The sequence below is a fragment of the Panthera pardus genome, unplaced genomic scaffold (assembly GCF_024362965.1).
Source record: "Panthera pardus isolate Hobbes unplaced genomic scaffold, ASM2436296v1 HiC_scaffold_17, whole genome shotgun sequence".
Classification (NCBI taxonomy): domain Eukaryota; kingdom Metazoa; phylum Chordata; class Mammalia; order Carnivora; family Felidae; genus Panthera; species Panthera pardus.
The window spans coordinates 148,575,873-148,720,051 of record NW_026526732.1 but is presented as its reverse complement, the minus strand read 5'-3'; the positions used below and the strand labels follow the sequence as shown (position 1 = coordinate 148,720,051).

At 38.7% G+C, this 144,179-nt stretch overlaps 4 protein-coding genes and 3 pseudogenes across 13 annotated transcripts; 3 read left to right on the top strand and 4 right to left on the bottom strand.

Moving 5' to 3' along the window:
* Positions 1-25,351: 25,351 nt before the first annotated feature.
* Positions 25,352-27,527, top strand: LOC128777795 (high mobility group protein B1-like; annotated as a pseudogene).
* Positions 27,528-47,423: 19,896 nt separating this feature from the next.
* Positions 47,424-56,617, bottom strand: LOC109260710 (butyrophilin-like protein 1). Of its 8 annotated transcripts, none has more exons than XM_019439109.2 (10): positions 56,300-56,617; positions 55,650-55,731; positions 54,337-54,687; positions 53,454-53,735; positions 53,114-53,314; positions 52,494-52,514; positions 52,377-52,403; positions 52,167-52,193; positions 50,354-50,380; positions 47,424-49,659 (listed from the first exon to the last, which is right to left on the bottom strand). In XM_019439109.2, the coding sequence occupies exons 1-10, from the start codon at positions 56,432-56,434 to the stop codon at positions 49,145-49,147; spliced, it is 1,668 nt and encodes a 555-aa protein (XP_019294654.2). In that variant the 5' UTR covers positions 56,435-56,617; the 3' UTR covers positions 47,424-49,144. The 8 variants fall into 8 exon arrangements, with proteins under 8 accessions (XP_019294654.2, XP_019294655.2, XP_019294656.2 ...); XM_019439110.2 differs by having other exon boundaries at positions 55,650-55,728; XM_019439111.2 differs by having other exon boundaries at positions 55,650-55,798; positions 56,412-56,617.
* Positions 56,618-61,924: 5,307 nt separating this feature from the next.
* LOC109260712 (butyrophilin subfamily 1 member A1-like) lies at positions 61,925-75,002 on the top strand. 3 transcript variants are annotated; one of them, XM_019439120.2, is made up of 10 exons: positions 61,926-62,210; positions 63,048-63,066; positions 63,621-63,968; positions 67,503-67,784; positions 67,903-68,070; positions 70,948-70,968; positions 71,063-71,089; positions 71,911-71,937; positions 72,383-72,409; positions 73,631-75,002. In XM_019439120.2, exons 2-10 carry the CDS (start codon positions 63,054-63,056, stop codon positions 74,269-74,271), a joined length of 1,554 nt encoding a protein of 517 aa, XP_019294665.2. In that variant the 5' UTR covers positions 61,926-62,210; positions 63,048-63,053; the 3' UTR covers positions 74,272-75,002. The 3 variants fall into 3 exon arrangements, with proteins under 3 accessions (XP_019294663.2, XP_019294665.2, XP_019294662.2); XM_019439117.2 differs by having other exon boundaries at positions 62,938-63,066; XM_019439118.2 differs by lacking the exon at positions 70,948-70,968 and having other exon boundaries at positions 61,925-62,210; positions 62,938-63,066.
* A 3,389-nt stretch (positions 75,003-78,391) lies between these two features.
* Positions 78,392-78,914, bottom strand: LOC109260709 (peptidyl-prolyl cis-trans isomerase FKBP1A-like; annotated as a pseudogene).
* Positions 78,915-81,788: 2,874 nt separating this feature from the next.
* BTNL2 (butyrophilin like 2) lies at positions 81,789-99,008 on the bottom strand. Its single transcript, XM_019439107.2, has 9 exons — positions 98,683-99,008; positions 95,011-95,094; positions 92,735-93,082; positions 90,798-91,079; positions 89,355-89,375; positions 85,663-86,010; positions 84,369-84,650; positions 83,578-83,673; positions 81,789-82,386 (listed from the first exon to the last, which is right to left on the bottom strand). The coding sequence occupies exons 2-9, from the start codon at positions 95,087-95,089 to the stop codon at positions 82,379-82,381; spliced, it is 1,464 nt and encodes a 487-aa protein (XP_019294652.1). The 5' UTR covers positions 95,090-95,094; positions 98,683-99,008; the 3' UTR covers positions 81,789-82,378.
* A 15,769-nt stretch (positions 99,009-114,777) lies between these two features.
* Positions 114,778-119,662, top strand: LOC109260700 (HLA class II histocompatibility antigen, DR alpha chain). The gene is made up of 5 exons (XM_019439098.2): positions 114,778-114,938; positions 116,580-116,825; positions 117,287-117,568; positions 117,874-118,039; positions 119,254-119,662. The coding sequence occupies exons 1-4, from the start codon at positions 114,857-114,859 to the stop codon at positions 118,026-118,028; spliced, it is 765 nt and encodes a 254-aa protein (XP_019294643.2). The 5' UTR covers positions 114,778-114,856; the 3' UTR covers positions 118,029-118,039; positions 119,254-119,662.
* On the bottom strand, positions 116,204-124,429 carry LOC109260701 (protein CDV3 homolog; annotated as a pseudogene).
* Between the last annotated feature and the right edge of the window lie 19,750 nt (positions 124,430-144,179).

Sequence of the window (144,179 nt, the reverse complement as noted above, 5' to 3'; positions counted from 1 at the left end):
CCCCTGCAATTACCACATTCTTATCAATAAGGTTGCTTATGTTTGTGAGTAATTGTTTTATATATTTGGGGGCTCCTGTATTTGGCGCATAGACATTTATAATTGTTAGCTCTTCCTGATGGATAGACCCTGTGATTATTATATAATGCCCTTCTTCATCTCTTGTTACAGCCTTTAATTTAAAGTCTAGTTTGTCTGATAGAAGTATGGCTACTCCAGCTTTCTTTTGACTTCCAGTGGCATGAAAAATAGTTCTCCATCCCCTCACTCTCAATCTGAAGATGTCCTAAGGTCTAAAATGAGTCTCTTGTAGACAGCAAATAGATGGGTCTTGTTTTTTTTTATCCATTCTGATACCCTATGTCTTTTGGTTGGCGCATTTAATCCATTTACATTCAGTGTTATTATAGAAAGATATGGGTTTAGAGTCATTGTGATGTCTGTAGGTTTCATGCTTGAAGCGATGTCTCTGGTACTTTGTCTCACAGGATCCCCCTTAGGATCTGTTGTAGGGCTGGTTTAGTGGTGACAAATTCCTTCAGTTTTTGTTTGTTTGGGAAGACCTTTATCTCTCCTTCTATTCTAAATGACAGACTTGCTGGATAAAGGATTCTCGGCTGCATATTTTTTCTGTTCATCACATTGAAGATCTCCTGCCATTCCTTTCTGGCCTGCCAAGTTTCAGTAGAGAGATTGGTCACGGGTCTTATAGGTCTCCCTTTATATGTTAGAGCGTGTTCATCCCTAGCTGCTTTCTGAATTTTCTCTTTATCCTTGTATTTTGCCAGTTTCACTATGATATGTCATGCAGAAGATCGATTCAAGTTACGTTTGAAGGGAGTTCTCTGTGCCTCTTGGGTTTCAATGCCTTTTTCCTTCCCCAGATCAGGGAAGTTCTCAGCTATGATTTCTTCAAGTACACCTTCAGCACCTTTCCCTCTCTCTTCCTCCTCTGGAATAGAATACCAATTGTGCATAGATTATTTCTCTTTAGTGCATCACTTACTTCTCTAATTTTGCCCTCATACTCCTGGATGTTTTTATCTTTTTCTCAGCGTCTTCTGTTTCCATAATTTTATCTTCTAGTTCACCTATTCTCTCCTATGCCTCTTCAATCCAAGCTGTGGTTGTCTCCATTTTATTTTGCAGCTCATTGATAGCATTTTTTAGCTCCTCCTGGCTGTTCCTTAGTCCCTTGATCTCTGTAGCAATAGATTCTCTGCTGTCCTTTATACTGTTTTCAAGCCCAGCGGTTAATTTTATGACTATTATTCTAAATTCACTTTCTGTTATATTGTTTAAATCTTTTTTGATCAGTTCGTTAGCTGTCGTTATTTCCGGGACGTTTTTTTGAGGGGAATTCTTCTGTTTCCTCATTTTGGATAGTCCCTGGAGTGGTGGGGAACTGCAGGGCACTTCCCCTGTGCTGTCTTGAATAACTTGCATTGGTGGGCGAGGTCGCAGTCAGACCTGATGTCTGCCCCAGCCCACCTCTGGGGCCACAGTCAGACTGGTGTGTGCCTTCTCTTCCCCTCTCCTAGGGGCGGGATTCACTGTGGGGTGGCGTGGCCCATCTGGGCTACTTGCACACTGCCAGGCTTGTGGTGCTGTGGATCTGGCTTATTAGCTGGGTGGATCGGCAAGGTGCACAGGGGTGGGAGGGGCAGGCTCAGCTCGCTTTTCCTTTAGAGATCCGCTTCACTTTGGGAGGGGCCCTGTGGCACCGGGAGGGAATCAGACCCACTGGAGGAATGGATCCACAGAAACACAGCATTGGGTGTTTGCGCGGTGCAAGCAAGTTCCCTGGCAGGAACTGGTTCCCTTTGGGATTTTGGCTGGGGGATGGGCGAGGGAGATGGTGCTGGCAACTGCCTTTGTTCCCCGCCAAGATGTGCTCTGTTGTCCGGGGCTCAACAACTCTCCCTCCCATTGTCCTCCAGCTCTCCTGTTCTCCGAGCAGAGCTGTTAACTTATAACCTTCCAGATGTCAAATCCCGCTTGCTGTCAGAACACACTCTGTCCCGCCCCTCCCCTTTTGCAAGCCAGACTCAGGGGCTCTGCTTTGCTGGCGGGCTGCCCCTCCACCCCGGCTCCCTTCCGCCAGTCCGTGTAGTGCCCACCACCTCTCTGCCCTTCCTACCCTCTTCCGTGGACCTCTCGTCTACGCTTGCCTCCAGAGAATCCGTTCTGCTAGTCTTCTGGTGATTTTCTGGGTTATTTAGGCAGGTGTGGGTGGAATTTAAGTGATCCGCAGGACACAGTGAGCTCAGCGTCCTCCTAAGCCGCCATCATCCGAGAAACCTTTTCCTGTGTATTGACAACTTTCTGTTTCTTACCCTGCTTCATGATTTTCATTGAAAACTAGACATTTGGAACATTATGATGTTTCAATTCTAGAAGTCAGATTCCTTCCGTGCCTATGGGCTGTTTTTGTTGCTGCTTGTTGTAGTTGTGTATTTATTTAAATCCTTTTGTGACCTCATTCCTTAAATTTGCATGTTTTGTTTACTATAGCCTTGACGTCTCTGTTCAGTTTGCTTATTCATTATCTAGTGATTGCACAGAGAAAATTTTTGGCACCAACAACAAATTCCAGTCTTTGACAAGAGGCTGTGTATGTATGTTGAGACACACCTTAAGTGCTGAGCCAGGCAGTTTACAACACTACCTTGTTCCTACTTTCTGTTTGCACAGAACCTTCCGGGACAGCAATAGGTGAAAGATTAGATTTTCTTTTTCAGGTCTTTTCTGTGCATACACACAGCTATGTGTAGTTCCTAACTGAGCCTGCACATAGTTGTCCAGATTCCCAGGACTACATGGGAGCTTTTGAAAGCCTTTATGCACATTTCATTCCTCCGACTTTATCCATTTCCTTCTGTAGGCCTGGAATTAGCTATTTCTCCAAGAAAGTTTGATTGTGTTAATAGCAAGTTACTACTGACCAAAATTGTACACCTTCCATTTTAATCCCACATGTAAATACATTATAAATTACTCCTATCATTACAAGAAAAGCCGAACAAACTAAAACAAACTACTTTTCTTCTAACCATCAAGTAATTGCGGTTGCAGGACAGTCCACACTCTCCTTGTCCCCCCCACCCCATATTTGGAGAGACAAGCCATTTGAGAGGTGTACAGCTGAGATATGCTTATTTGGAGCAGAAGCCACTCTAGCCACAAACTGGTAGGGACACTTAAATGGTAATTTTGATGTATTGCTCAAGGCTGAATGTGGACTAGCATGAGAGGAAGAAAGTTCTGGAAAGTAAAGTCTTTGGATGGTGCACATTTTCATGAATTTATCTCCAGGAATGCTACCTGATTCTCACAGTGAAGGTAGGAGAAAGATTCTTTCATGACTATAATTAGTGGAGGTGAAGGATGGGTATATGAAATATACTTTTCCATAGGAAAGTATTTACCTTTCCATAGGGAAGGGGGACAGTTCAGTGAAAAGACATTGCCAGAATATCACCTAGTGTTGTTGTAGGCATTGTCAATGTGTTTTGGTTTTGCTATACTAGTTGCTGTGTGTGTTGGGGTGGAGGTGGGGTTTGAGGAATTCGTGAAGATTAAAAAACTATGCTACATTCACCACTATATTCCCTCAACCTGGAGCATCTTTATTAGTGGCTGCATTATTTCCCCAGGAGTGTTTTAAAGTACCACAAGACGAGTGACTTAAAACAATGCAAATTTATTGTTTCATAATTCTGGAGGCTTGAAGTCTAAGAGCAGGGTTTCTCATTGCCAGTGGTTTGCTGGCAATCTTTGGCACTCCTTGGCTTGTAGATGCATTTATTCTTATCGCTGCCTTCATCCCCACACTGTGTTCCCCCTGTGTATATGTTTGTCTCTATGTCCAAATTTCCCACTTTTTATAAGGACACAGTCTTATTTGATTCAGGTACATCCTAATGATCTTCTCTTAACTCTATCATCAGCAAGACCTTATTTCTAGATAAGGTGACATTCACAGGTACTGAAAATTAGGGCTTCAATGTACTGGGTGGGGTGGAGGGACACACTTCAATCCTCAACAGTGGCTAATGATTACATTCTATGAATTGGTCTAAATAGGCATTTAAAGTTCTTCTTCCTGTGAGATTTATGAGCTAAGCAGTGGAGATGTTAAGGAATTCATTTAACAAAGAGAGATGTATATAAACTAACTCTTGGAATGCTTTTTTTGTTTAACTCAATGAAAAATTCTACTACATCATGTAAATGTTGTATCATTTACTTACACCAAACTTTCATTGTTACACTCTCTCTTTTATCTACCATTGCAGTTCCAGTGGAGATGTCTTTCTTTTTCAGTACGTTCAGGCTCCCTGGATCTTATCATTCTCCTAGATTCTCAAATTCTCAGCTTTCAGAATCATCTAGTATCTTCACTTTTCAATGGCTTTTTACCTCACAGTATTATAATACATTTTAGCGCTATAGACACAATAAAATTTTAAATTGTTAGCCTGATTATGCTGTTTTCCTACTTAAAGACAAATATAAAGAAATACCTCCTCATATTTGTAGGTTCCTATGATTCAAAATTCAATCAATATGCATAGCATAGTATTCAAAACCTTGTTTAACTATCTCTAGATTGGGTCTCCAGCCATAGAAATATATATGCAGCACAAACATGCCATGCACAGCCATACTTTTCCTTTTTAAGAAAAGTTTTTATCTTTATTATTAATTTTGTGTTAATTTTGCATTGTTACACTTACCCAAAACATATTTAAATTTTAAAAAGTTTGTAAATATGGCAAAGATAAAATAATTTTGCAGTAAACATCCATATACTCACAACCTAATTCCTATCATTAACATTTTACTGTATTTATTTATTACCTCTGTATCCATTCATTTACCAATCCATTAAGTTTAAAGGTAAATTGTAGTCACCAATACACTTGTCAATAAAACTTCAGTATGCATATAATTAACTACAGTTTAATATTTGTAGGTTTTTTTTCCCCTTTTGATGTTAAATTTACCTATGGTGAAGTGTACAGATCTTGTGTATTCTCTGAGTTTCTCAAACGTGTAAATACCAAGTCCTTAATAAGTGGTGAGCTGATGGAGCACTTTGGTGGCTCAGTAGGTTATGTGTCCAACTCTTGGTTTCAACTCAAGTCATGATATCTTGGTTCATGGCGCCACACTGACAACACGGGGCCTTCTTGGGATTCTCTCTTTCCCTCTCTTTCTGCCTCTCCCCACTCTTGCTCTCAAGGCCTTAAGCACAGGGATATTCACTTAGGCTTCCACACTAACGTTTATAATCACCTTTATCTAAAGGAAAGATGTTACTGGAAAGACTTTTTATACACAGCACAATTTCAATAAGATCTAGTTCTTTGATAACTTAGATATACATACTGCAGTGTTGCTGAATGTAATCAGAATACTATTAGAGTTCCAGGAAGTATTCATATTGTTGTTGCAAGTTTGTAACCTTTGGCCAGTATCTTCCCAATTTACTCACTCCTAGCCTCTGGTAACTACCATTCTGCTCTGTTTCTGAGTTTACCTTTTTTTATATCTCACATTTAAGTTATATCACACAGTATTTATCTTTCTGTGCCTGACTTATTTAACTTAGAAGGCCCTCAATGTCCATCCATGTTGTTGTAAAAGGCAGGATTTCGTTCTTTCTCATGGCTGAATGATATTCATAAACAACTTAGATTGTTTCCATATCTTGGCTATTGTGAATAATGCTTCCATAAACCATGGAGTATATATATATCTTCAATATCCTGTTTTTATTTCCTTTATATACTCAGAAGTGGGATTACTTGATCATATGTTAGTTTTATTTTTAATTTTTTGAGAAAACGTCATACTCTTTCCATAGTGGCTGTTTCAGTTTACATTCCTGTCAACAGTACACAAGGGTCCCCTGTTCTCCACCATCCTTGACACTTGTTATAACTTATCATTTTGATGACAGCCGTATTAACAGGTGTGAGGTGATATCTAATTGTAGTTTTGATTTGCATTTTCCTGATGATTAGTAACATTAAACATCTTTTAATGCACCTGTTGATCATTTGGAGGCCATATTTGAAAAATGTCTATTCAGTTCCTCTGTGCATTTTTTGATTGGATTGCTTGTTTTTTTGTTTTTTGTTTTTAAATTTAAAAAATTTTGAGTTGTGTGAGTTCTTTATTTATTTTGGATATGAACTCCTTATCCAAGACAAAGTTTACAAATATTTTCTCCTATTCTGTAGGTTAACTTTCTATTTTGTTGTTTCTTTTGTTGTGCAGAAGTTGGATGTAGTCCCATTTGTTGATTTTTATTTTTGCTCTTGATGCTAGTGCTTTGTGTATCATATCTAAAAATTGTTGCCAAGGTCAATGCCAAGGATATTTTCACCTATATTTTCTTCTAGAAGTTATACAGTTTCAGCTTTTATGTTTAAGTTTTTGATCCATGTCAAGTTAATTTTTATGAATGGTATAAGAGAGGGGTTTGATTTCATTTTTCTGCATGTGGTTATCCAGTTTCCCCTACACCATTTATTGAAAAGATTATCTTTTCCTGTTGAGTATTCTTGACTCCTTTGTCAAATATTAGTTGACTGTAAATGCAGGGGTTTATTTCTGAGCTCCTTATTCTGTTCCATTATTTCTATTTTTATGCCAGCATCATGTTGCTTAGATTACTATAGCTTTGTAGTACAATTTGAAATCAGGAAGTATGATGCCTCCAGCATTGTTCTTATTTCTCATAGTTGCTTTGCAGATTGCTTTGATAAATGTGGGATCTTGCGTGGTTCCATACAAAATTGAGAGTTATTTTTCTATTTCTGTGAAAAATGCCTTTAGAATTTTGATAGGGATTATATTGAATATAGACAGCTTTGGATAATATGAAAATTTTAACAACATCAATACTTCCAATCCAGAACAAGTGATATCTTTCTTTTCTTTTTATTTTAATTCCAATACAGTTAACACACAATGTTATATTAGTTTTAGGTGTACAAAATAGTGATTCAACAATTCCATACTCATCATGACAAATGCACTTTTTAATTCTGTTCATCTATTTTACCTACCTACCCCCTACAACCTCTCTGGTAGCCATCTGTTCTCTTATAGTTAAGAGTCTGTTTCTTGCTCTCTTCTCTCTTTCTCCCTCTGTCTCTTTGCCCTTTGCTTATTTGTTTTTGTTTCTTGAATTCTACATAGAGGTGAAATAAAATGGTATTTGTCTTTCTCTGATTTATTTTGCTTAACATTATACTCTCTAGCTCCATCCATGTCATTGCAAATGACAAGATTTCATTCTTTCTGTGGCTGAACAGTACTCCGTGTGTGTGTGTGTGTGTGTGTGTGTGTGTGTGTGTGTCTGTGTGTTTGTGGATAGTAAGATATAGATATAGATATAGATATAGATATAGATATAGATATAGATATATAGATACCACATTTTCTTTATCCATTCATCAGTCAATGGATACTTGGGCTACTTCAGTACTTTGGTTACTGTAAATAATGCTGCTATAAACATAGGGGTTCATGTGTCCCTTTGAACTAGTGTTTTTGTAATTTTGGGGAGGGAGAGTAAATACCAGTACTGTGATTACTGGATCATAAGGTAGTTTTATTTTTAACCTTTTTAGTAACTTCCATACATTTTTCTACAGTGGCTACGCCAGTTTGTGTTCCCAAGAACAGCGTAAGAGTGTTCTTATTTCTCCACATCTTAGCCACCATTTGATGTTTGTTGTTGTTGTTGTTTATTTTAGTCATTCTGACACATTGGAACTGATATCTCATTGTAGTTTTGATTTGCATTTCCCCAATGATAAGTGATGGGAAGCATCTTTTCATGTGTCTGTTGGCCATCTGGATGTCTTCTTTAGAGAAATGTCTGTTCGTGTCTTCTGCCCATTTTCTTAATTGGATAATTTGGGTTTTTTTGGGGTAGGGGAGTTGACTTGTACAAGTTCTTTGTAGATTTTGGACACTAACCCTTTATCATTTATGTCATTGGCAAATATCTTCTGCCATTCTGTAAGTGGCCTTTTAGTCTTGTTAATTGTTTCCTTCATTGTGCAGAAGTTTTATTTTGAAGTAGCCACAACAGTTTATTTTTGTTTTTGTTTCCCTTGCTTCAGGAGATCTAGCTAGAAAAAAGTTGCTATGGCTGATGTCAGAGAAATTACTGCCTATGCTCTCTTCTAGGATTTTTATGCTTTAAAGTATTACATCCAGGTCTATAATTCCTTTTGAATTTATTTTTGTGTATAGCGTAAGAAAATTATCCACTTTCATTCTTTTGCATGTTGCTGTCCAGTTTTGCCAACACCATTTGTTGAAAAGACTTTTTCCCATTGGGTACTCTTTTCTGCTTTGTTGAAAATTGATTGACCATGTAATTAGGTTTTCTATTCTGTTCTACTGAGCTATTTGTATATTTTGTGACACTATCATATTGTTTTGATTGCTACAGCTTTGTAATATAAATTGAAGTCTGGAAGTGTGATGCTTCAGCTTTGCTTTTCTTTTTCAAGATTGCTTTGGCTATTTGGGGTCTTTTTTAGTTCCATACAAATTTAAATACAAATTTCTATTGAGAAATCTCCAGCTTGCTTTATGGGTCTTCTCTTGTAAGTTAAGGACTTCTTTTGTCTTGTTGCTTTTAAGATTTTTCTTTGTCAGTATATTTTGCAAGTTGAATCATAATATGTCTTCTTGTTGGCCTGCTTTTGTTGATTTTGATGGGAGTTCTTTGTGCCACCAAATCTGGATGTTTTTTTCCTTCCCCAGATTAGGGAAGTTTTCAGCTATTATTTCCTCAAATAAACTTTCTGCCCCCTTTCTTCTCTCTTCCTCCTCCTCCTCCTCCTCCTCCTCTTTCTTCTTCTTCTTCTTCTTCTTCTTCTTCTTCTTCTTCTTCTTCCTCTTCTTCCTTCTCCATCTGGGACTCATTATACAAAGTTATTGTATTTGATGGAATCACTGAGTTCCTAAGTCTATTTTCATGTTCCAAATTCTTTCTCTCTTTTGTTCAGCATCATTATTTTCCATTATTTTGTCTTCTATATCACTAATTCATTCCTCTGTTTCTTCTGACATCCTGTGCCTTGCATCAAGCCTGTTTCCAATCTCAGTAATTGCATTCTTCCTTTCTGACTCAAACTTTGTTAGCTCTTTTATCCCTGTGGTAAGGGTCTTCCTGAAGTCTTCCATTCTTTTCTCAAGCCAAGTGAGTATCCTTATGATTATTGCTTTAAATTATCCATCAGGCATGTTATTAAATCTGTTTAGCTTAGGACTCTGGCCATGGCCTTATCTTATTCCTTCATTTGGGTTGAATTCCTCTGTCTTGGGATTTTGTCTAGGTCACTGACTTTGTCTCTGTGTTAGAAAAAAAGTTATGTTTCCTATTCCTGAAAGTAATGGCTTTATGAAGAAAAGGTCATGTAGCTTCCAGGGCCTGGCACTTCAGGTTGTCTCTGGTGTGTGTGTGTGTGTGTGTGCTCTCCTGTTGTGTTTGGCTGCTCTTTCCTTCAGACCAGCTTTCTGCAGAGGCTCTCCTTTCCTGCAGTGGGCAATGTTCTTTCCCTGGCCAGAGTGTGCCAAGTGTGAAATGAGACCTAATGCTGCTTCCAGTAAAACTGGAGTCCTGCAGAACTCTCTGGTTGGTAGAGGTGAAGTGGGCAAGGGTTTCTGCTGGTATTATGGGTAAAGAGCCTGCTACACTGGGACTGAGCAAGCCTGACTGAAAAAGGGCAGTACTGGCAGAGCAGTGAAATACAAGACATTAGTGGAAAATTCTTAAAATTTCTGCCCTTCTATCACAAATTCATGTCTCTTTTTTATTTTATTTCCTTTCACAGTGAAAATGATGTTCTACTTCCTATAAATTTTCTTTCCCTTTCTTGATTAAAAATTTTATTTCCTTAGATTATTTTCTCTTTAAAATTTGCTTTATCACTTAACATCTTTCTCATTTTTTTCCATATCCCTTTTACTATTCATTCCTCACATAAAAGTCCTCAGTTCACAACATTATTAATAATAAACTACATTTATTGTGTAAAAGTCAAAATCAACGGAAAAAGGGAAAACTAAGTTTTCCATTATATGTGGTGTCTCCATACACTTAGAGAAAAAAAAAAAGCACTGAATAATTACATTAGAGAAAATGGGGTACATGTCAATATATCTAATCTAAATCTCATGTTTTTTTATCCAATCCTTACATTTTTTAAAATTTATTTTATTTTAGAGGCATCTGGGTGGTTCAGTCAGTTAAGCATCCAACTCTGTTTTGGCTCAGGTCATGATCTCACTGTTCATAAGTTCAAGCCCTATGTCAGGTTCTGTACTGACAGTGTGGAACCTGCTTGGGATTCTCTCCCTCCTTCTCTATGCCCCTCCCCTGCAAAAGGGACAGAGAGAGAGCAAAAGGGGCAGAAGGACAGAGAAAGGGAAAATCTTAAGCAGACTCCACACTCAGCACAGAACCTGATGCAGGGCTTAATCCCATAACCATGAGATCATGACTTGAACTGATATGAGCTGGACACTCAACTGACTGAACCATCTAATCCTTACATTTTTATTCAAACTCCTTGAAGTAGTTGTCTATAGTGGTTCTCAATGGAAATGATTTTGCTCACCCAGGGGACATTGGTCAATTTCTATTGATAGTTTTGTTTGTTATATCTTGGACATTGCTATAGGCATCTGGTGGGTAGGGACCATGGGAGTTGACCAGTATGTCAATAGTCATGATGATAAGAAACCCTGATCTATAATAAGTTTATATTTTTCCAGACTAATCTATTACTAAGATTTCAGTGAAGGCTTTGGACATGTTTCTATACATAACTACTGTGACTTACAGTATTTGATATGAGAATCCATATAATCTCTGAAATCTAAACCATCCTAGTTATCAATGATACTGCATATTTTTGTCAGTTTTATTTATTTAACCATCCTTTCTCCATCAAAATTTTAAGAGAAAATTAAGCTCTAGTAACTTAAAACATTATATGTAATGGATTAACTTCCTCCTTGTATCTATGTTCCTTTGAGATCGACAGAATAGTCACTCAAATAATTTTCTGTAGGACCTAATTCTTTTGTGGAAGATCAGGTGAGAAAGGGTGTACTAGAACATTACAAAGGACATAATGAATAAAAATTCAGTAGGCAAATAGAAAGCAAATATGAAATGCTTAAACAAAGAAATGATAACAAAAACTAAGTGTAATTTAATTGAAATCTCCAGATAAAATACAAACATATCTATATTAGATTTTAAAAATGAGCTCCTGGAATATACACTGCATAATATTATTAATTACCATCATAAGACTGAAGAGGCAAAAGTTACAAAATAAAAGAATACACATGGTTATATCATTTAAAGAAAAGGGTTATATGAAGAGTTATAGTTATACCATATACCAAAGTAAAGCAGTTGTAAATTTATTAAGTAAATGGAACAAATTAATCTTTGAGGCAAAAGCATTTTGAAAAATAAAAAAAAACCAAGACATATTAAGAATTCAATTCATTAGAGGGGCCCTGGACGGCTCAGTTGGTTAAGCACACAACTCTTGACTTGGCTCAGGTCATGATCTCATGGTTTGTGAGATGAAGTCCCATGGCAGGTTCTATGCTGTCAGTGCAGAGAGATTTGGATTCTCTTTCTCCCTCTTTCTGCCCCCCTCCCTCACTCATGCACCCATGCTTTCTCTGTCTCTGTCTCTGTCTCTCTCTTCAAAATAAATAAACTTTTAAAAAAAGAATTCAATTCACTAGAAATGAACACACTTTTAAGCTCGTATGCATCAAATAATAGAATTTCAGCATATACAATTACAGTTGAAAGAGTGTAAAATGTATAAAACCAGTACCATTGTGATGGGTTTTATTAAAATTTACTCTGTACTTATGAACTGAACAGACATTATTTAGTTAAAGATGTAGGAAGATTTCATTAAAACATATAACAAGTTAATATTGTAATTGTATTGATTTAGTTTACGTCTAAAATAACATTCAAGATTTTTGAGTTTTGACAAATATATACACCTCTGTTTCTACCAACCCAAAAAAGTGATGGGATTTTGATCATCCCAGAAAGCTTTCTTACTCCCATTTCCATCCACTCCTCTACCCTGAAGCAAATATTGTTCTGATTTCTTTCATCATAACTGTTGATGTTGTTGAATCTACCAGAAATTTGTTTCCTTTATTGGTATTATTTCATCATGTGAATATATGAAAATTGCTTATCCACTTACCTATTGATAGACATTTATGTTATTTCTAGTATTTGGCATTTATGAATAATTCTGCTTAACCTTGTACAACTTTTTTTGTGTATATTTGTTTACATTTTGCTTGGGTAAATATCATGAGTGAAATTGTTACTTCATAGCAGAGAAATAAGTTGAAATTTGTAAGACTCTGACAAACTGAATTCCAACTGGTTGTACCATTTTACATTCCCAACATCATTGTTTGAATTCATTGTAGTACAATGTAAAAACCAAAGAATTACAATGAATACAACCCATTTTATTCATATATGACCAGTGTTACATGCACTTATATTTGTGTGTGTGTCTAGTTCCATGCAATTTTATCACATGTATGAATTCATATAACCACCAGCTCGATCATGACACGGAGCTGTTGCATCACCATAAGGATTTCACTCATGCTATCCCTTTATAGCCATGCTAAATAGCCAGTGCCAATCTCTTCCTTCTGTTCCTAACCCCTGGCAATAGCTAAACTGTTCTCCATATGTATAATTTTATAATTTTGAGAGTTTTTCTGAGCGTGTATATGGAGAAAGATGAAGAATTTGAACCATTATTGAAGTTAGCATACCACTCAGGAATGAAGCACATTAGAAAGTGCTAACTGCTAAGGGAAAAGAAAATATTAGCAATAAATGGGGACTACTGGGAGCTGCAAGAGAAGGTGGGGTTCAATTTGAATCGATCAGCCTGGACAGGCTGAGTGAGAAGATAATACTTGAGTAAAAACTGGAGGACGTAAAGGACTTATCTAAGTGGATTTCTGGATGAAGAATTTTCCAGTCAGAGGAAGCAACCACAACAAAGTTCATAAGACAGGAACATGTCTGGTGTTTTTAAGGAATGGAAAGAGTCATGTGACTGGTGTGAAGGAGACAGGAGTACAGTAATTGGAGAAGAGGTCAGAAAAGTAACAGATCATATAACATCTAGTAATCTAATAACAACTTTGATTTTTAACTTGAGTGAAATAGGGAATGTTTTGGGTCATTGAATAGAAAAATGACAGGTTCCAACTTATGTCTTTAGTAAGACATTGAACAGTTATTATTGCTGTTGTATTAAGATTAGTCAGTACTGGGAGGAAAAGAACAAGGAGACTATTGTTAAAGTGATCTAGGCAATAATATATGGTATCTCTGTCTAGTTTATGGTTGCTAAAGTGGTGAATTGTGGTTGAATCTGGAGCAATTTTTCCCTTAGATTTTCCCCTTAATGACTAGACATTAAGGAGAACATAAATATGGGGATGAAATATCATGCCAACCAGAATTAAAAGGACTAAGATGCATCTGAGACAATGTCTGAAAACCGGAGAGAGGAAGAAAGGTGAATAGAAAGAAAATGTGAGACGTTGCCAGAAAAGAAACCTCTGTCTAATTGCATAGTTGTTTATTGACTAATCAGAAGGCTTCTAAAAGGCAATTATTTATATAAGAATTTATTAGATGAGAGTGTAACTTGGCCTTGTGTGGTAGATCATAATATTAACGCCTTTGCTTTAATATTTGCTTTCCCTATTGATTTGATTTCCCATACCTTTTCCCTCCCTTCAGCTTCCAGAATATTGGTCTCAAACCCACATGGCTTAGCCATGATCTAATAAGAAAAGTCAGTCACATGACAGGTATCTGGGTCTAACCAATTAGCAAGACTTAGTTCTGATTCTGTCTCCCAACTTTTGGAAAACAGGAATGTAGCATATCTTAGTATTTCAATCATAAATTCTGATAAAAGGGTATACTATAGGGTTTGGGAGTTTTAATCATTGTTGGAACAGAGGGAATAAAACTCATGTGTAATTGAAATAATTATAGGGGGTTCCGGAAGATGGCGGCGTAGGAGGACGCGGGGCTCACAGCGCGTCCTGCCGATCACTTAGATTCCACCTACACCTGCCTAAAGAACCCAGAAAACCGCCAGAGGATTAGCAGAAGGGAGTCTCCGGAGTCAAGCGCAGACCAGAGGCCCACGGAAGAGGGTAGGAAGGGCGGCGAGGCGGTGCGCGCTCCACGGACTGGCGGGAGGGAGCCGGGGCGGAGGGGCGGCTCGCCGGCCAAGCAGAGCCCCCGAGTCTGGCTGGCAAAAGCGGAGGGGCCTGACGGACTGTGTTCCGACAGCAAGCGCGACTTAGCGTCTGGGAGGTCAGAAGTTAACAGCTCTGCCAGGAAAGCGGGAAGGCTGGAGGACAAAGGGAGGGAGAGCTGCTGAGCCCCCGGACGGCAGAGCTCAGCTTGGCGGGGAACAAAGGCGCTCACCAGCGCCATCTCCCCCGCCCATCCCCCAGCCAAAATCCCAAAGGGAACCAGTTCCTGCCAGGGAACTTGCTCGCTCCGCGCAAACACCCAACTCTGTGCTTCTGCGGAGCCAAACCTCCGGCAGCGGATCTGACTCCCTCCCGCTGCCACAGGGCCCCTCCTGAAGTGGATCACCTAAGGAGAAGCGAGCTAAGCCTGCCCCTCCACCCCCCGTGCACCTTGCCTACCCACCCCAGCTAATACGCCAGATCCCCAGCAACACAAGCCTGGCAGTGTGTAAGTAGCCCAGACGGGACACGCCACCCCACAGTGAATCCCGCCCCTAGGAGAGGGGAAGAGAAGGCACACACCAGTCTGACTGTGGCCCCAGCAGTGGGCTGGGGGCAGACATCGGGTCGGACTGCGGCCCTGCCCACTAACTCCAGTTATACACCACAGCACAGGGGAAGTGCACTGCAGGTCCTCACCACGCCAGGGACTCTCCAAAATGACCAAATGGAAGAATTCCCCTCAGAAGAATCTCCAGGAAATAACAACAGCTAATGAACTGATCAAAAAGGATTTAAATAATATAACAGAAAGTGAATTTAGAATAATAGTCATAAAATTAATCGATGGGCTTGAAAACAGTATACAGGACAGCAGAGAATCTCTTGCCACAAAGATCGAGGGACTAAGGAACAGTCACGAGGAGTTGAAAAACGCTTTAAACGAATTGCAAAACAAAATGGAATCCGCGATGGCTCGGCTTGAAGAGGCAGAGGAGAGAATAGGTGAACTAGAAGATAAAGTTATGGAGAAAGAGGAAGCTGAAAGAAAGAGAGATAAAAAAATCCAGGAGTATGAGGGGAAAATTAGAGAACTAAGTGATACACTAAAAAAAAATAATATACGCATAATTGGTATCCCAGAGGAGGAAGAGAGAGGGAAGGGTGCTGAAGGGGTACTTGAACAAATTATAGCTGAGAACTTCCCTGAACTGGGGAAGGAAAAAGGCATTGAAATCCAAGAGGCACAGAGAACTCCCTTCAGACGTAACTTGAATCGATCTTCTGCACGACATATCATAGTGAAACTGGCAAAATACAAGGATAAAGAGAAAATTCTGAAAGCAGCAAGGGATAAACGTGCCCTCACATATAAAGGGAGACCTATAAGACTCGTGACTGATCTCTCCTTTGAAACTTGGCAGGCCAGAAAGGCTTGGCACGATATCTACAGTGTGCTAAACAGAAAAAATATGCAGCCGAGAATCCTTTATCCAGCAAGTCTGTCATTTAGAATGGAAGGAGAGATAAAGGTCTTCCCAAACAAACAAAAACTGAAGGAATTTGTCACCACGAAACCAGCCCTACAAGAGATCCTAAGGGGGATCCTGTGAGACAAAGTACCAGAGACATCACTACAAGCATAAAACATACAGACATCACAATGACTCTAAACCCATATCTTTCTATAATAACACTGAATGTAAATGGATTAAATGCGCCAACTAAAAGACATAGGGTATCAGAATGGATAAAAAAAACAAGACCCATCTATTTGCTGTCTACAAGAGACTCATTTTAGATCTGAGGACACCTTTAGATTGAGAGTGAGGGGATGGAGAACTATTTATCATGCTCCTGGAAGCCAAAAGAAAGCTGGAGTAGCCATACTTATATCAGACAAACTAGACTTTAAATTAAAGGCTGTAACAAGAGATGAAGAAGGGCATTATATAATAATCACAGGGTCTATCCACCAGGAAGAGCTAACTATTATAAATGTCTATGCGCCAAATACCCGAGCCCCCAGATATATAAAACAATTACTCATAAACATAAGCAACCTTATTGATAAGAATGTGGTCATTGCAGGGGACTTTAACACCCCACTTACAGAAATGGATAGATCATCTAGACACACAGTCAATAAAGAAACAAGGGCCCTGAACGATACATTGGATCAGATGGACTTGACAGATATATTTAGAACTCTGCATCCCAAAGCAACAGAATATACTTTCTTCTCGAGTGCACATGGAACATTCTCCAAGATAGATCATATACTGGGTCACAAAACAGCCCTTCATAAGTTTACAAGAATTGAAATTATACCATGCATACTTTCAGACCACAATGCTATGAAGCTTGAAATCAACCACAGGAAAAAGTCTGGAAAACCTCCAAAAGCATGGAGGTTAAAGAACACCCTACTAACGAATGAGTGGGTCAACCAGGCAATTAGAGAAGAAATTAAAACATATATGGAAACAAACGAAAATGAAAATACAACAATCCAAACGCTTTGGGATGCAGCGAAGGCAGTCCTGAGAGGAAAATACATTGCAATCCAGGCCTATCTCAAGAAACAAGAAAAATCCCAAATACAAAATCTAACAGCACACCTAAAGGAAATAGAAGCAGAACAGCAAAGGCAGCCTAAACCCAGCAGAAGAAGAGAAATAATAAAGATCAGAGCAGAAATAAACAATATAGAATCTAAAAAAACTGTAGAGCAGATCAACGAAACCAAGATTTGGTTTTTTGAAAAAATAAATAAAACTGATAAACCTTTAGCCAGGCTTCTCAAAAAGAAAAGGGAGATGACCCAAATAGATAAAATCATGAATGAAAATGGAATGATGACAACCAATCCCTCAGAGATACAAGCAATTATCAGGGAATACTATGAAAAATTATATGCCAGCAAACTGGACAACCTGGAAGCAATGGACAAATTCCTAAACACCCACACTCTTCCAAAACTCAATCAGGAGGAAATAGAAAGCTTGAACAGACCCATAACCAGCGAAGAAATGGAATCAGTCATCAAAAATCTCCCAACAAATAAGAGTCCAGGACCAGATGGCTTCCCAGGGGAGTTCTACCAGACGTTTAAAGCAGAGATAATACCTACCCTTCTCAAGCTATTCCAAAAATTAGAAAGGGAAGGAAAACTTCCAGACTCATTCTATGAAGCCAGTATTACTTTGATTCCTAAACCAGACAGAGACCCAGTAAAAAAAGAGAACTACAGGCCAATATCCCTGATGAATATGGATGCAAAAATTCTTAATAAGATACTAGCAAATCGAATTCAACAGCATATAAAAAGAATTATTCACCATGATCAAGTGGGATTCATTCCTGGGATGCAGGGCTGGTTCAACATTCGCAAATCGATCAACGTGATACATCACATTAACAAAAAAAAAGAGAAGAACCATATGATCCTGTCAATCGATGCAGAAAAGGCCTTTGACAAAATCCAGCACCCTTTCTTAATAAAAACCCTTGAGAAAGTCGGGATAGAAGGAACATACTTAAAGATCATAAAGGCCATTTATGAAAAGCCCACAGCTAACATCATCCTCAACGGGGAAAAACTGAGAGCTTTTTCCCTGAGATCAGGAACACGACAGGGATGCCCACTGTCACCGCTGCTGTTTAATATAGTGCTGGAAGTTCTAGCATCAGCAATCAGACAACAAAAGGAAATCAAAGGCATCAAAATTGGCAAAGATGAAGTCAAGCTTTCGCTTTTTGCAGATGACATGATATTATACATGGAAAATCCGATAGACTCCACCAAAAGTCTGCTAGAACTGATACATGAATTCAGCAAAGTTGCAGGATACAAAATCAATGTGCAGAAATCAGTTGCATTCTTATACACTAACAATGAAGCAACAGAAAGACAAATGAAGAAACTGATCCCATTCACAATTGCACCAAGAAGCATAAAATACCTAGGAATAAATCTAACCAAAGATGTAAAAGATCTGTATGCTGAAAACTATAGAAAGCTTATGCAGGTAATTGAAGAAGATATAAAGAAATGGAAAGACATTCCCTGCTCATGGATTGGAAGAATAAATATTGTCAAAATGTCAATACTACCCAAAGCTATCTACACATTCAATGCAATCCCAATCAAAATTGCACCAGCATTCTTCTCGAAACTAGAACAAGCAATCCTAAAATTCATATGGAACCACAAAAGGCCCCGAATAGCCAAAGTAATTTTGAAGAAGAAGACCAAAGCAGGAGGCATCACAATCCCAGACTTTAACCTCTACTACAAAGCTGTCATCATCAAGACAGCATGGTATTGGCATAAAAACAGACACATAGACCAATGGAATAGAATAGAAACCCCAGAAGTAGACCCACAAACGTATCGCCAACTCATCTTTGACAAAGCAGGAAAGAACATCCAATGGAAAAAAGACAGTCTCTTTAACAAATGGTGCTGGGAGAACTGGACAGCAACATGCAGAAGGTTGAAACTAGACCACTTTCTCACACCATTCACAAAAATAAACTCAAAATGGATAAAGGACCTGAATGTGAGACAGGAAACCATCAAAACCTTAGAGGAGAAAGCAGGAAAAGACCTCTCTGACCTCAGCCGTAGCAATCTCTTACTCGACACATCCCCAAAGGCAAGGGAATTAAAAGCAAAAGTGAATTACTGGGACCTTATGAAGATAAAAAGCTTCTGCACAGCAAAGGAAACAACCAACAAAACTAAAAGGCAACCAACGGAATGGGAAAAGATATTTGCAAATGACACATCGGACAAAGGGCTAGTATCCAAAATCTATAAAGAGCTCATCAAACTCCACACCCGAAAAACAAATAACCCAGTGAAGAAATGGGCAGAAAACATGAATAGACACTTCTCTAAAGAAGACATCCGGATGGCCAACAGGCACATGAAAAGATGTTCAACGTCACTCCTTATCAGGGAAATACAAATCAAAACCACACTCAGATACCACCTCACGCCAGTCAGAGTGGCCAAAATGAAGAAATCAGGAGACTATAGATGCTGGAGAGGATGTGGAGAAACAGGAACCCTCTTGCACTGTTGGTGGGAATGCAAATTGGTGCAGCCGCTCTGGAAAGCAGTGTGGAGGTTCCTCAGAAAATTAAAAATAGACCTACCCTATGACCCAGCAATAGCACTGCTAGGAATTTACCCAAGGGATACAGGAGTACTGATGCATAGGGGCACCTGTACCCCAATGTTTATAGCGGCACTCTCAACAATAGCCAAATTATGGAAAGAGCCTAAATGTCCATCAACTGATGAATGGATAAAGAAATTGTGGTTTATATACACAATGGAATACTACGTGGCAATGAGAAAAAATGAAATATGGCCTTTTGTAGCAACATGGATGGAACTGGAGAGTGTGATGCTAAGTGAAATAAGCCATACAGAGAAAGACAGATACCATATGGTTTCACTCTTATGTGGATCCTGAGAAACATAACAGAAACCCATGGGGAGGGGAAGGAAAAAAAAAAAAAAAAAAAAAGAGGTTAGAGTGGGAGAGAGCCAAAGCATAAGAGACTGTTAAAAACTGAGAACAAACTGAGGGTTGATGGGGGGTGGGAGGGAGGGCAGGGTGGGTGATGGGTATTGAGGAGGGCACCTTTTGGGATGAGCACTGGGTGTTGTATGGAAACCAATTTGACAGTAAATTTCATATATTAAAAAATTAAAAATAAAATAAAATAAAATGCATCATTTCCAGGAAAAAAAAAAATGAAATAATTATATATTTATTAACTGCAAAAAAATTCCATAGTTAAATTATTGGAATTCATGAGTTTACCAAAGTTATTAGATATGAGAATAATATTTAAGAACCAAGGCACTTCTATAGAACCAAAATATACAGAACATACAATTTGAAAAAGGGATACAATTCACATTTTCATCAAAATTACAAAATACTTGGAAATAATATTTATATTCTTATATCTAATATCTATTCTTATATCTATGTAACCTTGTATCTTATTGTTATATTCTTGTATCTAATAACCTTGATAAACTCATTAATGCTAATAATTTAACTGTGGAATTTTTTGCAGTTGCTAAATATACAATTATTTCACTTGCACTTGAATAAATACTAAGAAAAAGGCTCAAAACTTCAATATTCTAAGTTTATGTTTAAAATATTTGATCACAGGAGGGACAAAGATGGTGGAACAGCATAGAAGTTCTTGTCTCTCATCCCTGAAATGCATCCAGATCAACACTAAACCACCTTGCACACCTAGAAAACTGATTTGAGGATTAACACAACGATCTGCACAACCTGAACAATGGAACTCAGCAGGTACACAGCGTGGAGAGGTGAACTGGGGGAGAGAGAAGCTGTGGAGGGCAGGGAGCTGATTTTTCATGCAGAGAGAGGATGGAGATGGGGGTAGAGTATGGAAAAAGCACCCTCTCCCCCAAAAACAGCTGGAGAGAAAGTGGAAGAGTAGAAAGAGCTGCAAGAGACTGAATAAAAAAGGGAAAAAGGCAAAAGGAGAGGGTTTAAATTCAATTAAGACTTTATAAACAGGGGGAGTGCAGAGTCTGAAACTCCGCAGCTCGATAACTGGTGGTGATCTGGTGGGAAGAGTGAATCCCCAGGAGCAGAGTGAGGTCTGGGAGGTTCTCGGGCCACACGAGGAAAAGAGGTTCCACTGCTGGAAGGACATTTGGTAGAGACTGTTGAAGCTATCTATATGCTGTTTACAAAAGACCCATTTTAGACCTAAAAACACCTTCAAATTGAAAGTAAGGGGATGGAGAATTATAAGTCATGTTAATGGTCACCAAAAGACAGCAGAGGAGCCACACTTATATGGGACAATCTAAATTTTAAAATAAAGATGGTAACAAGAGATGAAGAAGGGCATTATTTCATAATTAAGGGGTCTATCCACCAAGAAGACCTAACAATTGTAAATATTTATGCTCCAAGTGTAGAAGCACCCGAATATGTAAATCAATCACAAACATACAGAAACTCATAGATAATAATATCATAATAGTAGGGGACTTCAACACTCCACTTACAACAATGGAAAGATCATCTCAGCAGAAAAATCAACAAGGAAACAATAGCTTTGAATGATGCACTGGACCAGATAAATTTACCAGATATATTCAGAACATTTTATCTTAAAGCAGCAGAATACACATTCTTCTCCAGTGCACATGGAACATTCTCCAGAATAGATCATATACTGGGACACAAATCAGCCCTTAACAAGTACAAAAAGATCGAGATCATACCGCGCATATTTTCAGACCACAACGCTATGAAACTCGAAATCAACCACAAGAAAAATTTTGGAAAGATAAGAAATACTTGGAGACTAAAGAACATCTTACTAAAGAATTAATGGGCTAACCAAGAAGTTAAAGAGGAAATTAAAAAGTACATGGAAGCCAATGAAAATGATAGCACCACAACCCAAAACCTCTGGGATGCAGCAAAGGTGGTCATAAGAGGGAAGTATATAGCCATCCAGGCCTTCCTAAAGAAGGAAGAAAGCTCTCCAATACACAACCTAACCCTACACCTTAATGAGCTGGAGAAAGAGCAGCAAATAAGACCCAAAACCAGCAGAAGACAGGAAATAATAAAGATTAGAGCATCAATGCTACCAAAACAAACAAACAAACAAACAAACAAAACAAAACAGTAGAACAGATCAATGAAACCAGGAGCTGGTTCTTTGAAAGAATTAACAAAATTAATAAACCACTCTCCAATTTGATCAAAAAGAAAAAGGACCCAAATAAATAAAATCAAGAATGAAAGAGGAGAGATCACAACCAACACTGCAGAAGTACAAAAAAGTAAAAAGAGAATATTATGAGCAATTATAAGCCAATAAAATGGCAACCTGGAAGAAAGGGACAAATTCCTAGATACATATAAACTACCAAAACTGAAACAGGAAGAAATAGAAAATTTGAACATATACATAACCAGCAAAGAAATTGAATTAGTAATTAAAAATCTCCCAAAAAACAAGAGTCCAAAGCCAGATGGCTTTCCAGGGGAATTCTACCAAACATTTAAAGAAGAGCTAACATCTATTCTTTTGAAGCTGTTCCAAAAAATAGAAATGGAAAGAAAACTGGAAACAAACTCTTTCTATGAAGCCAGCATTACCTTCATTCCAAAACCAGACAGAGACCCCACTAAAAAGGAGAATTACAGACCAATTTCCCTGATGAACATGGATGCAAAAATCCTCAACAAGATACTAGCCAACCAGATCCAACAATACATTAAAAGAATTATTCACCACGACCACCTAGGATTTATACCTGGGATGCAGAGCTGGTTCATTATTCACAAAACAATCAATGTGATACATCAATCAATAAAAGAAAGGACAAAAACCACATGATCCTCTTAAAAGATTCAGAGAAAGCATTTGACAAAATCTAGCATCCTTTCTTGAGAAAAACCCTCAGGAAAGTAGGGATAGAAGGATCATACCTCAAGATCATAAAAGCCATAAATGAAAGACCCACCACTAATCATTCTCAATGGGGAAGAACGGAGAGCTTTCCCCCAAAGGTCAGGATACCCACATGACAGGGATATGCACTCTTGCCACTGTCATTCAACACAGTATTGGAAGTCTTAACGTCATCAATCAGGTAACACAAAGGAATAAAAGGCATCAAAATCAGCTAGGAGGAAGTAAAACTTTCACTCTTCACAGATGACATGATACTCTGTATGGAAAACCCAAAAGATTCCACCCAAAAACTATTAGAACTGATCCATGAATTCAATAAAGTCACAGGATATAAAATCAATGCACAAAAATCGGTTGCATTCTTATACACTGGTAATGAAGCAACAGAAAGAGAATTCAAGGAATCGATCCTATTTACAATGGAATAAAACCAAAAACCATAAAATACCTACGAATAAACCTAACCAAAGAGGTGAAAAATCAATACACTGAAAACTCTACAAAGCTTATGAAAGAAATTGAAGAAGACACACACAAAAAAGGAAAAATACTCCATCCTCCTAGATTAGAAGAACAAACATTGTTAAAATGTCAATACTACCCAAAGCAATCTACATGTGCAATGCAGTTCATATCAAAACAACACCAGCATTCTTCACAGAGCTAGAACAAACAATCCTAAAATTTGTATGGAACCAGAAAAGACCACAAATAGCCAAAACAATCTTGAAAAAAAATCCAAAGCTGAAGGCATCACAATCCTAGACTTCAAGATGTATTATAAAGCTGCAATCAAGACAGTATGGTACTGGCACAAAAACAGACACTAAGATCAATGGAACAGAATAGAAAACCCAGAAATGGACCCACAAATGTACGGCCAACTAATCTTTGACAAAAGCAGGAAAGAATATCCAGTAGAATAAAGACAGTCTCTTCTGCAAACAGTGCTGGGAAATCTGGTCACCAACATGCAGAAGAACGAAACTGGACCAGTTTCTTACACCATACAGAATAATAAACTCAAAATGGATGAAAGACCTAAATGTAATACAAAAAGCCATCAAAATCCTAGAGGAGAAAACAGGCAACAACCTCTTTGACCTCGGCCACAGCAACCTCTTACTCAACACATCTCCAGAGGCAAGAGAAACAAAAGCAAAAATGAACTATTGAGACCTCATCAAAGTAAAAAACTTCTGCACAGCGAAGGAAACAATCAGCAAAACTAAAAGGCAACCGATATTTGGGAGAAGATATTTGCAAATGACATATCAGACAAAGGGTTAGTATCCATAATCCATAAAGAACTTATCAAACTCAACACTCAAAAAACAAATAATCCAGTGAAGAAATGGTCACAACACATGAATAGATACTTTTCCAAATAAAACATCCAGATAGCTAACAGACATGTGAAAAAATGCTCAACATCACTCATCATTAGGGAAATACAAATCAAAACCACAATGAAATACCACCTCACACCTGTCAGAATGGCTAACATTAACAACTCAGTTAACAATAGATGTTGGTGAGGACGTAGATAAAGAGGAACTCTTTTGCACTGGTGGTGGGAATGCAAACTGGTGCAGCCACTCTGGGACACATTATGGAGATTCCTCAAAAATTAAAAAGAGAACTACCCTGCAACCCAGTAATTGCACTACTAGGTATTTATCCAAGGGATACAGGTGTGCTGTTTTGTAGCAGCACTATCAACAATAGCCAAAGTATGAAGAACCCAAATGTCCCTCAATGGAAGAATGGATAAAGAAGATGTGGTATATATGTATACCTTATATGTATATATATGTATATATACACACATACAATGGAGTATTACTTGGCAATCAAAAAGAATGAAATCTTGCCATTTGCAACTATGTGGATGGAACTGGAAAATATCATGTTAAGTGAAATTAGTCGGTCAGAGGAAAACAAATATCGTATGACTTCACTCATATGAGGAATTTAAGATACAAAACAGATGAACATAAGGGAAGAGAAGCAAAAATAATATAAAAATGGAGACAGGGACAAAATGTAAGAGACTCTTAAGTATACAGAATAAAGAGCAGGTTTCTGGAGTGGTTTTGGGAGGGAGGAAGGGATAAATGGATAAGGGGCATTGACAAATCTACTCCTGAAATCATTGTTGCACTATATGCTAACTAACTTGGATGTAAATTTAAAAATAATAAATTAATTTAAAAAAATAAAATAAAATATTTACTATTAAAAGAGATTTAAATTTTTACAAAATTGGTATATGGATTCAATGAAATCTCAATCAAAATCTAAGCATAAGACTTCTGCTTTCGATCAAGATGGGGTAACAAAGGCTTGAAATAACAACAGTGACAATGACAACAACAACAACAACAACAAAAACCCTAAATAAAATACATGAAACATTGTCTTGAGACATTCATCGTCAGACATTGAAGGACAATGATATCTGAGAGGTAGAAAACAAATGAAAGAAGTCCTCCAATTATTCCAGCTGACTGCCTAGAGAAAGTTTCCAGGAACCCTGGAAGAACCTAACTTTCTCTCTCTGATTTGATGAATCAATCTAGGAATCCAGGGAAACCAAAAGTTGCTAGAGTTTGCAAAGTGCCAGAGAAGAAATAACTGCACACACACAGGGAGAAAATATCCCAGAAATCTGCAGAAGATTTCCCTTCAGTCTTCAACTGAACATTGAACAGTGAATATATATGAGGAAACTACCCAAGGTTGGAGAAGAACCACCTGAGAAGATTAGAGGAAACAATCAATGGAGTCCACACAGGGTCCAGAATAGTTCTTCTTTCTATTAGTTGAAGTGGAAAACCTCACAACTCATGAGACATCAGGTAGAGTACTCAGAACAGTTTTACCTTAGTAGTCGGGAGAATTTAGCTCTACACTAAACACAGTTTTTGATTCTGCCTAATAATCCTAAAAATAATGCCCCAAAGGATCACATCATGCCAAGAAATTGTATTTTAGAACAAATGTCAAAACTATGGAATGCAAAAATATCTATCATCTAATAAGGAAAATTAACAATGTTTGACATCCAGTTGAAAGTTATCAACCATTCAAAGAAGCAAGAAAATATGACCCACAAATAGGAGAAAAATCAACCAATTGGCAAGTAACCAGAAGTGACATAGATAATAGAATTAGTAAAGGCATTAAAAGTTAGTATAACTATATTTTATATGTTCAAGAAGATTAGAAAAGATTGACCATGTTAAGTCAAAATCTAGAAGATACTTTAAAAAGGCCCAAATCAAAATTCTAGGTAGGAAAGCTAAAATGTTAGACATGGAAACTACATTAGCTGTGATTAGCTGCAGGTTAGACATTGCAGAAGAAAAAATTAGTGAGTTCGAAGACAGAGTCAATACAAAATGAGATACTGAGAAAATAAGAACTTGGGGGAAAAATAAACATTGTATCAGTGAGCTGTGAGACAATTCAAATGTGCCAAAATATCTGTTTTGAAAAATAGTGACCCAAATTTATCTCAAATTCGATGCAGACTAAGTCCATAGATCATCTGTACAAATACTTAAAACAAAGAAAACTAAACCAAAGCATGTTATAATCAAATTTCTCAAAACCAGGGATTAAAAAAAATCTCAAAAGCATCCAGAGAAAAAAGCAACATTGTATAAAGTGGAAAAAATATAAGGATGACAGCATATTTCTCACTTAAAATAGTGTAAGACAAATGAGAGAGGAATAATATTTTTAAAGCATGAAAAGAAATAAATATCATTGCCATCCTAAGGTTTATGTGAATTTCAAGAAATGCCAAGTAACTAAAACAATATTGAAAAACAACAAAGATGCTGTGTCTGGCTCTCACTCTCATAGCCATTGCAGTACAATGAGCTCAATAGAGATAGTTTGAGGGCAACTGAGAGTCAGCGAGGCACTGGGCAATTCTGTGCCTCACTGAGGAAAATAATTAAACATTTGCAGAGGAAATCCTAAGAAGCAGAGAGGAAATGTCATCATATGCATTCTCTGTGCAAACTTGTCAAGAGAGACACAAAAAAGAAGCACATAGATGTTTCAGTCAACTTCTCAGAGTTTTCTAAGAAGTGCTGAGAGAACTGGAAGATCATGTCTACTAAAGAGAAAGGAAAAGTTGAAGACATGGAAAAGGCAGACAAGGCCCATTATGAAAGAGAAATGAAAATTTATATCCCCCCTAAAGGGAAAACAAAAAAGAAGTTCAAGAATCCCAATGTACCCAACAGGCCTCCTTTGGCCTTCCTCTTGTTTTGTTCTCAGTATCAACCAAAAACCAAAGGAGAAGATGCTGGCCTATCCATTGGTGACATTGCAAAGACTGGGAGAGATGTGAAAAAACTGTTGCAGATGACAAGCAGTCTTATGATAATAAGGCTGCTAAGCTGAAGGAAAAATATAAAAAGGATATTACTGCCTAGTGAACTAAAGGAAAGCCTGATGCAGCAAAGAAGGGAGTCTTCGAGGCTGAAAAAAGCAAGAAAAAGAAGGAAGAGGAGGAGGATGAGGAAGACGAAGAAGATGAAGATGAAGAATATGATGGTGCTGAAGAAGTTGGTTCTAGACATTTTTTTTTATCTATAAAGCATTTAACCCCCTGTACAACACTCAGTCCTTTTAAAGAAAAAAATTGAAATGTAAGACTGTATAAGATATATTTTTAAACTGCACAGTGTCTTTTTTGGTATAAATTAACACACTACTGAATGTGTCTTTAGAAAGCCCTGTCCTGGTGGTATTTTCAGCAGCCACTAACCTTGCCTGGTACAGTATAGGGGTTTTAAATTGACAAGGACATTTAAAGCAGATTCTTGTTAGTGCATAGCACAAATTAGTTACACTGGGGATGGTAGTTTTCTTATCTTCCAAAGCTACTTATATGAAATAATTGTTCTGTTAGCTGAATAACAGCTCTGTAATTGAAAAAAAAAAAAAGTTATAGCTGCTTTGTTGACATTCTGAATGCTTCTAAGTAAATACAGTTTATATATATATATATGTGTGTATATATATATATATACATATATATACACACATATATATATATGTGTATATATATATATACATATATATATGTATATATATATATGCGTATATATATATATGTATATATATATGTATATATGTATATATATATGCCCTCAAAGATGGTGGACTCACACTTTATGATTTAAAATCTTACCACAAAACCATGGTAATCAAAGCAGAATATCTGCAATTTCGTCAGTCTCATATTTTTAAAAATTCTGCTTCACAAATATGGAACAAAGCCCTGAAATTCTCCCCTAGGAATATCATCTTTTCAAAAGAAAGAAATCCTATTTTACTACTATAGTCCTGTAGCAGTAAGATGTGATTTTCTTGTAAAATATGGCAATCCCTCTATTTTATGTGAGAAACAGAATATACAGACAGGGAGAATAAGGTTTATTTTTAAAAATGCAAAGCGACTGTCACCACTGGGGCAGCAACTAATGAAAATGTTTTGCTTTTTGGGTATGGTAACCAGCCCCCACAATGGTCCCAATGTCCCTCAACTCCCAGTAACGACACTCTTGCAAAGTCTTCTCCCACATTTTACCAAAACTGGTCTGGACATCTGTATGATTAACTGAAAGAACAGAAGTGATGGTATATCACTTCCAAGAACAAGCTATAAAAGACATTACACCTCTGATCTCTTTTTTTCTCTCATCACTTGCTCAACTGCATGTCTTGAAGATTCTAGGTAACTCAGTGGAAAGGCAGGCATGTTGAGGAACTGAGGTCTTCAGTCAATAGCCACGTGAATGAACTTTCCTACAAGCAGATCCTCCATCTGCAGTCAAGCCTTCAGATGACTGCAGGTCTAGCCAAAAGCTTGATGGCAACCTTATGAAAGACTACAAGCCAAACTTCCCAGCTAACCTGTCCTTGAGATTACTCAGGTCAGAAACTAGTAGAAATAATATGCATTTGTTGTTTCTAAGCCACTAGATTTTGGAGTATTTTATTACACAGTAGTAGGTAACTAATTGGTATCCCATCATAATTTCTGTGGATTACAGTTACTCACTTATCATCATGGTCCCAGAAATGCTACCTATGTCCAGAATTCATCCAGTATTTTTTCTTTAAATGTAGCAGCTTTGCACTTGATATATAACTTTCTTTCAGCTTAATTACATTACATATTTGAAGACACAGAATACCCTGCCTTGACCTGCAAAAAATAATCCCCATCTCCTCTGATACAAGAATCTCACTGTTATTTCCAAAATACTGCTTATCATGGCATTATCCTAGCATCAAGCTAGGTTTAGTTGGTAAATCATAGACATTCACTCCACTATAGATAACTAGTAATTTCTATGTGAGATTTTGCCTCCACAAATGCCAATTTCCCTTGTTCTACATGCCTATCCAAGAGCCTAAGTCAATAATGGAAAAAAAATGAGAGAAAGAAAGGACACTGAGTTCTTATAGGACTATTAAGTATTTTTGCCTTGTACCTCATTCTATCCTAGTTATAGATGCCTTGGGCCTAGGCACAGGATAATTTGGGACAGCACAGTTAAGTGGTTTATCCCATTAATTTGAAATGTAAGTTGTCAATCAAAAGTATGGAAAATGTTTTAGGTCTCTTGACAGTACCTGAAAGAGAAAGGTTATTTTTCCTCTTTTCCCTTAAAGTCTCTATTTAACCTATTGATGGTAAGGAAATGCTTGCCTGGAAGGAATGTACTCACCAGTGTTATTTTCCAAGAATGTTCACCCAAAACCTAAAGCAGAATTCATCTATGCTACTTGCCTCAATCTTTCTTAGGCAGTGACAATTGGAGATTTACCTTCTTCGAACATTTTCACCTGTCTGGCTTTATGTACAGAAGCTTTATTTTCTTCTTTCTTTCCTAACCTTTTAGAAAGACCAGGAATAATCTTAATAGAGGAAGTATCCTCTAATGTATCCTATTATTCTTGAATTAGGATACTTCATAACATCTCTTATCTGCCTTGGGTGGAATGAGAAAGCAGGCAGAGGAAATGGAGTTAGGAAAAGAACTGCAGACTTCTTCTATATCACAACCTTCAAAAATTATAAATTAATCCCAAATTCTGCATAGTAAGAATACAAAACTTTTTAAATGTTTGGTCAGCCAACAAGCCATGTACCAATTTTCATTGTCTAGCTTAGAAATATATATTCTAAGTGGTACAGCACAATAAAGCCTGGCATCAAAGTCCATTTGGCTACTCAGCTGGTTTGAAATATTAATCCTATTTCTTGATCTGCAGTACTCAACTCTAACTTCCTGCTAGGTTTATCTGAAGAGCTTTACAAAAAGTACCATTGCCAAGGTCCCACCTCAGACTAATCAAATAGAAATCTCTTGGGACTGTGGGAGAAAAACAGAAATTAGGGCTATGAATCGGTAATTTATAAAATATTCTCAAGTGATTTTACTGTGCACCCACAGACCTAGGCTGACATGTCCATGCCTCCTATTCTTTATCTAGTGGCTCAGGCTGAGCCTTCAAGGCAGAGTGAGGTGGAAGGGAATGCATAGTTCAAGGACCCTCTTATCAGTATTGGAACTCTGTTCTTCTCATTAAGAGCTTCACCCACAATTAACTGAGTGTTCTTTATCAATATCACTATCTTCATGAGTGTAAAGATACTGTGGTGCCTCAGGGTAATTAAAGTATAACTGGCCTTGGAGTAAAGTTATGGTAGAGTCCTTTGGTTCCATCTTGAATGTGTCATTTCCTTTTCTTTATCTTCTAAATACTTTGACTTCAAAGAATACATTAGTCAAGAGTGACCTTTGAAATAAGATTGCACAAATAAGAGCTTGCTTATGAAGAAACTGAAGGTCATTACTCTGTAATTACACCAAATAAAATTTATAGCCATCTTATAAATGTAGAGAAGCCAGTCCAGACTTCCATATGAGAACAAAGGCAAAAGAAATCTAGAAAAAAAAATTAAACTTCCTTATAACTTAGAGCCCATTGACAAGTACTTGCGATGAGGCAGGGTGACCCTCTTCCAGGAACACAACTGGGTCAATGTTAATACTTTGCTAGAGGCAAAAGGCAACCTCAGCTTGACATTAGACTGATCTCCAAGATCCTGTAAAAATCCCTGTGGAAACTTCCTTCATCTCTACCACCCAAGATATATGATAGCAATCATCCTCTAAACATATGGCCCACTGACATACATTTGAAGTGTCTCATGACTAAGGTTTTACATACACAATAGATGACCCCTCAAGGTCCTGAAAACTTTGCTTCCAAATTCCATAGAGACTTACACTATCCCTAACCGTCTCCCAACTTGAAAGTATATAAACAGTCACTCCTCACAACCCCAGTGCAGCTTTCTGCCCACACATCTTGTACCCATGCTTTAATAAAGCCACCCTTTTTGCACTAAAGACTTCTGAAGAATTCTTTCTTGACAATTTGCTACTGAACCCAACATTTCACATGACTTATATCTGTTATATTAATTAGCCTACTTAATTTTTTTTTTCCTGAGGGGCACCTGGGTAGCTCAGTCATTTGAACATCCGACTTCAGCTCAGTTCATGATCTCAGGGTTCATGAGTTCGAACCCCACATTTGGCTTGCTGCTGTCAGCACAGAGTTCACTTTGGATCCCCTGTTCCTCCTCTCCCTCTGCACCTCCCCTGCTCATGCTCTCACCCTCAAAAATAAAGAGAGAGGGAGGCAAACCATAAGGGACTCTTTAATATAGAGAACAAACTGAGGGTTACTGGAGGGGTTTTGGTGGGGGGATGGGCTAAATGGGTGATGGGCGTTAAGAAGGGCACTTGTTGGGATGAACACTGGGTGTTATATGTAAATGATGAATCACTTAATTCTACTCCTGAAATCTTATTGCACTATATGTTAACTAACTTGGATTAAAATAAAATTAAAAAATAAAATAAGCAAATGAATAAATAAAACATAATATTTTTTTCTGAGTTATTTATAGGTAAATTAGAAGATTGGGAGCTCTATCTGTCATTCTAGCATGTAAGTCTATAAATTGTGGATAATCTTCTGATGAGAACCTTCATTGTTTCTAATTTGAAATATTCTGTAAAAGAAAAAAAAAAGGAAGAAAGGAAATATTCTGTAAAGTGTAGTATATTGGAGTGTCTACAGTTTTTCATCTCAACTTGTAACCTTTAGAAAAATCTTCTCGTGATCTCAGATCTACTGATAACCATTGAAATTCCATCTCTACACCAAAATTGGGGGATTTAAAAAGTTGTGGTCTGAAATATAGACTGCTGAACATTTCAGACATCCTTTTTTTGTCTGTCTGTAAGCTTAGAGAGGAATTTCTATTAAAAGAGGAAGAAATTCTAACTCCAGCCAGGCTACTAATGTCTTAGATACCATTTTTAAATTTCCAGAACAAATGGCTTGATTTTTTTCCTTCGTGGATTTTCCAAAATTATAAATGTAGCTTCAATCATTACTTAATAATGGGTCACTTCTGGTGTTTTTTGTTTTGTTTTTAATAGTCCACAATGGATGCTTGAGTATAGGACGGGGCAGTAGTAAGTAAGGGGTTTGCATGGCAATGGTCAAGAAATATTGGTCTGCACTGCATCCTGACATTTGGAATTACTGGTCTCAGGACAGCTGCATTCTCTGTGTTTTAAACATCCTCTCTGTAGTGGATAGTGAATGCTGGAACTGAACTAGTTAGAGTTTGATTTACCATTTTCCAGTTTATACATTTTAAGTCTTGCTTTCTTCACCTATAAAATGGAAATAATACCAAATTCACGAAGTATTGTAAAGATCCAATGAAATGCTATACATGAAATTACATAGTATTGGGCGCCTGGGTAGCTCAGTCATTAAGCATCTGACTTCAGCTTAGGTCTTGATCTCATGGTTCCTGAGTTCAAGTCCCACATCGGGTGAGCACGAGACCCACTTCAGGTGAGCTCGAGCTCTGCTTCAGGTGAGCATCAGCCTCGCTTTGGGTGACCTCGAGCCTCTCTTCAGGTGAACACGAGCCCCACTTCAGGTGAACACAAGCCCCACTTCAGGTAAAAAAACAATAGGCACCACGCTTCGGGTGACCCTTGCTTCTCTCTCTCTCTCTCTTTCTCTCTCTTTTTCTCTCTCTCTCTCTCCCTCTGTCTCTCTCTCCCCTCCCCCGCTCTGTCCCTCATGGGATTCTCTCTCTGGCCCTCACTCACTTATGCCCTCTCTCTCTCTCAAAAAAAAAAAAAAAAAAAAGATAGAAAAATGTTAATTGGGCACTGTGAAAACACTGAATATTAGTTTTGGCTTTGGTTATTAATTGTCAAAAGGATACTGGTATTAACAAGAAATCCACAGGCCCAAAATGGAGTCATTTGCCCCCAGGACAGCAAACCGCGACTTAATTGCAATTTCAACTTGCCAAGAGTAGGATTTTAAGCCAATCTATCTGGAATTTTCCAGTCAGCATCAATGAGGTGATTTGTCACAAGGGCCCTCGGTCTCCCAAAGGAAAATGAGGTAATCCATGTAGTAAGACCCCTTGCCCTGACCTTTCAGGGAACACGACCATGTTTGAAATTTTTTTTTTTCTTTTGCTAATAGCCTCTTCAGCATATTTCTTCCATTGATGTTTAGTTATCGCAAACTACCTATACGTTTTTGCAAGCAGTGATCTGAGAATGTATATAAATGCCATTTTTATTACTTTATATGTAATCAGAACCATAGCCAACCTAAAAAGGCCTGGCATTAATTTATGGGTAAATTATATTGTTCTTGCCTTTGATTCCTTCCTGACTTCATTATTAATACAAAAGTTTTCAATTTTATAACTGTGCATCCTTGGTTCACCTGCATAGCTCTCTTAGAGTAAATGAATAAATGGTTAACTTCATAAATCAGTCAAGACATTTTCACCAAAAAAATTTATTGCACGGTTAACCATTTTTTTTCTCTTAAACTGGCAGAACTCCTCTTCAAATAGTATATAGTACATGATTTTAGATATCCAACAACACAAACTATATTTCAGGAAAAAGTGTGATTTTTCACAAATAAAATCTTGATGCAGAGATTGTAGCTTTGGTTTACAAAATCAAGAGTATAGTGGAATATTGTACACCTAAGACTATATAACACTGTATGTTAACTATATTGGAATTAAAATTTTAAATAAATAAATACATAAGTAAATAAATGGGACTGTGGAATGCCCTCATGTGGGGGATATGGAACACAGAACTGACTTCAGCGAGTCTAGATTTATATGATATCACTGGCAGCATTTGCCATTAAGCAGTGGCATAGACTGCTTGAAAAAAGCAGAAGGAAAAGAAAATCCTTGTAGTTACCAAAATAATTCCCCATGTATTAATTATTCAGCAGCAATAATAAATAATATTGATATATCTGCTAGAGATTTATATTTTTTAAAATAATGAAACATCTAATTTATGCAAAAAATGAATTTGGTGTCTTCTGTGACAGAAAAGAAATGCCTTCCAGATGTGGCATGATGGCAGGACCATGCCTCCATCTCTTGGTTCTGCTGTCCTTCAAGTGGACTTCAGATCAAGTTAGGGTCCATCTTTAGGGTAGTCCACAGTATTGCTAGTCTCACGTCTTAACAGATTTAAGTCCAATAAAAGATACAGAGCTTTCCATCTTAAAGCTCTCATAAGTCCAGAATTCCCTCTGAAGAGATCAACTTGGATAGAATGCTTCTTCCCAAAATAGTTACTGTGGCTGAGGAGATTTGATACATGAACTGGTTCAGCCTTAATCACTTATTTTTTATTGAAAAAAATTTTTTATGTTTATTTATTTTTGACGGGGGCAAGGGGCAGAGAAAGAGAGTGAGACAGAATCCGAAGCAGGCTCCAAGCTCTGAGCTATCAGCACAGAGCCTGATCAGGGTCACAAATGGTGAGGTCATGACCTGAGCTGAAGTTGGATGCTGAATCGACTGAGCCACCCAGGCGCTCTGTGCCTTAATCACTTATTTAACCCAAAGTCTGTGGTTTTGAGCCTCACTCAAAATTCATGTGTCAAAAATATGAAAACAAGATTTCTCAAAAGAATTTTGGCGTTCTCAGGAGAAAAATTGGGAGAGGATGCTTGGTGTGAAAATATAACACATATTTATTTTAAGACACAGAGTAGAAAATACCAACTATGGAATGTTAGAAAACTCACGCTCTACTTCTTTCACATTGGCCATGGTGTATATATAAACTTTATTTTTTTTAGTCAAAAACCCTGCTGTTTAGTCTTTGAACCCTGCTGTTTCCTCTTCTTTCTTATGGGCTCTCACTGGGGGCTTTGCTTATCCTTCTGGGATAGGGAAACTGAAGGGGCTCCATGAAAAATAAACTGTTTTTATCTGCACCTCCACCTTAGGCCTTATGGTTCAGATAATATATGTCTTCCTTATAAAGGTCAAGGAGTTAATGATTTCTTTGGAGTCTTCCAGGGCAATAGATAACATCTAAGGAGTGACTGGGTGGGGTCATTATTTACATTTTCCAGACCACTGACACCATGACCCGTGGCTCCCAGGCATAAATGGCTTATTGAGGACACCTAAACACTCCTCTTTGTTTTAAGCAGCTCCTGGATACCTGAGAAGATAGGTATACCAGACCACAATCCTCAGTAAAAGCTCCAGGCCCCAAGAAAAGATGAAACTCTCTCTCCTTTCCTTTCTGAGTCTCCCAGACACTCTGTCTGTATCTGCTCTCTATGTCTTCAATAAGCTCTGCTCTCACTTTCTCTCAGCTCATGTTTGATTCCACCCTGTGCAAAGCCAAGGACCCTTTGGGCTGGTTCTGAGGGAACCCCATCTGGGTCCTTGGACCCAAGCCAGCCTGCATCACTTCTGTCATAGATGGTTCTACTACCTATCTCTTTTCTCTTTTCCTTTTTCCTAAGCAGATATTAAAGCATCCTCTAGTACTCTGCCTTCAAATGCCTAATTTAAAAGGTGCTATTGGGGCACCTAGGTGGCTCAGTCAGTTAAGTGTCCGACTCTTGATTTTGACTTAGGTCATGATCTCACAGTTCATGGATTTGAGCCCTGCATCGGGCTCTGCTCAGACAGTACAGAATCCTGCTTGGGATTCTCTCTCTCCCTCTCTCTCTGCCCCTCCCCTATGCTCTCTCTCTCTCTCTCTCTCAAAAATAAATAAATAAATTAAATAAATAAATAAATAAACAAACTTTAAAAATTTTTAAAAATAAAATAAAAATTGCTATTAACAGTACCAAAATTTCCAGCATTAGTTTTCTCCCATTATTCCAGGGATATATACTAATTATTATTGTGTATGTCTTACACATAAACAGAATTTACTACTCATAGAAGACTTACTTTATACTGTTAAATAACAAGATTCAACCAAGTAAATTTGAAGATCTAATTAGCTTTAATAAACAATTCATGAATCAGAGAGTACCCCATCTAGCAAGTAAAGAGGTGCTCTAAAGGAGCAGAGTTGTACATTTTATCAAACTCTTCACTCCTTATGACTTTCCTCCACATTTTCTCCCTACCACCCACTCAAACGTATTTGTCCAGTCTTTTTTTTGTAAGTTTATTTATTTATATTTTAAGTCATCTCTATACCCAACTTGGGGCTCAAAATCATGAGTCTCCAAGATCAAGAGTCTCATGCTCTGTGGACTGAACCAGTCAGATGTTGCCCCATTTTACACCAGTTAGTTACACTTTTGCTTCTATATTGTTAAGGATATTAATATTGATATTCTTTTTTGTATACACACGTCTTCCCTTTTGCTAACTGGTTACCTCCAATCTGAGTACTGACAGAAAACATTCACTTTATGATTATATAAAAGTTGCTTTTTTTTTTTTTTCCAGGTTCAGTGCCATAACTCCATAACTAGACTAATGGAGTCTAGTATCATACCAGATCATGTATCTGTTCTTATACTTCAGCAATCGCTTAAGATCGTGCCTTATACTTCTTTAAAATACTTCGATTTTTGTCAAACTATCTTTTCTACCAAGCTCCCCATTCCTACATATGTGTGTGTGTATATATATATATATATATTTTTTTTTTTTTCCAGGATAATTTGTTCTCTGAATGTTATTCACTTACATCTTGGACAGTTGTCATTTGTGGTCTTCCACTGTCTTTGAACACTCTCCCTAGTTATTGTAATTTTCCCACATTACAGGCTTTCCCATCTGGGTGGAATACAGACAGTGGTGATACAGGGTGTTTCCACTAAACATCTCCTATGAGGGCGAGGCGTTTTATTACTGCCCGTGTTCATCAGAGTCTAGCTTTCTAATTACCAAGTAGTTTGTGTGCCATGTAATATCCTTTAATACAAACCTTTGTAGCTAAAACTTGGCAGAAGTAGATCCTTTCCTTTTCAGTTTATAATATTGATGGAATCACAGTTTCCCCAAACTTAAAATATTTTCCTCTGAATCTCTGGCTCTTTGTTACTTTGGAATTCTTTTCAGTTTTCAACTGGGTTGGATCCATTTTCTTGGTTTAGGCCTCATTTCTCTGGAGTATTATCTTCAGGATCTTCCTAGAGGCACATGTAGTAGGTAAAATTTCTGTAACCATACATAACTGAAATATTATTTTCCCTAAAATACTATTTAATTTATACTCCAGCTAATTATTAACTTCTTGAACACTTCAGAAATTAGAAGACATTGTTCCATTGGTTACTATTACATAATGTTGCTGATGGGAAACGAGATGCCAGTTTGATTCATGTCCTTTTATAGGTAGTTTTTTCATAGAGATTTACTTGGCGAAGTTTTCCCTCTGTCCCAGTATTCTGGCCATCTGTTGAGTGTTTTCAGTCTGAAGACTCTGATCTTCCCTCATTTCTGGAAGATTCTCTTCTATTAGGTGCTGAATATTTCTTTATATATATATATCATACATATATAAATTATGAATAAATTATACATATAATAATATATTATGTATAAATATTTTTATTTCTTCTTACTGTTCTCATTTTTAATAAATTCTTTCTTAATTTATAAATAAGTTAATGAATTTTAAGAATGGTGGACTCCACTATGTGCCTATTTACATGCATTTATAATAAATTTTTATTGAAGTATAGTTGGTGTACAATATTATATTAATTTAGGTGTACAACATAGTGATTTGACAATTCTATACATTACACAATGCTCATCACAATAAGTGTAGTTGCTATATGTCACCATATATTATTATAATATTATTAACTATATTCCCTATGCTGTCCTTCCCATCCCCATGATAACTCTATTTTATGACTGGAAGTTTGTACCTCTTAATCCCCTTCACCCATTTTGCTCATTCCTCCACCCAATTTTAGAATGTTTTTGGATTTATAGACGAGTTCAGAGTGAGTGCAGGTATTGCCATCTACTCCATCCTCCTTTCCCCTCATTAGCATTTTTTACATTTGTGTGGTGCTATAGTCCCACTAATGAACCAATGTTGATGCATTATTATTAACTGAAGTTCATATTTTATTCAGATTTCTTTAGTTTTTACGTAATTCTCTTTTTCTGTTCTAGGATTCTATCCAGAATACCATATGACATTAATTTGTCATGTAAACCTAGGTTACTCTTGGCTGTGATAGTTTCTCAGACTTTATTTTTAATGACCTTGACAGTTTGAAGAGTTCTGACAAAGCATTTTATACAATGTCCTTCAATTTGGGTTTGTCTTCATTTTTCTTAAATGATTAGACAAGAGTTAGATATTGGTGGATGAAGCCCACACTCTGTTGAATGAGGACAGTTCTCATCACATCATTTTGAAGATATATAAAGTCAACATGACTTATCACTTTTAATGTTAATCTTCATTGCTTGATCTTAATCTGGATCATCCTAATCCTCAGAATCTGAAAAATATGTTATATTACAGAGCAAATAGGGATTAAGATAGCAGAAAAGATTAACGTTGCCAATCAGCTGACCAAGAAGATTATCCAGGGTTATCTGAGTGGGCCTAATGTTATGACAAAGATCTTTAAAAGTGGAAGAGGGATGGGGCACCTGGGTGGCTCAGTTGGTTTAACTTCCTACTCTTGATTTCAGGTCAGGTCATGATCCCACAATCGTGGGACTGAGCCCCATGTCAGGCTCTGTGCTGATAGTGTGGAGTCTGCTTGGGATTCTCTCTCTCTCTCTCTCTCTCTCTCTGCCCTCCCATTGCATGCTCTCTCTTACTCTGTCCTCAAAATAAATACTAAAAAAAAAAAAAAAAAAAAAAGGAGATGGAGATAGAACAAAAGATCAGAGTGATGCCATATGAGATGAACTTAACCTGCCGTTTCTGGTTTGAAGATGAAGGATGGAGACCATGAGCCAAAGAATATGAGCAGCCTTTAGAAGCTGGAAAGCCAAGGTGACAGATTCTACACTACAGCTTCCAGAAGGGAAGAATGGAAACCTGCCAACACCTTGATTTTAGCCCAGTGAGACCTGTCAGACTTCAGAAATTTAATATGATAATTTGTGAGATAATTTGCAAGCTACTAAATTTGTGGCAGTTTGTTAGAACAGCAATATAAGACTATTATAAGGGTGTTTAAAACTCAAACTGTTATAGTTTGTCTATTTCTCTATTTAGTTCTGTAAGTTTTTGCCCCATGTACTCTGATATTCTGATGTAGGTGCATATGTGTTTAGGATTATTCTTGTTTCCTCAAGTTTTTATGTAAATTCCAGTTAGGTAACACATAGTGTAATGTTAGTTTCAGGTGTAGAATTTAGCGATTCAACACTTACATCTAAGGATTGTTATATCTTCTTGGGGAATTAACTCATTTATCCTATGTATTGCCCTTAATAAAATTAATATAAATTAATCTAAATACTTCGGCTTGTTTTCAACTAATGCTAATATGATTTATCTTTCCTTATCCCTTTGCTTCTAAGTATCTGAGTCTTTATCATTTAAAGTGAGTTTCTTAGTGACAATGTATAGCTGGGTGTTGTCTTTTTTATCTATGCTGACAATCGCTGTCATTTGATTGGTGTATTTAGCCCATTCATATTTAGGATACTTTTTTATATAGTCAGATTAGTATCTACTATCTTTGTAACTGTTTCCTATTCATTGCATTTTTCTTTTATTTTATCTCCCTTTCCCTTTTTCTGCCTTTTCTGGTTTTAACAGAACTTTTTAAATGATTGCGTTTTACTGTCTCCTTTAGCATATCATTTATACCTCCTTTAAACCTTTTAGGGATTTACCTGAAGCTTAACATATATATTTTTAAATAATCTAAGCTCACCTCAAATAACACTATATCACTTCATGTACAATGTGAATATTTTGTAATAGAGTACTCCCAAATCCTCTTTCCTATACCTTGTGATATTGCTGTCACTCATTTTATTTATCCATATACTATAATCACCCAAAACACTGTTATTATTGCTTTGAGCAGTTATATTTTATATCTGTTAATAATAAGAAAAAAAGAAGGTTTAATTTTATTTTCATTAAAAAAATTTTTTTAATGCTTGCTTATTTTTGAGAGAGAGAGAGAGACAGCGTGAGCATGGGAGGGGCAGAGAGAGGGGGTGACACAGAATCCAACACAGGCTCTAGACTCTGGGATGTCAATACAGAGCCCAATGCAGAGCTCAAACTCAGAAACCTCGAGGTCATGACCTGAGCAGAAGTCAGACATTCAACCCCAATACTCAGGTGCCTGAGCTACCTGGGTGCCCCTGACCTTTCTTTTTTTATGCAGATGTAATTTTCTGATCTATGTCATTTTTTTTTCCTGCCTGAAAAACTCCTTTTCACATTTTTTTGCAGGCCAAGTATACTAACAGTGAATTCCTTTGTTGTTTGTCTGTAAATCTTTTTTTTTTTTTTTCAGTTTTGCTACATTTTAATAGTAGGTACTTTATGGGATTAGTTTTTCAGTCTTGTGAGCAACATCAAGCAGAGTACCTGAGTACCCCACAGGGTACAGAATGCTGCCAAGCACCTCAGAACATTTACACAGCTTGGAGAAGATATGGTTCTTGCCCCTTGAGTAACTGACAGTCTGGGGTCTGACAACTCCCAAAGTGTTGAGTAAACAACAAAGTAATTTATAAAGGCAAATTATTCATCCCTCTGAGCTATTGTGGACTGAATCATTGTGGAATTAATCTAATCAAGATGAGAGACAAGACTAAATTTGGTTGAGAATTCTTTCAGACTCAAAGTTTTTAACATCCCTCTTAAATAGAACTAACAGACCATTGGGGCGCCTGGGTGGCTCAGTCACTTAAACATCTGACTTTGGCTCAGGTCATGATCTCACAGTTTGTGAGTTCAAGCCCTGAGTTGGGCTCTGTGCTGACAGCTCAGAGCCTGAACCCCGCTCTGTATTCTGTGTCTCCCTCTCTCTGCCCCTCCCCTGCTCACTCTCTTTCTCTGTCTTTCTCTCTCAAAAATGAATAAACTTGGGGCGCCTGGGTGGCGCAGTCGGTTAAGCGTCCGACTTCAGCCAGGTCACGATCTCGCGGTGCGTGAGTTCGAGCCCCGCGTCAGGCTCTGGGCTGATGGCTCGGAGCCTGGAGCCTGTTTCCGATTCTGTGTCTCCCTCTCTCTCTGCCCCTCCCCCGTTCATGCTCTGTCTCTCTCTGTCCCCAAAATAAATAAAAAAACATTGAAAAAAAAAATTAAAAAAAAAAAATGAATAAACTTAAAAAAAAGAAAGAACTAACAGATAACTGAAAGTAAAGACCAGCTTTTTTGAAATGCAAGGGTTAGAACACTTAATTGTAACTACTTATTTTAAAGAGCAAACATTGAACAGTATAACTAGGGTTATTACACTATTTTAAAAATAGTCCAAGTATTGGTCATTTAAAACAGTGAATATTAAATATGTGAGTTCTACATATAACCCACAGAAAGCCCACCCCAAATCTTAATCTATGTATCCAATATCCACCTCATGTGTGCTCTGGAAGTTTTATTTACACTCCATTAAGTTGAAAGTAACGTAAATAGGGGCACCTGGGTGGCTCAGTCAGTTAAGCATCTGTCTCTTGATTTCGGCTCACGTTATGACCTCAGGGTAGTGGGATCGAGCCCCATGTCAGGCTCCGTGCTGGGCCTGGAGCCTGCTTAAGATTCTCTCTCTCTCTCTCTCTCTCTCTCTCTCTCTCCTTCTGCCCCCTCCCCTGCTCACACACTCTTTCTCTCTCTCAGATAAATAAATACATACATACATACATACATAAATAGTATAAATAGTATAGTATAAATAGTATAAATAGTCAAATTATAATAAGCTAATGACCTGTGTATTTAAATATGGATGAAAGTCAATACAACTAAATGGGAAATAATTGACAGCCCTATCTACCTATATAAAGAAACAGCAGAGGAACTCCAGATTTTGCACACTCACCGCTTTAAGAAGAGGTATGCAGGCTTTAAGATTTCAGTCAGTTGTCAGAAAAATAGCAGTTACTACTGCAGTATCTCATTAACATTAACATCTGACTCAAATTAGATTACACGATTTAGAAGACATTATAAAACCACTAAAAATGTGTAATTGTTCTGAGATGGTTCCATCATTAACCCTAGAATCACTATCAGAAGGAATAACAATATGATGTAGAACAGCAGCTAGTCAACATGAGTACAAATATGCTCTTTCAGAAAAACAATCTGATCACCTGGGAAAATCCCAGTCTCCTGAAGGGGACTTCCTACTCATGAAGCAGTCAGTCTTCATTACTTCCTCTCTTCATCCCTTGAAACCAGTACTCTGCTTCTTGTCTGAGCCATTCCATATATTTCATATAAATTGCATTGTACCATTTGTGACCTCTTGTGTCTGGCTTTTTTTACTTAGCACACTGTTTTTGCTGGATATATAATTCATTCCACTCCACTGAAAGATTCCAATTCACTCACTCTCTCTTTTTTTTTTTTTTAATTTTTTAAATGTTTTTATTTTTGAGACAGAGACAGAGCATGAGCAGGGGAGGGGCAGAGAGAGAGAGGGAGACATAGAATCTGAAGCAGGCTCCAGGCTCTGAACTGTCAGCACAGAGCCCAACGCGGGGCTCGAACTCACGGACTGTGAGAACATGACCTAAGCTGAAGTTGGATGCTTAACTGACTGAGCCACCCAAGCGCCCCGTAATTCACTCTCTTCTTGCTTACATGGTTTCCGACAAGAAGTTAGCTGTAATTCTTACCCTTGTTCCCCTATGGACAATATGTTTTTCTCCTGTAGCTTCCTTTGAAATTTTCTATTTGTCTTTGGTTTTATACAGTTTGACTATAATGTGCTTAAATGTGATATTTTTAGTGTTTATCCTTTTTTTGGGTGTTTTTTGAGCTGTCTGTATCCGTGTCTCTGTGTCTGTCAAAATGTTTGGTGAGCTGTCAGCCATTATTACTTCTCCTGCTTTCTCTTTTCTCCTTCTGGTATTCCAACTGCACAGATGTCACATATTGTGCCACAATTATTGGATATTCTGTTCTCTTTTAGTCGTTCTTTTTTCTTTTTTCTTGGATTTTATTTGGGAAATTTCTATTCACCTCGCTTCAGGTTCACTGACTTTTTCCTTGGCCATTTTGAGTTTACTGACAAAAAAAAATGCCATCAAATGCATTCCTCATATCTGTTACTGTACCCTTTACTTCTAGCATTTCCATTGGGTTTATTTTTACAATTTCTGTACCCCTGCTTATATTACATGTTTCTTTTTTTTCCCACTGGAACCCTTACCATTTTATTTATAATTATTCTAAGTTTCCTGTCTGATAATTACAACTTCTATGTCATATTTGAGTCTCATTCTGATGCTGAATTTGCCTCTTCAGACTTTTGTTTGTTTGTTTGCTTTTTGTTGTGTATTTGTGTGTGTTATTTTGTTTTGTTTTTGCCTTTTGGCATGCCTTGCAATTTTTTGCTGAAAGTCATAAGTGTTGGATGAGGTAATAGGAACTAAAGCAATTAGGCCTTTAGTGAGAAGATTTATGTTAATCTGATAGAAACTGAGCTGTATTTAATGTTTTCTGTAGCATAGGCACTAATGGCTTTAACTTCTTCTGCTGTCCTCTGTTGTCCTAGGCCTTGGGGTTTCACCATGTACTGTTTTCTAGATTCCAATTCTAATTTCCTTTCCTTCCTTTTCTTTCTTATTTCTTATTTGTCCCAAAGTTTATAGAAGTATATTATTTAGTTTCAAAATATGTGGGGATTTTTGCAGGTATCTTCCCAGGTTGCTTTCTAATTTAATTTTACTGTGAACAGTGAAGATAGTTCCTACAATGTGAATCTTTTTAAATATATTGAGATACAATTTATGGCTCAGAAAATGATCTCTCTTTGTAAATATTCTGCATGAATATGAATAGAATGTGCTTTCTCTTGCTGTGTGGTATGTTGTATAAATGTCAATTAGGTCATGTTAGTTGGTGGTTTCATTCAAGTCTTCTATGTCCTTATAATCTACTTATTCCATCAATTATTGAGAGAAAGGTATTAAAATCTTTGACTATATTTATGGATTTGTCTGTTTCTCCTAATTTTATCAGATTTTTATTTATAAAATTTAAATGACTGTTAGATAATATTCATCATGTATTGTTTATGTTTACTGCAAATGATTATTATTATCTAAACATTTAGTATTGTAATGTTCTCTTGATGAATTGACCCCTTTAATGTTATAGAATGGCCTTCTTTATCCTGGATAATATTCTTTCTTTGTTCTGTAATCCACTTTAATGTTAATAGAGCCATTCCAGCTATCTTTTCATTAATATTTGTATAATATGTCTTTTCCCATACTTTTAATTTTAACCTATTTGTGTTTTTATATTTATTTTTCTTGTGGTCAGCGTATATTTGGGTATTTATTTTCTTTTTTTTTTAAATTTTTTTAGTGTTTATTCATTTTTGAGAGACAGAGAGAGACAGAGCATTAGCGGGGGAGGGGCAGAGAGAGAGGGAGACACAGAATCTGAAGCAGGCTCTAGGCTCTGAGCTGTCATCACAGAGCCTGACACAGGGCTCGAATTCACGAACTGTAAGATCATGACCCAAGCCGTAGTCGGACGCCCAACCAACTGATGCACTGAGGTGCCCCAGGGATTTACTTTCTTAACCAACCCAACAATCTGCCTTTGTATTTAATGTCATTATTGATATGGTTCAAGTCTATCATTTGTTTATTTTCTATTTGTTCTATCTATACTACATTAACTTTTTCCTCTTTCTGTTTGAGTTAGCTGATTATTTAAAAAAATTAATATAATTTATTGCCAAATTGGCTAACATACAGTGTGTATAGTGTGCTCTTGGTTTTGGGGGTAGATTCCCATGATTCATCGCTTACATACAACACTCAGTGCTCATCCCAACAAGTGCCCTTCTCAATGCCCATCACCCATTTTCCCCTCTCCCCTACCCCTCATCAATCCTCAGTTTGTTTTCTGTATTTAACAGTCTCTTATGGTTTGCTTCCTTCCCTCTGTTTGTAACTATTTTCCCCCCTTCCTTCCCCCATGGTCTTTTGTTAAGTTTCTCAAGTTCTGCATATGAATGGAAACATATGATATTTGTATTTCTCTGACTGACTTGTTTCACTTAGCATAATACCCTCCAGTTCCATCCACGTTGCTGCAAATGGCAGGATTTCATTCTTTCTTTTTGCCAAGTAGTATCCCATTATATATATAAACCACATCTTTAATTTTATTTTGAGAGAGAGAGAGCGTGAGCGCGTGAGCAGGGGACGGGCAGAGAGAGATGGAGAGAGACAGAATCCCAAGCAGGTCCCTTGCTGTCAGCATGGAGCGTGATATGGGGCCCAAACTCACAGACCGTGAGATCATGACTTGAGCCAAAACTAAGAGTCCTATGTTTAACCAACTGAGCCACCCAGGTGCCCCAAGCTGATTATTTTTTAATGATTCATTTTATTTCCATTTCTGGCTTAATAACTGTACTTTTGTTGTTATTTTAGTGAATGTTCACAGTTTATAGCATTCACTTTTAACTTACAACGTTCTAACCTCAAATGCCGTTAATACTACTTCATGTCTAGTAGGAGACTTACAGCAGTATTTTTTCATGTCCTCCCTCCTGGTTTTTGTGCTCTTGTTGTTATACATTAAATTTTTTCTTCTGTTATAAATCCCATTCTTCATTGTTATTATTTTTGTTTAAAGTGTCTCTTATCTTTTAAAAATTTTAAACAAGAAAAAGAAATCATTTTATAATTCCTTATACAGATACCATTTCCGGTGCTCTTAATTCCTTTGTATAGATACAAATTTCCATTGGTTACCATTTTCCTTCTGTTTAAAGAGACTGCTTTTACCATTCTTGTAGTGTGGGTCTGCTGGTGATGATTGCTTTTTTTTGCTTGTCTATGAATGAAAACATCTTTATTTCACATTTGCTTTTGAAAATTTTTCACTGGGTATTAAATGCTATTCTGATGATATATATTTTTTCCATGTTTCTCACTTACACGGTTTACAATGAGAAATATGTTGTCATCTTTATCTTTGTTTTTCTGAACGTAATTTAATTTTTTTACTTTGGGATCTTTAAATCTCTGATTTTAAGCAATTTGATTTGCATATGCTATGTATTCTCTGTATTTTTGTTCTTTGAGTTCATTGAACTTTGCTATGGAATGAATGTTTATGTTCTCCCAAAATACATAGGTTGAAGCCTAATCCCCAAAGTAATGATGGTGTTTAGTATTTCCACCTTTAGAAAGCAATTAAAACATGAGAGTGGAGCCCTTATGAATGGCATTAGTGTCCTTAAAAAGGAGACCCCACAAAGCTCCATAATCCCTTCAACCATGTGAAGACACAGTGAGAAGGCAACCGTCTACAAACCAGGCAACTAGCTCTCACTAGACACCAAATCTAAAGGCACCTTGATCTTGGAATTCTCAGCCTCAAGAATCATGAAAAATGAATTTCTGTAGTTTGTATGTCACTGAGTCTGTGGTATTTTTGTTATAGCAGCCCAAACAGACTAGGGCAGCTTTTTGGATCTGGAGTTTATAATGATCAAATTTAGAATATGTATTTGGCTCTTATTTTCTCAAATCCTTTTTCTGTCCTCCCTTCTCTTCTTTTCAAAAACTTCAATTGCCTTTGTATTGGGTCCTTTAAAGTTTTCCCACAACTCACTGATACTATTTAAAAAATACTTTAAAAAAATGTGCGGTTTATTTTGGATCGTTTCCATTTTTATTTGTTCAAGTTTACTAATCATTTATTTCTGTAACTGTTAATCTGCTGCCAGTCATAGCCAATGTAATTTTCATCTCATTCATGGTCTTTTCCAACTAAAGAATTTGAATTTGGGTCTTTCTTTTAAAGGCATATTTCTAGTGAACTTTTTGAATATCTAGAATACAGTGAACTTTTTAAATATCTGGAATATAGTTACAACATCTGTTTTAATCTCCTTGTCTATTTTTTTTTAATTTTTTTTTAACGTTTATTTATTTTTAAGACAGAGAGAGATAGAGTATGAACGGGGTGGGTCAGAGAGAGAGGGAGACACAGAATCTGAAACAGGCTCCTGTCTCTGAGCTGTCAGCACAGAGCCGGACGCGGGGCTCCAACCCACAAACTGCAAGATCGTGACCTGAGCTGAAGTCGGCCACTTAGCCGACTGAGCCACCCAGGCACCCCTCTCCTTGTCTGTTAAATCTCTAACACTTTCATCAGTTCCATGTCAATTTTAATTTATTGATTTTCTGTTCATTATGAGTTGGATTTCCTGCTTCTTTCCAAGCCTCGTAATTTTTGATTGGCTGTGAATTTTAACTTGAACTCTGCTCTGGAATACAGTTAGATACTTGTAAATAATTTGATCCTCTTGAGCTTTGCTTTTAAGGTTTGTTCATCAGTATTGGATCAGTTTAGGTCTAATTATTCCCTGCCACTGGGGCAAGATTCTTCTGGGTACTCTACTCCATATCCATGGAATTTACCAGGTTTTTCAGTATAGTTCACAGGAGCACATTCTCTTCTTACCCCTATTTAAACACTAATTATTGTTTCCTCTAGTCATTTCATTTTAATATGACAGTTTTGATTGGAAGGAGAAGAAGGCCTTTTCCTTACCTCTGTTGGTGTCTATACTTAGAATTCCCCAAAATATATAGTTATTTCCCTTATTAATATCTTGGGCAAAGCAGTAATAAAATGTCTCTCTCTTTCTTTAATAAGATAAATACTTCAATATGCTCTCACTGCATTAGTTTTCCCAGACTGCTATCATGTTGACATCATCACATTTGTTAGAATTGGATTGTGATTGATATTTATTTTTTCTTTCCTCAAATTATCCTTGCATTTAAGATATAGCTTAGCTTGCATCAAATTATAATTTGACTTTTCTCCTGCAGCATTTGAAAATAGCACTATTTTGTCACTTTTATTCAGTGTTGCAATGGGAAATGTGAAGAGGTTTATCTAACTTTTACTCCTTTGAATACTGCTTTAGAAGTGCTACTTAAATTATGGTTCACACACCAGTGAACTATATTAACTGTTTCTTACCACTTCTTTACAAGATAAATATAGAAATAGAGTATTTCTAACATTTAGAGTAAATTGACAGAGAAATTTTAAGAATGTTGAATCTAACAATAATTACAACTTGTAATTGTATGCATTTGTTTTTTATTGACTTCATTTTACAATAATTTGTTTTAGAAAATTATCAGTCTGTGATATATTAAATATAAAGCAATAAACAGCACTTATAACAATAACAACTACAACAAAAAGATTCTTCTCTTGCAATTCAGAAACACTGCTGGATATAGTCAGAAACGCTGGTCACAGGGACTCATGGACCTTCAGGCCAAGAGGCCTGATAATCAGTGAGCCTGAGGTCACCCATCAGAACTGTAATCTGGGTGGCTCAGTCGATTAAGCATCTAACTTTGGCTCAGGTCATGGTCTTCTGGCACTCACATGCTTCGTGAGGTCAAGCCCTGCATCAGGCTCTGCATTGACAGTGTGGAGCCTGTTTGAAATTCTCTCTCTCTCTCTCTCTCTCTCTCTCTCTCTCTCCCTCCCTCTATCCCCCTCCCCCACTCTCTCTCTCTCTCAAAATAAATAAACAAACTTAAAAAAAAACACCCTAGCAATCTAGAGTTTACAGAGAATGGGCTATTATCCTCACAGTATGGGTTCTTCCTCTAAGTCACTTAATGTTACACCTATAAGGAGAGCTTCATGGGTTTAAGGTTGAAGTAAGGATAGAGTGACCCAGAGAAACTTGCCTGGGTGAAGGAGAAGATGTGGGTACCCTCAGTCATGTCATAGAAAGAAATGTCATTATCCTCATAATCCAAAAAAATCACAATCTTTTGTGGACACTTTTTTATCAAGAGACACTCTTGCAGAGAAATGTTCTGGAGGTAATAGGTGAGAGCCCTGTATTCACATCCTTTCTTCTCTAAGACTCTGAATTTCTTGTTTTTTAGATCTTTGGATAACTCCCTGCTGTCTGTGGGATTCTCATAAATGCCTAGAGTCCACTCATCAGCGTCCTTAACATCCACTTCCCAGTAATGTTTTCCTGAGGTGAAGTCTTGCTGATTCAGTGTGATAAGGTTGCAGTCTCCTTGCTTATCCCTGAGAGATAGATCGTGTGTTTCCTCTTTGAAGTTCTCTTTTCTCTCTGGGTCAGAATTATTCTGATGAAAGATTTCCTGATTTACAGTCACAGTGGCTGAGGGTAAAGAAAAGGGAAGGGAAGGGCCAACATTATATATTTCAGAAAGTTGTGCAAGCAAAACCTTGGAAAACCAGGATCAAGTAGTGAAAGAACACCTATCCCCTGAATGTGTGTGTACTGGGGGAGGTAGAGCTGTGGAGTGCTCTCACCTTGGGTGCCATTTACTTATCTCTTCTTATATTACCCATGTTATTATCAATGTCTTGGCAGAGTGCCAGAATGAGCTGAGACTTGTAGTGTTTACTTGAGAATAGTGTTTTTCCATGTTCTTTACAAATTAGAACCATGTTCTTCAATTAGTAACAGACTCCATGTCAGCTGACCTCTTTAAAAAGAAGAGTTGAGTTGCTCTCACCATTTTGAGCACTTGTTACTCAGTTGGGGATCTCCTCAACATGGGCTACAATTTCTGTTCAGAACCAAGTGGAACCCCCACCACACACACATACACACACAGAGATGAGAAAGCGTGGCCATTATATGGAAGCAGAAATGCAACCAGAGTAGCTAATCCCAGCAGCAACTTTCAGTTCAGGCCAACAGTTAATGATCTTCATGTTCTTGCTTCTCTTTACCAGAATAATCGTACTTCTGTCTTTTCAACTAGGAGGTAATGTTAGGAGGGAAAAATAAGGTATCCTCAGGTAGGTTGGAAAGGAGTGAGAAAAGTAAACAAAGAGCCACTCACCAGGCTGGAACTGTTCCTTCCTCCAGTCTGTAAAAGAGCAATACAAATTGAGACTGTGATGGAAGCATACCCACAGAATGAAGATGAGGTACACACTTCCTCTCCTGGATCATTGCCGTCTCTTCTCAGCTCTCTTTCCGTCCTCCGCTGAGCCCCTTGAACAACGGCAGTGTCCAGAAACTACAAGACAAAGGATGTACTTCCTGCCTGCTGTCTCAGATTAGAAACAATCCCCTCAATTGAGCTGATGCTGCAGAAATAAGTCTGGAGAACACTTGGAGCAGGGTCTAGTGTCCTAGGCACCTAAGACTTTTGTGGCACTCCTCACTGAGGATGAAAGTTATAAAATGTTATTGTATATTTTGTTTTGTTTTGTTTTGTTTTGTTTTGTTGTTTTAGGGTTTTCCCAGCCTATGACCACTTCAGAGTAGAGTTAAATTTATGACCAAGGTTTTTAAACTAAGCTCTTTTATTTGGACACTTGTAATCAGATTTTTAATATTTTTCTCCAGAGACAGATTTCTCATGGGGGATAGAACTACATCTGCTTCTGCCTGGGGCCACTTCTCTTATGATAAGATTTATGATTTTATTTAAAGATTGGATATTCTCTTAGTGTCTTAGGGCAATAGGCAGATAAGAACTTATCCATAATTCTTGATGGCCTCTCACTGACCTGCCCTCTTCTAAGAAGGGTAGTACTCTATATACAGAATCAATGAATATGTGAGTCAAGAAGGACATCTGTGATCATGTTTTCCAATCTCGTCATCTTAGAAATAAGGAGGCTGAGGTAAAGAAAGCAAAAATGACTGAATTCCTCAGCTGTAATTAACTGATATATTTGGAACTAAAACCCACATATCCTCATCCTTACTATACTATACTTTGCTCTCTCTTGTAGAATCATGGAACATGTTAAAGCAGCTCCGGAAAGAAAGCTCTTAACAGAAACTGCTTACCTGACTTTAGCCTTTGGTAGGGGCTTCTTGATCCTCTCTTACCAAAGCATTTACCAGACTGTGTGCATTTGCCTGGTTGTTAGCTTACTCACCCCTCCCACCCCAAGTTTAAGACCATTCAAGTTCTAAATGGTCAGAGATCATGGCTATGCACCAACATCTAACACAATATCTGGCATATAAAAATTGCACAACTGTATGTTTAAGGAATGACCTAGTATGCTTTTGAGGTCTAACTCTGTATTACATATGCACATACACTGTCTTAAACACATACAGTACATGGGCACAGGTATTAGAAGATATAAAATAGCCAGTTCCCTCTACTACCAGATAAACATATTTTTACAAATAATATTAAAATATTTTGAGAGATTGTTTTCAAACTTAAACTTTGTTCTTGTGTACTGAACTTTACTTTCTTTATTTATAGTAAAATAAATAAAATCATAATATCTTTTTCTCCAAATGTGAAATGTAACATTATCTTCTCTTTTGAGCTTTATTCACAGTATAGGAGTGCTGATATAATATAGGATATTCTTTATTCTTCTTAAATCTCATCAAAATCGCTCTGAATTCTTTCTCTTCCTTCTCCATTGTGGATAGGTTAACAATTTATGTCAAGTCCTACTCTAGTCATGTGGAATTTACCAGTCAACAGTTATTTCTCTTTAGCTCTGAAAAATAATTGAACATTTGAGCTCCCAAACACAAAATACTATAGATTGGTACCAAATAAATCTTCACAACTTGCAAGTGGATGTGTGCTTGTGTGTGTTTATGTCTCCGCTTATTATACTCAGAATATCAGAGGCTCATGGAAAGATCTAAGTCAGAGAGTTACTTACCAGGATACAGCAGGGCCTTCTTCCAAACTAAAACAGAACAAATCCAGTTAAGGCAAGCCAAGACATCCGGAGCCTCACATTCTTCTCCTTCCCCCTTATTTTTTTCCACCAATCACTATTAAATCTTTCAGTCTTTCCCTGTGAGGAGAGGGAGCTGAGAAAGTGTTGGACATCAAAACATTGAGTGGTGTGGGAAACCCAGTTGCTTACCTAAACGGTATAGTGCCTTTCGCTGTTCTGAAAGAAGTGACATTCAGTGAGAGACCCAGAACAGATGTCGACAGGGGAGCAAATTCTATACAGGGCATGAGAAGAAGCAAGACTCACCAAGTTCTTCCTTGAGGTTCTCTGAAAGAAGAGATAAAAAAAATCCATCAAACTGGGTTTTAGCTGCTCTTGAGTTCATGGAGTAGCTGAATCAATTCCATGTGGCCTTTCCTTAAGGGTCCATAGTTAAGTAGGTGAGAAGGATTAGCAATCTAATCTTGACAAGTGCTAGGAAATGACAATCTAAAAATGACAAGTGCTAAGAAAAGTTACATGGGAAATGTCATGGGGTCACTGAGGAAGGAGGGCCTATGCTTCATGAGAAGGTAGGAATTTTTAGGTTCTTCAGAAGCTTATTCTTGAAGGAAGAATAGGAGGATAAGATGGGGGAAGACATTTCCAGAAGGACAAACAGCAGCATAGGTTGGGTACAGATGCATGAAGGGCATGGTGTGGTTTGAGGAGCCCTACCTTAGAGGCCTGATGATCACTGCCCACAAATCTCCAAGCTTCCCACATGGTTTTCTCCTTTCCATAGGATTCCCAGCTTTATGGAATTCTTGGTACCCTGTATTTTCCCTGGGGTCCCTTGGCAACCTTTTATTTTCCCATGTACATTATACAACCTATACCCCCAGCTGTTCCATGAACATCTGATTTGTCCTGCTGTTCCAATTTACCTTTCGCCTTAAGTGCCAATTCCTTTTCATTCTCCATCTGATCTCTTTCCTGAGATTCTTTCTTCCTTTTCTTTACTTCTCTTTCTTTGGCTTCGTGTTCTCTCCAGCCAATGTAGCTGATCCCAGTGAGGAGGAGTACCAGAACAGGGACTGTCCCAACCAGGGCTGCCTTCCATGGAGACATCCTGGGGAAGAAGGGCTCTGACACAGGCATGTGAAGACACAGTGAGACTAGCCTAGAGGCTATCCTGCCCTTTCTCCAAGGCTCCCTCAACTCTGTTTCCCCCCTCCCTCTCCTCCCCACACCTCAACTCTGCCTTGGGGTTTGTGCCTCACTCACCTGGGAGGAAGATGGCTGACACTTTCTCCTGACCAGAGAGGGGATTCTGGATGGAACAGGTCACATTGCCCAGAGAGCTGTCTGTGACCACAAGAGATGCTTCCACATGGAAGAGCCCATCTTCATCTTGGGTGTGAGACTCAGTGAGAGACTGTAGCTTCACACCCATCATGTCACTCCACTGTACCCTGGGTTTTGGGAACCAGCCTTCTGCAGAGCACAGTACTCGTATCCCACCATCCTCGGGCCCCATCATGTGAACACGAGGCACAGAGCCCAACCCTGAGGAGAGAAGGCATGTTCCTAAGGCCTGTGGTCCTTGGGGTTTAGAAGCCCCTAAGGCTGAAGGCCAAAGTGCCCTCACTAGACTGATGAGCAAACTGAAGCTCAGAGGTCAAGAAACCTCTCGTAGTGAGTGTTAGGCCAAACTGTGATTCAGTTTTGAAATCAACTTGATGCCTTTGCACTATGTTTGGACAAGAAAGCTTTGGGGTCATTTCACGGATAGGAAAAAACAGGTATAATTAAAGCTATAGAAGGAGTTTAATTCTATAAATTGTCTTTTCCTACTGAATGTATAAAATTCTACTAATGTCTGAGCGTGTCAGTACCGATCTGAATTAATATTAGTTTATTTTCTGGAGTCTTTTAGGATACCAAAACAACCCTAAAAATACTGCCCTTTTTGGTGTTTAAAAGTGAATAGAGTATGTAGTCATATCCTCTCTGTATAGTTTAGGAAACTGATATCCTGCAAGGTAAATTAGCATATCAATATCAATATATGGAAGATCATAAGAAATGCCACGTTAGGAACCCAAAAGTCCTCATTTTTCTCTTTGCTTTACACCATGATGCACACTTCTGTGCCAAGTTGACGTACCTATAACATGCAGCTCCACAACGGCTTCTTGGGAACTGTGACCATCTTTAAAATGACACCAGTACTGGCCATGATCAGAAGCACGGACATGTTGGATCAGCAGGGCCACACCCCCTTTGCTGATGGAGTCCCTCACCAACTCTGTCCTGCCACGGTATTCCAGCATTTGCTCCCCACTTTGTTCCTGTCCATTCTGGTACACAAGCACAGCAGGGGAGAGTTGGGCTCGGTGCCACCGGATGTGCATGTGGGTTGCACTCTGCTCAGGCGACAGCTGGCAAGGCAGAGTGGCATCTGCCCCTAGCAGAACCACGATTGGCTCAACCGGTCCCTTTACAGAAAACCCGGACACTGCATGAAAATCAGACAGATTGGGGGAATGAGTGAGGGGGAGACAAAAGCCCCAACTGCATTTTTCTTTTTTTTAAGATTTTTTTTTTTTTGAGAGAGAGCACGTGTGCCCATGCACACATGTGCACATACAAGCAGGAGGGCAGAGAGAGAGGGAGAGAAAGAATCCCAAGCAGGCTTCACATTCAACATGGAGCCTGACTTGGGGCTCCATTTCCACACTGTGAGATCATGACCAGAGAAGAAATCAAGAGTCAGTAGCTTAACTCATTGAGCCTCCCAGGTTCTCCCATTTAATACATATATACGTATACACAAGGAAGACCTTTTCTTTATGATAAATTCTTGTAGAATTGCTGAATCAACATGTATAGAAATGAAACATTTTAATACTCCCTGCCTAACTGACATCAAATTAGAGATGTTAACAAAAAAAATATCATTATTGTAAACTCATGCCTGGTTTGTCTATAAACCTGGAGTCTGAAAACTTCCTGAGGGACCTTCGTATTTATGGAAGGACTCAAGTCCCAGAAAAAAAAATTTTTGTCAAGCGTCATAACCAGATAGAGCCCAGAGATCCTGAGTCCAAATTCTTTATGCTCAGACTTGTGTTTTCTTGGCAGTGTGAACATTATAAAGTATGTTTTTAACTGATAATTACATCAAAATTAAGCAGGCTAAAATCACCCATACTCAATAAAGATTTAGATAAACATAGCTATGAGTTTTTTAAGGTCTACCCAAAGTAATAAGGGGTGTTGATACAAAGATCACTCCCATTCTTGGCCAGAACTTTCCAGCATTCTGTTAGTGTGAACACAGTCACGGTTTTCCCCCAATATTGACTGCCTTTGAGAAGAGATACACTGGCGACTGATGAATGACCAAGTATTTTCATCATCTGAGAAGAGCCATTGAAAACAAGCCAATAAATAAAAAGCCTGAGGGAGAACACTGACCTGTTGAGTACCATGTAGACACCTGGAGAAGGAGGACAGGAAGGAGGAAGCCAGCATAATAGCCAGGAGAGCCCACCATCTTCTTCAGAACAGAAAGTAAAAGCACAAAATATTCACTCTGACAAGGAAGAAGTACTCTGTAGGAGAAGCTGGTGAGTAAGTTAGCAGGAAGAAGGCTTTTAGGGAAAAAAAATCCCCTGTTCAAAGATTTACTTTCATACATAGTTTTTTGGCTGTTATTCCTGACAGACCACTACCAATTCCAACCCCTCCCCAATGGGTTTTCCTTCCCTCTCTTCTTTCTGAAAACCAACTGTTTCTCCAGCAGAGAAACTATAAACCATTCTCTTGTGCCCTGGGGGTTCTCTTGTTTATCTATGGACTCATCCTCTCACCAAAGCTCTCTTGAAATTGAAAACCCTGAGTTCATTTTGAGAAATGAAAGCAGACACAAAATTAGTCCACTCCTATTAGCCAATCTAACTTCCTCCTTCTTGCATTTATTCACTGATTCATTCATACATTTATTTATTTGTTTGACCACAAATACACTTGTGGCTTAACTCCAGAAAGAGAAAGGAGTTTTCTCTCCACGTGACCTGGAGCTCAAGCCCTTTTGTTTTTGGGATCCATATTTCCCACAAACTCACCTCCACATCACCACACATTTCTTTCTCACATCCAGATTGAGCCAGGGGCTTCCTGGAAACTCCTGATCTCCTCAGTGCAACTACAAGGCCCAGCTCCAGAGACAATTGGTACCTGGTTGTTCTTGTGGTCAGCATCCAAAGGTGTGGCTGTAGGTGCTGGGAGCAGCAGGTTTCTAACCCATCCCTGGATTGGAAAATGTACTTAGGAAGGGGGGCAAATGGAGCTGCCAAGAGGCGCTGACAGGTGAATGCCTCTCCTAGAAGGAGTCTAATGAGGAAGTCACAGCCTGCCTGCAGCTCTTCCTGTTACTTTGAAAAGTAGAGGTAATAGAATTAATCCTAGGGGACTTTGGACTGAGCTAAGATATAAAATGATAGGAAGTCTAAGGTGTGCTTTGGTCAAAAATGCTCACGTCTTCCTACCTGCAAAGGGCTGAAATCACATTATTCAGGGAGGGAGAATCCCTTTCCTGTGTGATATTCAGGGATGTTGGTCATCCCAATGTTTAACTCACAAAGTTAACTGATTAAGAGAACAAGAACCACAGATACAGGCTTCCTCCTATCACACCCCAAATGACACTGGAAGCCACATGCTGCGCTGTGCAGGGGAAAACAAGAGGTCGGAAATGGAGGGCTCTGTACTCTGAGGAACTTAGGGCTGTATATCCAAAAACTTTAGGGCTCCCTAAATTAACATGGAAATAATAACACAATTGTACAGTCCCAGACATAGAATGTGCTCAAAAGGCGTTTCTTTCCATTTCACATTCTTTCCAAGTCCAAGTCATGTTTTTTCATATCACACAAAGTTGACAGATAATTAGGGACACAAATAGCAATTGCGTAAATATTAGTATGTAAGCCACTAGCAGTCTGGTGAAAGGGATACCAAGATTCTAAATAAATATTCTCTAGAGACAGTGAGGTACATTTGACTCTTTAAAAATAAAATTTATGGAGATATAATTTGCATGCAATGGAATGTATGGATTTGAAATGTACATGCCAATGAAGTCTTACAAATGCTTACACTCATAGAACTACCATTTCCCTCAAAATATGGAACATGTTTGTCTCCTGAAAATTTCCCTCATCTTTACTGTCAGCCAATTCATTCCAGGAAAAACAAACAGTATTTTGATATGAATCATGATAGCTTAATATTGCCTTTCCTAAAACTTCAAAAACAATAAAAAAAAAAATCATACAGCATGTCTGCTTTAGCGTTTGGCTTCTTTGGATAAACAAAATGTTTTTTTTTTGGAGATTCAACCATGTGTATCAGTACATTTAAAATTTTTTTTATTGCTGCATAATATGGCATTGTTTGATTATAGTACAATATGTTCTTTTTTAAAAATTTTTTTAAAAATGTTTATTTATTTTTGAGAGCGAGAGACAAGAGTGTGAGCAGGGGAGGGTCAGAGAGAGAGGGAGACATAGAATCTGAAGCAAGCTCCAGGCTCTGAGCTGTCAGCACAAAGCCTGATGCTGGGCTTGAACTCATGAGATCATGACCTGAGCCGAAGTCAGATGCTCAACTGACTGAGCCACCAGGTGCCCCTACAATATATTTTTCTACAGTTATTTTCAGGGTTGCTTTCCCACCTCTCTCACTCCCTACTCATCCACTCAAGCCCTCTCCCATCACGTAGGGCAGCCCTCCCCACTGAGCATGAGCTCTGACATCCACCTAATACGTTAAGTCTGAAGTATTTGGGAATGAGAAGGGAACACTGAAAGAAAAAAAGTGAGGGTTAAAGATACTACTTACCTCTTGTTTACTTTGAGATTTCTGAATATGCTTGTGTGTGTATTCTGTTCCCAAATGTAAATAGATCAATATACATTTCCAACAAAGCTAGAAAATAAATGTGAAAAATTCATATATATATATTAAGACATTTTTCCCAATAATAGAGAATTGTTTGAGGAAAGTCAATCTGTGGAGAATATTTTAAGGGAATTACATCATGTCTATAGCAGTGTTAATGTTTTTAAGGGGAAAGGTGAGGAGGGAGGGTAAGTGAGCACTACAAGATATTATTCATTTCGAAAAGCAGTTTTAAGACAGTGTGAACGGTATGGTCTTATTTGCTCAATAAATATGAAAGGATAGACATTGAAATCACAAAAAAAGGTATCCTGTGGTATTTATTTTTGAGTGATACAAATATGGGTGTTTCTTTTTTATATATATATTTAAATGTTTATTCATTTTTGAGAGACAGAGGGAGACAGAGTGTGAACAGGGGAGGGGGAGAGAGAGAGAGAGAGGGAGACATAGAATTTGAAGCAGTTTCCAAGCTCTGAGCTTGAGTCCCATGCAGGGCTTAAACCCACAAACTGTGAGATCATGACCTGAGCCGAAGTTGGCCGCTTAACTTACTGAGCCATCCAGGTGCCCCAAAAATGGGTGTTTTTTTTTTAATATGAAATTTGTTGTCAAATTGGTTTCCATACAACACCCAGTGCTCATATCAACAGGTGCCTTCCTCTATGCCCATCATTCATCCTCCCCACCCTCCCATCATGGATAAAGAAATTGTGGTTTACATACACAATGGGATACTACTTGGCAATGAGAAAGAATGAAATATGGCCTTTTGTAGCAACGTGGATGGAACTGGAGAGTGTTATGCTAAGTGAAATAAGTCATACAGAGAAAGACAGATACCATACATTTCACTCTTATGTGGATCCTGAGAAACTTAACAGAAGACCATGGGGGAGGGGAAGGAAAAAAAGAGTTAGGGAGAGAGCCAAACCATAAGAGACTCTCAAATATGGGTGTTTCTATCTGTTATTTTTGCTTATCTTGAATTTTCAAATTTCTCTCACATAAAAAAGTGAAGAATAATATGCATATAAAGATTTTTAAAAATACAAATGTGAAGTACAATAGGAAGGATTCATCTGTAGGAAACGCAGGACTGAAGAAACAGTCAACATTCCTGGGAGTGAAAAACTGGCTTAAAGTAGAAACCAAGGGAAAGGCTCAGATATGGGAGTAGACACTGCTGAAGGTCAAAATATTGGGCGAGAGCACTTGGTGTAACATGGAATGTTGCATCACTAAACGGTACACCTGAAACTTACACTGTATGTTAACTAACTGTAATTTAAATTAAAACTTAAAAAAAATGTATTGGGCTAGAAAAACGGTTACTGGATTCTTCCAGAATCTGATATTTTAAATCAAAGAGATAAAATCTAAGAAACATAAGTTAAATTAAGTGCATTAGATCCAGAACTTCAACATTCATCTAATAGGTTTTCCAAACTGGGAAGCAGATTAGGGCCCAGAATCAGAAGAAAGAGTACTTCATAAAGAGTTAGATTATTGGAGGGAAAAAAGATGTCACTTATGCATGAATTTTTAAAAAGTTTTAGAATCCCAAACAAATAAAAAAGAATCTCAAAGCTTCCAAAGTCCAAAAAAATCCCTCATGTACAAGAGAAGAATCAGATTCCATCATACATCTGCCATGTTGAATGTTAAATTATTTGCTAGAAAACAATTCAAAGTAGTCTTTACATCCCTGAGTAGAAACTAGAATTATCTAAGTGACAAAATGAACATCTAAATGTAAGGGCAAAAGACATTTCTGGACAAATAAGGAATCAGAACTTTCCCCCTCACAAAGCTTCTCTTATGTAAAGAGTGAAGAGTTGGAGGTTTTGACCACAGGGGCTTGAAGCAGGGAGGTTTGGAGATACATCTCATGCTCTGTTTACTCCACTTGGGTTGGAGTAAGGTGGAAAGATAGGAGATTTGGTAGATGTTGTCTACTGAAGTTAGCTACCTAGGAATGGAGGAGCCACATGCTGACTTTGTGTTTTTGTTTTTCTGGTAGCCTCTCCCAAAAGAGCAGTTGCCTCCAAGAGAAACTGTGTGGCTTTTCTGTGGTAGTGACTTATTTCATAAACTTAAATTCAAGTATCATTCACATTCATGTCGAATCCCTGACTGTTTAGAAAATGTAAATCCAAATCCCTATTGAGATTACATACTTAAGAAAGTTTCAAAAAGAATGCTTGAAATAAGCAGATATTTTGGTATTTGTTTATATAAGAACAGCTGGAAAAGATCTGGAACTCCCAGCACAGTGGAGGAAGGAGTTAGATCAGTGTCACACTGGGTCATTTCTACTAATCCATGTTAATTGTCTGCAGTGGATTTATATTAATCAAAAATTAAGAGAAATTGTTGGATCTCACAAAGTCATAAAGGTTTGATATAGCATAGTTTATATAACATAACTTCTATAACTTCATTTATATGTTTCTATAATAGTTCTGTTAATTTCTGACTAAATTATAACTAAAATTCCTTTTTGAGTTCCCAACTGATTTTGCGTTTTTTAATTTTTTTAATGTTTATTTATTTTTGAGAGAGAGAGAGAGAGAGAGACAGAGCATGAGTGGGGGAGGGGCAGAGAGAGAGAGGGAGACACAGAATCTGAAGCAGGCTCTAGGCTCCAAGCTGTCAGCACAGAGCCTGATGTGGGCTCGAAATCACAAGCTGTGGGATCATGACCTGAGCCAAAGTCGGATGCTTAACCAACTGAGCCACCCAGGAGCTTCTGATTTTGCATTTTTTAATTCAACTGTATGCTATTAGCACCATTCAAAAGTCTGTGTTGTTACTAAATGTATCTATTTGAAAGGACAATTTTGTTTCTTTGAATTTCTCTGAATGTTATTTTTTAAAAAATTACTAGCGCCATATCTACAACTGTATTAGAATGTGTCTGGTTTGTATTTATTTCTTGTTCTCTATGTCTCTTATAAACCATTTATAGATATTTAATCTTAGACACAGAGTTTCAAAAGTCTAAATTAGAGTTTTAAAAAAAAATTTTAGTCTCTAACTCAGAATTTCTGTCATTCTAAGCAAGAAACAATTATTCTAGAATTCATAGACCTTAAAGGATCTTCAAAACAAAAATGATTTATGTAGACAGGGGACGGTAATCTCATCCTTACCTCTCCCATTATTTATAGCATTGAATGAAGATGAAAATCTAGGAGGATCATTTGGGAAATTTTAATACTGTTTTTCTTTTATCCTTGTTGAGATGGATAAAATCTGGATGTTAGTGGAGAAAATTTCTGTCTGGGAGATGAGTTAGAGAGTATGAATGTGCCCATGTCTTCTCAGTTCCCTGCCTAATGAAATGAGGGAGTCCAAAATTCTCATCAGAATGGCAGACATATTGTGGTGAATGAGCAAGACATTAAAATAAAAATTGCTAACAACTTACACATAATCTATAAGTTATTGACACTCTTCTAAGTGCTTTACATACACTTGTGTACTCCTCACCCAAAATAGGGTACATACTATTATCCAACCCATTGTCACATGAGGAAACTGAGGCACAGATAGGTTGTATAACTTGCTTAAAATCATAAATTGTAAATAGCCTCACCAGGATCTTAACTCAGGTAGTCAAGTTCTAATATCTATGCTATTAACCTAGACAATATACTTCTCAGAAAGAAAGAAATGACTTGCTTTTGATCCTGTCTATATTTTATAAGCAAGTAATCATTAGATAGATTTACTATACATGACAGGTCAAAGTTTTCTTTCCTTATCTTATTTTACTTTCGGTTTTGAGTGTGTCAGTATCGTCAAAGAGAAGTATACTGCTGAGAGATTCCTATGTAGGGGCCGTCTTTCTTCCAGTTGTCTCAACCCCCTTAAAAAACCACCCCAGGCTTCCTCCTAGACCCCATGTTTTGCAAAGTCTGATATCCTCTTGGCATCTTGGAGATACCTGTTGGCAGCCAAGAGCAGGTAACTGGAAGGAATGGATGAGAGTATTTATCCATGGTGCCTGTGGCCTGAGTCTGAGAAGTTTCAGAATGTCTTCACTTCTGTAAGAAGAATGTAAAAGATGTGAGTGTTGCATTTTTGTGGGTGATGGGCAAGAGAGAGGGAAGTGAGAGCATTTGGGCAAGGATCCTAAGGGCTGACAGAGGACAAACCAAGTTATATGTGCTCCTCCATCAGATAGGAATGTGGTGGGGGGTGGGCGGTGAGGGGAAGTAGAATTTGTTGAAGCCAAATTAATGTTTGTACTAAAGCCATCTCTTTCTGTGGTTGCTCATTGCCTCCCTTCTGTCTCTTTGTCCATTGGAAAAAATATTGAGTTAGAGAAGAATTTAGAGAGATTGTGGACAGATTTGTCATTGCAGAACTTGGCTGTTGAGATGAAGACTGTTCACTTGGAGGGACTGTTCACTGGGTGGCTCAGTTGGTTAAGCATCCAACTCTTGATTTCGGCTCAGGTCATGGTCTCATCGTTTGTGGGATCAACCCCGTGTCGGGGCTCAGCATGGAGCCTGCTTGGGATTTTCTCTCTCTGCTCCTCCCCCTGCTCTCTCTCTCAAAATAAATAAATAAACTTTAAAACAGACTGTTTCCTTGAAAAGGGAAACAAAAGTTCTTTTTTTTGGGAGTGTTAAAGGCTTCTCTGATGTTCTCTGAGAGACACACTACAGTTGTTTGAGAGCTTCTGGAGGCCATTTCTTAGAATCACTGCAAATTGTCTTAACTACGACTTTTTTTTTTTTTTTTTTTTTTTTTTTTTACCTTATCGATCCCATTTTTGTCTTTACCCTAGCTACTTTCAGGACCTTACTCTGTGTCATACTGTTGTCTGCTCTGGGAAAGATGGTGGGTTTCTTGGACTTGTCTCTGCTAAGAGACTTCTTCTCTCTCCTACTTCTCCAGGTGTCCATGTGGGGCTCAGGTAAGAATATTTTATATTTTATACTTTATATTCTTGGATTCTTTTATTCTCTGAACAGAAGGAGTAAATTACCCTATCACTATATGCCTGGGTTAATTACAAATCCTTCATTTTGATATAATGATTTATCTGCCCATACATGAGGGCAAATAAGCCATTATATGATTAGTTTAGAGAGAAAGACCAGCTGGAATTATTTCACTAATGCCTTCTAATTCATTCAGGTCTCTGCTTCATGAAGAACACATTTTTCTGAGCCCAAGACCTAATTAAAAACCCTGGTTTCATGATTTCCCAACACTCTTCCCTACTTCTTCATAGAATTTCTCACCATTGCAATTAAAAAATTATTTGTTCAATAAGAGATTACCCTATTGATTGGGTAGAGATACTCTTTGTCTTGTGCACCACCATCTTCAGTCTGAATGTTTGCTACAGAAACTAGTGTATGAATGACAATGTCTACGGGCTTCTACTGGGCCAATAATGATGCTGTATTCCAAAATGTCCAGACAGGTCATTGATATTCTTTTCACTATGGCTCTATTCCACAGATTCATTCTTGGTTATCAGCCCCTCAGAGCCAATTGTAGCCATGCTGGGCATGGACACAGTGCTGCCCTGTCACGTGTCCCCGGCCATGAGTGCAGAGAATATGGAGCTGCGGTGGTTCCGTTCTGAATTCTCAGAGGCTGTGTATGTATATCAGGATGGAATGGAGCAGGTGGGAGAACAGCTGGTAGATTTCAAAGGGAGAGCGGAGTTGGTGAAAGATTACATCACTGAGGGAAGAGTATCTGTGAGAATCTACAGTCTCCGGATCTCAGACAGTGGAATATACAAGTGTTTTTTTAAAAAAGGCAGTGAATTTCAAGAAGCCACTTTGGAGCTGAAGGTGATCGGTGAGTAATTATCTGAGAACACAGATCGTTCTAAGGGAATGTAAGTGCTCTGCATTTGATTTCTGGGGAGGATGGTGAACAGAACAGAGACAAAAAGGTACATATTCTCGGAGCTGGTCAACGTCCTTCACACTGGGTTTAATCCGAAATTCTCTTAATCTATTTATACATTTATTGTGCTGTACTTTAATATTCAATGACTTCCATAAGTATCTGCCATAAAAAATAGATCATTTATTTCTCTGATATGTCTCTCCTCACACATTTTGAAGGAAGACACCATGATTCCCTAAAATTACCATCAGAGACCAGAGTCCTAGTTGGCTGCTGTGTTGGGTAGAGGCTCAGCTGGGAATGTCAGTGGTTGAGTCTTGAATGCACTGTTTGGAGGAAGTGACTATGGGGGTTGGGCAGGGTGGACAGGTATTGCAGAGAACAAAAGTTGTCACCAGAGGATTGAGGCCAGAAAATAACTGACGCTCAGTGACTAAGTGAAGCAGAAGTAGAGAAAACCATCAACTGCGTAGCTTTTGGGAAATAAAAAGGCCCTGAAGAGAGAGACCAGTGTGAAAAGCTGGAATGACTGAGCCTTGGTCCATAGGACGTTGAATTGGCCACTGTCAATTTTGGCACCATTGGTGCTTTTTTATTTTTAATTACAATAAAATTATAACTCATTGTATCAAACTCCAACAATTCAAAAAATATAGAAAATATAAGTTGATAATCCTTCTGTCCTTTCAATATTCCTTTTTCTCCTCCAAAGTAACTATCAATACCAGATTGTTATCAATACCAATATATATACTATATATAATATATAATATATATATTATATATTACTATATATAGTAATATATAATTATATATAATAAAATAATAGTACAATAATATAGTATATATTATATATAATATAACAATATATGATATTATTTTATTATATATTATATATTATAATATATGTTATATATTATATAATTATTATAATATATTTATGTAGCAGACCTTAATCTCTGTTCATAAACTAACCTTTAAAATGTTTATTGTAACTTGTTTAAATACAAAATTGAATCTTTGAGCCCCCAGCCAATCGGGCTAGTGTGAAGCTTTGTCTTAATTCTTACTGGGGCTTCCTGCCCCTCTTTCTCTTGAGTAATCATTGTGCAAAGGTCCTATGCAGCTCAAAGCATTCAGGATTCAGCTCCAGTCTTGGGTCCTCACTGGTTAGTGCTAGGATGATCATCATCCCAGACTTTGTTAACCTCTTCCATTAACTGCAAAGATTAAGTTACGGATATTATTAAAAACTTTTGATGCTACCCTTCTAGAAGCCCTGAAGATCTCTGTCTCTTTGTTAGGTTTTGAGAAACCTCCCATTCAATCTACCAAAGCTTCCTTCTGTTCCCCGTATGGACACTAGCTCATCAACATTCTTCTTTCCACCCATACTGCACAATTACTTTCACTAATTTGTACACTCAGCAATACAGCAAGAGAGTCGTCTTCTCCATTCAGTTATGCTTTAAGCCAAAAAAAATATTCCTGAAGCTGAAATATTACAGTTGGAATCAGGAGAGGGGAAAGTTTAGAGGAAAATTTAAGTAAGTTAATTTAGCACAGTTAACACATTAAAGTGTCAAGTAATTTTCTGCTCCATATACACACAGTAATATTATTTACAATATTTCATGATATATTTTTTCTATAACTTGCCTTTTTCTCCTTTACAATATATGAGACAGATTATAAAAAATTATGCTTTTTAATGTCTAAACGTATTTTCATTATATAGAAATTCCATAATTTATGTTAATATTTACTTTTTAATGAACATTGACAATTTTCAATTTTATATTATTGCAAAAATCACAAAATACATATATTTGCATGAAAATATGCGGCAATATAAATTGATATAATATAAACTTCTCAAACAATTAACTTTATAACATAATTTTTTTAATGTTTATTTATTTTTGAGAGACAGCATGAGTGGGGGAGGGGCAGAGAGAGAAGGAGACACAGAATCCAAAGCAGGCTCCAGGCTCAGCTGTCAGCACGGAGCCCGACGCGGGGCTTGAATTCACAAACCATGAGATCATGACACAACCTGAAGTCAGACGCTTAGCCGACTGAGCCACCCAGGCGCCCCTATAACTTATAACTTTTTTATCCTATACTTTAATAATTCCAGTTTCAGGATAACCACAATGTCACCCTGACAGTCTAATAATTGTTCCAGTTTTTATTCTTAACAGTATTTATCTATACTTTTGATGACATTGAATATTATTTTTCTTTTTTTCTTTTTTTCATTCACATAAACTTGCTTAATTTATTTTTTTAAAGTTTTTATTTAAATTCCAGGTAGTTAACATACAATGTAATATTAGTTTCAGGTGTACAATATAGTGATTCAACAACTCTATACATTACTCAGTGCTCATCATGATAAGTATACTCTTTAATCTCCTTCATCTTTTTCACCCATCCACCCCACTTCCTCTCTCATAACCATCAGTTTATTCTCTATAGTTAAGAATCTGTTGTGCTCATGAACCGTTTTACTCACTTCTATTCATTTCCTTTGTTCAAGAGAGTTGGCACCTCCCTCAAGTAATTCTGAAGATTTTCTTTCAGGTTGCTTTCTATTTTTTACAAGTGTGTCCTTCCCACGCAAGTCAGTATCTGACAGTAAAAATTAATAGTTTCATTATAATTTTTAGCCAAAAAAGACAATGTCTCTGAGGTTTATAATATATTTCCTACATCTGAGGAATTGGAGTAGGACTGAGCCAGAACTAAGAAGAACCATGTCAGGAGATAAGTTTAAAAAGTACAAAATAATATATAGCCTTAGAAGCCAGGATAGCTATTATTCTCAGAGACAGTGGATTCTTCTAGCATTCTAGTAGTGTAATGTTTTAATATGGGTGCTGGATTCATTAGTAGACCCAACCTGTGAAAAGTTAAAAAGGAGAGGTTGTGGAGGGAAAATAAATAAATGAGAGTGTAAAAGTGAAAAACATATTGACTCCTTCATGGAATCATTTCACCTGGCTATCTTCATCTTTTTGTTATTCTGTACTCAGAGGAAGAAAGAAAATTTGGAAAACATTACAAAATGAGATTGTTTAAGGAAGTGACTACAAGACTCAGTTTAATCACAGAAAGGTAGTGGTTCTAGAGACTTCAGTAAGTGGAATGGATAGATATAGATATATTGGTGTGTTCCTGAAAGAAATTAACATTGGTAAAATTTGCTCTGCTTTTTTCCTTCTATGGCCAATTGCAGATATGCCTGGGTAGAGAAAGTGTGATAGGCATCAGTATGAAGACCTAGTGTCAGCTTCAAATCTCTTGAGATTTTACTACAATTACCCGTTTATTTAATAAGAGAAGAAAACAAACCCTCTCCTCCCCCCAAGAATGATGGTGCTTTGTCCATATCCCCACACTGGTGTTACTGTATAAATTAGGGACTTCTGGGCCAAAAGTGTCCATGTCTCAAATGAATGACTTTCTCCTCTCCAGGTCTGGGTTCTGGTCCTCATGTTTTCATGGTAGGTCCAGAAGGTACAGGAATAAGACTGACATGCACAGGCAAGAGGTGGTTTCCCCAGCCTGAGGTGCAATGGAAAGATGCAATGGGAGAGAAGATACCATCTCTTTCTGAGGTTGAGACCCAGGATGACGATGGGTTATTTCAAATAGAGGCATCCCTCATTGTAAGAGACAGTTCAAAAAGAGAAGTGTCCTGCTCCATGAAGAACCCCTTCTTTGGACAAGAGCAGGTGGAAACCATTTCTATCCCAGGTCAGTGTTGCTCATTTGGGGGACAGGATAAGGGTAAGGAGGGGACATTTAAGAACTAGGATGGAGTAGGATTGCTTGGTGTATGTTTTTAATCAAGTCTTTGGGACCTCTGTATCAGAATCCTTCTTCCCTAGGACCTCTCCTTGGATGACGGCATTTGCTGTGACGTTTATCATACTTGGGATATTCCTGGGTGCTGTTGTGTTTTTGGCCTGGAAAGAACGACAGGAGAAGAAGAGAACACAGGAAGCCCAGGCAGAAAAAGAGAAAGAAAGTAAAGACAAAGGTAAAACTGTGAATCAGACTTGGTGGGATCTGTGAATTTATGGATTTGTTGGCTGTATATATAAAAGTATGCATGGTATGATCTCAATTCTTGTATGCTTATGAAGGGCTGTTTTGTGACCCAGTATGTGATCTATCTTGGAGAATGTTCCATGTGCACTCGAGAAGAAAGTATATTCTGTTGCTTTGGGATGCAGAGTTCTAAATATATCTGTCAAGTCCATCTGATCCCATGTATCATTCAGGGCCCTTGTTTCTTTATTGACCGTGTGTCTAGATGATCTATCCATTTCTGTAAGTGGATGGTAAAGTCCCCTGCAATTACCACATTCTTATCAATAAGGTTGCTTGTGTTTGTGAGTAATTGTTTTATATATTTGGGGGCTCCAGTATTCGGTGCATAGACATGTATAATTGTTAGCTCTTCCTGATGGACAGACCCTGTGATTATTATATAATGCCCTTCTTCATCTCTTGTTACAGCCTTTAATTTAAAGTCTAGTTTGTCTGATAGAAGTATGGCTACTCCAGCTTTCTTTTGACTTCCAGTGGCATGATAAATAGTTCTCCATCCCCTCACTTTCAATCTGAAGGTGTCCTCAGGTCTAAAATGAGTCTCTTGTAGACAGCAAATAGATGGGTCTTGTTTTTTAATCCATTCTGATACCCTATGTCTTTTGGTTGGTGCATTTAGTCCATTTACATTCAGTGTTATTATAGAAAGATATGGGTTTAGAGTCATTTTGATGTCTGTAGGTTTCATGCTTGTAGCGATGTCTCTGGTACTTTGTCTCACAGGATCCCCCTTAGGATCTCTTGTAGGGCTGGTTTAGTGGTGAGGAATTCCTTCAGTTTTTGTTTGTTTGGGAAGACCTTTATCTCTCCTTCTATTCTAAATGACAGACTTGCTGGATAAAGGATTCTCGGCTGCTTATTTTTTCTGTTCATCACATTGAAGATCTCCTGCCATTCCTTTCTGGCCTGCCAAGTTTCAGTAGAGAGATTGGTCACGAGTCTTATAGGTCTCCTTTTATATGTTAGAGCGTGTTTATCCCTAGCTGCTTTCAGAATTTTCTCTTTATCCTTGTATTTTGCCAGTTTCACTATGATATGTCGTGCAGAAGATCGATTCAAGTTACGTCTGAAGGGAGTTCTCTGTGCCTCTTGGATTTCAAAGCCTTTTTCCTTCCCAGATCAGGGAAGTTCTCAGCTATGATTTCTTCAAGTACACCTTCAGCACCTTTCCCTCTCTCTTCCTCCTCTGGAATACCAATTATGTGTAGATTATTTCTCTTTAGTGCATCACTTAGTTCTCTAATTTTGCCCTCATACTCCTGGATTTTTTTATCTCTCTGTTTCTCAGCTTCTTCTGTTTCCATAATTTTATCTTCTAGTTCACCTATTCTCTCCTCTGCCTCTTCAATCCGAGCCGTGGTCGTTTCCATTTTATTTTGCAGCTCGTTTATAGCATTTTTTAGCTCCTCCTGACTGTTCCTTAGTCCCTTGATCTCTATAGCAATAGATTCTCTGCTGTCCTTTATACTGTTTTCAAGCCCAGTGATTAATTTTATGACTATTATTCTAAATTCACTTTCTGTTATATTGTTTAAATTGTTTTTGATTAGTTCGTTAGCTGTTGTTATTTCCTGGACGTTTTTTTGAGGGGAATTCTTCCGTTTCGTCATTTTGGATAGTCCCTGGAGTGGTGCGGAACTGCGGGGCACTTCCCCTGTGCTGTCTTGAATACCTTGCGTTGGTGGGCAGGGCTGCAGTCAGACCTCATGTCTGCCCCCAGCCCACTGCTGGGGCCACAGTCAGACTGGTGTGTACCTTCTCTTCCCCTCTCCTAGGGGCGGGATTCACTGTGGGGTGGCATGGCCCATCTGGGCTACTTGGACACTGCCAGGCTTGTGGTGCTGGGGATCTGGCATATTAGCTGGGGTGGATCGGCAAGGTGCACAGGGGTGGGAGGGGCAGGCTCAGCTCTCTTTTCCTTCTGAGATCCACTTCAGGAGGGGCCCTGTGGCACCGGGAGGGAGTCAGACCCACCGCTGGAGGGATGGATCTGCAGAAGCACAGCGTTGGGTGGTGCAAGCAAGTTCCCTGGCAGGAACTGGTTCCCTTTGGGATTTTGGCTGGGAGATGGGTGAGGGAGATGGTGCTGGTGAGCGCCGTTGTTCCCCGCCAAGCTGAGCTCTGTTGTCCGGGGCTCAACAACTCTCCCTCCTGTTGTCTTCCAGACCTCCCGTTCTCCAAGCAGAGCTGTTAGCTTATAACCTTCCAGATGTTAAGTCCTGCTTGCTGTCAGAACATACTCCGTCCGGCCCCTCCGCTTTTGCAAGCCAGACTCTGCTTGGCCGGCGGGCCGCCCCTCTGCCCCGGCTCCCTCCCGCCAGTCCGTGGAGCACGCACCGCCTCGCTGCCCTTCCTACCTTCTTCCGTGGGCCTCTCGCCTGTGCTTGGCTCCAGAGACTCCGTTCTGCTAGTCTTCTGGTGGTTTTCTGGGTGATTTAGGCAGGTGTAGGTGGAATCTAAGTGATCAGCAGGACGCGGTGAGCCCAGCGTCCTCCTACACCGCCATCTTCCCCTGTTGGCTGTATATATAAATGGCATCTATAGGAACATAGAGATAGGAGTGTACTTAGTTAGAGTCCCAAGACCTCCAGTAAGACATGGAGCTTAGGATCTTCTCTCCAATGGAGACAGAAAACTCACTGCTATAAACATGGAGTTAGAAAAAAAAATGGTCACAGTAATTCTCAATTAAGGTGAATTTCTTGATCTAGGTATATGGAAGTAGTGTTCAGGACCTGAGCTTAGGAAATGTAGTCTGGACTTTTTTTCCATAAAATGTTTTGTTATTTTCTTTCCTTTTTAGAATCACTTGAGAAAGAGCTTGGTAAGTTTTCCATTTTTCTTTGCTCTAGTACAAGAAATAGAGTCCTTACTCCATGCTGGTACTTTGCACCTCACAGGTTGTTATTCCTTTTCAGGGAGAAGAAAGCAATTATATCAACAAGGTAAGTTATATCAGTGTTGTGGTTGGACCAGTCATCTCATCTGACCCTCTGTTCTTATCATACCCTATTCACCTTGCTAGTGAGGAAGGGATCCTCCACCCTAATTAGGATAAGATGGTTAGACACATGACATCCAACACTGGACATATGAGCTTGACAGCAGTTTATTAATCACCTATACTCCTATCCTGGGGGAGGAGGACACCACAAGTCATGCAGACCACATGGGTTTTCACTTGGGAACAGAGTGAACCAGCAAGGGCTGAGGGAAGCAGGCTTTTTAGTAATAATAAGATGAAATTCTACTAGTCTCCTTGGAAGTATATGATTGGCTTGTCTGAGTAACTTTTCAGGTTGATAGGAAGGTGAAAGGCATTAGGTTGAGGACCAGGTGGGGTTCAGCTGGCTTGACTGGTAGGGAAATTAGTTGAATGTGGAGATTTTCCTGCTGATTGGAGGCATATCTGGTGAGAGAAGGGGAGCTTATGGCGTTTAGAGCCCTGTGAGGTCCAAAGATGTCAAGGCAGCACATGAAGTTTTAGGCTTTACAATACACTCTCACAATTCAAGTTTATCTTATCCTTCTCCCAAAAGAATCAGAACCTCCTATTCTATCACAGATATGTTGGTGGAATGTGGAAAATGTGAGAAATAGAACAGGAGACTGAAGGAGACAAATACCCCAGAGCTGTCATTGAGGTGATTAATACAGAAATATAGCACTATTATAAATCTTCATATCTCATGTGGTTGTAACAATTTAATAGTCTGGAGTGAAGGTCCTAAGGATGAGAGAATCTAATTCCTTTGTTTTATTTCAGACTGGAGAAAAGCAAAGTTATATGCTGGTGAGTAACAGATGTCTTGGGACTTCAGGCACCCCGGGATTTCATGAGGCAATTCTAGGGCATTTTTCAAAGACATGCTATATTCTGGAAAATTGACTTTGAATGTGGGACTTCAAAAAAATACAGGGGATTCTCTCTCCTAGTTGAGAAGACATGTTCTTTTTTTTTTCAAAAAATTTTTAATGTTTTATTTGTTCTTGAGAGAGAGAAAGAGAGAGAGAGAGCATAAGCAGGGGAGAGGCAGAGCAAGAGAGAAACACAGAATTGGAAGCAGGCTCCAGGCTCTGAGCTGTCAGCACGGAGCCTGACGCGGGGCTCGAACTCACGAGCTGTGAGATCATGAACTGAGCCAAAGTCCCACGCTTTGCCAACTGAGTCACCCAGGTGAGAAGACATGTTCTTGATGTATTTTCTTATATGAGTTGTTTTTTTTTTTTCATTTTAGACTGGAGAAAAGAACAGTTTGAAGCAGGTGAGTGACCTTATTATTTTGACCCGCACAATCTCTTCTATCACAAATTAGAAACTCTTACATTTATATAAACTCTCAATAAAACCTGGTTGTTTTTTCATTTCATGGCTTTCAGTTCAGTCTCAATCTCATGCTGAAATGTGAACAGATTTCTTACTTTTCTGATATCATTCATTCATTTACAATTAATTTATAGAACTGTTTATTCAGGGTCAAATAAATAAAGGACATCTGATCTCTGATTTCATGGAAAAGTACATGTACAAGTTGTAATGAAGGTTATGAAAGAACAAGATTTCCATGAGAAAAATATGGTGGATTAAAGGAATTTCCCTGAGGAATTGACTTCTCAATCTGGGACTTAGTGATACGGTGGATTTATTTGTGTGAATAACACTGCAAGAGCAGTTCAGTAAGAAGGAAGTCTATTACATCAGCCTGAGACAGGGACTAGCTCATTGTATCTCAGTGTAAGTGGAAAACTATCTTAGAGTCTTTCCAGAATTATGAGTTGATTATCAGTTTCTAGTACATGTTGCTTTACTCTGAATATCCCTGCATCCACAAATGTTTCCTATTTAATTCAATCTTCCCCAAATTAAAGCACATTCTAGTATTCCCACATACAAATTCTTATGAGAAAAATTCTGACTATTGACGATGTTTGATTTCAGAAGAACAGGTTAATTATTGCTGGTATCAGTACTGGAGTCTGCTATTACTACTGGTATTAGTGTTACTATAAATATTGGAAGCTAAAAAATTTACCAAGTGTTCATCATGGGCAAGACCTAGTTCTGAGTTCTCTACACATTATCTTGTTTATTTCTCACAACAGTCCTATGCTGAGGTGTCATAATTGTGTCCATGATTATGAGGGTAAAGTGAAGCTGAGAGAAACAAAGTAATTTCAAGATCACACTTACTAAAGACAGAGTGATTATCAAAATTCAGATCTTTCTGACTACAGAGCCTAAGATTTCAGCCATTAGAAATCTAATAAGAGTGCATGAGAAGTGGGTGACTTAATTATTACATAATAAATGATTCCAAATGAAAATGATACCAAAGAAGCTTAAATGAAAGTAGATACACTGTGACTGGAATATGACAGGGCCTAATTACTCAGAGCAAGCATAAAGTGACAGCATCTTTCCTAAGGACAACCACTTTCCACTGTGGAATGACCTATTCCCCCCCCCCCACCCCCCACATTTGCAGTTGCTGTTACTCTGGATCCAGACACAGCTCATCACAACCTCATCCTATCTGAGAATAGAAAACAAGTTTCTTTAATGGGAAATGCTCCTCAGAATTGTGATGCTTCAGGACGCCAAGGACAAGGGGAATCTGAAACCATCTTCAGTGTTCTGGGCCAGAATTGCTTTACCACAGGGAGACATTACTGGGAGATAGAAGTCAATATAGGCACAGAAGTTGGACTTGAACCTAGATGGGCTGTGGGTGTTTGCTCAGATACAGCGGAGAGAAATGGGTGGTTTGTAGAAAGTCCAGAGAAGAATTTCTGGGTGATAGCATATAACAAAGGAGTTCTCATCTCCCGCCCAGAGTCTCTGTCACTGAGACAGCATCCTCAAAGGATAGGAGTTTTCCTGGACTTGGAGGATAAGGATGTGTCCTTTTACAACATGGTTGATGGATCCCACATCTATTCCTTTACTGGAATCACCTTCTATGGGACCCTCCATCCTTATTTAAGCCTTCAGGGTGCTGGCACATATGTGACCATCTGCTCAGCTTCAGATGACACTGAAAATTACCCTGAGTCTTCTCCAAAGACTCATTTAAAGAGTCGTGATATGGGTGTTGCCCAAGAGGCTAATCCTCTATTACCTCCATAAGAGGTGAAATGTCAGCACTTCTGCTGTCTCTGCTCAGGCTTCTTATAAGTATATTCTCAAAGAAAGCTGCCCTGGGCGCCTGGGTGGCTCAGCCAGTTAAGTGTCTGACTTCGGCTCAGGTCATGATCTCACAGTTCTTGAGTTCAAGCCCCACGCTGGGCTCTATGCAGACAGCTCAGAGCCTGGAGCCTGTTTCAGATTCTGTGTCTCCCTCTCTCTGCCCTTCCCCCACTTACACACTGTTCTCTCTCTCAAAAATAAATAAACATTAAAAGAAAAAACAAGAAAGCTGTCCCTGTGTGGAGAGTAGGTCAGCTTCACTAGGTACATTATCAACCCCTTTCAAAAAGAGAGGCAGAAAGAGAAATGGGACAACTACAAAATGTCTGGGGGAGTTTCCTCTCGCATTGGTTTTGGGGAAATTCAGTGTCTTTTTTGAGCAGCAGCAAGAAAATCCAAAACAAGTGCATGGCCTCTCTTCTGTTGTGTGTGTTGAAGTAGTATTTTTAAAACTACATTTAAAGAGGGGTGCCTGGGTGGCTCAGTCGGTTAAGCATCTGACTTCAGCTCAGGTCATGATCTCACAGTTTGGTTCGTAACTTTGAGGCCTGCATTGGGCTTTCTACTGTCAGCGCAGAGCCTGATTTGGATCCTCTGTCCCCCCTTTCTCTGTCCCTTCCTGGTCACACTCTCTTTGTCTAAAAAATAAATAAACATTTAAAGAAACTGCATTTAAAGAGAAAAATCTCTCTTCTTACTAGTTTTGTTATCAAATATGAAGGAGGGGGTGGTGTTTGAAGGGAAGAATCACAGTTGAGTAAATTCTTGATACATGTTACTAGTGTTAGAGATACACAAAACTGTCCAAGTTTTGTGAAAGTTAATAGCTCAGCTTGTCCTTTCTTCAGGCCATTGACCTCTAAACTTGGAGTCTGCCATGGGGTAGGGAGAACTAATATAAAACTATAAACCATTTGAGCAGGAGCCCAAGACTTCTGTGAGAGAAACCACCCACCCCCCCCCCCCACACACACACCCTTTTTGTTGTTTTTTACCAAATTCTCACTGGTTAGCAGGTCCTGAATTGTGCCCTATGTGAGTATGTGAATGAAAAAGGAGTTGATGTTGCAGTTTATGATTTTAGAGAAAAATAGTCAAATAAGAATGAAGAAACACCTATAGGCTTCATGGAGAAAAAGTCATTGAGAATGCTGATATGTATATATATATATATATATATATATATATATATATATATATATATGGTTTGTATACAAACCCATGGTTTGTGGGTATATATATATATATATATATATATATAAATTTTTTTTTTTCTTTCTGACCATCTTCTTCCCACTCTTCAGGGTTTCTTTCCCTTTAATGCAACTAAGCCTATGTCTTCAAGGATATAAAATATGAGCTTCTCCTGTCAAACAAGCTCCCTCTTCCTGGAGATAGAAGAGATCCACTTAGATTTGTATACAATATTAACGGATCTTTAAACCATACATCTCATTATCAACCTCTCTTGGAAGATGTATCTCCTTAGCAACATTCTGCTGATGCATTATAGCCAGCATTGAAACCCAGGAAGAATGAAACCAGAGCCCAGAATATTAAATTTACTGACAGTAAACGGAGGGCTTATATAATAAGCAAGCAAAAATAGAGGCAGGAGAGAGGTAAATGAATGGTGGACAAGTATTAATAGCTATAATCAAATGGACATGGTGGATGAGAAGGGATTTCTGGACATAAGAACCCTTTGCATGGAGATAACCACAAAACAGGAACAAATGGGATTGAAACTGTGATATAGAACAGGAAGGATAACAGGTTGAGTTTTGGATATTTTACATTTGTTATATACCCTGGACAATCAGCATGAGGTTTCAGATATGTTTTTAAGTATCTCAACTGAAGAAACTACAGAATGCTTCCACCTGTTACTCCTCCGCTCATTTTTTTGTTTTAGAAAGGCCAGCATAAAAGCACTTTTATTGCAATAATAAAACTTGACATGCATATGTAGTGTGGGGAGGTGGGAGTGGGTAGACAGCAATAATTTCTCTCACCAAATCATTATACAGGACAGCAAAGGGTGAGAGGGGGGAAGAAAAGCAAGGAAACAGATCAGCAGGGGTAGCTGAACATCCAAAACCAGGAGACACTGAAGCTTTTCTCAAGACAACACTCAAGAGTTTGTCATGATGTCTGGACTTTCATTGGGTGACTATAACCAGCACCTTCAATTTAAACTCTAAAAAAAAATTTTTAACATTTATTTGTTTTTGAGGGGGGGAGGGGCAAACAGGGGAGGGGCAGAGAGAGAGGGAGACACAGAATCCAAAGCAATCTCCAGGCTCTCAGCTGTTAGCACAGAGCCCGACACAGGGCTCAAATCCATGGACGGACCATGAGATCATGACCTGAGTCGAAGTCAGATACCTAATTAACTGACTGAGCCACCCAGACGCCCCATCACTTTAAACTTAAAAAAAAAAAATGTTTATTGGGATGCCTGAGTGGCTCCATCGGTTAAGCATCTGAATTTGGCTCAGGTCATGATCTCATGGTTTGTGGGTTTGATCCCTGTGTGGGGTTCTGTGCTGACAGCTTGGAGCCTGGAACCTGCTTCGGACTGTGTGTCTCCCTCTCTCTCTGCTCCTCCTCCGCTTGCACTCTGTCTCTAACTCTCAAAAATAAATAAAAATGTTAAAAAAATTTTAATAAAATGTTTATTTTGAGAGAGAGAGAGTGGGGGAGGGCCAAGGACAGATGGAGAGAGAACATCCCAAGCAGGTTCCATGTTATCAACACAGAGCCTGACACAGGGCTCAATCTCATGAAGCATGGTGACCTGAGCCAAAATCAAGAGTCAGACACTCAGCCAACTGGGCCACCCAGGTGTCCTTTCATTTTAAACTTTTGATTAAAGTTCTTACAATTGGGGAAGTAGAGCTTGGATAGCTATGAAATTACAAAAGTCCTTAATATCCATTAGAAAAACCACAGGATGGAAAAAAAAAAAATAGTAATGATAAGCCAGGCCACAAAGGTTTCAGAGGTCCCTCCTAGCCTGGACACAGATACCTGTAGTGTCCAGCAACTCAGTGAGAATGATCTGCCTATGGCCCAGCAATAGCGCTGCTAGGAATTTACCCAAGGGATACAGGAGTGCTGATGCATAGGGCCACATGTACCCCAATGTTTATAGCAGCACATTCAACAATAGCCAAGTTATGGAAAGAGCCTAAATGTCCATGAACTGATGAATGGATGAATGATGAATGAATGAAGAAGATGTGGTTTATATATACAATGGAATACTACTTGGCAATGAGAAAGAATGAAATCATGCCATTTGCAGCAACATGGATGGAACTGGAAGGTATTATGCTGAGTGAGATAAGTCAATCAGAGAAGGACAGATATCATATGTTTTCACTCATATGTGGATCTTGAGAAACTTAACAGAAGACCATGGGGGAAGGGAAGGGGAAAAAATTAATTACAAACAAACTGAGAGGGAGGGAGGCAAACCACAAGAGACTCTTGAATACAGATAACAAACTGAGAGTGGATGGGGGATGGGAGAGAGGGGACAATGGGTGATGGGCATTGAGGAGAGCACTTGTTGGGATGAGCACTGGGTGTTATATGTAAGCCAACTTGACAATAAATTATATTAAAAAAACCAAAACCAAACAAACAAAAAGGCAGAGGGTTTAACGGGAGACTGGCATGGTATATTGGAGGCAAGGATCTCCCACTCCCCACTTTAGTTTTAGGTAGGACTTTTAATTTGACCCAAGGACATGTCTCAACTTGGAGAGCGGGCCCTCAATAACACCTCAAATCTGCTATGACTTAGCAGTGCAGCAGCAAGAATGTTTACTATATGACAGATAAAAATTTCATCCAAAATAATAAAATAAAGATTCTTGCATTCTCCCCCACCCAACCCACACCAATTTCTATTCTAAAGTTAACCCATTACCTGTGCTGTTAATACTTGACTAGTACTTACATGGAAACTTAGATCCAAAAGACTGAAACTGAACCTTCACCCCAAAAGCAAAAACTAAATAAAATGAGTAACGACATTTATGGCATATAGTTTAGTTCAACACACTTAGGGGAAGAAAGGGAAAGAGCAAAGAGCTGGGTGCCAGAACATATTCAGTCAGGGTCATGTTTATACAGAGTGTTGTGGAATGTCAGAAAAAGCTCCATATGATTCACATGTGCTTCTGGAGGCACTGGATCCCTCCATGACACATCTAAGAATGGGGAGGAGGCCCTGTCATTCCTGTCATTCCAGTTTCAGAAGCTCCATGCAAAAGAGGACAGTAGCATTTGGTGGGATGATGCCTGGGTTCCCCGTGGCACCACACTGTAGATGTAGTCTAGGGAGACAATTTTACTCTCTGACCCACACTCACCTGGGCAATCCTTTCTTTCCAACCTCGGATCACCTCCTACATGCCTAGCATAAATGTAAAGGGATTGTTTCTATTCTGGGAAGAATACAATTTTTTTCCATCTTCAAGTATCACTGGGTAGTACACCACATACGTCTGACCATGCTTGGACAAGGTTCACCCACCTCCAGGGGAGATGGTCTCCTCCTGCACTCCCATGGCTGCAGCAGAGGCTGGGCAGACAGGCAGACCCACTGTGGGCCTGGGGGGCAGCTCCCTGGCTCTGAAATGTTGTTTTCATTGTTGTGGTGGTGTTGTTAAGTAAGCTCTAATGAAGTCAGGACTCTGAGATTAAGAGTCATATGCTTCACCACTGAGCCAGCCAGGCGCCCCTATTCCTCCACTCATTTTAATGGGTTTTGTCCTTCTAAGCTTAGATCTTAAAGAACATAGGCTACAGGTGGCAATGAAAGGAAATATTAAGGCTAATATTCTGCTGGGATCACAGTTGTAGAAATGTGATGGGTAGCATCCTCCATCATATCCTCATTTCTGCTATGAGTAAATCAACAAGCAATGAAGGATCTCCAAGTAGCCCATAGTTCCTGACAAAGTAGTGACCTTGAATTCACCATCTGACTCCATCAATTAATTATTTATTGCTGGACCACTCTGGCAATCCCATTCTGAATAGAGCCTAGAAAGGAATGATAAGACATTCAAAAAACAAAGAGACACTGTAGTAGAATAAAAAAAATATCTTAGGGCAGGAATCAGCCTTACTAATCACTTTATCTCTACAGCTGACCGCAGTGCATTATACAGATAAAATATCTTATAAATATCCTATTTATGAATCTATTCCTCTATTTCATAAATGCTTATTGATCAACTAATATATGTCACTTTTTGTGAGGACACACACACACACACACACACACACACACAATCACTGCCCTAATGGAACTTAAAGTCTCTGGTTTCCTCCAGTCCTCTCCTTTAAACTGAGATCCATCCAATCTGTACATCTCTTCTGAGAGTCCCCATGCTTTTCATGACTACGACCAGCTACCTATGCATCAGGAGTGTCAGGGAACAGGATCCTTGATGACCAATCCATCCATCAGCCACAGTGATGGCTCAATGATTGGGGTGTCTTAGTCAAGCCACCAATCATTCTCCTTCCCCATGATTTTCCCAAGTGGCATTGGAACTGAGAAAATAAATTAATCCCCAATTTGGTGAGCTAAAGAAAAGCAGGTTTCTTAATACATAGTGAAAGAATGTGACTGATAAAAAACACATTTTCTTGAGACCTTCCTAGGGAAAACCTATATGTTTATATATAGGGCTGGCACAAGTACATAAAACTAACAAGCAAAAAGACTGATCAGGAAGGAAGACAAAAAATAAATAAATAAATAAAGGGATAGTTAACTTTCAGACTTTATTAGACAAAATATTTTAAATTATATTAAATCAAAATAGAGTAACATTAAAAATATTTTAAGGCAAAACTAACATATCTACTAATAAGTTTGTCTTCAAAATATAGAGTATATCAGGGTATATTAATGTACCAAAAATGGTAAGTCATTGGCCAAACCCTACAGAATGTACAACACAAAAAGTGAACCCTGATGTGAACCCTACCTATGAACTGTAGTTGGAAATAATGCATCAATATCAATTCATCTGTTGTAACAAATGTACTACACCAGTGCAAGGTATTAATAGTAGAGGAAATTGTGAGGAAAGAGAGGAGGGATATGAGAATGCTCTGAATTTTCCACTCAATTTTGTAGTAAAACTAAAACAGCTCTTAAAAAAATAAAATTTTTTAACAGAAAAAAGGAATGAAGTACTGGTACATGCTACAACATGGATGAACCTTAAAAACACTATGCTAAGTAAAAAAAAAAAAAAAAAAGCCAGACACTAAAAAAAAAAATCCATATATTTTACAATTCCAATTATATGAAATATCTAGTATAGGCAAATTCATAGGGACAGAAAGCAGATTAGTGAGATTAGTGGTTTCCAAAGGCTGGGGAGAGGAGAATATGGATAGTGACTGCTTAATCGTTATAGAGTTTTCTTCTGGAACAATATTCTGGAACTGGATGCTGAAGATGGCTGCACAAAATTATGAAGGCATAAATACCACTGAATTGTATACTTTAAAATGGCTAAAAGAATAAGTTTTGTGCTATGTGTATTTCACAACTGAAAAATTTAAAACTAAGTAAAATAAATGTGTAAATACCAGTGGGAGAATAATACATAGTTTCAAACATAAATGTATGACTTAAAAAAAAAAAAAAAGAGAAAAAAATACTATGAGCCAAAAGAGGCTCTCCAGGATGCAACAAATGAATGATTTTCAAAGGACAGTGATTACTGTGATGGTGTCATCCTAAAAAGCAGCAGAGTGCCATTAGTAGGTATTCTTCATTGTCACTTAAGAAGACTTTAAGACTTTTTCCAAGTCTTCCCTTTTCCAGAGTCTTTCCTCTTCCACATGTAGCTTCTCTTCTTTAATTCACTATGACTTTAAACAAATTTTGCTATGTGTTGCATTTATCACTTATGTACATTTATCTTGGAATTATAAATTTTAATTGTGCACTTTTTTTACTCTAAAAATAAAACTGATACCTTCATATACATGACACAATGAATTTTTCTCTTTTTTTCCTTTTATTGTTAAATAATTGACATATATCACTATATAAGAGTAAGGTCCACGGCATGATGATTCATTTTGTATATATTGTGGAAATGTTTACCACACTAGGTTTAGTTAACATCTATCATCTCATATAGATACAATGAAAAGAAATTATTTTTTTTCTTGAACTAGAATTTCTTTTACTTAAATTTTTTTTATTTGAGGAAAGTTGACACACAATGTTACATTAATTTCAGGTTTACAACATAGTGATTCAACAAGTCTGTATATTATGCTATGCTCATCATATGTCACCATACAATACTATTGTAATATTATTGACTGTATTTCCTATGGTGTACCTTTAATTTTTGTACTTATTCATTCCATAACTGGAAGCCTATGTCTCCCACTCCCCTTCACCCATTTTGCTCATACCCCTACCCCTTCTCTATGGTAACCATCAGTTTGTTCTCTGTTTTCATAGATCTGATTCTGCTTTTTGTTTATTTATTCATTTGTTTTGCTTTTGGATTCCACACATAAATTAAATCATATGGCATTTGTCTTGGACTAGAATTTCTGAAACATTTTTTCACTCCAAGTTCTCTATTAACTTTTTGAAAAAGTCTGGAACAGGAATTCCACATTTCATATGATATTCAAGATTATATCTCAGTGATCATATTTTCTCTTTCCATTTAGCTGTATTTTCTCTTACTCTTTTCAACAGTATTTTTCATTTACTTGGCCCCACTTGGAAAATTGTCACCTTCGTAAAGAAACATATCAAATAATAATTCTTTGCATTTCCTCCTATAGGCCTAATTGCATTTCCCATTGGATTTTCTAAGAATCTTTGGTCATCACATATCAGGTTGTGATGAGTGGCAGGATATCAGACAGCTTGGGAGAGGATAGTTCTCTGAAGGATCAGTCTCCAGATCAGATTTGAAGCCAGACTGACATTAAAGCATCTTGATTTGGTAGCTTGACGATGGTGTGAAACCTTTCAAGCAGCTGGTAAAAGGAGAAGAGCTGGGACTTAGAATATAATCCTTGTTTCCAGAATCCAAGGTTGTTATTTCCCTTGGAGATGTTGCAAAATTTCATGGGTGCAGGAAAGATGTCAGGAGAACCCACATTAAAGGATCAAAGAATGAAAATGAAGAAGGAGTGTAGTTTCAGAGAAGAAAACTTGGGGAAAAGTGTAGATAGAGCACTTGTTGGTCATATTATAAAAGGAAAGGTATCCAGAGGCTCTTCAAGGTAGATTCTGACCCATCTTGGAGCCATGGAGAGGACGCCTGGAAGAAAGGTAATGGCCCCGTACTGGTTTCTATAGTGACTCATTGCCTGAACACATTCTCAGGTAACACAGGGATGACTCCCTTGCTACATTATCCTTGGCAACACCTGAGACCCATAATGTCTTGTCCCCAACCTCCACCTCACAGTATCACTTCCCTCACATGAGCCCCTCCTGGCTTGGCACATTGAGCAAGTTGTCAAATCTCCATAGGATGTATGGCTGCATGAGTGTTCAGGGGTCACATGCTTGTTCTCCTCAGAAAGTATCATTCTGGGTGAGCTCTATTTGGATCCAATGTCATGTTCATTATAGAGAAAGAAAATCCATTATGATAATAATCAATGTGGAGAGTATTTTAAAATATAAATTTCATTACATTAACATCCAAACAGGCAAACCAAAGTTACAGTGACATAAGAAATTTGAAGTGAAGAAACTTTATAGGGCACAAAAAACAATCTCTATGTCAACACATAAGGGCCCTTTATCCACAGAACAAGAACCACCAATAAGTGAGTCACCATATTTTTAAAGATCTTAGTGAAATGTTCATGCCAACAGAACCTCAGTCAAGTCTCAGCTATCAGTCTTGAAAGCATAGATGACTATGCTACTTTTTTCATCCTCTCCTTAACTAGATCACTTGGGAATGTTCATAGTGGGATCCAATTATTGTCTTTTAATTCTTTTGCTACTTTTATCACTGTAAACTCTGATATCAGTCAACACCAATCCTCCATTACATGAATGTAAAACCATGGACCTTATGTTTCATTAATTACTGAATGTTCACTGAAAGCCTCCCCTATGCGGTTGCTGAAAAGAGAGGCTAGGGAAAGTGCACAGCAAGGTTCCCATTACAAAGTATGCTCCATACCATTTCTATTTACCTGACTTACCTTTTTTATAGCTCTTCCTCATGACCAGGCCTACAGCTGCAGCAAGAAGCAATCCACAAATAAACACTGTCTTCCATGAAAAAGTCATCATGGACTCTAAAATGGAAAACCCATAAGCTCATTAAGTCATGAACCTGGGAAAATTCAAAGATTGTTCTTTTTATCTGAACAACTCCTGGGCTAGAAAGGAGGATGAGAAGTGGGTCTCTCAAGGAGATAGCTGGTCAGTTCCTCCCTGCTCTGCAGAAGCTGAGGAGAGACCCAAAGTTTATGCTAGCTTTATTGTTTGCTCCTGTCAGAAATACACACACACACACACACACACACACACACACACACACACACATTTCTCTCCCTTCTCTTTTCCAATTATATCACCATCGCTGGAGTAATGAGGATAACAAAAGGATAAAATTATTTAATCCACAGGCATGAAGATGATGTTAAGGAAAACTAGTTTCTAATTCTGAAGACAATCCACAATAAAGAAAAAAGAACACCAAGAGTGATATTGTTTTTACATCAGAAGAAAAGACTTTGTCCTTAGAGTAACAGTAGAGTCAATTCTTAAAAGTCAGTGTATACACAACAATATAACCTTAGGACTTTAGTCAAGGGATATCGATAGGATCTCCAGGTGTCCTGAAGACCAGTTTTGCAAGAGATAGTGGAGATTTTATCAGAGAGAATAAAATAAAAATTAAAATATGGTAGAGCAATAAAATAAGTAAGTCTGCATTTGTCTTCATATTTATTTTCCACAGCTGAGAGGAACACATGGAGTCACCAACCTGAGAGAGAAAAAGTTGCCATTTTCTCCTCACCAAGAAGGGGGTTGCTAATGGAGCAGGTTACATTCACAATAAAGCTGTTTGTGACCAATAGAGATGTCTTCACATGGAAAAGCCCATGACTTCCTTGAGTCAGAACCTCTGAAAATGATGGTATTATCTTTGCTTCCATGTCCTTCCACTGCACATGGGGCTGTGGGAACCACCCTTCTGAACTGCACATCAACTCTATTTCTCCATCCTTCTGTCCTATTATGGTAATCAGAGGGGAAGAACCTAGACCTGGGGAATAAAGATCAAGGAACAAAACCTCAAGTATCTGCCAAGTGGTTATATGGGCAGTAACTTCACTGAGAGGAAAGAGCTTGGCAAGTCAAAGGTTTGGGAAGAGAATAAAGCTTATAGTGGAATTATATTCCACTGAGAGATGACATTGGCTGGAGTGGTTTATTGTTTTGTTTTTTATTTTTTGTCTTCCTAAATTCAATCCTCAGTGAGAGTCAGAGGAACAATAAATTTTAAATCCAATCTTTTCTGTATCTGTGAACAAAATAAGTTTGACCATGACACAAATCTCATGGACAGCATAAAAGAAAATGATTAAGAGAATATTCTTAAAGATCAAGATTTTAGAAATATGTGTGTCCAGTGGCAGAAAATGATGGAGTCCATTTAACTTCCCAACGTGTGCCCCTATGGATGTGTCATGAATATGTTTATGAACGGAGACACAAAATCAATGAGAGAAACAAATCAATTATCTAAGATGTTGACCTGTGTCTTCAATGGCATTTGCTAACCTTGAAAAATCAATTCTAACTCACAATATAAGCAGTGGGAAATTATCATTCAGGGAGTGATTTTGTCTTTCCTCTTCCATCCTGCCAATTCTGTTGATACTTATTATTTTAACTGATATGTGGATCTAGTTTAATCTTCGCACAGTTATACTTCCTAGTAACTACACATTTTCCAGAATTTTAATAACACTCTGTGAAATAATTAGTTTTGTGTAAAGTTATGGAGTAAAATTCTCCAATTTTAGTAAACATGTGGTCATTTTATGGAGATCCTGGTAAGTGCACAGATTTTATACCCAGAGAATTAAATCTGGTTCATTTGAGTTTGTGAACTTATAAGTATGTACTACAGTTCCTGTGCATCAGAGTGTTCAATATAAATTTGACAAATGAATGGTCATTCAGAAAATTTCAGGTACCAGGGAAATTTCCAGGAACTAGCATGTTAAAGCAGTAGGAACGGAGGTTGAAACCAAAACATCTGGAATCCTTACCTACTATCTTCAGATCCAAACTGGCCTCCTGGTAGACACCATCTTTTTCAAAACGGCACCGGTACTGCCCATTATCTGACGTTGTGGCGTTGTGTATCTGCAGGGTCAGTCTCCCCTCATTGATGGCATCACTCACCAAGGTTGTTCTCCCTCTATATTCTGTCATCTGCTCTTCAGTCACATGTTCCCCATCCACATACACATAAACAGCAGGATAATGGTGTGATTGGAGCCACCTCACCTCCATGCTTTGTGCATTAGTCTTGGGGGACAGACAACAGGTTAATTGTATGTCTTCTCCCACTCTGACAAGGATGGGCTGGGAAGGTCCAATCACTTTTAAGGAAGCTATGAAATACAGCAGACAAAACACAATGAAAGAAACAAAATGAAACAAATAGTGCCATCAGTAAGAACATCTCCAGTGGTGTTTAGAACCCATGGGCATCCCAAGGAAGCTGTGAGCCACAAGGTCATCCTTTAGAGAGGGGGAAGTTTGGTGGAATCAGGATAGAGGCTGTCCCTGTCCAAGGTAGAACCATCCCATGATGTGTGTCAGTCTGAAAAAAAAAAGAACTACTAATGGAACCCACACCTGCCCTTACTTATAATTTTATTCAGATTACACCCCAATAAAATAATTTTGCAATTAATACTTCTAGAATAAAATTAGTATTTTATAACTTCACATCTATATGACCTCTTTAAACTACTCAATCTGTGTATGCCTCAGTTTCTTAAACTGTAAAATAAGTATATCACTATCAAAATAATAAGATTGTTCTGGAGTTATACACAAAAATCTATATAAACCTCTTGGATGATCAAACAATGTGAGTGGAGACATGCAGACCGTGAGACTCAAGGGCACTGTAACCATTCTTTCTGGCTTGATAATGAGAAGGGATAAGAAGGAGTGTCAGGTGGATTTTTAGTAATGAAATATCAAGAAACCTTCCCCTGGTTTGCTTTTTATAACACCTTATAAGGTGTTATATTTTAGTTCCCTGAGGTCCCACATATGTGGAGTTCTAAACACACATCAGGTTCAATGTCATCAGAATATTTTGAGAAGCATTATAAGATCAAGAATTGGGGAGGTTGTTAAAATACAAAACATAAAACAACAACAAATACACAAAAGAGTCCTAATCCTCCCATTGTGAAAATGGGAGATATTCTCTGGTGGCTTTCCTGGACCCAAGCTATGTTACACTTCCAGTTCATCAGGCTCTGACCATGCCAGTTTTGCTTTGTTCTAAATTGAGAGTCAACCTTTTCTATCAAGTGGTAAAAATGTTTTCACATAGGTTGTGATCATTTATAATAGAAACACAGGCATAAATTCATATATTGTCTGGATGGGAGTTGATGGCAAAAATGTCCTCACTATGTAATTAGCCAAAATCTGCCAGGTACTTCTTTAGAAAGGAAACTTTCTGTCAACACAATCCTAATTTTCAGATTATTCCTTTCTATTCTAGCTAAAATTTGACTCCCAGTTATTTCCAGCATTTTGTTTGCTTTATCCTTCAATTTTACCTAAAATAATATTATCTCCATTGCATATATATCTTTTAAAATCTTAAGGGAAAAGTAGGAGTCAGAAAAAATGAACTAGGGATTAGTCTGCTGCTCTTTCTCTATCCATGTATTTTACAGTAAATTGCTTAATAAAACAGACGATTTCCTTATCTCTATTACCCGTATGAGTAGGTGTATCATACATATATGAAACTCCTGTTTTTCCAATATCCAAGTAAAAAATAAAGTTTAAAGTGCAGGAAAAAAATCATGTAGTGCAATCTGTTAATAATTGATATTCTACTAGAATACAAGTTCCTTGTGAGAAGCTCTGCATAATTCCCTTTCTCTATATAGTTTTGTCCATATCCTTCCACACAATTTGTGATGACATATGTTGTTTTGTTTTATTTGGTGGTATTGTATGTACGTTACTGAAATGCCCTCTGGATATTCACTGAAAATTAAATATTCTCTGGAGAGTGCAGTTTACTGCATAATACACCAATTCCTTAAAAACTGATAATCCCATCATATGTCATGTAATCCTCTTTCAATCAGCATATTCAATTAAGTGAACTATATATAGATATAGATATAGATATTATATAATATTAAGTTAATTGTATCATATCATATCCAGACTCTTAGGGCCTGACACTACATTAGAGATTAAATTCAACACGTTCATTCTGAAGATGAGGAAAATAGAGACCAATGATGATCACCAACCCTCAAAGCTCCTGAAGGTGCAGCCCTGTAATCCCCACCTGACAGGAAGCCAGGGGAGCTCCATATTTTCATCATGTTTTACTGTGGTCCCAGAAGGTCAGCACAACTAGGAACAGCACAACATCAGATTGCATTTTGTGTGCTGGGTCTGCAATGGACATGTCAAATAGATTCAGATAACTTGGAGGAGTGACTCTTTACCTAAAGTCTTCCTGGGGGACAGAGAAGGACATATGTCAGTCTGCCCCAAACACTGGCTTGACTTTCTGATCTGTAACTAACAAGTTTTGTTGGTTAAGGTTTCTGACTGCTCATAAGCAGATACCACCCAGGCAGAAAGGGATCTAACTTAGAAGGTAAGACTCACAGGGGTGAAGTTCTCCTCAGATTGTGGCATTACCTTTGACCTTCCCAAGGCCCTTCCCTTTATCTTTATGGCTCCTAGGGTCGAAAGTGTCACACTAGACTCTGGCAGAGATTGAGGTGTGTTTGCCACCATGATTTTCCTCAAAAATTCCTACATGGACTGAAAAGTATGCTTAAGCTCATCTAATGTGCACGTAGGCACACACACACACACACACACACACACACACACATTCCTGTAACTGGTGATTTGAGAGAGAGCAGGATATTGATGGAAAAAATAAGTGATACATATGCATCTGGGCAGGGAGCAGGCTGGTTATCATGGTTTGGGAGAAGACATCACAGAAAGGAAGAAGATGGTAGGAAGTAAAGGAAAAACTGAAAGAGACTCAAATATCAGTTGGTTACTTTTTAAACCATTTATCTTTATCTTAAGTACAGTAAAATAATAATACTGCAGTCCAACTACTAAGTAAAAAAAAGAAACAGAAAAACAGGAAATGATTGATTGACCCAGCACATTGTTCCAGCCTGATCTGGGAAAGTAATGGCTCCCATCCAATAGTGATGAGGCTCCCATCCACTGGGGTGAGGAGAAGGTGCAGAAACCATAGCAGGCCAGAGGGTTAAGGTGATGGGTAGTGACTTCCAGTTACCATGACACTGCCCCTTCACACTAAAATATTTTAAAAGGACCTCCAGAGCCCCACCACCTGTCCTATACCATTCCTTAGACACAATGGCACCACCCTTTCCTCCAGTCAAATAGAGCCGAGATTATGTTTGTGCCCCTTACGGGTGTCTATCTGAAGCTCACTGGGGTCCCTGTGAACACTTAAAGTCAAAGGTTACACTGTGCAATGGTGCCTGAAGGAGGCTGTGGAGGCCTGCATTTGGCTAGTCACCTTTGGTAGTAACTGAACTTGATACTTGGTAAAGTCGTGCCTCAGTTTCTCATCTGGATCACGAGCTGTCATGGTAGCTCCTGCTGGCTTTGTCCAGGGATTACCACTTTCCTTTGGGGAGGCAAAGTCTTTTCTACATTTGTGCATCCAATGTCTACTTACCTAGCTCATTCTGGAGTTTCTCTGTAAAAAGAATGAAAATAATATATTAAAGAATTTGATCTAAGGAAAGGAGAGAAACTATTAAAAGAAAAGAAAAAAAGAAAAGAAAAGGAAAAGAAAAGAAAAGAAAAAAGTTCTACTTTGAATTGAAAAGCTGAATTTATAAAAAAGAAATTAAATGCAGAAAAATATTCTTTCCCATAGATCATTTTGTGATCCAGCTGTGTTTCCTTTTTTTTTGCACACACAAAAAATTGTTTGTTTTTCCTGATATTTAACATATTGAAATTTAATATCTTATAAAAATAATACATATTCTTCTTATAAGTGCATGGAAAGTATAAAAATATATGGGCATACACAATTATTACCTCAAATTCCAAACCGACAGATTAAACATATATATAAAGCATTTATATATATAAAGCATGTAATATATATATTCAGCTCCTTTTAACATTCACATGTGGGGGCCCCTGGGTGGCTCAGTCAGTTAAGGGGCTGACTTCAGCTCAGGTTATGATCTCACAGTTTGTGGGTTCGAGGCCTACGTCAGGCTCTGTGCTGACAGCTCAGAGCCTGGAGCCTGCTTTGGATTCTGTGTCTCCCTCTCTCTCTGCCCCTCCCCTGCTCACACTCTGTCTCTCATTCTCAAAAATAAATAAACATTTTAAAAAAGACAAAAAAAATTCACATGTAATGTTTACTTTAAATTCTTTCACATATCCATTTATATGAGTAATAATAACTATATCCTAATATCTAAATATAAGAAAGTGTCCCAAAGTCTTAGTGCTGTTTTAAGTTATTTAAAAGCCATTATTCTTCACATGATTGTAAATGTTTATAGATAGATAGATACGTAAGTAGGTAGATAGGTATAATCTTCATCATTAATAGTCCATCATGAGGATTTTTCAACCATTAAAATCATTTGAAAATATCATTTTGCATCAATACTATAATTTATAATAACATAAGACACAACACTCCACTGTTGTATTGTGCCTTTTTTGCTGTTTTTGTTGCTATTTATAAATAAGGTTATAGATAAGATGCTATTATGTAAATAGTTGTCTCCATCTCTGATAATCATCACATGATAGGTTTCCAGAAGTAATTGGCACAATGTGGCATAGGAAAACATTTTAATTGAAAGAACATAGTTTTATTTTCTTTGTCATGTGATGCATACTTGTGAGTAAAGAAAATTAATTCAAAAAGAAAAGGTAGAACTTGAAAATAACTGGAATATCATTCACAATAGCTATTCAATCAAAGTATTCAATCAAAATTCCAACCATTAGTAGTTTATACCTTTTAATACATATTATTAAATTTTAGATATTTTCCTTGATAAAAAGAATATTCAGTGCTAAGGAACAGTCCCTTGAACCTTTCTTGTTAATCTGAGCACATTAGTCCTAGAGGCAGAGCTCTGACCTGGAATGGAGATGACTGAGCTCTTCTCCTCATTGAGGATAGGGTTGTGGATGAAGCAGGACACGGTCTCCAAAGAGGCATTCCTCACCACAAGAGTGGCTTCCACATAGAACAGGCCGTTCTCATCTTGGATGGAATGCTCAGAGACAGACAGCAACTTCTTTCCTGTGGCATCTTCCCAATAGACCTGGGGCTCTGGGAACCAGCCTTTTGCAGTGCACACAAGCTGGACTCCACTTTCTATAGGTCCCTCCATGTGGATGTAAGGGGAAGATCCCACACCTGTGGAAGGAAGACACAGCCCTGAGGCCTGGAACCCAGGGAGGCACAAATCATAGAAACTGAGATCCCAGTGACATGGCTTATAGGGAGGGGGCAAGAGTTCATAGGTCTGGGGAGCAAGAAGTAGCCCAAAATCTTCTTCGCATTCAAACTGGAGTTCATATTCACTTTGTTCTCCAGTCTGGATGTATAAACTTTAGCATACGTATTTTTCTTCAGATCCAGACAGGAGGAGAATAGAGAAAGGGACATAACGACATTTTGCTTATGTCACTAGTACTGCCAGCAAAGAGGTGTTATAATTTATTCATTGAGCTTCCCAATGCCACAAACTCTGTCCGACATTTTAGATGATACCTTGACTCTGATTAATTAGAATGTTTAATATAAAGCCAGAAATAATCTACATGGGGACTATTCTTCACATTCTTTCTGTTGGTGATTGTGACCTTGGGGAGCAAGTAGATAACCTGCACATGTAGAATGGAATGCCCCATGAGGAGCTCTTGTTTCTAAATCTTCCTTCCAGTAAATGGGAAAATGTTTTTGAGAAATCCCAGTTATATGTAATCATGAAATTCTTTCTTTATCCAACATCACTCTCAAACCCAAACAAAGGGGTCCCCATAGATGATAATTCTGACTCTATCACTTGCTAGGGGAAAGAGACTCACTCCCTTCACCTAGAGCCCTAGGAAATGTGTGGCTTATTTTCAAAGGTTCCTGATAGTGAACAGCTGCCTCCCTCTCTTCACATCTCAGAAATACATATGCTCTTTCATCCATCTTCAATCACCTAGAACATAAAAATAATGATCGTAGTTGTAGGTATTAAGAAAAAACAGTGTTAGGGAACATTTTTAGTGTGAGTCAGAGATGGTAACATCTCCAGAGAACTATTTCCCTGAGAAGATAAGTGGATTTGCCTGATTTTCTCATTAGCATATGAGGGAGTTAATCCTGTCAGGGAACCAAATGATTATTTACTTTTCAGATGCGTGTTTTTTTCCCTAGCACAAATCGTTTGGTCAATCATCCCCTTTTTCTCAACTGTTTCTCACTTTGCTAATACAAGAGCATCACAGTGGGTATGTCCAAATGCATCTGGAAGTCCTCAATTCATTGAACACTAATATTTGGTAGTCTCCATAAAAGCACAAAGTTCTTAACCACTTTGTTCTCAGCACTAGTTTTCTAACTGGGGGGCATTCCACAATGAAACACAATTTTCACATTTAATTTACTGCATATTGGAGGTCGGGTAGAGAACAACCCATTCCATTGAGATATGACTGCTGGGCAATCAGCTAGACTTACTCACTCAGTGATTGACTTACCCTAACACATTGGCCTGATATACCACAAATCTGTGGCTCAGAAAAAACTGTTAATGACCGGATGTCACAGATTGCCATTCCATTGTCAAGAATAGTCAAAACCGTGTAAGTTAAATTTGAGAAGACTGCTTTAGGTGAGCTTGCTTTGAAGACTTCAGAACTATCTGCCTTCAAATGAAGGCATTCCTCTTCAAATGAAGAGGACTGGGCATTAGGAATTGCCTTGATGATTAGAAGGTAATTCTTCAACTGGCAATAAGCTTACCACAAGTTAATAAAGCTCTCCTTCCAAGACTCTGTCTTTTCCAAGATATTCACCTGCTACTTCAAGCAACAAGCTTGTTTCTTCATAATAGTTCTTCTCTTGGAAGCAGCACCAGTATTGCCCATTATCAGATGGTCGAATGTTGTTTATCTTCAGAGTCACACTTCCCTCAGGAACATCATCCTTTATCCACTCTACCCTTTCTCTATACTCCTCCATTTGCATTTCGGTCACATCAGCTCCATCCCACTGTGCAAACACAACTGCGTTGGGATCTGAGCGGTACCATGTCATCTTTGTGGGCATCACGGCCCTCTTGGGAAGGATTTGACAGGTGAGTAGAGCATCTTCCCCAATCCTAGCCAGTATAGGATGTGCAGGACCAATCACTCTCCAGCTATCTACAAAACAGAGTGAAAAAGAGAAATTGGGAAATGTCAGTTGGAAGATTAATATGCTTGCTTTGGGATGTCCAACCTATCAAAATGGAGGCACCTGGAGAAGGAAGGGTTTTATTTTCAGTGTTTTAAAGAAATCTGGCATGATATTTGCACATTTTGCTGTTAAAAAGACAATTTTGTGTATTGAGGAGAACATGCAGTTGAAAAAAATTGAGTGTCAGTACTATATCTGTCACCAGCTGTGTGATTTTGGGGGCAAAGCCACTATATCCAGTGAGATTTGAGATTTGGAATCTCAAGTTCTTCTCCTTTAAGATACTAAAGCTACAATTTCTGGGTTGTTTTTATTCTCAAATAAGTTAATGTATAAATTGATTTTTCACATTGGGAACATTGTCAGTGATTTATTTTAGATTTTATAGTAATTTATTTTATAGTTAGTGATTTTACTCTATACTGTTAGTGACTGCTTTCATAATCATTTTTCCTAAAATTTAGGTAATAAATTCATTCATTAGATTTTTCAGCTTTTCAGGATTGCTCTGGTCCTAGGTAAGGAACTGGGATTATTTTTTAACTTTAAACAATTTTTGGTCTGGAGTAGGCAAGATTCCAGTTACTGGAGCTATGTATGTACAATTCAGTTTTTTCAAGGGCATTTTGTGGTAGAGTAAGGGCAGTGTTTTGTCTAGAGAGTCTGAGCCTTTTAATCAAATTTTGAGTCATGCTTGACCTCTTTGTTGTTATCTACAAATTGAAGAGATATTTAATAATTCTATTTGTTGTTAAGTTTAATAATCTCATAAGTCATGTTATTATATTCTTTCTTATCCTAAAATGCTCTGGGGCCATTTTCACTTTCTCTGCCACATCCAATCATCTTAAAAAGGAACTTCAACTTCCTCACTTGCTGATCAATATCACGTCAAAAATCACTATAGAACTGAATGGAGATGTGCTTGTGTTCTTCATTTATGGAATCCAAATATGAAGCTAGATCTGAACTCATTCCATCTAGTTGACATCTTTTACAGGTTAAGAAATTGCATTACACAGAGGGCAGAGCATCCCCACGTCACATCACATAATTTCTGGCAGCAATCAGTCTGGTGCCTGTGCCTTCTGGTGCCCTGTCTAATATGTTTTCCACTTCTGCATGCTGCATTTTCCTTGGGCCTCTGACATTTCCCTCTGACACCTAATTTTCATAATCTTTTTTATTTTTTTATTATTTTTTTTATGTTTATTTTATTTTTGAGACAGGGAGAGACAGAGCATGAACAGGGGAGGGTCAGAGAAAGAGGGAGACACAGAATCCAAAGCAGGCTCCAGGCTCTGAGCTGTCAGCACAGAGCCCGATTCGGGGCTCGAACTCACGGACCGCAAGATCGTGACCTGAGCTGAAGTCGGATGCTTAACCGACTGAGCCACCCAGGTGCCCCCATAATCTTTTTTAAAGATACAATTCAGCTACTGAGATTTCAAAATCCATTTCTTGGAAATCTCTTCTATTTCTTGTTTCCAAGTATTTTCATGCTGTTTAATTTATGCTAAGAAGCAGTCGATTGTCTTGTCTCCAAAGTGCTGTCTTGCATGGAAGCAGGAAGGTGGATGAATATCTTAATGCGTTCCTGGTAGTATTTTATGTGAAGCCTCATTTAATCCTAAAGTCTGTCCTAGCCTATAAGACACAGATATACTGTTATTCTTATCATAGAGACAAGGAAACTAAGGGAGAAGGTACTCAAGTAACTTCCCAAAGATAGCACAGCTGGAAGTTGAGGACCCTTTTTGGAACATAGATGCTTTGGTTCCTGGATCCCCAGTCCTAATATTGTCCTAGCCCTTTTGACTTGGAACTCTGCATGTTGACTGTATCGCTGGGACATTTGGGCATACAGTAAAAGGAACAAGGGCATTCATCGTACCTGGCTGCCTCATGGTGAACAGTACGAAGAAGAAAGAGGCAACCACACCAGATAGACTGTATCCTGGAAAATCCACCATTCTCCCTGGAGCAAACACAGGAGAAAAATATGAGTACACTGTCATGGAGCAAACTCACTCTGTGGGTTCCAATAATTACACAGTCACAACAAGGAATCAACATCAACTCCTCCACAATCAAACAAGGAAACGGACTTGACACCATTTCTCTGCAGTTACCGTTCATTTCTGACCCCTTACGTCAGGTGAGGTACTTCAATCAATTTTTTAGGCCTGAGGGAAGATTTCTGATTGAAATGAAAAGCCCTCCTGAGCTAAAGGGACAATAATATTTCCATGTTTTAAAAAAATCTCCTAAGGTCCATTTATTCTGAGCACGTAGAAAATTTTTTTTAATTTTAATTTTAATTTTTTAAAATTTACATACAAATTAGTTAGCATATAGTGAAGCAATGATTTCAGGAGTAGATTCCTTAATGCCCCTTACCCATTTAGTCCATCTGCCCTCCCACCACCCCTCCAGCAACCCTCAGTTTCTTCTCCATATTTATGAGTCTTTTATGTTTTGTCCCCCTCCCTGTTTTTATATTATTTTTGTTTCCCTTCCCTTATGTTCACCTGTTTTGTCTCTTAAAGTCCTCATATGAGTGAAGTTATATGATTTTTGTCTTTCTGTGACTAATTTCACTTAGCATAATACCCTCCAGTTCCATCCACGTAGTTGCAAATGGCAAGATTTCATTCTTTTTGATTGCCAAGTAATACTCCACTGTATATATATATATATACCACATCTTCTTTATCCATTCATCCATCGATGGACATTTGGGCTCCGCATCCTCACTCTGCAGCCAGGAAGCCATTGCTAGTGCCTTGGGAGAACCCAGGGGCAGGACACGCTTTGGAAAATGAAGGACAGAGTGGTGGAAATAGGGCTACAGAAGGAGACCGCCAAGGAAACCACCCTAAATGGCCTTTCAGTGTCATCTTGAAATACACAGGAATAAGTATAAGAAATAGCGCAACTGCAGAGGTTGGCGAACCCAACATGCCCATTGTACCAGCATTATAAAAATACTTCCACCAACTAAAAAGCTTTAAAATTACTAGGACAAAAATAGAAGGCTAGCTTTAGTTCTGAAAACTGAAAAATTCAGAGTGAAAGCAGCATAAGACTCATTCCATCTGACACATCAAATATCTTATTGCTTCACACCAAACTGGAAGAACCTGCTTAGGAGTGACAATAAACTAGTTATTGCTTCTCTTTCCCCAGAAACTAATGCCAGTTACGATTCTACAGGGCAGGGAAAGCAACATTCACTCAAATAGAGATTATAAACCAAGTGTTTCCGGAGATGATTTATACTTTATTATGACTGTTCGTTGTTTAAAATGATGCACACTTTCATCTAAAACATCTTTAGGGAGGGGGTGCCTGGCTGGCTCAGTCAGTAAAGTGTCAGACTCTGGCCCAGAACATGCTCTTCGGGCTTGTGACTTCAAGCCCCGCTGTGGGCTCTGTGCTGACAACTCAGAGCCTGGAGCCTGCTTCAAATTCTGTGTCTCTGTCTCTCTCTTTCTCTCTTTCTCTCTCTCTGCCCCTCCCCTGATCGCACTCTGTCTCTATCTCTCTCAAAAAGAAATAAACATTAAAAAAATGTAAATACCTTTGGGGAAACTGATACAAGCCTAGTCACAACATGAAGATCTAAAAGAGCTCTCAAGTATCAATATGAAAATGGGGCCAGGTGTTAGAAGACTGCATAGACCATCTGTTGCTCGCTGCTTGAAACATTATCAGTCACTTCCCCTCCGAATGAAGGAGATTGCCGATGCCCCCTCTTGTGAAAAGCAGATACATTTTGTTTTGCCAAGAAAGAGCAAATGAAGCCTGTCAAGTTCATGCTAAGCACCATGGCTCAGTCATGTGAACTAAGAAGGACCCGCACTTGCTACAAATCAGTTTATAGATTTGTGTTCCTTTAGGCCTTTCACGTTAAAGCAGGGGGGAAACCTACAAATGCAACTAGAAAAAAACTGCCCAAATTAATGAAGCTTTCAAAAAAATTTTAACGTTTATTTATTTTTGAGAGAGAGGGAAAGACAGACCGTGAGTGGGGGAGGGGTAGAGAGAGAGGGAGACACAGAATCCCCAGCAGGCTCCAGACTCCCAGCTGTCAGCACAGAGCCCAACGCAGGTCTGGAAATCACGAACCATGAGATCCTGACCGGAGCTGAAGTCAGATGCTTAACTGACTGAGACACCCTGATGCCCCTGAGACTTTTGAAGAGAATGGTGAAAATGTGTCTTAACCTTCACTGGTGCTCAGAGAGAAATTCATGAGCGAGTATAAATGGAGAGAATGACTGCCTTAGGCCAGGGTTCTGAATGGGAAAGGTAACAATCTTGCCCTTAGAGAGTCTTTGGCAATGTCTGCAGAAATTTTTGGTGGTCACAACTGGGGGAAGGGGGCACCCGATGAGCTGCTAAACATCATACAATTCACAGGAAAGAATTATCCAACTTAAAATGTCAACAGTGCCGAGGGAAAACACTGTCATGGACCATCTGCTGTCAGTGTGCGGAAAATCTCTGGCAGATTTTTTGTATATAAATACATGGACTTACATTGCAAACTTTAAATGAAAACATTTTTATTACAAGGTTTTTTACATCTCAATTTTACCATTTGAACATAGGCCAGGAACCTTATGAAATTGCCATTGCTACTAAATATGGTAAACTTTGGTATTCCCAAGAGATGTGGTCTAATTTGTGTATGTATCATCGAATTCTTAAAAGCCTATGTTTCATTTAATTTTCTGGATAAAGTATAAGTATTAAGCTGCAATGATAAATGAGTGGTAAGTGGCAGTTTGTGTTGACGAATTTGGTGAGTAACAAGTCCGAATTCTGAGACCTATGTGTGCACTGTTAAAATTCACACCAAAGAAAATGACAAATTACTATATATTTGGGTCATTAGAGGTTTTTTTTTTGTTTTGGTTTGGTTTTTTCAGTAAAAGACATCAAATGTTAAATTCGCAAAATGCCAAGTAATTACAGTAATTAACTAGTGAGAATAAATTTATTCAGCCCACAAAGTTTGAAGTTTATATATCTATATAAGTTTTAAAAATAGATATAACTGATGATATGTTACACATTTTTATAGAGGGAAAGCAAGGTAAAATAAGAATTCTAGGAGACAAAGTGACTTTGTGTTTACTTCTATGACCTTGAGAATCTCACTCTATTTTCTTGAACTTCTCCATTCTCTCATCTCTGATGGAGATACTCATTCCTAACATTTGTTCAGCTGTATCATCGCCACGACAGACAAGTGAGGCCCAGAGACACAAGCACAACATCACGCACAAGTTAATAACGTGATCCTGCTGTTCTGAGTTTAATCTAGTGCCCTCACCCGGCCTGCAGCACAGCAGTACTATAAGGATCACATAAACTACAGTAGGACTTTGAAAAGCACGGAGTTGGGTATGAGTGTCAGATGCAAGTGAAAGGTATTAGGGCAAGCGGCAGAATTTCGCTGTGGGCGCTGACTGTCCACATATCCCATTTCCTCATCTTAGTCGACTTCCCCAACTTCCCCTGGCCATCCCGGCCAGGGACGCAGCAAGCCACTCACGTGTCTCTTTTCTCCTTCAGGGTGAGGCTGGGGGCTGCTGGGTCTTCTCAGTTGGTCTCAGGTGTACCCTTCATCCACGTGCAGGTGTCCAAAGGCAGGTCAGGGTCCTGGGGTGCTGACCGAGGGAGAACTGAGGGACAGCCAGACGGCATGGAGGTGGCCCCAGGTACCCCTGGCTTAGGGTGAAGGGGGATTTGTGCCACTTCACCCAAGCTCAAGGGACAGCCGGGTCCTGGAGGCCCACCCTGAAAATGGATTGCAATCAGAATAGCATTTTCACCTCCTACCAGCTGAAATCCCCGGAAAAGTGAAACTCAGACGAGTGGACTTTGACTGGGTTTAGTTGCAGCCAAAACTGTGACATTAGCACTCCACCAACCCCTGAAAGCCATGGCACTACTACTGGGCCCCATTTGACACACTAAGTGTGCGCTGTCTCTGGCAGGTCCTCACACAGCCCCTGGCACTGGTGGTCTGTCCTCACCCTTCCTTCCACCTCCCGTATATCAGGGGTCTCCCTCCCCCCCCCCCCCCCCCACTTAGTGTCAGGTTTGCACCTGAATGCAGTTTGCTAGGGCTTAGAGTTAGAAGAAAGACTGAATAGCAAATGTCCCATCCTTCCTTTTCCTGGGGAGAAAACAGAGGCCAGAAAGGGATTACCCTCCCCAGCTTCACAGCACCCAGCCAAGGTCTCATATGTGCAAGTTTACTGCTCTTTTCATCTTGGCTCTTTGTCCCTTTTTGCTGAGTCAGATATTGACTCTCAGATACTAAGGAAATTTAATAAGCTTCTCAACCAAATGCTTGGACACAAAAATTATAACAATAAAGGCCAGAAGCACATTTTTTTTTGGGGGGGGGGTGTGTATTCTTGTTTAGGTTAGATTTTCCTTTAAATTCTCCTAAGTCAGTTTTTTAATCAAAGTACAAGTCCCCCTGGGGTTCTGCAGAGACATTCTCAGGGATTCAGGAATTCTCCAGAATAATTTAAAATTTAATTTTAGATGTTCATTTCAGTATAAAATATAAGCATTTCTGATATTATGATATAACAAGATTTGAGCTGATTTTTTTTTTCCTGAAGTGTCTTCTCCTCCCTGTTATCATAAGCCCATATTTTGGCACCTAACTTGATGCTGTTATCTCTAATATAAGATTTTTTCTCCTTCATCCTTCAGTGTAGATGAAGAGTCTTTCCACTGTGGAGAATGAGAGCTTCAAAGAAGAGAGAAAAATAATTAAACATTGCCAAGCATCTCTTTACTCTTTCTATGTATCTGTTAGGTAAATGTGGCAAGTGCCCCACTTTACCTCTGGTTCCCAGAATGGCTGCTGTGCCACAGACTTCCCTCTCCCAAAATAACACAGAAGCAGCAAAGGAAAGTCACCCAAGGTAAGAAGAGGTAGGCCTTGTAAGGCTCAAATATTGGAAGGAATTTTGCTACCTAAAATGCTGGCGTGGAATGATATAGCAAGAGGAGAGTGATGTTGTGAAAAGAATAGTCATCATCAAGGCATATAGTGGGAGTCAATGGTGGAAATTTGAGGACAACTTTCCATACCAACACTGCATCATCCTTACCTCAGGACTTAGAAATAACCCTGGGAAGATGTCTGTTTTTAAATGATTAATTCTTGTGAATGCCACTGAGTTTCACTTGCAATTATTAGCTTAATTCCTCTACTATAAGACATAATAGTGCTTGACATAAAGGTTAGGATCAGTAAGTAAACACAGAAAATTTTTTACACCGAAATTTGCGGTGTGAAAATATTCTACCCATTGCACATATTCTGTATCACCTCGATATAGATTGTTGGGATTCTCCCAGGAGTCTTTAGCACCCATTTTATACATTTTGTTTATGGTCAGTCTCAGTAGTAGTAACTGCCAACTTGAGGAAACTTATTTAAATTTTTGTGCATTTCTTCTCAAAAAAACCCTTACATATGCTTTCTCAAGGGCCTACCAGTTTGGAAGTAAGAACTGTGTCCTGAATTATTATGTGAACTATGGATGTCCATTTTGTGTAGGGATATGTTGACATGTGGGAGAAACAGTCAGGAAGCACTGAGGAGACTAAGCACCTGGGACCAGGCAAGGATCCCAGAGAGGGCGGGAGGGAGAACAGAAGGAAAGGAGAGTCATGCATCTACATGGTCACCAGAGGGCAGCAGAGACACACTCACTATTAGGCCTTCAAGGGCTTTTCTTCAACACATGATTCACTCAGCTGTTTCTTCCTCCAAATGCTGCTGTCATTCACGACTCCCTCAGCCAGTATGATAAAATGAGCCCTGAGCTTAGGATGTCTGAGATTTTAACTCTGGTTTTGCTATAAATTTGGATAAGCTTTACTTTGGATAAGTCTCTTTTTGGGGCTTCAATTTCCTTAGCTTTAAAATAAGGACAAGGATAATACGTGCACTACTCATGTTAAAATATTCCTAAAAGGGTAATGTGAGAATATAATCATGACATAAAATTCCTATTTAGGTATAGGTTTCATTATTGGGAGTGGAGTTGTGGAAAAAAGGGAGACTACAACAGTAGAGGAGATAAGAAATGACAAGAAAGGAGTAATGCAAGAGGAGTCAGGAGCCTTGTTAAGAATTTGGAGACATTCAGGTGATGACCATCAGCTCCTATTCTTGGGGCTCCTAATGGAAACCTTTTTTGAGAATTGTCAGGTCAACTCACCAGAAAGATAATTTATTTCATGGAGTCCCATAGCAATGGGTCTTATAAATATAGAGTTCTCTCCGGGAAAGGAAATAAAAATAATCAATTCTCATATTCTGGTGATATACCAATATATCATTTCATAGTCTTCTTGGTCTTCTCTCTGATTGGAGGGGAGACGGCACTGGCAGAGCCCTAAGATCCCACCCAGAAGATGGCTTCCCCAGAGCACTGATGGGGAGCTGCTGCTCAGAAGTGGAGCGTGGCCTCTCTTCACAAGTTCAGTGGGCACTTTGGGAAGGGGGGTATGGTCCTTCTCTGTCCCCCTCCTCCATCACCCTTTAAACTTGGGAACAACAACAGACAAGAAAGTGTGACTGTCATTATTGCTGTTTAGAAGAAGCCTGAGGCTTTGAAATAATGTTTTAAAGTAATATTTCTTGTATTTGTTCCTCTTGAAAATGTATTTTTCTGACACAAGATAGAAGATAACTGGCTTTGAGAGGAGGAATGGTTCCCTCACTTTAAAGTAATATTTGAGGCTTAAATGATGAATTCAGGCTGCCCATTACAGGATCAGTAAGGATGGAGGTCTACAGGGGGCCATGTGTGCAGAAGGAAGCTGACTAAATAGAAGCATGTCAACAACCCTGACCTCTGGGAAGCTTGCACCCCACAGTGGTGTGTTCCAAGGTATAAATAGCCTGAGGATTAACTCAAGCCCTGATGGAATAGAAACAAGCTCTTCTGTGTTCATGACTATACTGGAGTCCCTCTGTGATACCTCAGATCCATCAAGATGAAGGTGATATGAGAATAAACTGTCAGGAAACAGCTAGGAGGGCTCCTTGGTATGTATGACTCTCCTCATCCTACCTACCTTATCCAGTGTTGTTTTGGCCTCATCAGGGGACACAATGGACATGGAATTGTGGCAAGCTCTCCTGAGACCTCTAGGGCTTAGGACTGTGACAATGTTCCATCAAATGATAGGGAGCAGAGTATTGTCATCTAGACAAGGAAGGCAGAGAATCAGTGGCAAAGTGAGATCTTATGGACTGAATAGTCATTGAGAGAGGAATGAAGATTGTGATTTCTAAAGTTCATGCCACAAGAATAGAGTAACTGCAATTGCCTCAAGGACTCTTGTCCAGATGCAGCTTTCCTAGCAAAATCTCCTCACATTATAGATTTGCTACCAGAAGTCAGTAGAATTTTTTAAAAAGCAGTAGAACTTCTTCAGAGTGGTACTTGAAATACCCAAACGTTTAGGGATAGGGCACTGGGGGAATTCCTAGCTCTGACGGACCTACAGTCTGAAAGCTGTTAGTACTGTCAGACCAATCACTGTCTCTGAATCCAAAACATGTCTGAAAAACCAATTCCTCTCACATTTAAAAAAGTTTAATGCACTTTTAAATTTAGTTTTACAAAAAAGTTACATAAGTGTAGAAACAATCACTAATAGCAACCATGATTTTTTGAAAATGATAAAAATTACAATAAATTGATTCCATTGTGGGGTTTAGCTCGTGGGAGTGAAGTGCCAAGAAGAGCTACAAGCACGGGTGAAACTCACACCAGCTGACTAGCAAACCAGAGCCGATGCTGCACTTGGGGAATCAGGAAAATCACGAATGTGTGTTAATGCACTTCCACTCCTCCCAGGACCCCAGAGGGTGCACTCACAGAAATAGCCAGGCATGGCTATCTACCTACCAACTCACCCCCCCCCCCCCCCGCATTTGCACCCTCTTGCCCTGCCAAACTTCTCAGGTTCTCGTATTCCACCCTCCATGCCACTCTGAAGCAGGCTACTGTAGTTCCTCATGTCACCGGTAGATGGCAGGTTTGTCAAGAACGGGGATTTCAGTAGGCTCAACGACTATGGAGTGAGGGAGGCTGTACAGAGTTGCGTCCTAAAACATCCCAGATTTTAACTTCCAACCTCTTCTTTTCATAAATTGTGTGGAACGGGGCAAGTGTAGGAAACTTGCTGCTGCCCAATATGCTTCAGTCTCCTCAGGGCCTCAGCAGAATTGGTGACTGAAGATGGGGATCATGAAGAAACATCTAAATAAGCAGAGATTAACAATGCGGGGGGGGGGGGGGGGGGGGGGGGCGGGAGGGGGAGGGATTCAACAGTGGTTGGAGAAATTAGGCACCTTTCCATGGTAAGTTCTATCTTTTGCTCCAGTACTGCCGCACTTTCTTTCTGGAACCAGTTGTAGCTTCTGACTTCCGTTGCAGCTCCTGCTGCTCCCATTACCAGTAGCTGCAGAGCATGGCCCAAAGTCTTCTATCTGAAGACCTTCTGCTTCACGTCCCTTCCCTCGTTGGCTACTTTTAACAGCCGCACCATGCTGTATTGTGTGACAGTCCTCCATTTGTTCAACCAGTCACTTGTAATGGGTACCTGGATTGTTTTCAGTCTTTTCCTGTTGCACATAATTTTGCATGAAAAGCTCCACATGCACCTTGGGCAGCTGCCACTGTAGTAGGCTGAGAAGCAATAAAACAAAATAAGTAAGAGAGACGGCAGACAACTTTGTCAGGAATAGTGGAGCTCCCTCAAACCCTAGCATGCACCCTGGCACATTGGGGCCAATCTTAGAGTCAATTTTTTTTATGGACTATGGACTCTGACTTTCTGCACCAATATTGCTCCAATTTGCCAAAGCCACTTACCTTAACATTTGTTGAGCATGTGGGTAGTGCCACTTTCCTTCTCAGATTTCAGGGGTGAAAGATGCCTCCAGAACTTGAATACTATCCAAAGAACAGGCCTCTCTCTTAGGGAAACTCACAACAAGGTACCAAACCCTTCACAAAAGAAAAAGAGAATGTATGTCTGAGTCTCCCATCTCTTCTCCAGTGTCTCTTGCTTTGTGGTACTGGATCCCTGGTGACATCTATTCTTAAAATTTCAGATTTGAGGTCTGAACAGGCTGGGTGGGGACGGGAGCCATCAGCAGCCCTATCACCTCCCTTCCTTCTAATCTCACCACCAGCCGTTGCACATTCATCCTGGCTTGAAACTTTATCTTTGTACCTTTGTTAGGTGGGAGCCAGCTGACAGCAGATGTTCTGAGTCTGTGCAGTTTGATTAAGTACCTGATTGTCACGTTGACTTTCCCTCTTGGTCTCCAGACACACATACCAAGCTCTGCATAAAAGCGGGTATGAATTTCTAGCTGCTGGCTATGACCATCCATTGCTTTGCCATCTTGTCCATGGCAAAGACAGGTGCTGTAGCTGGATATGTGGACTTCTTTCCCCACACATGACATCAATTTCACAGAAGCTTGACAGAAATTCTCCCAAGCTGCAATAGGAAAGGAGTGCTATTGAAACCAACCTAGCGCACACGAGGACAGTATAATCAGTGTCTGATTGTTTAATGATGCACTGGTTGTTTAATAATTATGCTTGTGCATGATCCATGTGTGGCATGGTGCAAGCAGAAATGAATTGAACATGCCACCACCATTCATGTGGGGTCACCATCAGGACTCACACCAGGGGCTGTTAAAGCTCCTACCCAAGACTAGATCTTCCGAATGATGGACAATACATCCCCAAAGGGATAAGGGGCAGATGCACCCCAATGTTTATAACAACGCTATCAACAATAGCCAAATTATGGAAAGAGCCCAAATGTCCATTAACTAATGAATGGAAAATACATACACAGTGGAATGTTACTCAGGGATCAAAAAGAGTAAAATCTTGCCATTTGCAACAACAACAACAAAAGGAATAGAGGGTGACATAGAAAATGACATGGACTGTTTGTTGAGGTAGGAACATAGATTATTAATATGTGATCTTTTCTCTTTTTTAAATTTAAATTCACGTTAGTTAACATATACTGTAGTATTGGTTTCAGGAGTAGAATTTAGTGATTCATCACTTACATATAACACCCACTGCTTATCACAAGTGCCCTCCTTAATGCCCATCACCCATTTAGCCCATCCCCCACCCCCACCCCTCCAGCAACTGTCAGTTTGTTCTCTGTATTTAAGTCTCTTATGGTTTGCCTCCTTCTCTGTTTTTACCTTATTTTATTTATCCTTTTCTCCTATGTTCATCTGTTTCCTTTCTTAAATTCCACATATGAGTGAAATCATACGATAGTCATCTTTCTCTGATTGGCTTATTTTGCTTAGCATTAATACACTCTAGTGTATTATTCACGTAGATTTTTGAAAAGACATGAAGTAAATCAGGTATTTTCACTCTAGAAATGTGAGCGTAACATTGTCATTTCTGAGACCTCCTCCATTTCCCCTTCAATCAAAACACTTGCAACTTGTTTAAAATCAGCCTTTTTACCCCATTTAGCTGAAGTTTTCTGTTTATTCCATACCCTATTGCATGTCTCTACTCCCTCCCCTCTTTCTTGTTCCTTATGATTCCAAGGCAATTTAAGGATGGTTCTGTCTTCCATGGGTCTAAGAGCTTTACTTCTCAGTCTGCACTATCCACTGTTGGGCCATTTCAATTTTCTGGTGGCCAGGATAAAGATGGGGTAGGGAAGAGGAGCCTATGGATATCCCCAGATGTGACCCAGGCAGTGGCCTGTTCCCATAGTTGGTGCCATCTCCAGGCTGCTTTGCATAAGTCTACAAGAGTCATCTGCTGGATCTGAGCCTTGCCTGGGAAGCGAGCTGTAAACTTTACTTTTCTGTAGACAAAGTTTCCATTCCATAATGACAAATGAATTTGTATAGTTGAGTTTTAGTTATAGTTTAAAAAATTAATCCTGTGTGAATTGTGTCATCCATAATATTTTCTACCTGCTATTTATTTATAGGTAATGAATGAAAGAGATGGAGGTTTTAGGAAAAGCAGGGTATGGATTAAAGAGGTCACTAACCTCTAGAGGGAATAATCACTTTTTGTAGCAAGTTGTTCTGGACTTAGGCTGTTTCTCTTTTCCTTCCCACACTGAATTGATGGGCGATTGCAGCTGTCTCAGTACTGTGTTCATTGACTGGTTTCAACCCCCATCATGTACATTCCCCCTGCCTTCTGAAATGCTCATCTGGACAAGACCTTTAAGTAAAAAAATATGAAGCATGTATAGAAAAAGAATGTATGGAGTGAAAGAAAGAAGGGAAGAAGGGAAGAGGAAAAGATGGAAGGAACGAGGGAAGGAAGCAAGATTTGGAAGGGAGGAAGGAAGGGGAGAGAAAGGGAGGAAAAGTAAAAGGGGTCAAAAGGAGAAAGAAAGGGAATGGGGGATAAAATAAAACAATTCTAATTTTTAATAATTTCCAAAAAATTCTTACAATGGTGCCTATTTTCATACACAATATAAAAATATACCAATTCCCTGTAAACCCCTACTCCTATGATGTCAGAGAGAATGCCATTCATATCTACTCACCAGATGAATGTGTCCTTCACCTTTTGCTGTCTGATCATTCACCATCTTCTACATCCCAGCAAGCCAATCAAGGGTGAATTATGCAGTATGATCCTCTTCTAATACAGAGTCCAAGGGTACAAACCCCTACCAAATTTGTTGGAGATCATGATTATACAGATTTATTGGCCCAGATGATGGCCCGGTACCAGCCATGACTCTAAAGCCACTGGGTTTTCGTCACAACTCAGGTTATAAAGCCTGGTTAATTAAATAAAACTCATTGAAAATTTTGCAGAAGATTGAAATTATAGCTCCAGGAACCACTAGTGGAACTGTATGGATCTCAGAGATAGGAAAAGAAGCACCTAGTGCACAGCCACATTAGAAAATGAACTTCATATAGGAACCTCAGGATCTAGCAGGTGCTCTCAGCATAAGTGGGCGAGGTCCCTGCAGCTCCTTAGAGGAAGAAGTAAAGGATCTTTTGCTCCAAAGGAAGTATACATTGCCCTCATTCAGTATCCATATTGCACACCCTGAAGGAGGCCTCGCAAACTACTCAAATGCAAGTACACTCTTTGGTTGCGGTTATTACTCTTACTATGTAGTGCAGGATAATAAGATTGCTACTAGACCCCGTGTGTCTAACACTCTCTCAGGAAGTGTGCTGAAACACATTCAGCAGGGACACAACTGCACTACAGGATGGCTGAGCATCAAGCACTTGCCTGCCTGGTTGGAAGGATTTCAGCCTGTGTGTCATGGATTCTGGCCATAGATTCTGACCAAGAGTTCACTTTCTTCTGCATTAAATGGTACCAATGGAAGTGATGCCCAAATGAGTCAGTTTGTCCTTATACCACTCTCAAATTATATCCCAAGCATAAAGGCTCTCCCAGCGTGACCAAATCAGACCCATCTGGCTGGTCAATTTGTGTTCTAATATTTTTACTATAAGTTTAATGGATGAGGCCTGGATTGTAAAGCTGGCATCCATAAATGTCCCTATAATTAGCTTATCAATGTGTTCAGAATCTATATTATTTTTTATTAAAAAACTTTCTTTAGGATTAGTGGTTATTTATTTATTTTTAATTTACATCCATGTTAGTTAGCATATAGTGCAATAATTATTTCAGGAGTAGATTCCAGTGATTCATCTCTTGTCTATAACACCCAGTGCTCATCCCAACAAGTGTCTTCTTTAATGCCCCTTACCCATTTAGCCCATCCCCCCCACCCACAACCCCTCCAGGAACCCTGTTTGTTCTCTATTTAAGAGTTTCTTATGTTTTGTCCCCCTCCTTGTTTTTATATTATTTTTGCTTCCCTCCCCTTATGTTTTTCTGTTTTGTATCTTAAATTCCTCATATGAGTGAAGTCATATGATATTTGTTTTTCTCTGACTAATTTCACTTAGCATAATATCTTCCAGTTCCATCCACGTAGTTGCAAATGACAAGATTTCATTCTTTTTGATTGCTGAGTAGTTTTCCATTGTGTATATATACTACATCTTTATCCATTCATCTGTTGGTGGGAATTTGGGCTCTTTCCATACTTTGGCTATTGTCGCCAGCGCTGCTATGAACATTGGGGGGCATGTGCCCCTCTGAAACAGCACACCTGGATCCCTTGGATAAATACTTCATGGCACAATTCCTGGGTCATAGGGTAGTTCTATTTTTAATTTTTTTTGGAACCTCCACACTGTTTTCCAGAGTGCCTGCACCCATTTGCATTCCCACCAGCAGTGCCAAAGAGAGCCTCTTTCTCTGCATCATTGCCCACATCTGTTGCTGCCTGAGTTGTCAATGTTAGCCATTCTGGCTGGTGTTAGGTGGTATCTCATTGCGGTTTTAATTTGTATTTCCCTGATGATGAGTGATGTTGAGCATTTTTTCATATGTTTGCTAGCTATCTGGATGTCTTATTTGGAAAAGTATCTATTCATGTCTTTTGACCATTTCTTCACTGGATTATTTGTTTTTTGGGTGTTGAGTTTGATAAGTTCTTTATAGATTTTGGATACTAATGCTTTATCTGATATGTCATTTGCAAATATTTTCTGCCATTCCATTGGTTGCCTTTTAGTTTTGCTGATTGTTTCTGTCGCTGTGCAGAAGCTTTTTATTTTGATAAGGTCCCAATAGTTCATTTTTGCTTTTGTTTCCCTTGCCTCCAGAGACGTATTGAGTAAGAATTTGCTGTGGCTGAGGTCAAAGAGGTTTTTGCCTGCTTTCTCCTCTAGGATTTTTATGGCTTCCTATCTTATGTTTATGTCGTTCATCCATTTTGAGTATATTTCTGTGTATGGTGTAAGAAAATGGTCCAAGTTCATTTTTCTGCATGTCGCTATCCAGTTTTTCCAGCACCATTTGCTGAAGAGACTGTCCTTATTCCATTGGATATTCTTTCCTGCTTTTTTCAAAGATTAGTTGGCCATATGTTTGTAGGTCAATTTCTGGGTTCTGTATTCTGTTTCATTGATCTGAATTTCTGTTTCTGTGCCAGTACCATGCTGTATTGATGATTACAGCTTTGTAATACATCTTGAAGTCTGGGAGTGTGATGCCTCCAGGTTCAGTTTTCTTTTTCAATATAGCTTTGGCTATTAGGGGTCTTTTCTGGTTCCATACAAATTTTAGGATTATTTGTTCTAGCTCTGTGAAGAATGTTGGTGTTATTTTGATAAGGATTGCATTGAATATGTAGATTGCTTTGGTAGTATCGACATTTTAACAATGTTTGTTCTTCCAATCCATGAACATGGAATATTTTCTATTTGTGTGTGTGTGTGTGTGTGTGTGTGTGTGTGATCTTCAATTTTTTTTTCATAAGCTTTCTATAGTTTTTGGTGTATATATATTTTTTAACCTTTTTGGTTAGGGTTATTCCTAGGTATTTTATGGCTTTTGGTGCAATTGTAAATGGGATTGATTCCTTGATTTCTCTTTCTGTTGTTTCATTATTGTTGTATAGGAATGCAACTGATTTCTGTGCATTGATTTTATATCCTGCACATTTGCTTTATTCATGGATCAGTTCTAGTAGTTTTGTGGTGCAGTCTTTTGGATGTTCCATATAGAGTATCATGGCATCTGCAAAGAGTGAAAGTTTGACTTCCTCCTTGTCAATTTGGATGTCTTTTATTCCTTTGTATTGTCTGATTGCTGAAGCTAGGACTTCCAGTACTATGTTGAATAACAGTGGTGAGAGTGGACATTCCTGTCGTGTTCCTGACCTTAGGGGGAAAGCTCTCATTTTTTCCCCATTGAGAATGATATTACTGGTGGGTCTTCCATATATGATCTTGAGGTATGATCCTTCTATCCCTACATTCTTGAGGACTTTTATGAAGAAAGGATGCTGTATTTTGTCAAATGCTTTCTCTGCATCTATTGAGAGGATCATGTGGTTATTGTTCTTTCTTTTATTAACGTGATGTATCACATTGATTGTTTCGTGGGTATTGAACCAGCCCTACATCCCAGGTATAAATCTCACTTGGTCTTGGTGAATAATTATTTTAATGTATTGTTGGATCCAGTTGGATAGTATTTTGTTGAGGATTTTTTAATTTCTTTAATGTTTATTTATTTTTGAGAGAGAGAGAGAGAGAGAGAGAGAGAGCTGGGGAGGAGCTGAGAGAGAGGGAGACACAGAATCTGAAGCAGGCTCCAGGCTCTAAGCTGTCATCCCAGAGCCCAATTCAGGACTCAAACCCACAAACTGTGAAATAATGACCTGAGCTGAAGTTGAACACTTAACTGACTGAGCCAACCAGGTGCCCCTCGAGAATATATATTATTAATGGAGTCCCCACAAAATGAGGTCATGGACACTGCATTCTCCTTTGCAAGGTACACCCCTGCTGATCCAATGGAGCTCACTGAGACTGCTCATGTAGCAGTAGAGCCCATACCTGTGGTTCCATCCTGGGCCAGGCCTCTAGCACATATACTCAGAATTCAGCACCAGCCTGACACTTATACCCTTCATTGATCTCTTCATGGAAAGGCCACCCTCCACCAGGTTGGCCTCCACCACTCCCAAGCACACCAACTCCACAGACAACATCACCCTTTCCTGAGAGCTTACTGTTGGAGATGATTTTACCTCAGATGGCCACACCACAACCCAAGAGAACAACAAGGAAGACAATGTGCCCCAAACTTGTGGGACATTGGAATTTTTTCCTCTCATTTTTTCCCACACAAGGAGGGAAATGATTATATTAACTGTCAACCTGGAGGCTTATTTGCAAACATGCCTCCAAATGATTGACAATGAGGACCCAAGAGAGTACTTTTTTTTTTTTTCTGAAAGAGCTAAGCACTTGCCTCAGAAAGCTAACCTTTAGCAAAATGCTTGTAAACCATAAGTCCCCTGCCATCTGCCTGGAAGGACTAAACAGCATTTCATCTTTATGTCAATGAAGCCAAACAATGTATTCTAAACCATCCTAGTTACATAAGTACTTCCTCACAGTACCCCCAGTTTGACCTGCTCAACTCCGTGATCAGGGACCTCTCCATGCTGTTTTCACTGCTAAATGTACTGGATTACAGCTTTGCTTTCCACCTAACACCTCCACAACATATTCTGTTCCTCATTTTGTTTCCACCACCACTACCGACACCTCCTCCAGGCTTGAATTTACCACCTGCACTCCTCTCCACATCTTACCCATATACCCCTCCCTATTGTCCAACACAACCCTGCCTTACAACCAAATGGGCCACATCCAACCTGACAAATATATTCATAGGAACCTCTGAGACTTGCAAGTAAATGATGCTGGGTCTGTCACCTCGCAGTGGCTGACCTACAGCCAACTTCTGGCCCTAATTGCTGACCAAATTCCTTAAACAAAACATCTTCAACAGGTAATTGTTAAGCAAAAATATATATTAATGTGACCAATTAAAAATGAAGACTTTTCCAGCTCTCCTTTCCCCAAACACACACAATATAGGTATATGTATGCAAACACATCTGTATTCTATAAGATCATTCGGAATTAGATAAATTCCACACTTTAGATCTCATGCAATAGAGAATAATATTTAAGAATGCCATTTCTTGACTTTCTAACCTGGACTGTGGAGTAAAATCACTTTCTATTCCTGGAAGAAGAGGTGAAAGGACGATTCACAGGTGAGGGCAGGCACATTTTCAGAAGATGGAAACAACTTTGCATTGGAATGTCCTACATTTCTGGGATTTGTGCTGGATATGGAATGGGAAAGATGGCATGTGGAGTTGGAAATGACTTCTGAAAACAAGGTGCCAGAATGTCTAAAATCAGGAGGAGGTTCTGAGTAAGGAGTCAAACCATTAATTGGTCATGTGGGGACAGCTGTTGAAGGCAAACACTCTTAGGCTTCTGTGGTGAATCTATTTATTCCTTTAGAATTTCTCAGTTATTGAGTTCAGTTTGTGCCTTTTAGAACAGAACTTGGGTACTATAAAACAACCTGACTATAGATGTTCAAATCATAACAATGGAAACTGTGGTTGGATGGCAGGGAAATATTCTGAGATGTGGGTCCTAAATTACCAACCTCCCCTGCCCCAACACATACACATACACATACACATACACATACACATACACATACACATACACATACACACACTTGTGGCCTTGGGTTCCATGTGAAACTTATCTCATTTCCAGGCCTTACTTACCTATTACCCCCAAATACTCCTCTGGTTCTAGGTTTGGTACTGTGAAGGAACCAGAGATAAGGTGTACATATTTGCATTTAGTAATTTAAGGAAAAATTCCCATTAGCTTCTATGTCTTGTCTGTATCACAGGTAATAGAAGTAAGAGTATTACATTTCTCAGGCTCTTTTTGTCCAAGATCTGAACGTGGTCTACATGTTGCCAGTAAAAGTTAGTATTATGAGATTTGGGAAGTGGCAGGTAGGTTGAAGCTATCTCGTGTGGTAGACATAAGAGTTTCACACACAGGAGTCTTGGCAACAGCCTTGTGTTTCCAAGACAGTCCTTTTCTTGGGGCTCTAGAAGAGACAGTTTCCTGACCTCCTGGATTTAGGGGTACACACTGACTTTTGCTCCTCCAGTCTTCCTAACACTTTAAAGGTATAAGTCCTTGTAATACAGGAGAATTGTAACAAACAATTCTGTTTAAAGTGTCTATAGGGACTTCTATTTACAGACTGAACTCTGACTAGTACAGTGGTTCCTCACTATTTGATGTCACCGAAAAGAACTCACTCAGGTGCCCTCAGAAATCCCCTCAGACTAAGGAAGCTAGAGTATAGGAAGAAAACAGGAGACCATGAGTAGTGTCTGGATAGGAACATCTCTCTTGTCACAGGGAAAGGGAAATGAAAGTATTTTCTAACATCTCCCAATTTGGTAATCTCATGAGGAGAACCAATCAGCATTCTAGAACTAAGCAATATCATAAGTTGCTGAGCAACACCTTAGTTTGAAAGTGCTGTTATGACATTTAAGATATTTTTCTGTAAATTGTTTTTGAGTTTACCATATATTCATTGAGCAACTTATAAAAACCAAAGAGTATGACAGCCAGCAAAGGGCAGTCATAGAGAAATTATATTTGTTTTGACCTCTGAGGAGGAGATGACAAGCCTAAATCATAGGACCAGACTCTCAGCAGAGACTGATACTGTAGAACTCTCATCTGGACCATTCCTTTGCCTCCAGGAAGTGTATTTCTTAACAATTTTAGGGCAAAACTGCTGTGGGTCTCTTCTAAGTGATCTAGAAGTCAGTGGTAGAGGATGTTCAAAGCCCTTATATATGATCAGCTAATCAGTAATGTGTAGAGTTTTTTCTCTCATGATTTGTGAAGGCAGCAGTGGGTGGATATTTTATCCAGCAGTGGATAAGACATTAGCACAACAGTATAGACAATCTGCCCAGAGTATATGTGTCATGACTGATAATAACAGTGAACTCACCATCTGGTGGTCTGCCTCACTGACAGTTCTCTCTTTATTGAAAGTATTCAGATTCTAGCCCTTTCTATGTATGGCTTAATTTTCCTTCCTACAGCACTGTATGTCCAGAAACATGAGGGCCAGAGTGTGTTAACTTTCAGGTTTCTCAATGGTGAGCATCAAAATAAATTCTTAGAATCAGAACTGCAATAATTTATGACATGAGGAGAACTTTCATAATGTTATGACATGAGGAAAGTTATGGTAAAGCCCTCCTGCAGGTTATTATCTCTATTGCCCCCAGTAAAATAAGCTTTGCCCAATTTACTCCACCCTATGCATCACCTTGATTCCTCAAATGAGGTGTATCCCCAGCGGTCCACTCCAGTCTCAGGTCATATTTAGTATGGTGGGGATTAGGAAAAGGTACCCCCCCCTTACATTCCACTGCTTCCAGTAACCATTACCTATGACATCTCTTCCATCCCTCTCCAGCTAGAGGAGTGTTGACACCAGAGTTCCCCACTGATGTTCTGTAAATATAGTACAGTGCCAGGGATTCCCAGCTTTTGGGCTGAGTTGTCCATCTGAGAGTCTAGGAAACTGGAGAAGAATTCTGAAGCAATAAGAAGCTTTTTAAGTGAAGCTCTGTCACCCAGTACTGTCAAGAATCAAGTATTCTCTATAGCATGACAATTTACCTTCTCTTTAGATGATTTGTTGTCCCTTAAATAACTCCCTAGCTATCACAGCACAGAGGCATAATCTGTCACTAATTGTCACACAGGGTGTTTCCATAGATTTTATTCTCAGTGCTTCAGGTACATCTGTTTCTAGAACTTATATTGGGATGAAACAGTCTATGGCTGAATGCACAACATTCTCAAAAACTTGAGTTTTTGCTCTTTTTGTTTATTTGTTTTGATTAATTGATTAAAACTCTACTTCTTTATCTAATGAACGAAGTGTTTCCTTTCCTGACCCTTTACAAGAGCTCTTTCCTTAGCAACAGATGTGTCATCTCAAAAGTTTTTCTGATTGGCTTCAGCTCAATTTATTTGAATTTTAATCAGTCAGACTCTATCATACCTTACATTCTCTTTTCCTTTATTCTTGTCAGTTCTACCCCACTCTTAAGCTCTACTGACCCCTATAAAATCGCCAAAGAAGAAAATGGCTGTAAGTAGAGCCCCAGTGCTAGGATTTTTCATCATGGCTTTACTGATGGGTCCTCAAGAATCATTGGCTATCAAAGGTAAGTGCTAAGAGAAACAAAACTTTGGATATAAGCTCTAAGAACATTCGAGAGATAAACTGTAACTATTTGTAAGACCATCTTTGGGCTGAAGGGAAAGTGTGGCAGTCTTCATGTGGTCTAAATCTGAAAGTATAAAAATTATAGTTTGAATATCTTATCATAAATTGAAGTCAGTCACATTTAGTTGAGAGGAACAAAAGCTGAGTATTGATTAATACCATTGACTTTGAGATCAGCCAGACTTGATGTGAAAATATTTTCTGAGAGGCATTAATGTAAGCTAACGTCTGGGTTTTAATTTTTTTTTCTGGAAAATAAGTAAATTTTAAAATCTCACATAATTTTGTATGATTAAATGAGGAAAAAAATTTGAGAAGTTCTTACCATTGGTTCTTAGCCAAATACATGGTAGTTATGTTTTGGCAATTGAATCCTGTCAGCATATTTTAAGCACAGACATTGTACTGAAGATCACCAGAAAGGGAAGTCACCAAAAGCAATTAATCTATCCAAGGGAGGGTAAGGGCAGGTATGTATGCTGATACAAAATGCATTTAACTTACTTCCTCTTGGGAGAGGGATATCCCCTTCACCCCTTCAGTAGATTTTACAATGATCTATGGTCACTATCATTTAGTGATTTTCACAAAAGAGTAGAACAATGAGTAAGAATATGGAGATTCTGCTATTATTCTCTGTCATCTCCACACGAAATGTTTACTTCTGTGAAAATGTATTATGAAAAAGTATCCTTCACTCAGACTGATCCCACAGAGGGTGGCAGGTACACTGGAAATAAGAAATGTAATAATCCAACTCCAAGATCCATGATAGAAATTTTAAGTTTCTATTGCCTAGAAAGAGCCACATATAGAGATACATACCTTGTAAGATAGAGTCTCTTCCCTTGGGATGGAAGGGGAAGCTAGAGGTGTCTCTGTTCCTTAAATACAAAGCAACTTTAACCCTAAAATGCTTGTTACAAGCCTGATGATGTACTAAGAAATTACTTACTTTGCTTGCCTCATTTAATTCCAAAGACAAAGCCAAGGTAGAAGCAAAACCACAGGAAAATATAGTAGGAAAATAACATATGAGTAGATAAACTAATCAATTCAAGGTTACTAAGTAGCTGAATAAGAATTAAAGATTTAATTTGATTCCACAGTTCAGAACCCAGCCTTTTAAACAGTTTTCCCCTCTTCTTATATTACAATTTCTGAGAGATGCCCTAGAATTCTTGTCTAAGTGTATTTAATTGCCAGGAAAATGCAGTGAGTGAACAATTCTCTTTCAGGAGCTGCTGCTGTATTTCCAAACAGGGAGTCATTTCTCAGCTAGTAACATGGAGCCAAACAACGGCTTCACAAGACTCGGATTTTCAGCCCTCATTTCCTTCAATCCACCCTCTCTAACTCTGCCCCTTTATTTCTGCCCTCCAGCTGTGTTCAACATGGATGTCTTCCACCTGACCCTCATCTTCAGACTCATCCCTGCCCTCCATCACTCCTTCACTCCATATAGCTCCACTCCATATTGTTCCACTGCCCCTGCCAACATGTTTGTCTCACATCCTGGATTCTTCTTTCTCTCTTCCACCTTTCTTCTCCCACCCTAACACCTTTCCTGCCTTTTCAGAAGAGCATGTGATCATCCAGGCTGAGTTCTATATGAAGCCTGACTCATCAGGAGAGTTTATGTTTGACTTTGATGGTGATGAGATTTTCCACGTGGATATGGAAAAGAAGGAGACAGTGTGGCGGCTTGAAGAATTTGGACATTTTGCCAGCTTTGAGGCCCAGGGTGCACTGGCCAATATAGCTGTGGACAAAGCTAACCTGGACATCTTGATAAAGCGCTCCAACAACACCCCAAACACCAATGGTAACTTCTACACTGCTAGACATTGGAATCCTAACTTTGAAACAGATGCTTTGGCTTGTGTTACATTATTGTGATTGACTTTCCCTCCCAGGGGCCTAGAGTTGCTATCAGCAAGCCCCTACCTCTCATGCCAAAGGCCCAAGAACAGTATATAAGTTTATTCCTTTCCTGATGTGCTCACACCTTATCCTCACCATCCACAGTCACTTATACTGTGAGTCATTGCTCCAAATCTATGCCAGGAGAGACAGGAATAAAATTATACCCATTACTTAAAATATCCCAATATATATTATACCATAACATTGGTTCCAATTCATGAGGGAGAGTATCAGAGATAGGTATCTGAGACTGTGGCATAGATTCTCAGGCACATTTCCAATTGCTTTTTCAAAAGCTTCAGTGGGAGGGAGAGGGTATAGCCTAAGCAGGGAGGCCTAATTTCTGTCATGTGTCCCCAGAACCTCCCGAGGTGACTGTGCTCTCAAACAGCCCTGTGGAACTGGGAGAGCCCAACATCCTCATCTGTTTCATCGACAAGTTCTCCCCACCAGTGGTCAATGTCACGTGGCTTCGAAATGGAAAGCCTGTCACCACAGGAGTGTCAGAGACCGTCTTCCTGCCCCGGGAAGACCACCTTTTCCGCAAGTTCCACTATCTCCCTTTCCTACCCTCGGTGGAGGATGTCTATGACTGCAAGGTGGAGCACTGGGGTTTGGATGAGCCTCTTCTCAAGCACTGGGGTATGGACTATCTTCAGTCTCCTTCATTCTATGGTTTCCTCCCATGATGCATGTGTCTGGTGCTTAGGGACCCAGAGTACCCTAACACATCCATAACAATTGCTGCATTTCCTATTCCTTGTCTTATCCCATTATTCAGCTCCCCCCACTTGTTAATTTGCATTCCTTTCATCCACCATTCTGTCTTCCTCTTATTTAATTGTTTAGTAACTATTCATTTGACTAAACACCCTACATTTGGTTCTAGGTGCTACTCCATATGACTGTCATTACTTCTGTACCGTACTCTGTTTTATTTTCCCCAGAGTTTGATGCACCAACCCCCCTCCCAGAGACAACAGAGAATGTGGTGTGTGCCCTGGGCCTGATCGTGGGTCTGGTGGGCATCATTGTTGGAACCATCTTCATCATCAAGGGCATGCGCAAGGTCAATGCTGGTGAACGCAGAGGGCCTCTGTGAGGCATCCACAGGTGGGTGTCATGTGGTCAGAGGAAGACATATATGGAGTTTTCCAAGGGTAGGAAACAGAATGGAGAAAAGGATGTGTGATGTCTTTAACAGAAAATGACAGGAAAGTCATGGCTCTTGACTTATCTTTGCTGGACAGAATCAGACTTTGGCATCATCTGGTATCCCAAGGTTTTAAGATCCCATATTCTTTCGCATACATGTACACCTAGACCACAAATTCAATCTTGGAAATTATCTTTACTACCTAAGACCATTGATGCACATAATACTTCTAAACCAAATGATCTAGGAAGGATTTGGGCACTTCTGGTTTATATTTTCTGAAGCGGTACATCAGTTCAGAAACATTTCCAGAGGTTGGCTCTTGAGGGGTTAAGATAAATTCACTGGATGAAATGAAAATCCCTTGAAGGCCATTGCCTGTTTTTATTTCTGTAATCTGAAAAGTGGTGTGGAAACTTCCAAGAGAACGTAAGCCGTGGTCTGCTCATTCATGCTTACTTGGAGAGTAGGGGATGCAGTTCATGTTGGAAAGGTTATATTTACTAGATTGTATTTACTATTACTTGGGTTAGATGAATATTAAGACACTTTTCCAAATCAGGGTTGCCTGAGTGGCTCAGCAGGTGAGTGTCCAATTCTTGATTTCAGCTCAGGTCATGATGTCAGGGTCGTGGGATTGAGCCCCACAGCAGGCTACAGGCTGAGTGTGGAGCCTGCTTGGGATTCTCTCTCTCTCTCTCTCTCTCTCTCTCTTTCTCTCTCCCTCTACCCTTCTTCTCCACTCATGCTCTCTCTCTCTCTCTAAAATAAAAAAATATTTATATTTTATTATTTTTTAACGTTTTATTTATTTTTGAGAGACAGACAGAGAGAGAGAGAGAGAGAGAGAGCATGCACGAGAGTGTCAGAGAGAGAGGGAGACACAGAATCTGAAGCAGTCTCCAGGCTCTGAGCTGTCAGCACAGAGCCTGATGCAGGGCTCAATCTGGTGAACTGTGAGATCATGCCCTGAGCTGAAGTTGGATGCTTAACTGACAGAGCCACCCAGGCGCCCCATAAAAACAAACAAACAAACAAACAAACAAACAAACAAAAAAATGTAAAGAGACTTTTCCAAATGAAAGGATCAAGGGAGAAAAGGAAGGAATCTGAAAAGAGAGCTTGAAGTATTCATCTTAACACTTCAGTAACTATGTGTGTCCTGCTACAGGCAATGGCGTTTCCTAAAGAGAAGATCAATGAAGAAATTTGTGCTTTAATAGCTTCATGAGCCCAGCAATACTCCAATTGTGCACCTCACAGAAGACAACTTTTCTCCAGCATTTTCAGCCCTTTAGCTATTCTAAGAATAATGATGCCTTCCTGATCTGTCCAGACTCTGACATCTAGTTATTCCCTGATTGTTGCCCCTTCTTGGGTATGTTTTCCTCCATTTTCTATCTTCATTTTAATATCACCATGTAATGCCTCTGGAATAGACCCTAGAAGATCCTTTCTCTATTATGGAACCTTTTGAATGTTCAATATAGACATCATTTCTACATTTATTTCTTGGGTTTCTTCAAACTGTAATTGTGATTTTTGTGAGCACAATAAACTTTTGATGAGTCTGAGATGAAGTTTTGGTGTCTAAGCCAGTTCTTCATAGGGACTAGGAAATATATGTGATTTTTTTCTTCCTGAAATGTGTTAATGTTGAATGTGTGTAAGTAATACACACATTACTGATAAATTCTGTAAGTTATCAGAAATATCTAGGTTCATTAGGACCATGACTCACTTGTAGCATCCATAAGCAATCCAATTGCTGTGGTCCAGTCCCCCTAGGAAACCCTGGAGTAGAGTTTGTTGTGAGATCTCTACTTAGCAATGGTTTCAGAATCTGATTTTGGTTCTTGAGTCCCTAAGTTAATAACATATCTGGATCTCTGGTAGGATGAATGTGGAAGCCTAGGGTTCAGCGTTAGATAATAAGTGCAACTGATGATGAGGAGCAGATGGAAGTAGAGTGGGGAGACAATAGAGGAGGATTCATATACTTTACAGTATTACATATCAATTACATCCAGTCCAGGTTTAATGAAAAATAGGATCGAACGTTGTGGATCAGCATTACCCATTTTATTGACATAGTCTTGGATGCCTATTTCATTTCCAGAAGAATGGTCTGACTTATTCCTAGAATAGTCTTGGATTGGATATGTATCCCTGAGTAGAAAAATCAAGTAAAAAGTGGGAGTTTGGGCAGAACATGACATTAAAATGGAAGGAAAAAATATTTAAGACACAGGGGGATATTGCTCATTTATCTGTGAAACTATTACTTGATCTTATTTCTAAATGGCTAGCAGAGCCTACCCCAAACCATAAAGATTAATTATCCTGACAGTTTGTTAGAGTGGCAAATAAGGGCTGTTGCATTGATGTCAACTTGGGGTTCATCTTGCTATACAATCACTAGCTGTGTATTCACTGATACCTTACTTAATTCAACTTACCTGATTCCTTTCACGAATATACTGGTGGGAATTTTTATCATACTGAGTTATTGTAAAAATTAAAGGAAAACTGCAAGAAGAGTAATGAGGCACCACACTTAGTGGTAATAATGTTGCAAAAGTGATAAATTCTATTATTTTTTCTCAGAATTTCTACAGCCCGATGATAAAAATCTCAGAAAAACCAAAGCAAGATGACTTTGATGGGTAGCAAAATAGATCACCCCAAAATATACCACTTAGCCATAAGGATCGTTTTGAACTGATAAGGTGGTCTTGGGTAATACAATTGCTTTAGATTGCTTATTAGCTGAAGAAGGAGTCTGTGCCATAGCAAATACCTCCTGCTGCTCCTGGATCAATGCCTCTAATGTTACAGAAACTCAAATACAGGAAAAAAAACAAACTTCTTGGCTAAAATACATTGATACCAACTGGTTTGGTACCTGGGGGTCCCGACTAAGAGACATACTTCAGTCCCTTGGTATTCTCCTGATAGTCGTCATGAAGCTGTGTTCTCTCAAGGGGCTTAAACACACGTTTATAATCACCAGCAGTACATCAGATGGTCTCACTGCACTTGGAGAAGCAGAAATGGCATGAATGGTGAGGTGCAAACACCTTCCACGAACCTGATCTGATAACCTAAGAGCTTCACAGGGAAACAAGAACAACTTAACCCTGATGGTGACAGAGAGGCACTAATACGAATTTTGGTCCACCTTTCATGTGTGCAAGGATGACCAAAATGGGGGAATTGTTGGAGTAATTTTACTAGGAGGCTGTCAGATGTTGGAGATGGCTCCAACATCTTGGTAACTTACACGAGCAAACTGAAACCTAAGCCAGAGTCAGTTCCTTTAAGTGCACTCATACCCCAGCAAAATTCACCAATAGCCAACTGGGATTTTCCAAGTCAGGCCAATGAATAAGGTATAGCCACTCAGGTAATTTCTGTGCTCTGTTTCTGCATCTATTCTATCAAATCCTTTCCCCTAAGCTCCTGTTAGAGAACTTGCACCATTTTGGGGTTGGCACTGCCAGATTTGAATAATTCTCAAAAAACAAAAACAAAAACAAAAACAAAAACAAAAACAACTCTTGAAAATTATCTTATGCCTCAGTTTCTCTTTTATCACTTTATAGGCCTTACTAAAAACTATCAAGTTTCCGTACCTATGGCTTAAATAATGAAAGCCACATCTTCAGAAATTTGAAAATAGGCATAGGTATTTCTTTTACATAGCTCAATTTTTTTACTATAAATACAGGTACAATAGGAATAGAGTAAAACTCAGACACATGTGGAATAAAAAAGAAAACATCACTATACTTCCATATAATAAGACATTTTTTGGATACTTTACCTTTGAAGTGTAGTTTTAAGTTTACAGAAAAATTGGGCAGAAAGTACAAAGTTCAGAATTTGCATCTTCCTCCTGCTTCACAAATAGTTTTGCCCTTTATTAACATTTGTCATTAGTGTGTTGCATTTGTTACAATTGATGAACCAACACTGATACATTACTATTCTCTGATGTCCATAGTTTAGATTAGGGTTCACTCTTTGTATTTTTTTGCATATATTTACTTTTTATTGAATTTGTTAATGTTACAGAGTCCTTGCACTGCCAAACCATGCCTGAGAATTCAAAGAAAGAGATGATACAGTGGACTGCCTCAGCTACCCAGCATACAGTATATTGAAACTTGATTCATGTGCATTTTTTATAATTTCACAATCTTTCAAAAAGTTATAACAAGAGTTGGAATTTTTTATCTCCCACAGGCCTTCAGATTTCTAGTATAGTATGCCACTAAATAAAAGTTCCACACATTCATCTCAGTTCATTCCTCAATAACATAACCCCTAAACAAAATTTTGCTGGAAAAAAAATGTATACTTTTCAGGGGAAATATGTGGCTCAAGGTCCAAGAGTTTATTTAAGAATTTTGGTTCCCACATGAAGTCTTCAGTTTGACCAAGAATCTCTTGTTTCTTGATTAATCATCCAACCTCTCCTTGGCTGGTTCAGCTACTCACCCCAATACACCAGAGGCCAGGCATCCTGCCTGCCACCTCCGACCACACCATTATGGCTCAGGTGTGGTGGGCAGGTCCTGTCAGGAGATCCTGTCAACTCCCAGGAGCTGATTCCTGCACTGACACTGTCATCAAGACTGAACTCCCATAGGGGTTCCCCCTCCCCCCCCACAGGAGCAGTTTTACTCCCTCATTTGCTTCACTCTGGCCAGTAGCAAGTCTGCAACTCTTGCATTTGGCAAAGGGATTTATTATAGAGAAACCCAGACTCTGCACTGAGCGGTCATGCATCACTTTGCAATATTTCTATTGACCCAAAGATACAAAACTAGTAAATTACCAAACTATCTCATTAGATGGAAAAGCTTTTCAGTAATCCTGGGTAGCTTCCTGAAGTCCCTTTAAGGACTAAAAATTACTGGATAGTTTAAGCTGTAATTTTTAAAAACAGAAGGGCTATGTCACCTGTCTCTCTCGCCCTGGACTCTTCAAATGAACATAGACATACCAGAAGGTTGAGAACAGAGCTAAGCTGGCACGGTCATTGCATCCGCAGAATGTCCAATACCTTAAAAATTTGGGCACAAGCATGTCTGGTAATCTTTTCAAAGATCATGTAAGATCTGTGAAAACCTAAGTGGGTTTTAGGTTAAGGTTCTGTTCACGTTGCTCTGAATTTATAAGGACAGGTCAGCAAATCACGTGGCCTGAGCAGAACCCACACTCTTTCCACTGCAGTTTACTGTACAATGTAGACCTGATTAGAGGAGGCTTTGGCAGCACCTGAAGTAGAGCCCCCCTGCATCCACTGCCCTTTACATCAAAGGCTATTTTGTTCCACTCTAGGGACTGGAAAATTCATGAGATGTGTCACAATCCTAATGCATATTTCAGGTTACTTATTCAACCAAGCAATTTGCTCTGTCAAAGAACTTATTCCAAGTCAAAAAAAAAAAAAAAAAAAAAAAAAAGGGCCTGTTCCACATTAGCGGAACAGAAAAAGCACTACCCAAATAAAAAATCACTAAAAGAAATGAGATCACGCCCCTCCTACCCCCTCTCCCACTTGATAGACCCAAGTACGGTTGACTCTAACTTGTGGTTACCTCAGAATACAACTCCCACTTTAAATTATAAAATCACAGCCCTACACAGATTATTGAACACAGGAGTTCTTTTGAGAGCTCCCATTCCAGGAAGTCTAACACAGCCCACTACAGAGTATGCCTTAAGGATGGGGCACAGGACAGGTTAACATTAGGTCACTTAAATTTTCATCTTTTGCAGCAGATCAGAACCCAGATGGCTGACTTTCTGCAGGATTTGTGATAGGAATCCAGGAGAGCTGGTTTCAAGCTCCACAACCACACTTAACTAGCTGTAACCTTCGCGTTCAGAAGGTGTGATGCACATGAAGTCTGCGCCCAGGGCAGGAAACCTGAGGCAGTCAGCCCTTACCAAGGCTCGGTATTTCCCAGCTTCCTACATGCTTGGCAGAGGACTGCAGGGACCGGGGACTGTGTGGCACTGTAGATTTCTGGTGGGCCTTGCAGTGTTTTCCTCGTTGTGGTTAACCTGGCTCCAGGCGGCGTATACACACCGCTGGTCATCGCTGGTTTCTGTAATGATTATTGCAGCAGGAGGTGCTTGTACTGGAGAGGTTTTACTCCAGGGACCTGAAGATTCTTCTACACCACCATCACCACCTCCACCTTCTTCCCAGTTATCACCTGGATCTTCTCTTTTCTCGTTATCTTCTTCCTTTTCACTTATTGGCATTGCCTGAACTCTGAGGCCGCTGTAATCAACCTCTTTTTGCTCAAATTCTTTCCACTCATCTTCATCCTTAATGCTGTCATGAGACTAATTCTGTTACGGGCTTAGAGGCCAAGATGGTTAGAAAATTCAGCTCAAAGTGCTGGGCTGAAGTCGGAACACCGAACTACTCAGAGTCTCAGAGCAGATGTCCCCTGATAAATGCCGCTCTGGGCCTAGCACTTCGGGCGCAGAACTATTTCCACTTGAGGGTGCCTCTGTCTTGGTCACAGTCCCAGCCAGCGACAGGAGGTGCAGGGGCGGGAGTGGATGGGAGTGGGGGGAGGTAGGGGGGTGGGAGAGGGGAACCAGCCTGGCTTGGGGAAGCTCCCGTCACATGGCCAGCCTCTGTGCCACTCCAACCACTAGCTGGCCCCTCCTGGAGGGTTCCCCAGACTAGCTGCCAGCGGGGGCGGGCACCTAGGGTTCACTCTTTATATTATAGGGATCTTTGTAGTTTTGCCTTTTCCAGGATGTCCTGAGTTGAAATCATACAGTAAGAGCTTTTTGTCTTAGACTAATTCATTCGCTTAGCAATATGCATTTGAGTTTTCACCACGTCTTTTCAAAGCTTAATAGCTTTTTAAAAATTGCTGAATAATGCTTCATTTTATGGCTGTTGCACAGGTTATCCATTCGCCTATCGAAGGACATCTTGGTTACTTCCACCTTTCACATTATGAACACAGCTGCTTTAATCATTCCTGTATCAGTTTTTGTGTGGACCTATGTTTTCAGTTCTTTGAGTAAATACGTGGGAGTGTGATTGCAGGACTGGAAGGTAACAGCGTGTTTAGATTTGTAAACATTCACCATGGTGCCTTCCCTATTGTACCACACCCTGGCTGGCTAGCACTCGATGTTGTGAGGGTTCTCGATTTTAGCCAGAAGGCCACCTTTTGGCAACTGTTTATTTTGAAATAGTTATAGTTTCACAGGAAGTTGAAAAGACAGCATAGAAAGACCTTGTGTACCTCTTTACCTAGTTTCCCAAAAGGATTATATCTTAAAAAAATATAATATGAAAACCAGGAACCACACTGGTAAAATGTGCATGTTCAGTCATACGCCTATGTTCCATCCCATGTGTGCTTCTGTGTGACCCCCACCACCGGCAAGCACAGAATTATTCCAGTACCACAGGGATCTCCCTCTTGCTTCCCTCTATATTCACAACCACTTCCCTTCAGACCCCATCACTCCACACCTGACAACCACTAATCTGTGCCCCGTCTCTATAACTTGTCATTTTGAGGATGTTAGATGGATGGAATCATTCAGTAGGGGACTTTCCAAGACTGGCCTTTTTTGCGAGCATAATTCCCTTGAGAGCCATCCAGGTTGTCAGGTGCTCCCACAGTTTGCTCGTTTTCATTGCTGACAATGTTCCATGATATGGACGCACCACAGTTTGTTTAACTGTTCACCTACTGCAGTGCCTTTTGGTGGTTTCTAGTTTGAGATTATAGCAAATACAGCAGCTGTGAACATTTGTGACAGTTTTGTGTGAATGTGAGTTTTCATATGTGACATAAAGGCCATGAAATGTGATTCCTGGGTTAGGAAGTAAGTGTATGTGTATTTTTTAAGAAACTGCCAAACTATCCTCCAGAGGGGGCTGTACCAGTACACGTCCCCTGTCAGTGCAGGAGACTTCAGTTTCTCTGCATTCTCGTCATCGTTTGGCATTGGCACTATTTCATATTTTAACTGTTTCAGTAGGTAAAGAGTGATAGCTCAGCATATTCTCAATTTGCATTTCACTCCTGTCTAGTGATTCTGAACATCATTCAATGAGCTTATTTTCCATATGAATATTCTCTCTGATAAATGCCTCTTCATGTCTTTCATCCATATTGTAATTAGAGTAGTCTCCTCTGTGTGTGTGTGTGTGTGTGTGTGTGTGTGTGTGTGTGTGTGTTTACTGTGGAGTCCTAAGAGTTCTTTGTAGATTCTAGACACATGCTCTTTGTGATATTTTGGGTGTGCAAATGTTTTCTCTTTGTCTGTAGCTAACCTTTTCAGTCTCTCAATAGGATATCTTTCAGAATAAGTCTTTAAATTTGATAAGGCCCAATTGATGTCATGTCTAAGAACTCTTCACCAGGCCTAAAGATTTTGTCCCAAAGATTTCCTCTTGTTTTTTTTTAATTTTACACTTGACTTTTATAATTTCTTTTGAGTGAATTTTTATAAAAAGTGTGAGAATTGGTCTAATTCTTTTCTTTTTCCCCTCCCATTTTTCTTAATGCTTATTTATATTTGTGACAGAGAAAGAGAGAGAGACAGTCTGCAAGGGGGGAGGGGCAGAGAAAGAAGGAGACACAGAATCCCAAGCAGGCTCCAGGCTCTGAGCTGTCAGCACAGAGCCAGATGTGGGGCTCAAACCCACAAATCGTGAGATCGCGACCTAAGCCAAAGTCAGACATGTAACCGACTGAGCCACCCAGGCGCTCCTTTTTTCTCCCATTTTGTTTGCTTTGTTTTTGCCTGTGGATATCCATGTGTTCCAACATCATTGTTTGAAAAGACAACCCATCTTCCACTGAGTTGCATTGCACCTTGTCAAAAATGAGTTGGCGGACGCCTGGGTGGCTCAGTTGGGTAAGCATCTGACTCTTGATTTCTGCTCAAACCACGATCTCATGGTTCGTGAGTTTGAGCCCTGGGGTTTCTGCTTGAGAATCCCTACTTGGGATTCTCTTCTGCTTTCTCTGCCCCTCCCCTTCATATGTTGTCTCTCTCTCTCACTCTCTCAAAATAAATAAATAAACATTAAAAAATAAACTTAAAAAATTTTAAAAATAAGTTGGTGTGGGTCAATTTCTGGATTCTCTCTACTGTTCTATCAGTCTCTGTGCCTGTCCTTCCACAACCCCCATTAGTCTTGATTACCAGAGGTACAGAACAGTCTTCAATTTGGCTGGAGTGATCATTCAATTTTGTTTTTCTTTATCAAATATAGTTTTATCTATCCTAATTTCATTGCTTTCCCATATACATTTTAGAATAACTGTGTCTACAGCTATTAAAAATTGTGCTCAGATCTGGATATTAATTGCATTAAACTGGCATATCAATTAATTGACATCTTTACTATGTTCAGTTTTTCAGCTGATGAACATGGTAAGTCTTCATTTATTTAGATCTCTGATTTCTTTCATCAACATTTCTGTTTAGAGTCTTGTGCATGTTCTCTTAGAGTTCTAATTTAGTGTTTCTGTTCTTTTCTTATTTTGAGTGATTATAAGTGGCGTTGATCTTGAATCCTGTCACCTTAATGAACTCCCTCATTAGTTCTACAAGGGTTTTTTGTGTTGGGGAGGAACAATTCCGTGAGATTTTTATGGAGACTATCATATCAAATGAGCATAGAGATAGTTTTATTTCTTCCTTTCTGGTGTGCCTGTCTTCTGAACACCTCCTATTCATCTCTTGATGAGATGTCCCCCTCCTTCAGCATGAGATAGCTGATTACCTATCACCCAATGTGGACGGAAGAGATTGATAGCAGTTTACTACATATATTCACAGCCTGAGGGAAAAGAACACTGCATTTCATGTAAGGCCACAAGAGGGTTGCATTTGGGAAAAGACTGAGTCATCAGGGCTGTGAGAGGCAGACTTTGTAGCAACAAGAAGATGAAGTGCCTCCTGGTTCCCACAGGAGGATGCTATTGGTTTGTTTGAATAGTTCCATGGACAGGTAGAGAACTGAAGCCATTAGGTTAAGGATCAGGTGGAGAACAGCTTTTCAGGCTATAAGTAGCTGGGTGGCAGCCTTTCCTTCTAGGCTGGAGAAAGATACCTGGTATAGGCAGGGTACTCATGGTTATGCTTTTGGTGACCCTTTTGAGCCTTTGCCACAGTAATTACTGCTTTCTATTTTGTCGATGGCAAAGACCAAAGGAGCACTCAAATAAAGGATTTAAAAAAATTTTTTTTACATTTCTTTATTTTTGAGAGACAGAGAGAGACAGAGCATGAGCAGGGGAGGGGCAGAGAGAGAGGGAGACACAGAATCAGAGGCAGGTTCCAGGCTCTGAGCTGTCAGCACAGAGCCCAACATGGGGCTCGAAGTCACAAACTGTGAGATCATGACCTGAGCTGAAGTCAGACCCCAACCAACTGAGCTCCCCAGGCTCCCCTCAAATGAAGGATTTTTCAAAGAAAGACCTCTTTGGTAATGCTTCAAGGGGTGGAATGTTCCTCACGTTGAACCTAGAAACCCTCAGTGAAGGAAATCAGAAAAAATGTTTTAAGAGGATTATACTGAGGAGGATTAGAATGTTCAGAGGCCTAATGAGGATACTTTAAACTACCTAATTAGTCTATTTGCACACCCAGGTTGAGATTGTGGGTCATTAAACTAAACAACCTGTGTGAGATGCATATTTTAATTGGTATTTGGAAGTTTCTAAAAGAACGCTGACAAGATACTCTCCATTCAGGACCTTTCTGAAACAGTAACAAAATTGAGCTAAAAAATATCAACTCCATCATACTTCCTAGTATTCTACCTTCTTCTTAATCCTTTTTAAAAAAATTTTTTAATGTTTATTTTTGAGAGAGAGAACAGAGTGTGAGTGGGGGAGGGGCAGAGAGACACACACACACACAAACAGAATTCTTTTTAACGTCTATTTATTTATTTATTTATTTATTTTTGAGACAGAAAGAGGCAGAGCACGAATGGGGGAGGGTCAGAGAGAGAGGGAGACACAGAATCTGAAACAGGCTCCAGGCTCTGAGCTGTCAGCACAGAGCCCGACACAGGGCTCAAACTCATGAGCTGTGAGATTATGACCTGAGCCGAAGTCGGACGCTCAACCAACTGAGCCACCCAGGAACCCCATACACACAGAATTCTAAGTGGACTCTAGGCTCTGAACTGACAGCACAGAGCCCGATGTGGGCTGGAACTCAGGAACTGTGAGATCATGACCTGAGCTGAAGTCTGACACTTAACCAACTTTGCCATCCAGGTGCCCCTTCTTCTTATCCTTTAAATGAGATGCTGGTGATTGAGGCATTAAAATAAAAATCCTCCTTCTCCTCACCATGCTAAGGCAATGATAATGCTGTAGTCAAAAGCTGTCCAGATTGGAAGCTGATATTCAGAGGCTGATAGCAATTTAAGGACTTCTCTCCTAAATTCAAATTAGAACTCTGTATCCGGAGGGAAGAAGAAAATTGAAGGTAAAGTGGTCAGACGAATAGGTCAACCCATCATGGCTTTTATGTTGCAACCCAATTCTTTGAGAGATTGAAAGCAACTGTCCTTACCTTGTAAATAATTTGCAAAATATGAAATACGACCCAGAAAGAATTAAAAATCCTTCAACCTCTCTGGGAACTCTTATCTAGATGATTCTCTATTTTTAAGGTGGAAAGAAAAAAGGGGGGGGAGGGGCTTTTAAAAATTCAAATGGCTAGAAAAGCATTCTTGCTCAAAATCTAGCCCACAGCTTCCAGGTTACTTGTCAAGTAAATACAAATCTTAACTATATGGTCTTTATATCTGTGTGTTTATATGTATGTCATAAATATGACATATTGTTCTACCTCCAGATGGTATTGCTAAAATTAATTGGTAAAAGAGCTCTACTTAGTTGGTTGAAGACAAGCATTTAGGGGAATTAGGCATTCTAAAACTCAGAAAGATAGAAATTAAACCCAAATGTTTCTCAAGGTCATGTGCTCTAGAAAAATATTCAATGTTAAAGCTAAATTAAGGCTTGGTTTAATTAAAATAAACATGGCTTTACAGTTATCAGCATTACAACTAAAGCATTTATTCTGCCTGGATTTACTTAAGTCAAATAAATTTATATGCTTTCAGTTGCAAAATGTTTTTTTGTTTTGTTTTGTTTTGTCTTTTTAGAATATAGCTCAGGAGAATGACTAACTCTTTTATGGGTAATCTGAGCATAATTGTCAAGAACAAGTAAATTGTATCAATGTAATTAAGTTTAAAAGGTTTGTAGGTAAAACTTTAATAGCTTCCACAATCTTTGGTTACCTAAAACTTTAAAGTTTTGCTAGGCCAAATGATAAATTGGGTTAAATTCATAGGATATCTAAGTCTTTTCCAAATAAGTTAAAATATTATAACATTGATTATTAAACATAGGTTTATTTACTTTATCTTATTACAAAGATGCGAAAGATAAATTTGGGTGTGTTAGTAAATATATTTTATGCCTTATTGGAAGATTATACTATGAAAAAGCACATATTTCTAGAAATTGTGAAATATATTAATAAATTTGCCAATCTAGAGAATTCTGATGTCACAGAGAGTTCACAATTGCTCACTACTTAGTTTTCACAAAACAGTAATGTTTCTAAGCAAAGTTCTAATGAGTATAATGAAAAAAACAGAAATAACAAGGAAAACATCTCTGGGGGCAAAGAGAATAAGATGTATGCTCTTGTTAAAAAAAATTATGAGAGATAGAGATACATTTGTTCAGGGAAAAGACAGTAATTTTGTCCTAAAATGAGACTGGTTGTTTAGAGAGGAGAAACTTGGGACAGCTATCGAATATTTTTTAAAAAGTTTGTAGAAAGTGGTGGAAAAGGAATCCTTGGAAAAGAATTTTATGAGTGGTCAGGACTAAGGTTGTAATGAATGAATTTTAATATGGAAAGTACAATAGCATAAAATTGAAATCTGGTTTCTTTCTCTGTGAAGATGATAAAGTTTTCTTGCATTGCTGGTCTGCTTTTGATAGCAAATAGTGTGGTGGAGTCCCCTCCCTAAGGAATGTGGTGAAAAATCCCAAGATAAGGGAAGGCAACCTGGCTATGTGTGAGTAGGTGACATACTTCACAACTCTGTAACATAATACCACCCAATCAGATCGTATGTCTGTATGTTTTCGTGTATGGGAGACAAAGAAATAGAAATAGTATAAAAGGCTACACCCCGCTGCACTCCGAGCTTAGTTTTTCGGGTACAAACCCACTGAGCCTGTGCCGGCACAAAGTTGCTTCCTGGAAAGAAAAGCCTCAGTGTCACAACTCTCTGTGTGAACCTCGGTCCCATTACAATAATAAACAAAGGCTTTTCTTTATCTGCCTAGGAAAACAATTTCTATGTTATATCTTTAACAGGTCTTCAATTACTTATGAAAGTTATATCTCAATATTAAAAGAGCTAATTTTGCTAACAACTACATAATCTTTTTTTGCCTTTAGAATCTCTTATTGTCACCTTGGTTATATAGATAATTAAGTTTTAAATTTTGTCATAATTCCTGATTCTATTAAGTCATGTGCTTTAAAACCTTCTGCTATTTTTGGGGTGCCTGGGAGGCTCAGCTGGTTAAGTGTCAGACTTCAGCTCAGGTCATGATCTCATGGTTTGTGGATTTGAGCCCTGCATTGGGCTCTGTGCTGACAGCTCACAGCCTGCAGCCTGCTTCTGATGTTTGTGTCTTCCTCTCTCTGCCTCTCCCCTGCTCACACTCTGTCTCACTCTCTCTCTCAAAAATAAGTAAGCATTAAAAAATAATAAAAAAAAACTTCTGATATTTTTGACAAGATTTCCAAAAATTCAATTCTAAATGAAGTCTCTTTGACTAATTAGACTTATTTATTTGGTATGTTAAATTACGTGGGAAGCACTATTAGATAAGTGATGATAAATCCTTTTGGGTTATATCACAGGGTGTCTGTTATAACTGTTCTGGAAAATATATGAAATTCCTGAAGTTTTAATATGTCCTGGTATCAGGTCATCACTTGTAATTCTAATTATTGAAGTGTTTGTCACAGAAATAACCAGATTTCTTGTCACTTGCATTATAACGAACTCTCCTCAGATCTTTAACCATGGCTATTTTTAAGTCTTTTGTCATTTACAGTTATTGTTTTACTCTGATGCTCTTGTAAATGTTTTTCATCTTCAAGGAGATTCATGGAAAGGACTTCTGATGAATACAGGTTTCTGATAACCTTCAGATCATAAAACTAAGCTGAGTAAGAATTTCCAGAACTAATGGAAAAACTGCATCCAAATAGAATAAGAATTAGTAACATGGGACTGAAAGAATTGAGGAGGAATATTATAATTTTTTATGACTCTTGTTTAACATTTCTGGTTCTCTATCAGGTTTGCTGTTCCAAATTTAAGGACAATTTTTTTCTTATAAAATCTAAAGTTACAAAAGTGTGGTAAAATATTCCATTGTAAACAAACATTTATCTTTTTCTCCCTATCTGATTTCTCCAGAGTTTGAAACTCTCAGTAAGGATTCCTAATTTCATGGCAATTATACTTATTTGCAGAAGCTCATTGTTCTCCTTGTAACAGGATATCCTTGGAAACATTAGTCATATTAGTAAGACTTTGACTGGAATGTCATTATTTGAGAAAGACATGCATAAACTCAGATATGACCAGAAGTCATAAGGAATGAAGCTTGACATTTTAGTCAGTAAAGACCCTTGAAATAGCCTGGTACCTTGTTCACTGTGGTCCCAGTAGCCTTACCAGGTGGTAAGGAAGGTCACACTTCCTAGAAAGCTCAGGAACTGGGGATACTTGGGGGCTCTCAAGAAGACAGATATTCACCCAAATCTAAGGTATGCAGCTGAACCTCATGCCAAGAAATTTGGCTTTGCTTTTAGCCTCAAAATATGAAATTTCTTATGAAAAGTTCAGCAAAGCAGATTTTTAAAGCCTATATGGCCAGTCACTATTTTTGCTGTACTTATGTAAATAATAAAGCCAACTTTGTTATAACGAGACTTGTTTTAGATAAAAATCACTCTTTTTTTAACGTTTATTCATTTTTTGATAGAGAGAGACAGAGCGTGAATGGGGGAGGGGCAGAGAGAGAGACACGCACAAAATCCAAAGCAGGCTCCAGGCTCTAAAATGACAGCACAGAGACCCATGCAGGGCTTGAACTCATGGACCATGAAATCATGACCTGAGTTGAAGTTGGACACAACCGACTGAGCCACCCAAAAATCAGTCTTAATTTTGCCATCTTTGATGGAAGTGAGAGTGAGAAATTTTAGTGAGAAAAAATTATGTTTCAGTAACACGCTTTCATGGGTGTCGTATTCTAATTCTGATGAATTGTCTTTGAGTATTTGTTGTTTATCTATACAGCTGGGCTGGATCCTGAATTCTTCTGGTTTCCCGAATATCTGGCTAATTTCCTACCTGTCTGCATGCATGACGTAGGCCTAATTTTGAAAGTCCACCTGCAGGACCACCTCCTAAAATGAGACAATGGTTCAAGTGCACTGACCTAATTTACTCGTTATAAAATGTAGAATAAGATGCTAACACTATAAATGGGAGTTCCAAAATAATGACTCTAGGAAGGATGGGGACTGAGCCTGGTGCTAGGGAATATTCGCAATTTGGTGCAAGGCAGTTTCATTCCAGAAATCCTGATCCATGCCCTTTGTCAACAGGCTGTAGCTAGAGTGATCATTGCTCCATCCCTCAAAAATGAGGAATGGTGGGGGCACCTGGGTGGCTCAGTCTGTTACGTGTCTGACTCTGACTCAGGTCATGATGTCCTGGTCCCTGGGATCAAGCCCTGAGTCGGGCTCTCCTGCTTCAGATTCTGTGTCTCCTTCTCTCTCTTCCCCTCCCCCGCTCTCACTCTGTCTCTCTCAAGAATAAATAAACATTTTTAAAAAATGAGGAACAGTGAAAAACAGATATTTGAAGCCAGAATCCATTGTGTCAGTTCAAATGGAAGAATGAACACTAGAGGTCATATCCCCACCCCCGCTAGGCACGTTCTGACCAGCCAAGGAACACATAGACCTAGTCGCAAAGGATTCGAATGCTTGCCTGTCATTCAAAGGAACCTATAAGACAAATAGTTAGCCAGCACTATCCTAGAGATATAATTCCTAGATGCAACCCTACTAGCTTAACATAAAGAAGGCATTAAAGACTTTGTCACCAGATAGTTCCTTCAAGGAATGGTCTCCACAACTAAGAGAGGTCATGTGTCTCCTGAAGGCCATACCAATAGCAGGAAAAACATCATCATGTGAACATCTAACAAACAACACCCCCATAGTTGGGGCACTGTGGGTATGGGGACTGTCAGGAGGCTTGAGGCATATTCAGTAGCAGAAGGACTCATTTTGCATTTGCCACAAGACCTCCCACATGCAAAGACTTTAGTACACTTGCAATTGGATCCAAATGCCCCCCCCCCACCCTTGGTGGTTTGGTGTCCTAACCCACTGAGGCCAAGGGCTCACACCCAGTGCTGCCTTTGACCTCTTGTTCTATATTGTCAGAGCCCAACTCTCATACAAATAACTGCTTTTGAATTGCTGATATTTGGTACTGCGGTGGAATTACTATTATGAGTGGCACCCAAAATACCCATGTATAATATAGACACACCATCTGAAATATTAGGTACAAAATATCTGCTATCATCCCACAGCAAGGATACCTAAGCCAGCGTGTTGGCTCATGGGGACAAAACAGCTACTGCATTGTTGCTAAATGAAGACTTGATATATGAATTGCCTTTAAAACATTTGCCTTACCTCCCCTGGCCTCACACTGCTGATGTCCCTCCCTGTTGCCTCAGGAAGCATCTGCCTGTCATAGGTCACCAGTGAGGTTGGTTCAAACTTGGTGAGTACGTTCTCTTTTCTTCCTTTACTCTCATTTTTCAGGGGCTTTTCAAGGAGCGTGGTCTTACTGGAACACTTCCCTGTTGATTGCTTAGTCTACAATCCTCTAGCCCACAGCCACTCTCCAGGGAGGAGAAAGCTGCCTTTTGTTTGGAAGTTAGTATCCTGGCCAGAATGGTAATAAGACCCAGAAACTTGATGCCCTCTCTTTATTCCTGTCTTTATACAACGTTGTCTTTCTTGGGCATGGGACAGCCACCTAAGAAACTAGCACAGCTCCCAATCTTATGACTCCTGTGTGAGGTTTCCTCCTTATTGGTCTAATGTGATCCCCTCCAAATCCCTGGTCTAGCCACTTCTGGCTGCAAGATCTCTACTGGGATCCAGCTGAAACCAGTACACAATTGAAGTAAACCCCAACCGGGGACCATTTCCTAGGGAAGTTGGCCGTAAAGACTATATGTGTTGGAATGTTGCTTAGATCATGATGGATTTCTATGTTTACTCTTTTTTTGTCAATGTCCTCTAGTAACTACTAAAATTACAGAATTGGGTAATTCCCCCTTATAAAACATTTCTAGTGTTTTCCATGGGTTAAAAACGGCACAGCCTTCAAGGAAACTAAGGCATGACCTTCATGGCATGCTCCTCAAGACAAAGTACACTAAGGCACAGGCTTTTATAGCATGGCCTTTTATGGCATGGCTTTCAAGGCACAGCATGGCACAGTATTTCCATCCATATGCCAGACACACATTTGTTGCCTGGAATGCAATGGGGGAAGTGAAGAGACGCTAGTCTCCCTTCTCCGGGGATCCCTAGTGGCTGGCCGGTGGTCACAGCGAGTTGGTTCAAGGGATGCCTCCGGTTTCTTTGACACCAGGAACCTCAGATATATCATGTGTGGGACGCCACCTGGGAGTTGGGAGGTGGGGGAGATTTTTGATAATAGACCTTCTCTACTTTTCTAGAAGCATGGGGTCTTCTTGAGTCTCTGACTCTCCCTTGGTATGCCTTTTAATCCACTGGAATCATTTTGGATTGCAAAATTTAGGAAAGGACTGATATTCTGTAACACTGCATGGGCCTAATAGGATATATCAGTTAGATCTCTTCTACAAGAAACAGGACAAATGGACTGAAGTACCCTATGTCCAAGCTTTCATGGCCCTAAATCAGGATCCAGAATGGAGGGCCTCTTGCAGAATGTGTTTGGCCACTAACCAGGCTGATAACCTCCTGATATATTGGATCATTGTCTAAACAGGTCTCCTCTGAATAAACCCAGGTTGCTGGAGGAAATACAGGCTATCCCTAATGAAGGGACACGCTCTCTCACTGTTCCTCCCCCCTAAAAGACTCAGGTTACTCTAGCTATACAAGGGGGCTTCTCCCTCATTCATTTCCTGGGTTAATGACTATGATAATTAGAGCCAATTGTCTCTGGTTAGTCTACCTTAGGAAGGAGACTTTAAGGAATATTCCCAAGCGGCTACCAAAACTCCTTTTGTTTGGGGGAAGGAAATTCCCTGTCTTCTCAGGGCTGACATGGACTGCCTAATTCCACTTGTTGGTGGGGAAAAAATCTGCATCTGTTTATCTGTCCAAGCTGACAGGCTTTAATACCAGGAGGCCTCTTTTTCTGTCCTCTGTCTGGGCTTTTATCCACCTTCTGCCTTCCTGGCTGCACCTCACCTCTTCTGCCTCCCCTCCCCTCCTTGTGTTTCTGCACCACCTTGGGTGTGTCCTGCATCTTTCTTGCCTCTGGCACAATCAGCTCCTCCTCCTCCCCTAGCTGTCAAAGAGCGAAGAGCAACTCCTTGGACTTACATTGCCCACTTCAGATTTCCCCACAAATGTCCCAAGTGAAAATTGACAATGATGAACAAGTTGCTTAGCTTTGTAAGTGGACCCAAGTGGAATGTATTTAGTGTTTGAACTAATTTAAGCTTGTTGGTTTAATTAAGATAGACATATGTTTAGAATTATCAACATTAAATATAAAACTTCTTTACCTAGGTTGCTGAGTCTCAAATAAGCTCATGTTGCAATTTGTTAACAAAACTATTGTTGCAATTTGTTAACAAAACTAACTCTCTGTTGCAATTTGTTAACAAAACTATTACTTAAAATGACAGTTAATTCTGTCTCAAAAGTTTTCATGGGTAATTGTTAAAATAGCTTTCAGAGTCTTTGGTAACCTGAAACTTTAAGGTTTTGTTTGGATGAAAATTGAAATTAAATTAATTGGACATCTAGGTCTTTTCCAACTGGGATAAAATGCTAGACCATTAATTATTAAATGTAGGTTTGTGTTTTTTACTTATTGCAGAGAAACTAAAGATATTTGGGCCTGTTGGAAAATCTGCTTTGTGCTAATTGATTAATAAATTTGCCATATAAAGAATTCTGGTGTAACAGTTCACAATTCCTCACTACTTGGTTTTCACCGAAGACTAAGGTTTTTAAGAATTAAAATTCTGCTGAATGTAATTAAGACTGGTGAAAATAAGGAAAGCAACTCTGTGTGCAGAAATGTAGGAGATATGTAAAAAAGATATAAGGAATGGGAATACATGTTTATTGAATGTAATTTTGCTAAAGGAGACTGGTTGATTGGAGAGAAATGGCTTGGAACAAAATCTGAATGCAAAAGAGTTGTAGAAGGTTTGTAAAAGGAAATCTTTGGGAAGGAACCTTATATGCAGTCAAAACAGGTTGAAATGAATGGATTTTAAAGGTACACTGGTATAAGATTAGAATTCTGCTTTTCTCCCTGTTGAAAGACAATTTTTTGGTGGATTGTTGGTCTCTGTTGATTTAAAAAGAAAAATGTAAACAAAGGTCTTTTCTCTTTTGTCTGCCAGGAAAACCCAAGCTTTATGTTTTGTCTTTATCAGGTCTTTTATTACTTAGTTAAAACTTCTCAATGTTATAGGAGCCAGGTTTTGCTAACAACTATATAACCCTACACACCTGCCTTGAGAATCTCTTATTGCCACATTGGTCAAATAAATAATTAAGATTTGTAATGACCTGTTATCCTATTTAGGAAGTGCTTTATAACTTTCTAAGGTTTTAACAAACTTCCCAGGATTTAAATTATAAAGAAAATATTTCTGATCAATTGGGCCTTTTTATTTGGTGTGTTACTTGGGTAAACCTTAGGTTGTATTGCTTGGGTAAATGCTGTAACTGCTTATATATATATTTCCTAAAGTTTTAATATGTTTTGGTATAAGGTCATCACTCGATATTCCGATTACTGAAGTGTTATGTGTCACAGAAATAACCAAATTTCCTTGTCAATAGCATCGTAATGAACTCTCATATCAGATTGTTAGCCATGTCCATTTTTGAGTCTTTTGTCATGTATAATTATTACTCTGATGCTCCTACAAAATATGTTTTGTGTTCAAGGAGTTTTATAAAAAGGACTTTTGGGACAAGTACAGGTATTTCACATCTTTAAGATCATAAAACAAATGGGTAAAAATTTCCAGAACTAAAAAGCTGCATTCAAACTGAATAAGAATTAGTAATGCTGGACTAAATAAACGGAGAAAGATTATAGTTTTTCTGACCCTTGTTGGAAATTTTGCTGGTTCTCTAACATGTGCTCTTCCAGCTTAAAAAAACTTGCTCTTAAGATATCTATGACATACAGAAATGTGATAAAGTATTCATTTGTAAACAAACTAAAATGTTTAACTTTTCTCTCTACCTGAACCCTCTGAGATTCAAAAGCTCTCAGTAAGTATTCTTTCTTTCATGACAATTACAGTTATTTGCATAAGTTCAATAAGAATTTGTTCTCCTTGTAGCAGGACACCATTGGAAATACTGGTTATTTTATCAAGGCTTTGATCGGAATGTCATATTTGAGAAGGACATGGATAGACTCAGATATGACCCAACAGTTTTAAGAAACTAAGGTTGACTTTAGGAAGCGTGAAGCCAATGAAACCCCTTGGAAATGCTGGCCTGATACCTTGCTTACAGAATTCCCAGCAGCCTTACCCAGTGAGTAAAGAATGTCACTTCCTGACAGGTGAAGGAACCTCAGGATATCTTTGGGACCTCCTGGAAAGGAATTTGCCCAAATCTACAGGTATTGCGGGCATGTGTGACAGCAAGCACTTGGCTTGGTTTCTGGACTGCAGAGGCTACTAATAGTTCAATCTAGAGATTCCTTAAGAAAAGTTCCAGCAAAGCAAATTCTAAAACATCTATATGAACAATCGCTCTTCTTGCTGAGCTTATGTAAATAATTAGGCCGAGTTTGTTAAAACGACTTGTTCTACAAACAAATTAGTCTTGATTTAGCTATCTCTGGAAATGAGGGTTATTAGAGAGAAAAATTATGTTCCAATAATGTACCTTTATGGATGTTACATTCTAGTTCTGGTTGTCTTTAAATGTTTGTTGGTTGGCTAAATTAGAAAACTTGAAGTAAACTTCAGAGAAATTGTCACAACATGTATAGACAATCTTTGCACCTGTTGCTTTGTGGGCCATCCAAAAGGATCACCACAGATATTTGAATTACAAACAATAGCAACAACAACAATAACAAAAACATCTGATTCCTGCAGCCTGTTCCCACCCCATCTGAGGATGCTTAAAGCCTGACATCTAGAAACCTTCTCACTGGCAGCATTCAAGACTCAGACACTGGAGTCCTTCACTGCCACAACTTCAAGCCAACAGATGATTCTTTCTGCTCAAGGAGACTTCCATATGATATTAACTCTAGATACAGCTGCCTTAGCCTTTCCTAACTCCTATTAAATTCTCAACTGACCGGGGCGCCTGGGTGGCTCAGTCGGTTAAGCATCCGACTTCGGCTCAGGTCACGATCTCGCGGTCCGTGAGTTCGAGCCCCGCGTCGGGCTCTGGGTTGATGGCTCAGAGCCTGGAGCCTGCTTCCGATTCTGTGTCTCCCTCTCTCTCTGCCCCTCCCCCGTTCATGCTCTGTCTCTCTCTGTCTCAAAAATAAATAAAAAACGTTTAAAAAAAAAATTTAAAAAAATTCTCAACTGACCAACCATGACCCATAAGTAGGGACATCTCTATGCCCCTATTCAGCAGGAGGAAGCTACAGAAGATGAGAACTTTTTTTTTTTAATTTTTTTTAACGTTTATTTATTTTTGAGACAGAGAGAGACAGAGCATGAACGGGGAGGGTCAGAGAGAGGGAGACACAGAATCCGAAACAGGCTCCAGGCTCTGAGCTGTCCGCACAGAGCCCAACGCGGAGCTCGAACTCACGGACCACGAGATCATGACCTGAGCCGAAGTCGGCCACTCAACTGACTGAGCCACCCAGGCGCCCCCAGAAGATGAGAACTTCTACCTTCAACAACCTTCAAGATTTAAGTGTCAAAGTTGTTCAGGGGTGAAAATGATGAGGAAATCTAAGGCAAGAGAAATGTAGCTTAATTAAATCTCCTCACAGTTTGTAGCCCACTGATAGACACCTGAAACAGGCAGTGTGACCTTGCTCAAGGAACTCATGCCTGCCTTACTTCTTTGATGTTTTTTGTTTAACTAAAAGTAACCTTATCTCTACAGCAGTTAGTCCTTCAAGGTCCTGAAAACTTTGCTTCCAAATTCCTTGGAGATTTACGCTATCCCTAACCCCCACTAACTTAAAAGTATATAATCAGTCACTCCTCACAACCCCAGTGCTGCTCTTTCTGCCCATGGGTCCTTTACCCATGCTTTAATAAAATCACCTTTTTGCACCAAAGATGTCTCAAGAATTCTTTCTTAGCCATGTGCTCAAAAACCCCCTCAGTAGTGCTGGTATAAACATTGGGGTGCATGTGCCACTTTGAATCAGCATTTTTGTATCTTTCAGATAAATACCTGGTAGTACAATTGCTGGGTGGTAGGGTAGTTCTACCTTTAAGTTGTTGAGGAACCTCCATACTCTTCTCCAGAGTGGCCACACCAGTTTGCATTCCCACCAGCAGTGCAAAAGTGTTCTATTTTCTCTACATCTTTGTCAACATCTGTTTCTTGAGTTGTTAATTTTAAACATTCTGACAGACGTGAGGTGATACTATGTAATTTTTATAACTGCTGCTTTAATTATGTGTCACAAATTTAGATATATTTTCAAAATGTGTTGTTGTATTTTCACTTTCACTTTGTTTAATACATTTTATATTTTCCTTGAGATATCCATTCTGACCCAGAAGTATGTTGTTCAGTTTCCAAATGTTAGGACTTGTGCTGGTTATCTTTTTATTATTGATTTTTAGATTAATTCCATTATATGTAAAGAACACAGTCTGTATGATTTCAGTTCTTTAACATTTGTTGAAGTTCCTTGTATAGTCCACAGACCATCTATCTTCACAAAGATTCCATAGACACTTGAAAAGAAAGTATTCGGCTATTGTTTGGTGGGATGGTCTAGAAGTGTCCATTGCATCATGGTGGTTGATGGTGTTGAGTTCTATATTCTTGCTGAATTTCTGTCTAACTGTTTCATTAATTATTCTGAGAGGACTGTTGAAGACTTCAAGTATATTTGTGTATTTGTATAGTTCTTCTTTCAGTTCTACCACTTTTTGTTGAACCTACTTTGCCATCATGTTGTTTGGTACCTACACATTTAGGACTGCTATGTCTTCTTGGAAGATTACCAACTGTGATTATTGTACTCTGCCCTGCATCTTTGGTGATAGTCTTTGTCTGAATTCTACTTTAATTAGTATAGCCATTTATACTTTTTTTGATAATTGTTTACCTGGCTTATCTTTTTCCATTCTTTATTTCAATCTTCCTATATTGTTAAATTTGCAGTGAGTTTGTTGTAGACATAATATAGTTGGGTCATTTTTATCCAATTTCATGTTTTCTGTTAATTGATCATTTTAAATCATTTACATCTAAGGTAATTATTAATATGCGAGGGCTTATGTTTGAATCTTACCGTTTGTTTGAGTTTGCACAGCTTCTTGAATCTTTAGGTGCATGTATTTTGCTGGATTTTGGAAATATTCATTCAGGTTTCCCTCAAAAACTTTTTCAGTATCACCTAGTTTTCATCTCCTTCTGGAACTTGAATTAAACAAATACTTTCTCTTTAGTTGTAGTCCCACAGATTCCTCATTATGAAATAATAATAATAGATATTATGAACAGCTTTACAAAATAAATCAAATGTGGTGGATAAATTACTCAAAATGTACCATGCACCAAAGCTCACAAATGATATATAAAATGAAAAGAGTCCCATAACTAATAAAGAAAAATAAGTCTATTATGGAAAAGTTTTCTACAATAAAACCCCATGTTTAGCTCTCTGGTAAATTCTTAAAAATATTTAAGAAAGAAACTATCTTAATTTACACAAACTTCCAAAAAAGTAAAAAGAAATGAAACATTTTCAAATACTTTTTATGAGACCAAAATAACCTTCATATCAAAATTTGACAAGAACACTGTAACAAAGAGAAATAAACAGACTCATCACTCTTATAAAGACAGATGCCAAATTCTTAAGAAAAAATTACTAAGTTGAATCTAGTGACATTCAAAAATCAACAAATCATGGCTAAGTGCAATTTATTCCAGGACTGCAAGGTTGTTTTAATGTTTGGGAATTAATTAATGCAAATTACCATATTAAGATAAAGAAGGAGACAGAAAATATGACTATCTTGAGAGAATCATAAAATATCATTTGACAGAATTTGACATTGGTACTTAATTTCTATATATCTAGATATAAAATTTTTTTTAAAAGGGTATTTTATCAAAGAGAAAATCGCTACCCTGCTACATTCATTAGACTCATTTTACCACCTCCAACCTCCCACCTTTGGCAATCACCGATTTGTTCTCTGTATCCCTGAGCTTAGCCTTTGTATTTATTTATTTTTTTGTTTCTTATTTGTTTTTTATTTCTGGTTCAACATTTAGGTAAGATCATTCTAATTTGCCTTTCTCTTTGTGACATATTTCATTTATGAACACTTGATGTTCTTGATGAACACTTAGATTGTTTCCATATCTTGGCTATTATAAATAATGCTTTAATTAATATGGGTATGCAAATATCTTCAAGTTAGTGTTTTAATTTTCTTCTGTTAAATACCCAGAAGTGGAATTGCTGGACCATATGATAGGTCTATTTTGAATCTTTTTGAAGAAACTCCAAACTGCTTTCCATAGAACCTAAACCAATTAACATTCACACCAACAGTACATAAAAGTTCTCTTCTCTACATCCCTGCCAACCCTTTTTAATTCTTGTCTTTTTGATTAAAGCTATTCTAACAAGTGTGAAGTGATATCTCATTGTGATTTGATTTACTTTTTCCTGGTGATTGATGAAGTTGAACATCTTTACATGTGCATGTGGGCCATCAGTATGCCTTCTTTGGGAAAATGTCTATTAAGATTCTCTGCCAGATTCTTAATTGATCGCGGTTTTTTGTTTGTTTGTTTCTTTGTTTGTTTTTGCTATTAAGTTTTATGTGTTCTTTACATATTTTGGATATTAATTTCTTATCAGATATGTGATTTGCAAATATTTTTTCCCATTTCATAGGTTGCTTTTCATTCTGTTGATGGTCTCCTTTGCTGTGCAAAAGCATTTCAGTTTCATGTAGTTTCACTTTTCATTTTTGCTTTTGTGGTCTTTGCCTTTGGTATCCAATCCAAAAAAATAATTGCCAGGATAGATGGCAAGGAATTCACTGCCTATGTTTTCTAGCAAGAGCTGTATGCTTTCAGGTCCTCCATTCAAGTTCTTAATCCATTTTGAGTTAATTTTTGTGTGTGGTATAAGATAATGATCCATTTTCATTTATTTACATGTGGCTGTCCAGTTTTCCCAACCTCATTTATTGAAGAGACTCTTGTTCATTCCTCTTTGTGTATTTTTGAAATGTTTTATTTTAAACTAAACCACAACTATCCAAAAGCTAATTCTGGACTCTGCTGTACTGGTTTATCCAACCAATAATGAATCAATCCCAGTAAGACTGCTTATCAAAATTGATGTATAACAGGTTTTAACATCCTAACAATCTTAAAACTCCTTATTAATTGTCTTTGTAAATTGTCTGGAAAATAAATTTTTTCTTATAAAATTAAGTTTTCGCATGTTAACTTCTAAGAACA

Bases quoted from the DNA above. Each gene is read 5' to 3' on its own strand.
- LOC109260700 (XM_019439098.2), top strand. From the start codon at position 114,857: ATGGCTGTAAGTAGAGCCCCAGTGCTAGGATTTTTCATCATGGCTTTA. The intron at 114,939-116,579 runs GTAAGTGCTAAG...CTGCCTTTTCAG, and splicing joins AGAATCATTGGCTATCAAAG to AAGAGCATGTGATCATCCAG. The intron at 116,826-117,286 runs GTAACTTCTACA...ATGTGTCCCCAG, and splicing joins CAACACCCCAAACACCAATG to AACCTCCCGAGGTGACTGTG.
- LOC109260710 (XM_019439109.2), bottom strand. From the start codon at position 56,434: ATGCTGACCACAAGAACAACCAGGTACCAATTGTCTCTGGAGCTGGGC. The intron at 55,732-56,299 runs GTGAGTTTGTGG...TCTGTTCTGAAG, and splicing joins AAATGTGTGGTGATGTGGAG to AAGATGGTGGGCTCTCCTGG. The intron at 49,660-50,353 runs GTGAGTGGCTCT...CTTTACCCTCAG, and splicing joins GAAGGAACAGTTCCAGCCTG to CCACTGTGACTGTAAATCAG.
- LOC109260712 (XM_019439117.2), top strand. From the start codon at position 62,988: ATGGTGGGTTTCTTGGACTTGTCTCTGCTAAGAGACTTCTTCTCTCTC. The intron at 71,090-71,910 runs GTAAGTTATATC...GTTTTATTTCAG, and splicing joins AAAGCAATTATATCAACAAG to ACTGGAGAAAAGCAAAGTTA. The intron at 71,938-72,382 runs GTGAGTAACAGA...TTTTCATTTTAG, and splicing joins AAAAGCAAAGTTATATGCTG to ACTGGAGAAAAGAACAGTTT.
- BTNL2 (XM_019439107.2), bottom strand. From the start codon at position 95,089: ATGGTGGATTTTCCAGGATACAGTCTATCTGGTGTGGTTGCCTCTTTC. The intron at 93,083-95,010 runs GTACGATGAATG...TCTGTTTTGTAG, and splicing joins GTTCACCATGAGGCAGCCAG to ATAGCTGGAGAGTGATTGGT. The intron at 89,376-90,797 runs GTCAGAGCTCTG...TTCTTTTTACAG, and splicing joins CTCAGTCATCTCCATTCCAG to AGAAACTCCAGAATGAGCTA.